The sequence below is a fragment of the Sphaerodactylus townsendi genome, linkage group LG08 (genome assembly GCF_021028975.2).
Source record: "Sphaerodactylus townsendi isolate TG3544 linkage group LG08, MPM_Stown_v2.3, whole genome shotgun sequence".
Lineage (NCBI taxonomy): Eukaryota > Metazoa > Chordata > Lepidosauria > Squamata > Sphaerodactylidae > Sphaerodactylus > Sphaerodactylus townsendi.
In genome coordinates this window covers 107,948,959-108,091,201 of record NC_059432.1, presented here as the reverse complement: position 1 = coordinate 108,091,201, position 142,243 = coordinate 107,948,959, and the positions used below count along the sequence as shown (strand labels likewise).

General features: G+C 49.9%; 2 protein-coding genes across 3 annotated transcripts; both read right to left on the bottom strand.

Moving 5' to 3' along the window:
- Positions 1-42,703: 42,703 nt before the first annotated feature.
- Positions 42,704-50,513, bottom strand: LOC125437416 (mitochondrial ubiquitin ligase activator of nfkb 1-A-like). The gene is made up of 5 exons (XM_048504902.1): positions 50,391-50,513; positions 49,626-49,761; positions 47,969-48,056; positions 46,810-46,930; positions 42,704-44,581 (listed from the first exon to the last, which is right to left on the bottom strand). Exons 2-5 carry the CDS (start codon positions 49,740-49,742, stop codon positions 43,855-43,857), a joined length of 1,053 nt encoding a protein of 350 aa, XP_048360859.1. The 5' UTR covers positions 49,743-49,761; positions 50,391-50,513; the 3' UTR covers positions 42,704-43,854.
- An 8,255-nt stretch (positions 50,514-58,768) lies between these two features.
- Positions 58,769-119,376, bottom strand: ECE2 (endothelin converting enzyme 2). Of its 2 annotated transcripts, XM_048505971.1 has the most exons (19): positions 119,105-119,376; positions 98,581-98,667; positions 92,723-92,867; positions 89,952-90,167; positions 89,664-89,788; positions 86,535-86,681; positions 84,380-84,445; positions 83,600-83,788; positions 75,365-75,507; positions 72,969-73,083; positions 72,650-72,760; positions 70,719-70,817; positions 69,688-69,765; positions 68,976-69,079; positions 68,130-68,240; positions 66,990-67,057; positions 63,177-63,367; positions 62,912-63,007; positions 58,769-60,157 (listed from the first exon to the last, which is right to left on the bottom strand). In XM_048505971.1, the coding sequence occupies exons 1-19, from the start codon at positions 119,135-119,137 to the stop codon at positions 59,981-59,983; spliced, it is 2,301 nt and encodes a 766-aa protein (XP_048361928.1). In that variant the 5' UTR covers positions 119,138-119,376; the 3' UTR covers positions 58,769-59,980. The 2 variants fall into 2 exon arrangements, with proteins under 2 accessions (XP_048361928.1, XP_048361929.1); XM_048505972.1 differs by lacking the exon at positions 98,581-98,667.
- Between the last annotated feature and the right edge of the window lie 22,867 nt (positions 119,377-142,243).

Below are 142,243 nucleotides of genomic sequence, written 5' to 3'. Positions count from 1 at the left end.
TAATCTGGAGAACCAGGTTTGATTCCCCACTCCTCCACCTGAGTAGCGGAGGCTTATCTGGTGAACCTTCCTCTTGGGTGAACTTGGGCTAGTCACAGTTCTCTCAGAACTCTCTCAGCCCCACGTACGTCACAAGGTGTCTGCTGTGGGGAGAGGAAGGGGAAGGAGCTTGTAAGCCACCTTGAGTCTCCTTACAGGAGAGAAAAGTGGGATATAAATCCAAACTCTTCTTCAGGACAGAGGCGTAGCTGGGCCAAACTGCACCCGATGTGCAGTCTATATTTTCCACTCCCCATGGCCCCCCACGGCACCCCCCCGTGGCACCCCTCCTTCTCCCCTTCCCCCCTTCCCCCCTTCCCCACTTAATTCCTTTCCTTTTCCTAGAACTTTTTCAGGCTGAAAAAAAGGCCTATTCACAGTTCAGGCTTAAAAATGGCCTGATGGGAACTATACTTCCCAGGAGACCTTGTGAGCCTCAAGGTCTCCTGGGAAATGTAGTTCCTCAAGATGTTTTTAGCCTGTACTGTGAACAGGCCTTTTTTTCAGCCCGAAAAAGTTCTAGGAAAAGGAAAGGAACTAAGGTAAGCATAGGAAAGGAGAAGGGGGGAAGGGGGCGCCGCAGGGGGGAGGGAAGGGGCCTAGGGCAATTTTCTGCCCCAGCCGTGTGCCTGGTGCACGGCACACACCCTGCCCTCTTGTAGCTCTGCCACTGCTTCAGGCCAACCATCTCTTGCTTGGCCCCATATGCATGCCATATACATGCTGAGCAAATGTCTTTTTGTTTCTTCAACCCCTGCAATTGCATTTTTCTGATTCCTCTGATTGCATGATCTGATGTCGTTTTCTCTGCTACAGGAAACGGTTTTGCCACAAATCTCGAAATGAAAGTCAGCTCTGTGGCTTTGCGAGGGAATCACCACATCTGAGGGATGCTGAAGCTAGTTTTTACTCACAGCTCTTGTGAGCCCAAAAAACTTTATCTCACAACCCGTTCATTATTGTCCAGCCGTTGCAGGGAGGTCCCTTTTCCTCCCCCCCCCCTTTTACATGCCGCACATGCGTAGCTACACAGGGGCAACCGATCAAATTGTGAGACAATCAGCGTGGCTGCGAGGGTTCGTTTCTGTAGGCACGTGTATGCAGCTATGCCTTTGTATGAAGGCGCAAAAGCAATTAGACTGTTTCCATGGGCTCCAATCAATGCCTGCATGGCATGCGTGTGAATGGGAAAAGGGGGAAAGGGTTCCTTTATAACAGTGATGGCGAACCTATGGCACGGGTGCCAGAGGTGGCACTCGGAGCCCTCTCTGTGGGCACGCACACACAGAGTTCGTCATGTGGGGGGCAGAAAATCACACACACCCCACACACACATCTAGACTGGCCTTGGCCACTGAGCATGACGTGCGTGCACCATGGTGAGCAGGGAGGACTTGGCTGGCGGACCTGGTGCCTGTGCTCTGGGTGGCTGCTGCTGTGGGGGAGGGGGGGCGCAGAGGAGGCAGAGATGCTAGAGAAGCACAGAGTGGTACGCACGGGACTTGCTGGAGGCTAGAGCAGGCTGGCCCCTGCTTGAGTGGGTGGGGCGGAGGAAGAGGGAGCCAACCGTTTTTTTCCTAAACTAAAACCTCAGCATTCAAGTTAAATTGCTGGGTTGGCACTTTGCGATAAATAAGTGGGGTTTGGGTTGCAGTTTGGGCACTCGGTCTCAAAAAGGTTCGCTATCACTGCTTTATAATGACTGCAACACTTTATATGTATTCTGCGTGGAATCCACCATTCTCAGCTTTTGAGTCGTGTACAACCCTGGTGAATTTTAAGGGATTTTTATTTCATTTAGTTATTTACAAGGAACTCTTAATAAAAGATAGAAAAGGGATTTTACTAAGAGGAACAGATAGAACAGGAACCTTACTAAGAAATGGGCTATTACTATCATTCATTAATGTTATGTGATTAAATACAATATGGAAATGTGACCCTTACGATTGGAATATGTATGAATTTGCATCTTTATGTAAGTTGTTTAAACTTATGGATAGTATCGATTAATAGTACAGAAATCAATTGGTTACAAACCTCTTGTTGTAAGTTCCAGTAAAAGAACCAAACATGCACCAAGTAGCAGTTCGGCTTTATGATTTCATCCAGTTCGTATTTTGGCTCCAAGTACGGAAAGTTAAAAATACATTGAGCCTCTCCCACACGATTATATTTTCCTCTTCTTGATAGATTGTTTCCGTGTTAAGTTTCTCATATTGTTATACAGGTTTCTCCCAAGCAGCGTCGTTTCACAATGCAAGTTTATTTTTGCTGGGTGGCCACTTATGGCTTTAAAGATTTTTTTTCCATTATGTGCAAGAGAGCACGGGTTCACCGTATCTCTTCGGGTAAGCAAACAGACATGGGTGTGAGCTTTCTTTCCCCTTGTGGCTCTGATAAACAGCACGAGCTGCGTTTGAAGCTGTTAATTGGGATGGGAGAATTCTGCCATCGCTGGTCCCACCGTGTCACAAACATGACTCAGAGAGGCACTGCGGTGGCCCGAATGGGGACTGCCATTTTGGCGTGTGCTGCAGTAATGATTGCGTTGAAGACCCCGAAAGACACAACACTGCTTTATGTAGCACCAGTGTACGGTGTCTGGCTTGGAACGTGGCATTTTGAAAAGGCCATTAAAACCTGTACCACAGAAGGAAACCCCAAGGATGATAATAGGTGAGATGGGGAAAGGCATAAAAATTGGTCACGGCAAGTCTACGGCAGCGGCCTGTTGACCATCATGAAGAAGTTCATGTTCCAACAACAACAACAACAACAACAACAACCACCACCTTTATTTGGCATTTAAAAAATAGGTTCTAGAGCGTTGCCAGACATTTTTGAAATACAAATCAAGACTACATTTAAAACGCAGACAGGAAGTCTGTATATAGCAGTATACATTACTTAGGCCCCTTCCGCACACGCAAAATAATGCATTTTCAAACCACTTTCACAACTGTTTGCAAGTGGATGTTGCTATTCCGCACAGCTTCAAAGAGCACTGAAAGCAGTTTGAAAGTGCATTATTCTGCATGTGCGGAATGAGCCTTAGAAAGTTCTGCCACTTGTAAAAGAAATTTTGCTACTTTTTCCAAGAGCATGACATCTGTGTTGTTTAAAGTTCATGTTGCCCTAGACACAGGGGAGGGGGGGGGGAGAGATTTGTAGGGTTCTTCGAGATCTGACCACTCTGGGTAGATTTTGGGGTGTTTGTCAGTGAACCCCAATAAAACACGACTGATTTTGAGAACAGAAGTCAGCATGTGACACAAGACAATATTGCATGCCACCACAAGTCCGGCAAACATGGCTCGTGAGAGTCAGCATGGCATAGAGGTCAAAGTGTCAGCGTGGCTTCAGCTTCGGTTTGACTTCATCTGTCTGCAAATCACTCTTAGGACCGCACCCTGGAACCCGCTCCTCTCATATTCCCCGGTCTTTCTCCTAGTCTCCTTTTCTCAGTTCGTTTTATACTTCCTCTTTGTCTCCACAACTGTTGATATATAAGATTGAGAACATCTTTGGGCAGCTGCCAGGAGGGCAAGAGGTTGTTAGCAGTGGTGGGATCCAAAAATTTTAGTAACAGGTTCCCATGGTGGTGGGATTCAAACTGTGGCGTAGCGCCAATGGGGCTGGGCGGGGCACGACAGGGGTGTGGCCGGGCATTCTGGGGGCGGGGCATTCCTGGGCGGGGCTGTGGCAAGGACGCAGCCGCTGCGCCGGTCCTTGGGCGGGAAACGAATGCACGCAGGCGCAGGCTGCCACGCACGCCGGTGCACCTCCTGCTAGACTGTTTCCAGTTCTGCGCACTACTGCTGAGAGGAGGGGCGTAACTAAGGCAAAAATCACATGGCAAAATCACCAATCAGTAACCTCCTCTCGGCACACACAAATAATTAGTAACCTACTCTCGGGGACCTGTGAGAACCTGCTGGATCCCACCTCTGGTTGTTAGTATTGTGGGGTGTGTGTGTGTGTGGTGTAAAGTGCCATCAAGTTGCAGCTGACTTATGGTGACGTCATAGAGTCTTCAAAGCAAGTGATTAAGGAGAAGTGGTTTGTCACTGCCTTCCCCTGGAGTTTTAGAATCATAGAGTTGGAAGGGGCCATACAGGCTATTCTAGTCCAACCCCCTGCTCAATGCAGGATCAGCCTCAAGCACCCCTGGCGAGCGTTTGTCCAGTCGCTGCTTGAAGACTGCCATTGAGAGGCAGCTCATCACCTCCCTACGTAGAGGATTCCAGTGTTGCACAACTCTTAGGCTGTTTCCGCATGGTCAAAATATCCTGGGTTGAGTGAGAGAAATATCCCTCTGCAGCTGAGAATTCCGCACGGTTCCCGGTGCTAAAGAGGGCCTGCCCTGGTGTTGCCCCGTGATATTTCCTTACCACAGGATTTTTTAAAAAAATCACCAACTTGGTGATTCTTTTCAAATATCCCCGGGGTGATCCCGCTGCCATGCAAACACTACAGGAGCAGAACAGGTGTATTTTTCCCTCCTCGCCACTCTGGGTCGACCAATCAAGGGGGGATGCACTTGCTGTATAAATACGAAAGACCCGGGCTCATGCGGAACAAACTGGAGTATTACCTCTCGGTCCTAACTGGGCTCCTGGAAAGAGACAGGCAGCCATGCAGAGGGAGAAACTGGGATAAAATAGACTTGGATTATAAGAAACCCGTGGTACACTGGTATAATTCTGCCTTGCGGAAATGACCTTGCTGTAATTTTATTCCTAATACCCAGTTGGAACTTTTCTGCCCATCACTTAAACTGATTGTGAGTCCTGTCCCCTGCTGCCAGCAGGAACAGTTCATTGCCCTCCTCTAAGGCCCTTTCCACACTACAGGTTTATTCCAGAATAAATATTTGAGGCTACTCCATATTATACAAGTTTTCCACACTATCGAGCCCCGTAATGCGGATCAGTTCGGTTCACTTTCTAATTTACTCCACATATGACCGTTTACCTCACTTTTTCCCTGCCCCTGGATGGATGTACACTTTTTTCAAAAAACATGGTTTTACTCCGGATGTGCCAGGCTACTGTGTTGTACCTTGCGACTGCTCCACTTTCAACATGCCCGCCTAATCGGTGACGCAATTCGACCTAAGTGGCAGCCCTTCAAATATTTAAGAACCATCATGGCCCCACTCAACCTCCTCTTCTCCAGACTAAACATTCCCAAGTCCATAAAGCTTAGCAGTGGCATAGGAGGTTAAGAGCTCATGTATCTAAACTGGAGGAACCGGGTTTGATTCCCCGCTCTGCCGCCTGAGCTGTGGAGGCTTCTCTGGGGAATTCAGATTAGCCTGTACACTCCCACACATGCCAGTTGGGTGACCTTGGGCGAGTCACAGCTTCTCGGAGCTCTCTCAGCCCCACCTACCTCACAGGGTGTTTGTTGTGAGGGGGGAAGGGCAAGGAGATTGTCAGCCCCTTTGAGTCTCCTGCAAGAGAGAAAGGGGGGATATAAATCCAAACTCTTCTTCTTCTTCTTCTTCTTAGTCTCCTGTGTGGTCTCCCATCCGAATACCAACCCGGATTAACTTCCAAGATCTGATGACGTTGGCCTAAACTGCACAATTCCATAACCTTGCTAGTATTCCTTTGCAAAATAGTAGCATATACGTAGATGGTCAGTGTAAGTCAAACTCAAGGCCCTCCAGATGTTATGGACTGCAGTTCCCATCATCCCCTGCCAGCATGATGCTGGGAACTGTAGTCCATAACATCTGGAGGGCCTTGAGTTTGACACCTGTGAACTATATAGGACACCTGTGAACTATATAGGAGCAGCAGTGGCGGTGGAGGTTAAGAGCTCGTGTATCTAATCTGGAGGAACCGGGTTTGATCCCCCGCTCTGCCGCCTGAGCTGTGGAGGCCTCTCTGGGGCATTCAGATTAGCCTGTGCACTCCCACACACGCCAGCTGGGTGACATAAGAACATAAGAACGTAAGAACAAGCCAGCTGGATCAGACCAGAGTCCATCTAGTCCAGCTTTCTGCTACTCGCAGTGGCCCACCAGGTGCCTTTGGGAGCTCACAGCTTCTCGGAGCTCTCTCAGCCCCACCTACCTCACAGGGTGTTTGTTGCGAGGGGGGAAGGGCAAGGAGATTGTCAGCCCCTTTGAGTCTCCTGCAGGAGAGAAAGGGGGGATATAAATCCAAACTCCTCCTCCTCCTCCTCCTCCTCCTCCTCTTCTTCTTCTTAGTCTCCTGTGTGGTCTCCCATCAGAATACCAACCCAGATTAACTTCCAAGATCTGACGACGTTGCCCTAAACTGCACAGTTCCACAACCTTGCTAGTATTCCTTTGCAAAATAATAGCATACACGTAGATGGTCGGTGTAAGTCAAACGCGTGGCCCTCCAGATGTTACGGACTACAGTTCCCATCATCCCCTGCCAGCATGATGCTGGGAACTGTAGTCCATAACATCTGGAGGGCTGTGAGTTTGACACCTGTGAACTATACGATCCTCATTCGTGGAGATAAAAGAAATCAACAAGGTGATTTCCCCCCCCCTCTTTGAAGATGTTCCAGGAAAGTTAGGGCTGACTTCAGGCTGGTCTGGTTTCATTTGGGGATAACCTGTCCCAGGGATAGAAGACATCTATTGGCACCCATTTCCCTCCTTGCAAATTTAAGGGGTACAGAAACATTTAACTACAATGTATGCACCTACCTACCACATCATATAGAGGAAGAAGAGTTTGGATTTATACCCCACCTTTCTCTCCTGTAAGGAGACTCAACAAAAACAACAAAAACCTTTACTAGGCATTACGTGGAATAAATACAACATGTTTTTTAAAATCAGCTGCTTTGGGGGGGAAAATACAGAATAGACGTGAAATAAAAATGGCTGTCACTAAGGTGACAAGTCACGAATCTTAAGCACTTGCAATAAAAAGGTTGCAATGCTTTCAGAGACTTCGTGATGGCCAAAATCTAGCAGTTTTATCGTCTTTAAATTATGAAGATTCTTTGGCTTAAAGTCAGACTCAAGGGCAGGAATAGTACGTCTTAATGTTCAGTATTGGGGGCAGATAAAAAGGATATGTACAAGAGTTTCAGGTGACAAGGTGGCTTACAAGCTCCTTTCCGCACTTGCGTTATCGACCTAAGTTTGAGCTGCGTTCGACCTAAGTGCTCCGCTCAACCACTGGGATCGACTTGGTTTTGTACCAGCTTCGCCCCGTGTAACGGTCAAATTTCCGACTCCAGTTGGGAACTACTACTTTTTCAGGGAACCACACTCGAACTCAGCTCGATTCCAGTAAAGTGCGGAATCTCTGGTGCCAGGAGTCCCCCATTCAGCCAATCACAGCTGAGTGTTTCGGGCATGGGTACAGCTGGCCAATCAAAAAACGCCACCTTCGTCCCTCCATTCCTGTGGCAGTTTTTTAAAATAACCTTTGTGGGGATAAAAGGAACATGGCCGAAGAACAGTAGCCAATTGGAATGGAGCGGCGAAGAGGCACAGGATGATTCCGCCCTCCGAGCTGGGATCAAGCTGGTTGCAGTGGGGAACAACAATGGCTTCGACCTAGGTTAGTACCCTTCTCAGGGAACTGGGTCGAACCTATTTTACTTGTGTGCAGAATCACCCCTTGTGTGGTAGGTGGGGCTGAGAGAGGCCCAAAGAACTGTGACTAGCCCAAGGTCACCCAGCAGAAATGTAGGAGTGTAGAAACACATCTGGTTCACCAGATAAGCCTCTGCCACTCATGTGGAAGAGTGGGAAATCACACCCGGTTCTCCAGATTAGAATCCACCTTCTGTTAACCACGACACCTCTCCATACTATCTGCATTTCTGGTGGGTCGAGGAATTGGGGGCTTCGAGGGAAAGGGGTCCCTTAACCAGAGGAGAGCAGAGCCCCACCTTGGCCAGCCCCCAACACCAATCCTCAGAGTTGGCTTGTACAACAAGCCACAAGGTTACCGTCACAACCCTGGCAGCCTCTTCGCCTCCTGGGGTTCCTTTTTTTCAATGAATCAGTTGTCTGAGCAGGAACCCTTCCCAATTCGCCAGCAGGCAGAAAACAAGCCGGCAGCCAGGCCTGGCGTTCTGAAGGCAAAGTCCAGGAAGAGCGGGACAGAAGGCACAGCCCACCGCTTCGGAAGTGGCACAGACGGAGCGATCTCGCACATGCCGAATGTTCAGGGTGGGAAATGTCACCGTGGCTCAGGGAAAGGCCTCTCAGTCGTCAGACCAGGCTGTTGCGAAAAGGGCAATCCTTTGAAAGACTTGTTCGATCACCGTTCTAACACAAATGCCAGCAGATGGGGGGGGGGATACTAATTAAGCAATACATACAGCTACGATCACGCTGCGAAGCACAGTGATTCGTCCGTAAGGAAGAATCCAGTAGAGCAGGGGTGGCGAACCTGTGGCATGGGTGCCAGAGGTGGCACTCCCTAGGAGCCCCCACCTGTTATTGTGGCACGAGGAAACAAAGTCACCCCCACACACACATCTAGGCTGGCCTGGGCCACTGGGCTCAATTATTAGCATTAAAACTAAGACCTAGTTTTGGGGAAGCAGTGTAGGTAACCCTGTTGAGCACTGTTAAACCCTACTGATTTTCATGCAAAGAACTAAAGCGTGATCCTTTACCTGGGAGTAAGCTCAGTTGCTGGCAGTGGGGCTTGCTTCTGAGTAAACCCTTCTAGGGTTGTGATTCACCCGTTGGAAGAGTTGCATGGTTGCTTCAAAGCAAAGCCACCGACTACCACCAAGCTTACGCCTGAGTAACGGCAAGCGTTTTTTCTAAACTAAAACCTCAGTATTCAGGGTAAATTGTTGTATTGGCACTTTGCAATAAATAAGTGGGTTTTGGGTAGCAATTTGGGCACTCGGTCTCAAAAAGGTTTGCCATCACTGCAGTACAGTGTCTAGAACGGGGGTGTCAGATATGTGGCCCAGGGCCCAAATTCAACCCCTTGAGAGGGCTTACCAGGTCCATGAATCAACTCCCCCCCCCCACACACACACACATCCTTGCTCCCGATCAGAAGCAATATGGGGATTGCCTCAGCTGGGTTGTGGGTCTGATAAGCCCTCCCAAGGAAGCCACTCGGGATCTCCAGCAGGCCATGGCAAACCACTTCCGAATGTCCCTTGCCTTGAAATCTCAGAAGCCGAGCAAGCTCATCCTAGTTCAGTGGTTCTCAACCTTCCTAATGCCTAGACCCCTTAATACAGCTCCTCATGTTGTGGTGACCCCCAACCCTAGCATTTATCCATTTTACCAGGGGGCATTCATTGAAAATGCTGGGGGGGAGAATTAGGACTAATAAAAGGAAACACTTCTTCACACAACGTGTGATTGGTGTTTGGAATATGCTGCCACAGGAGGTGGTGATGGCCACTAACCTGGATAGCTTTTAAAAGGGCTTGGACAGATTTATGGAGGAGAAGTCGATCTGTGGCTACCAATCTTGATCCTCCTTGATCTCAGATTGCAAATGCCTTAGCAGACCAGGTGCTCAGGAGCAGCAGCAGCAGCAGAAGGCCATTGCTTTCACCTCCTGCAGGTGAGCTCCCAAAGGCACCTGGTGGGCCACTGCGAGTAGCAGAGTGCTGGACTAGATGGACTCTGGTCTGATCCAGCAGGCTAGTTCTTATGTTCTTACAGATGGAGAAGACTGATGCAAAGAGTCTTAGGTGACCCCTGTGAAAGGGTTGTTCGACCCCCAAAGGGGTCCCGACCCCCAGGTTGAGAACCATTGTCCTAGTTAGTAGCTGGACTGGAAACCAGTGAGAAAGTCCAGGGTTACTATGCAGAAGCAAGATTTCTTGTCCTGACACGCTTCCTCTTGTCCCACCTGCGGAAAGCAAGAGCACTTCTGGCATGACTTTCACACAAGGGCGGGGCAAGGGCGGTTATAAAGACAACTATAAAGCATCATGGAAGAAGATACAAGGTTTACAAAGATGGACTACATTTAAAATTTCATTAATAGTGTTTGGTTGTAGGTTTTTTTTTTGTATGTAAATCTTGTTTTTCTTTTTTTCTTTTCTTTTTTATTGAGTTTGAAAATAATAAAACAACTTTCAATGAGAAAAAAAAGATCAGTCTGGTCTATTCCAGGTGTCTGCAACCTGCGGCTCTCCAGATGTTCATGGACTACTATTCCCATCAGCCCCTGCTGCAGGTTGCAGACCCCTGTCTATACAGATTGATAACAGCTCTCTGGAGTCTCAGGTTGAGGCCTTTTGCATCAGATACTGCCCAATCCTATATCTGGAGATGCCAGGAATGGAACCGGGGACCTTTGGCACACCAAGTAGATGCTGTACAATTGAGCCACAGTGCTTACCCACCTGAAACATGTTTATAGCTGAAAAGCCTTGGTTTCCTTGCTGGTTTCACCCTCAGGTTCTCTAGATGACCCCACTGCAGAGGAGGAGCACTCACGGGGTCATGTGGGGTCACATGTCCCCTGGCGCATGACAGCTGGTCACGTGGGGGAGGCGGAGAATCGCCCCCCACATCCCTGCCATTGGCCTGGCCCCACCAGGCTGCTCCTTCTGCCAGCGGGACCTCCACCGACTGGGTCTGGGCCACCAAGCGGGGCAGGGTCAAGGGGCGGCCAGTGGCGACCCATCCAAGTAAGTGTGGCATGGGGGCAGTGCCTGCAGTAGGTTTGGCCCTTGCCCCATCCCCCCCGCCTCTGCCCCACTGACTTGGTTCTCTATGTGTTAAAAACGGGGAGGATGTGATCCTAACTCTGCAGCTGTGAGCTGAGCATCCCATTCACATCTTGGAGAGAGTCAAAACATGACGCTGGCGGAGGAGGGATAAAGAGCTGCACGCCAAGCCCTTCTCCCGGCTCAGATGATGGAGCCGTCTTGAAGAAGCCGAGCGCAGGAACGGCATCTTCACAAATGCCCGGCAAAGGTCGGCCTGAATGCTCCTTCTATACCTGACACCCGCTGCAGAAGCCACTGACAGAATGTTCAGAGTAAAACGGTATTGGTGATTATTTCAAACTCCATCCCTCACCCAGCATAACGTCTCTTTGTTTTGTCTCTGGCACAACCGTGTGCTGTTCAGGCCTCCCATTCATGCCGCATCATACATTTCGCATCTCGTGCGTGGTCACGGGGAGTGTCGTTTCCCTCCCCGCTTGTCAAAGGACTTGAAATACTGTCCTTGTCGGAACATCAGGTACAATCTGAGAATGAGGAGAGAATGAGGAGAGAATCCCCACACAAAAGCATATTTCTCCGATCCGTCCGTATTTTTCTGAATGGGTCTCTTGCAAGCGGAAGCGGGGAGGGGGGGGGGACCCCATTCATCTTTTCTTGCGTTGATACTTCCAGACTGTGCCGGATTTTCAGGGGGAAATAATTAACATCAGCATCACCTTGACGCAGACGAGCGGCGGGTTGGGGAGGAGAAGGGATCTTTGCCTTGCACCACTACTGGTGATGATCAGAATGCAGAGCCCGTTCTTGCCCACGCCGATAACATAAGATGTCAGCCAACAACACCTGTGATCTGTAGCCCAGCTCCTTGGCCCCTTCTGGGGTTTCCGCAAGTCGCGACAGGGGCCTCTGTGAAGGCCCTTTGGCACATCAAAGCGCCAACTTAAGAGCAAAGCACGGCGCACATTCAGCATCAAAGCAAATGCCGGCCTTCCTCTTCTGAAAGCTCTCCCCTTGGCAGTTCCTTCTTCTCTACGGTGGCAGGTTGTTTTATTTGTGTGTCCTTCGTTGTCAAGGCGGCTCAACCCCTGGTGCAGGTAAGGATCCCTGGGTGGAAGACTTCGGATGGAGGAGGAGGGGACGGATTTGGTTCCAGGATCTCCCAGAGCAATCGGGGCCTGCTAAATGCAGAGCCTGGAGGAAATAAGCAGTCGGTAGTTCCCCTGCAGGACTCCAGGGCTCAGAGGCTCGCTCATGCGGGTGCAGGAACCACAGCCAAGTCCAAGCTCTGAGACTCCCCAGCCTCTTTACAATGAGCCAGAAGGGACCCGGCCAGCCCGGTCACCCTTCCCACCCCGTCTCCAGAGCCCCAGGAGCAACGCAGGAGGAGACCGGGTGCTAGCAGAGGAGACGCAGTAGCAGGTTAGCAGCCATGGGGAAAGCTGACTTGGATACTCAGTCCTTACAGGAGCCAGACTAAAGTAACCCATCTGGTGTTTGGAATACGCTGCCACAGGAGGTGGTGATGGCCACTCACCTGGATAGCTTTAAAAGGGGCTTGGACAGATTTATGGGGGAGAAGTCGATTTATGGCTCCCAATCTTGATCCTCTTTGATCGGAGATTGCAAATGCCTTAACAGACCAGGTGATCGGGAGCAACAATGCATGAAGGCCATTGCTTTCACCTCCTGCATGTGAGCTCCAAAGGCACCTGGTGGGCCACTGAAGAGTAGTAGAGAGAGCTGGACTAGATGGACTCTAGTCTGATCCAGCTGGCTTGTTCTTATGTTCTTATGTTCTTAAGAGGTTATTGCCCTAGGGCAGTGGTGGTGAACCTTTTTGAGGCCGAGTGCCCAAACTGCAACCCAAACCCCACTTATATATCACAAAGTGCTAACATGGCAATTTAACCTGAATACTAAGGTTTTAACTTAGAAAAACCAGTTGGCTCTAAGGCACACATTACTTGTGAGTAAGCTTGGTGGTAGTCGGTGGCTTTGCTTTGAAGCAACCGTGCAACACTTCGAATGGGTGAATCATGACCCTAGGAGGGTTTAGAAGCAAGCCCCATTGCCAGAAATCGATCTTACTCCCAAGTAAAGGATTGCGCTTTTGTTCTTCCCATGAAAATCAGTGGGGTTTAACAGCACTTAACAGGGTTACCTACATGTCATGCCCAGCGGCCCAGGCCAGCCTAGATGTGTGTGTGGGGGGGGGGGGGTTTCCCAAAAAAACCCCCACATGACGAACTCTGTCTTGTAGCGTGCCCACAGAGAGGGCTCTGAGTGCCACCTCTGGCACCCGTGCCATAGGTTCGCCACCATGGCCCTCGGGAGCGGGAGGCTGGCTATAAAAGAGAGGTCGCAGCTGAGCTATCTCGTGGCAGCAATGTTGTGTTGCAGTTTGCAGGGCACTGTCTCTGTTCCTAGCCTTGGGTATACAATAAACAGTGGCACCCACTGAATCACTGTGTCCGGACTGCCTGTTGGTTCCTGAGGGCCAGTCTATGACATTCATTCATCAGCACACGAGTAATGCTTGGTGGTGAGTGGGAGATACAGTAAGTAATCTGCTTCAAGGGCCTGACCATCTGAATTGGAAGGCAATGGGTGAGAAACAGAGAGATGAAAAGCAAGGATTATAGGCCATGAAGGTGACCAATGGGAGGGGGCCAGGGACACATGGGACTAATCAGAAGGAGCAACATATTGGATCATTCGAAAGAAGGGAGATATTAGATTAATCTCAAGAACGGCCCTGCTGGACTTGAGCAATGATCTACTCTAGCAATGGAGCAATGGAGAGTAGAGCAATGATCTACTCTAGCATGTCATGTCCACCCAAATGTCCCAGAAGGAACTCAGAGGCTGAAGCCCTGTTCCTTGTGACATTTTCCTCAGCAACCAGCAATCTTGTAGGGTTTTCAAGACAAGAGACAAAGAGATGATTGGCCACTGCCTGCCTCTCTGCAGCAATCCTGGACTCCATGGGTGGTCTCCCATCTAAGTACAAATGGGGCTGACCCTACTTAGCTTCCAAGACTTCCAGGCAACAGACAGAGATGATTGGCGAGTAGCAGAGAGCTGGACTAGATGGACTTTGGTCTGATCCAGCTGGCTTGTTCTTATGTTCTTATGTTTCTTATGTTCTTACTTAGCTTCCAAGACTTCCAGGCAAGGGGTGAACAGAGATTATTGGCCATTACCTGGCTCTGTGTAGCAACCCTGGACTCCTGTGGTGGTCTCCCATCCAAGTAGAAACTAGGGCCAACCCTGCTTAGCTTCCAGTCTCTGACAAGATCAAGCTAGCCTAGACTGGCCAAGTCAAGACATTCCATGGTAGACTCCCAGTAAATACAGAGACTGTTCTCCTTTTAAAAATCAGGAAACACATGCATGTTTATGCATGCAAGGCATAGACCCTTGGCCCCACTCCAAAGCTGGTCCAATGGCAGTGAGTTCCATCGGTTTCTTGTGTGGGGAGTGAAGAAATGTGTCCCTCTGTCTGTCCTCTGCGGCGACACGTACAAAGGCCTGTGCATCATTTGTTCTCCTGTTGCCTGATTACTCAGCACCTGATGAGCTGTGACTGACTGTACGAAATGACTATTGTGAAACGCATCGTTGGAGATGAGGTGTGATCTATGAGAGATTGTTGACAACGATGCACCTGGGAACCGTCCTCCTCCCTGTCCCCCTTTCTCGTCGTCAGCTGCATCAAGTTCGATCTTATTGCTGCTTTTTGTTATTGGAACTGTCCCCCCCCCCCCCCAGCTTCCTATACTAAGTGTAATTTCTCCGTTCTTACAACCTTCTTTCCAGTCCTTCTCTAAGTTCCTTCTCAAGATCAAAGCCTGGGGAAGGGCTGTGACTCAATGGTAGAATATCTGCTCGGCATGCAGAAGGTCCCAAATTCAGATCCTGGCATCTGCAGTTGAAGGATCTGGCAGTAGGACTAGGTCAGGGGTCTGCAACCTGCGGCTCTCCAGATGTTCATGGACTACAAATCCCATCAGCCCCTGCCAGCATGGCCAATTGGCCATGCTGGCAGGGGCTGATGGGAATTGTAGTCCATGATCATCTGGAGAGCCACAGATTGCAGTCCCCTGGACTAGGTAATAGGGCAGTGGTGGCAAACCTATGGCACGGGTGCCAGAGGTGGCACTCAGAGCCCTCTCTGTGGCCACATGCAAACAGAGTCGCCCCCACCTCCCTCCACACATCTAGGCTGGCCTGGGCCACTGCACTCAATTATTAGCATTAAACCTAAGACCCAGTTTTGGGGAAGCAGGTTTAACCCTGTTAAGCACTGTTAAACCCCACTGATTTTCATGCAAAGAACTAAAGCGTGATCCTTTACCTGGGAGTAAGCTCGGTTGCTGGTAATGGGGCTTGCTTCTGAGTAAACCCTCCTAGGGTCATGATTCACCCGTTGGAAGAGTTGCACGGTTGCTTCAAAGCAAAGCCACCAACTACCACCAAGCCTACTCCTGAGTAACGCACGCCTCGGAGCCCACCATTTTTCCTAAACTAAAACCTCAGCATTCGGGTTAAATTGCCGTGTTGGCACTTTGCGATAAATAAGTGGGTTTTGGGTGGCCATTTGGGCACTCGGTCTCGAGAAGGTTCGCCATCACTGTAATAGGGGATGGGAAATCCCTCTGCAAAGCAGCTGCCAGTCTGAGTAAGTACGACTGTCAGGATGGACTGATTCGGTATAAGGCACTTTCATATGTATCGATATCTGGGAGTCTCAGTAGACCGCAAACTGAACCTGAGTCAGTAGTGTGATGCGGCAGCCAAGAAAGCCAATGCAATTCTGGCCTGTATCAATAGGAGTACAGTGTCTAGATCGAGAGATGTAATTGTACCTCTCTAGTCTGCGTTGGTTAGACCTCACCTGGAATACTGTGTACAGTTCTGGGCTCCGCAATTCAAGAATGATATTGTCAAGCTGGAACAGGTCCAGAGGAGGGCAACAAAAATGGTCAAAGGTCTGGAATCCATGCCGTACGAGGAGAGTCAGTCCACCTCCTGTTGGGTCTCTCTCTTTTCCTGTGGCCTTCCACTTTTCCTAGCATTATTGTCTTTTCCAGTGATTCTTGCCTTCTCAGAAAGTAACCAAAGTACAACAATCACTTTTTGTTGTTGTAGCAACAAGAGTAGCGAGTTGATTTGGGATCCAATTCATTGGGCGAGTCCACCTCAGCCCCAGGTTATTGATAGCAGTAAACAAACCAAGCGAAGGCCTGAGCTTCTATTCAATGGATCTGAAGGAGAAAACAGCCCCCAATCCTGAGAAACAAATCCAAAACTGAGAAATAGTGGGAAAGTCTTACATAAGCGTGTAATTGCCACTAAGTCACAGATTGTGATGTCAGGAAAGGGTTTTTCATCAAGGCAAGTGAGCAGCTAAATGGTTCACCATTGCCTTCCTCTTCAGAGTCTTCCTCAGTGGTCTCCCAGCCAAGTACCAGAGCTGCTTAGCTTCTGAGATCTGACAAGATTAGGCTAGGCCATGTGGTCTCCTTTCTCTATTGCCGTAAACTCAAACCATAAAGCCAGAAGTTAAAAGAATTTGCCATGGACAATCTGCCCCTCTTTATGAGTTAGGGTATTTTCTCAGGGGTACAGGATATAGTGGTTAAGGTGTAGTGGTTAAGAGCAGGTGAACTCCAATCTGGAGAACTGGGTTTGATTCCCCACTCTGCCACTCGAGCTGTGGAGGCTTATCCAGTGAACCAGATTAGCTTGTGCACTCCAACACATGCCAGCTGGGTGACCTTGGGCTAGTCACAGTTCTTTGGAACTCTCTCTCAGCTACCTCTGGGGTGTTTATTGTGAGGGGAAGGGAAGTGTAAGCCCCTTTGAGTCTCCTTACAAGAGAGAAAGGGGAATATAGGAGGCGTAGGAGGTTAAGAGCTGGTGTATCTAATCTGGAGGAACCGGGTTTGATTCCCAGCTCTGCCACCTGAGCTGTGGAGGCTACTCTGGGGAATTCAGATTAGCCTGTACACTCCCACACGCCAGCTGGGTGACTGTGGGCTAGTCACAGCTTCTCGGGCTCTCTCAGCCCTACCTCTAGGGTGTTTGTTGTGAGGAAGGGCAGAGATTGTAAGCCCTTTGAGTCCTCCTGTAGGAGAGAAATCCAAATTCTTCTTCTTCTTCTTCTTCTTCTTCTTCTTCTTCTTCTTCTTCTTCTTCTTCTTCTTCTTCTTCTTCTTCTTCTTCTTCTTCTTCTTCTTCTTCTTCTTCTTCTTCTTCTTCTTCTTCTTCTTCTTCTTCTGGCAAATGCAGTTCAATGTAGCAAAATGTAAAGTGATGCACACAGGGGCAAAAAATCCAAACTTCACATACACGCTACAGGGGTCAGTGCTATCAGTCACAGACCAGGAAAGGGATTTAGGCGTCTTAGTTGATAGTTCCATGGGAATGTCAACTCAATGCATGGCAGCTGTTAAAAGGCACTCTCTATGCTGGGGATCATTAGGAAAGGAACTGATAATAAAACTGCAAAGATTGTCATGCCCATATATAAAAGCCGTGGTCGACGCCCGCACTTGGAGTACTGTGTTCAGTTCTGGTTGCCGCATCTCAAAAGGATATTGAGGAGATAGAAAAGTGCAGAGAAGGAGGCAAGGAGGATGATTGAGGGACTGGAGCACCTTCCTATGAGGAGAGGCTGCAGCGTTTGGGACTCCTTAGTTTGGAGAGGAGAGGCTAAGGGGGGGATATGATTGAAGTCTATAAAATTATGCATGGGGTAGAAAATGTTGACAGAGAGAAATTTTTCTCTCTTTCTCACAATACTAGAACCAGGGGCATTCATTGAAAATGCTGGGAAGAATTAGGACTAATAAAAGGAAACACTTCTTCACGCAACGTGTGATTGGTGTTTGGAATATGCTGCCACAGGAGGTGGTGATGGCCACTAACCTGGATAGCTTTAAAAGGGGCTTGGACAGATTTATGGAGGAGAAGTCGATTTATGGCTACCAATCTTGATCTTTGATCTGAGATTGCAAATGCCTTAACAGACCAGGTGATCGGGAGCAACAGCCGCAGAAGGCCATTGCGTTCACATCCTACATGTGAGCTCCCAAAGGCACCTGGTGGGCCACTGCGAGTAGCAGAGAGCTGGACTAGATGGACTTTGGTCTGATCCAGCTGGCTTGTTCTTATGTTCTTATGTTCTCATGTTCTTATGCTTCTTCTGCTTCTTCTGCTTCTTCTTCTGCTTCTTCCTCCTCCTCCTCCTCCTCCTCCTCCTCCTCCTTCTCCTCCTCCTATTTTTTCAAGGGGAACAGGATATTTTTTCTGGGGGTTTTCAAGGTGGTGGAAAAGAGAGAGAGAGAGAGAGAGAGAGAGAGAGAGAGAGAGAGAGAGAGAGAGAGAGAGGAGATCCTATTCTAGGCAGGAGTTTGTATTGCATAACCTGTTTGGGTCTCTTTCAGAGTTGAGACTCTTTCCTCTGCAATGGGCTGGTGATGTCGCAGGAACGGCATGCCGGGACCGTACTAGAGCGTTTTCTCAATGAGCCAGCGGAGGGTGGGGGAGGCTGCTCCTCTCCCCCTCCACGGCCTCCCCCTCCCCACTCCCGGCTCCCGATCTGTCTCCCAGCCAGGAAGAGGCAGCTCCCAAGCCCTGCCGAGAAGCCACCTTTGGCGCAAACGGGCGGCATTAATATTCAGCACCACGGCCAGCTCCTTAACGCGCCGCCGCCCCGTCTGCCAGACTGCATTGAGAAATTCCGCTAAGGCCCTGGCAAGGACTGCGGCTCCCGCTCCCGCCTCTTCCCTCTCTATGATCTCTGCCACAAAGGCAGAGGCCAAGAAGGAAAACACACCCCGGCCAGCCAGGGGAGTCAGGGGACAGAGGGCAGGGGAGAGGGTCGCTCACCCCCGGAGCCCTGGGCCATCGGGAACCGTGGGGTCCCTCTGACTCGCTCCGACTTGAGGACTGGGGAAAACGGACAGACCAGGAGGAAGACACGGCTCCAGTAGTGTGGTTGTGTAACCAGGATGTGTCGCAGCGTGGGTGTTACCGGGAGGGGGGTGGCGTCGAGCCCTACAAGCTCGGGAAAGTGAGCAAGGAAAGGCAGCGGCGTGGAGACCCGCAAGAAAACCTGGCGAGGCCAACTGTACTGGTGGAGAAAAGAGCTCGCCGGGTGGGTTGAGCCCTGGCCCGTTTGAATGCGGAGAGGGCCGCTTCGGACTGCAGGAAGAGAATAAAGATGTGCGGCTGATGAATGGCTGAAGGAAGAGTTGGTGTGTGGGTTGAGGACACTGGGGAGAGGTAGCCTCGATGTGCAGAATTGGGGGGCGGGGGGAGATTACATAACTGTACAGGGAAGCAGGGAAGTGTTCACCGCGTGCCCCCCCTTCTGAGCACCTGCCCGGCGTTGCCCCCATGTCAACAGGCCCAGGAGGAGGCCCGCGGGCCCCTTCCCCGACAGCCGTGCGTAGATCCCCGGCCACGGCCGCCAGACACAGAGGACATTTTTATTCATAAAATCTCTTGAATGAGACTGCAGCTCAGAACCCCGCCCCCCAGCCCTGCTTGGCATTCTGGAGAGAGATCTGCAGCTGCAGGCGGAACAGAAGGACGGGGGAAAGAAAGGGCTGGCGAATGCAAATCGGTGCGCTCAATGGCAAGGCGTTCTATCCCCCCCCCCCCTGCGCCCCAACAGGATGTGAGGCCATCCAGGAGAGAGGTTTCAAGTGGATTGATGGAGTGCCAACTTTACAGTCCGGGTTTCGTTCGACGGGAGGGGCTGTGCCAGTTCTTCCGAAGGCAGAGCTTGGCTGGCTCTGTCCCCCCGGAGCAGAGCCGGTATTGGACTTGGGCTTGCTGAGACCTGAGTTCGACTCCTGATCACTCATGACATGCCCTGGGCCCAGAGGCATATCCAGGGGAAATGGAGCCCAGTGCAAAATCGGAGTTTTCCGTCCCCCTCCCCCCCACATGGGCAGCTCTCCTCCCTCACCACAACCAAACAACTTTTTTTGCACCAAGTCTTGAAGTCAGCGTATGGGCCCAGGGAGGAGGGGCATGAGGGTGATTTCCTGCCCCCCCCCACGTGACTAAGTGACCACAGCACAAGGACATTTTCCCCCATATATCCCCCTGGGCGGTACGTCTCTGCCTGGGCCAGTCACCATCTCTGATCCACCTGGCAGAGAGCCAAAGGGACAGAGGAATCGTCGGATGCTGCCCTGAGCTCATTAGAAGAAAGACGGGATCAAAAGAAGAAAGCTGTACAAACACGCATGCATGTGTGAATGCAGGCAGGTCACCTTACATCCGTGGTATGTGCTCTCTAGTATCACTGACACATGGCAGGGCCAGCAAGGGGCTTTCAAGGTGAGTGAGAAGCAGAAACGTAGCTATGCCAAACTGCACCCGGTATGCAGTCTATATTTTCCACCCCCCATGGCGCCCCCCTTCCCCCCTTCCCACACTTACCTTAGTTCTTCTCCTTTTCCTATAACTATTTCAGGCTGAAAAAAAGCCCTATTCACAGTTCAGGTTTAAAAATGGCCTGATGGGAACTATACTTCCCAGGTCTCCTGGGAAATGTAGTTCCTCAGGCCGTTTTTAGCCTGTACTGTGAACAGGCCTTTTTTTAAGCCTGAAAAGGTTCTAGGAAAAGGAGAAGAACTAAGGTAAGTGTGGGAAGGGAGGTGGGGGGGGGGGGCGCTGCAAGGGGGCACCGTGGGGGGAAGGGGGAGGGGTCTGCAGTGGGATCATCTGGAGAATTTGAGTGTGAAACCCCCCTGTCCCCTTGTAGCTCTGCCACTGGTGAGAAAAAGAAGAAGAAAAAGAAAAAGAAGAGTTTGGATTTATACCCCCTTTTTCTCTCCTGTAAGGAGACTCAAAGTGGCTGACAAGCTCCTTTCCCTTCCTCTTCCCACAACAGACACCTTGTGAGGTAGGTGGGACTGAGAGAGCTCAGAGAACTGTGACTAGCCAAAGGTCATTCAGCTGGCATGTGTTGGAGGGCACAAGCTAATCTGGTTCACCAGATAAGCCTGCACAGCTCGAGTGGCACAGCGGGAAATCAAACCTGGTTCTCCAGATTAGAGTACACCTGCTCTTAACCACTACACCACGCTGGCTCACCCACGGAGTTGTTCAACTTGCACCATAGACTGCTTACTTTTTTTCTCTTGAAAAGAGAACCATTCAGGGTTCTCCATCTCAAGTGCTTGGGGCACACTCTGCTGGTGGAGGAATGCTCCATTCTTGATAACTGGGTGCCGCTTGTGGGTATAGGCATCTGTTCATACCAACGGGGAGGTCACAGCAAGGTCAGACAAGGAGAGGCAGGATGCCAGATTGAGCGAGGTGCCTGTAAATAAAGATGGAGACTGATTGACAGGTGCACATCTAAGCAGGGGGGGTTATAAGGCAATGACCTCTGAAGGCGACGCTGAAATGTCCCGTCAAAATAGGAAAAAGACTCAGAGGATGTGCATAAGGGAGCAGCAGTGGCGCAGGAGGTTAAGAGCTCGTGTATCTAATCTGGAGGAACCGGGTTTGATTCCCCGCTCTGCCGCCTGAGCTGTGGAGGCTTATCTGGGGAATTCAGATTAGCCTGTACATTCCCACACGTGCCAGTTGGGTGACCTTGGGCTAGTCACAGCTTCTCGGAGCTCTCTCAGCCCCACCCACCTCACAGGGTGTTTGTTGTGGGGGGGGGGAAGGGCAAGGAGATTGTAAGCCCCTTTGAGTCTCCTGCAGGAGAGAAAGGGGGGATGTAAATCCAAACTCTTCTTCTTCTTCTTCTTCTTCTTCTTCTTCTTCTTCTTCTTCTTCTTCTTCTTCTTCTTCTTCTTCTTCTTCTTCTTCTTCTTCTTCTTCTTCTTCTTCTTCTTCTTCTTCTTCTTCTTCTTCTTCTTCTTCTTCTTCTTCTTCTTCTTCTTCTTCTTCTTCTTCTTCTTCTTCTTCTTCTTCTTCTTCTTCTATAAGTCCAGGATCAGGTTCCAAAGCGGAAGGTCCCCTTCTCTCTCTCTCCTGCACCTTCAGTCAGGGGCAAACCTGCCAGAGGAGCATGGGTGGTCATGTGGTAGATCAAAATTGCCCCCCACACCCTCCCACAGAGAGGTGCCCCTGCCCAATGCTTCCCCCTCCGCCAGCCAGGACTGCTGCCTTCCTCCTCTGCTGGCTGAAGGCCCCGCCAGGCTGTCCGGGACCACCACCACTCTCCTCTGCTAGCTGTAAGTGGGGCGCCGGGGGGGGGGCACGGGAGCAAGTGTTGTCCCAGGCGCCATTTTCTCATGGTATGCCTCTGCCCTCAGTTCTCAGCATATTACTTGGACGTTGTCTCTGAGCATGCACAGAGTGCATTTTCCATACCTCTGAGGAAGCGTAGCCTTCTCCACCCAAGTAGAAATCATAGAGCAGTTTCCTAAGAGGTTCATGAGCACTTGATTCAATGCAATAAACACACTCATACACAGAGTTCCTAAGATAAAAATAAGTTGGAAAATAAGTTTGGAAGAGAAATCTGGAGGAACCCCTGTACCCCTGAGAAAAGAATTTGCCATGGACAATCTGCCCCTCTTTATGAGTTAGGGTATTTTCTCAGGGGTACAGGATATAGTGGTTAAGGTGTAGTAGTTAAGAGCAGGTGCACTCCAATCTGGAGAACCGGGTTTGATTCCCAGCTCTGCCGCCTGAGCTGTGGAGGCTTATCTGGGGAATTCAGATTAGCCTGTGCACTCCCACACACGCCAGCTGGGTGACCTTGGGCTAGTCACAGCTTCTCGGAGCTCTCTCAGCCCCACCCACCTCACAGGGTGTTTGTTGTGAGGGGGGAAGGGCAAGGAGGTTGTAAGCCCCTTTGAGTCTCCTGCAGGAGAGAAAGGGGGGATATAAATCCAAACTCCTCCTCCTCCCCCTCCTCCCCCTCCCCCTCCCCCTTCTGTGTCTGGGTAATATGTCCTGGGTTCAGAACCAAATGGCCAGCGTCTGGTTTCCAGGGGGCAACAGTGACAAAGACGGAAAGGTGTCAATGGCATTGGGTGATTGGCCCTTAGGAGGGTAGAATATATTGTTAAAAACCACCTTAGGGGGCATGTCAGAACAACCTTTGGGAGGTGATAGGATAAGCTCTGGGAAGTGTCCATATGGGTTGTTTGAGAAACAATCGAGGGCATTTGTAAGGTGGTCAGGAGAAGTTAGTGGCAGAAAGGAGTATCTGGGTTAAGATAATCAGGGGAGGCAATGTTGTCAGAGGTCCTCTTGTGGCTGGAAATGTGTATCCATTCTGCAGGGCTACTCTTATCGTGTTGAGGACATATTCTTCTTTGGCTGTGGAGCTGAAAATGTGCTGCTATGGCAAGCAAGTGGAGAGCGTGAGAACAGAAAGAAAAAAGAAAAGAAAATCCAGGAAGTTTGGGTGCTGTGTGGTTTCCGGGCTGTATGGCCGTGTTCTAGCAGCATTCTCTCCTGACGTTTCGCCTGCATCTGTGGCTGGCATCTTCGGAGGATCTGCTTCTGCATCTGCCACACTTTTCGAGTCAAACGGAGGCTCCCTGTTGTGACCCAAATACCAGTCAAGGTGAGGATTGGGTGGCAGCCACCCTCCTCAGCGCGCCAGCTGAACAGGAACGGAAGGGGAGCATCCACAGGGGCGGAATTCTCCATATGGCAGGAGCGGCACCTCCCACGCAGCTCAGCCCCCACGGTCACATTCTGGCAGAGCTGCCAAAACCACGTCTGTCTTTGAAGCTTCTCCTGACACTCCGGCTCCAGCGATATCTCAGAACAGCTTCAGCAAGTGAGCAGCCCATACATGAGTGAAATGGCACCGGAAGGGCCGCGCCAAGCAGCTCTAGAGACGTTGCGCACAGGCATTTGCATGTTTTCACTTATATCCCGCTTTCCTCCCCAGTTGGGACTCGGTGGCTTAGGACATTATGCCCCCTCCCTCCATTTCCGCACAACCCTGAGAGGAGGAGGAGAAGGAGAAATCTCCAGGTATTTTTGAACCCCAAAGTAGCCTATATGGTGTAGTGACCAAGAGCAGTGGACTCTAATCTAGAGGACTGTGATTCCCCACTCTTCCACAGTAATGGCAGACTCTTAGCCAGTAGCGAATCTAGGGGTGGGTGGGTGGGTGGGTGGGTGAGCCCCAAGCATCACTTGTCTGAGTCAGAAGGAGAAGGAAGAGGAGGAGAAGTTTGGATTTATATCCCCCCCTTTCTCTCCTGCAAGGAGACTCAGGCAGAGGTGGGATCCAGCAGGTTCTCACCAGTTCCCGAGAGTGGGTTACTAATTATTTGTGTGTGCCCAGAGGGGGTTACTCATTGGGTCTGCTTTTCCGTTAGAAATTCCATTAGGTCCAAAAATCATACAGTCCTGTTGTTTCCTATGTGGCTGGTTAGCGAAGGTAGAAAACGGGATCATTCTCCCTGTTGGGCTGTTTTAAAAACATGTTTTAGACATATGGTAAAGTTCCTTGTTTAAGGACAGTATCCTTCTTTTAATTTCTAGAAACAAAATTAAGTATTTGAAAGTATTAAGTATTTGACAGACAGTCAATTAGAGGAGAAGTAGTTGTTTCTTTTGGCAGCAGACAATAGGACTTGCTATAATGAGTTTAAATTATGGACAGAAAGATACCAGCTGGAAATTAGGAACTTTTTTTTACAGTAAGAGTTTTTTACAGTAACAGAGAAATTATTAATGCCACGCCCCCATCGTGCCTCACCCAGTCCCATTGGCGCTACGCCACTGTTTGAATCCCACCCCCATGGGAACCTGTTACTAAAAATGTTGGATCCCACCACTGCTCAAAGGGGCTTACAATATCCTTGCCCTTACCCACTCACAACAAACACCTGTGAGGTGGGTGGGGCTGAGAGAGCTCCGAAGAACTGTGACTAGCCCAAGGTCACCCAGCTGGCATGTGTTGGAGTGCCCAGGCTAATCTGATTTCCCCAGATAAGCCTCCACAGCTCAGGCGGCAGAGCAGGGAATCAAACCCGGTTCCTCCAGATTAGAGTACACCTGCTCTTAACCGCTATGCCACTGCTGCTCCTGGTAGGCCAGGATGAGAATTTGTGGCAGGCCCAAGTTTGCTCAGTGAGCTTCCACGGTAGAAGTGGGGATTTGAACCTGGCTGACCCATGGGGCTAGTCCAACACCCTCTCCGCCGTGCCATGCTGGCTCTCAGCAGATGCTCGGCTCAGGGGCATTGGTTCATCTACTGCTTTCCCTGGCATACTCACAGCACTCCGGGAAGCGACGGGTGAGCTGACACTAGTTATTTCTGCCCATGATGTCAGCCAAATGGTCCCCTAAGGTCCCAGCAGGCCATTCGTGCATGCACCACTTACCCCACGCAGTGAGTTTTTCCCTTGGTTTTTTTGTTTACAGAGGGATTCTCCTGCTGTGGTGTCCCTGGCGGAGTTGAGCGGGCATTTTGCCCACCACCTGCTTCCTTGTTCTCTCCTCTGACTGGGGAAATCGCCTGCTGCCCGTTTTTGGGAGGAGGGGCGGGGTTTGCCGTCCCTGATCTAACGCTCATTCACTAGAGCAGTGGTTCTCAACCTTCCTAATGCCGTGACCCTTAAGAACATAAGAACATAAGAACAAGCCAGCTGGATCAGACCAGAGTCCATCTAGTCCAGCTCTCTGCTTCTCGCAGTGGCCCACCACCTTGAGTACGGTTCCTCATGTTGTGGTGAACCCCCAACCTATAAAATTATTTTCATTGCTACTTCATAACTGTGACTGTATATGTGTTTTCCAATTGTCTTAGGCCAGTGATGGCGAACCTTTTCGAGACCGAGTGCCCAAATTGCAACCCAAGACCCACTTCTTTATCGCAAAGTGCCAACACGGCAATTTAACCTGAATACTGAGGTTTTAGTTCAGAAAAAACGGTTGGCTCCGAGGAGCGCGTTACTCAGGAGTAAGGTTGGTGGTAGTCGGTGGCTTTGCTTTGAAGCAACCGTGCAACTCTTCCAACGGGTGAATCACGACCCTAGGAGGGTTTACTCAGAAGCAAGCCCCATTGCCAGCAACCAAGCTTACTCCCAGGTAAAGGACTGCGCTTTAGTTCTTCGCATGAAAATCAGTGGGGTTTAACAGCGCTTAACAAGGTTACCTACACTGCTTCCCCAAAACTAGGTCTGAGGTTTAATGCTAATAATCGAGCCCAGCGGCCCAGGCCAGCCTAGATTTGTGTGTGTGGGGGGGTGACTTTGCGTGTGCCCACAGAGAGGGCTCTGAGTGCCACCTCTGGCACCCGTGCCTTAGGTTCACCACCACTGTCTTTGGCGAACCCTGTGAAAGGGTCGTTCGACCCCCAAAGGGGTCGCGACCCACAGGTTGAGAACCGCTGCACTATAACTTTTCTGTAAATTTCAAGACTCTATCACTCCAGGGGTAGACCCTCAGGTGAAAACAAGGGAACCCAAGAAGCCCTTGACACCCCCAAGCAAACCAATCAGCACTAAACTCAGAATGGGGGGGCGGGGAAATAAAGTCGAGGATGCATCATTCACATTTGGGATTCACCAGGTATGACGCACCCTGACCTGGATGAGTCAAGCTACCCTGATCTCACCTGAGCTTGGAAACTGAGCAGGGTCTGCCCCGGTTAGTACTTACATGAGAGGTCACCAAGGAAGTCCAAACTAACATGTAGGGTTGCCAACAGCGGTTTGGGAAATCTCTGGAGGTTTGGGGGCAGAGTTCGGGGAAGTTGAGGTGGCTGCTTTGGAGGTGGGCTCCGTGGCAATAAACCCTGAACTCCCCAGAGCGCATCCTCCAAAGCAGCCATTCTCTCCAGGGGAATGGATCTCTGTTGTCTGTAGATCCTGGGAGGTCTTCAGGCTCTACCTGGAGACTGGAGCAGCAGTGGCGTAGCTGTAGGAGGTTAAGAGCTCGTGTATCTAATCTGGAGGAACCGGTTTGATTCTCCGCTCTGCCACCTGAGCTGTGGAGGCTTCTCTGGGGAATTCAGATTAGCCTGTGCACTCCCACACACGCCAGCTGGGTGACCTTGGGCTAGTCACAGCTTCTCGGAGCTCTCTCAGCCCCACCTACCTCACAGGGTGTTTGTTGTGAGGGGGGGAAGGCAAGGAGCTTGTAAGCCCCTTTGAGTCTCCTATAGGAGAGAAAGGGGGGATATAAATCCAAACTACTCCTCCTCCTCCTCCTCCTCTCCTTCTTCTCCTTCTTCTCCTTCTTCTCCTTCTCCTCCTTCTCCTTCTTCTTCTTCTTCTTCTTCTTCTTCAAGAGTCAGCATGGTGTAGTGATTGAGAGCAGTGGACTCTTATCTGGAGAACCAGGTTCGAGTCCACACTCCTCCACACGAGCAACCGACTCTAATCTGGAAAACTAGGTTTCCTCCACACTTCGCCACATGAAGCCTGCTGGGTGACCTTGGGCTAGTCACAGTTCTCTTTGGATTCGGTCAGCCCCACCTACCTCACAGGGTGTCTGTTGTTCGGGAGAGGAAGGGAAAGGGGTTTGTAAGCCGCTCTGAGACTCTTTACAGGAGAGAAAGGCGGGGTATAAGTCCAAACTCTTCCTCGCCACTCCTCCACACGAAGTTTGCTGGGTGGCTTTGGCCTAGCTCCCAGTTCTCTCGAAACTCTTTCCGCTCCACCTGTCTCACAAGGTGTCTGTTGCAGGGAGGGGAAGGGAAGGAGTTTGTCGGCCGCTTTGGGACTCCTTACGGTTGAGACAAGCGGGGTACAAAACCGAACTCTTCTCCTTCGCCATCTTATTCACACGTGCCCAGTGGTGGGATCCAAAAAATTTAGTAAAAGGTTCCCATGGTGGTGGGATTCAAACAGTGGCGTAGCGCCAATGGGGCTGGGCGGGGCACGACAGGGGCGTGGCTGGGCATTCTGGGGGCGGGGCATTCCTGGGCCGGGCTGTGGCAAGGACGCAGCCGCTGCTCCGGTCCTTGGGCGGGAAACGAATGCACGCAGGCGCAGGCTGCCACGCACGCCGGTGCACCTCCTGCTAGACTGCTTCCAGTTCTGCGCGCTACTGTTGCGAGGAGGGGCGTCACTAAGGCAAAAATCACGTGGCAAAATCACCAATTAGTAACCCCCTCTCGGCACACACAAATAATTAGTAACCTACTCTCGGGAACCTGTGAGAACCTGCTGGATCCCACCTCTGCACGTGCCCCATGGTTATTTGAGGCCAGACCCCCACAGATCACATGCCAGAGCTGAAAACAGCCACGCTATTTCAAACGATGGGCTTTTATTATTGGCACCAGCTCATGCACTCGCCGGTGAGTCACCAGAGATGAGACACGGAGGTATCCACATGTCTGAACTGACCCCCCGTTCACCTGACGCCCGCAGATCAGATGCCAGTGCGCCGGCGATGCAGCTTCGAATCGCCCTGCTTCTTCCCGCCCTCGCCACCCCCCTCCGCGCCGCCAGGGATGCGTCTGTGCAGAACTCTCTCACCTGCCGCGCCTCGTTCATATTCATCAGCTGGCATCTCGCCATCTGTTGCCATTGCTGTCGCTGCCATGGCAACAGACCGCAGATGAGGAGCTCGGGGAAAGGGGGGGGCGGGCAGGCCCAACAGGGAGGGGGTGTCGCAGGTCGGGAAGGGGGGGCAGATTGAGGCTGTCAAAACACGCGCCTGGGGGGAACGGCGGGGAGGGGTGCAGAAGCATGGTCTGTTTACAAACATGACCCCCGGATTCAGCACGTGGCTTGAAAAAACCAATGGGTGGGTGGGTGGGTGGGTTTTTTATTGTTGTCCAGTCACAGCTGATGTAGGGTCTCCACATAGGATTTTCAAGGCAAAAGATTTTTGCACCTGGTTTGCCATTTCCTGCCTCCAAGTCATGACATTAGTGTTCCTTGGAGTTCCCCCACCAAATACTGGCCAGGGTCAGGGCTGAGAGTGCGCGGTTTTCTCAAGGTCACCCAGCAAGCTTCCACGGTGTGAGTGGGGAATCCTGATGAGCCCCTGAAAGTTTTGAGACTGTGCCTTCAGAAATGTGCCCCCCCCCCCCCCGCGCAGCCTGCAACCCCCATTGACAGCAATGCAGAAAACTCAATGCAGAACAAAGATTCTTGGGCAAATTTCTGGGATGTTCCTGCAGGGGGCGCATTTCTGGATGTATCGGCACCAACATTTCCGGGTATCATCTGGAGACTGTCCTGATGGCACCCCCCAAGCTTGGTGCAGTTTGGTTTAGGGGGGCCAAAGTTATGGACCCTCAAAGGTGGTGCCCCATCCCCCATTCTTTCCAATGGGAGCTAAGGAGATGGGGGCTACGCTTTTGAGGGTCCATAACTTTGTCCTCACTGAACCAAACTGCACCAAACTTGTTACACCCCTGGTGGGGATCCAAACCTGGTTCGATGGCCATGGGCCAGTCACAGTTCTCTCCACACTCTCTCACTCCCACCTGCCTCACAAGGTGCCTGTTGTGGGGGGGCTGTGGGAGGGCTGCCCCCACCCACATGCCCACCTAGCCCCTTTGGCCTCACCTCTCCCATCAGCCACCATATCAGGAGGAGGATGCCAGCCAGCACACCGCTGGGGAGGGGGGCACATTTTACTTTAGATACATTCTTGTTCTTATCTGGTTTTCTCACTCCTCCACATGAAGCCTGCAGGGTGACCATGGGCCAGTCACAGTTCTCTCCACACTCTCTCACTCCCACCTGCCTCACAAGGTGCCTGCTGTGGGGAGAGGAAGGGAAAAGGAGTTAGTAAACAGCCTTGAGTCTCCTGACACGGAAGAAAGGCAGGGTGTAAATCTAAACTCTTCTCCTGGCAACCCTAAGTTGATTTGGAACCTAGAGGAATCGGGCAGGCCGAGCAATGCCCTTTTTTTAAAAAAGAGCAGATCCGCCCTGCCTTGAAGAACAGAAATAAGCAGGTGACAGTTTTCATGGTGTGAAGAGCCACCCTTTGACTGAAGTCCTCTTTGCAATCTGCACACCAGGTGGCTAAAATTTGCAGGCCTGATTGCCGTTTGCACAGCGCAGGCTTCTGTGAAAGACGCAGCTGCCGAAGCCGGCTGAAAGGTTGGCCACCCTACACTTGAGTAGGCCTCGGTCTGAACAACCTAAACCAGTGATGGCGAACCTTTTTGAGATCGGGTGCCCAAATTGCAACCAAAAACCCACTTATTTATTGCAAAATGCCAATACGGCAATTTAACCTGAATACTGAGGCTTTAGTTTAAAAAAAATGGCTGGCTCCAAGGCGTGTGTTACTCGGGAGTAAACTTGGTGGTAGTCAGTGGCTTTGCTTTGAAGCAACCATGCAACTCTTCCAACGGGTGAATCATGACCCTAGGAGGGTTTACTCAGAAGCAAGCCCCATTGCCAGCAACCGAGCTTACTCCCAGGAAAAGGATTGCGCTTTAGTTCTTCGCATGAAAATCAGTGGGGTTTAACAGCGCTTAACAGGGTTACCTAAACTGCTTCCCCAAAACTAAGTCTTAGGTTTAATGTTAATAATCGAGCCCAGCGGCCCAGGCCAGCCTAGATGGGTGGGACGACGACTCTGTTTGCTCGTGCCCACAGAGAGGGCTCTGAGTGCCACCTCTGGCACCCATGCCATAGGTTCGCCACCACTGACCTAAACACTACTATTTTACATAAGGAGCAGTAAGTTGACAACCTGGCTTCGGGAGGCAAACATGGAGAATCGTTCGGTGAAACCCAGGGCTTCCCCACACAAGTCATTTAAAACGTTTTGGGGCAGGGAATAAAACCTTTTGTCCATGGAGTTCTGCATTGTTTTTACCCCAAAACATTTTATTTCCATCCTCAGGAAGTTTTAACTGAGTCCCCTTTTTAAAGTGGCCGCCTGGCTGAAACATGTTGAAAATGTCTTCTCTTTTAAAAAATTTCCTGTGACGCAGGTGTAGCTGCGCAGGTGTGCAGCAATGAACCCCTGCAGCCGTGCCAATTGTCTCACAATCCAATTGGCCGCCCCTGCATTGCTGAGCAAGTGCAACACACAAAAAGGAAAAAAGGACCTTCCTGCAATGACCAGGCAATAAGGAATGTGTTGTTGTAGGGTTTGTATAACATCCTACATCTGTTGTATTTGACCTGTGCGGAATCCACCTCTCTTGTCCAGAGACCAGCTGAGACCATCTGAGATATCTCCAGGTCTTTACTTGGAAGTTGGCAACTAGGGTTGCTAGCTTTAGGTGGATAAACCATATCACACCTGTGCTTCGCCGTCTGCACTGGTTACCGATTGAATTCCGAATCATTTTCAAGGTGTTGGTGTTAACCTTTAAGGCCTTGGCGGCCTGGGACCTCCGTACCTGCAGGACCGTCTTACCCCATATGTCCCAAATCGGTCTCTGCGCTCGGCAGAGGCCAATTTACTGGTGATCCCTGGCCCCTCAATGATGCGGCTGGCCTCCACCAGGGCCAGAGCCTTTACAGCCCCGGCCTGGTGGAACACTCTCCCCCCAGCTGTCAGGGCCCTGCGGGATCTTAGCGAGTTCCGCAGGGCCTGTAAGACTGAGCTGTTCCGCCGGGCCTTTGGGGAGGCCGGCCGCTGACGGCCCCCTGTAACATCTGTAACATCAGTGGATCCTGCCACTCCCCCCCCCCTTCCTTCTGGTTTTTAGGGGATTGATAGTAGGCGCCATCTACTATGTTGATTTTAGTCTGCTGCGTTTTAATGGGGTGGGGTATTTTATTTACATAGAGCCAATTTAATTAATATTTACTGGATTTTAGTTTTTGGTTATGTGCTCTATTTTGTTTTGTTGTTCACCGCCCTGAGCCCTCCGGGGGAGGGCGGTATAGAAGTTCAACCAATAAATATAAATAAATAAATAAATAAATAAATGAATGAATGAATGAATGAATGAATGAATGAATGAATGAATGAATGAATGAATGAATACCTAGATATTTTGCAGGTGGAGCCTGAGGATAGCAAGGTTTCAGGCAGGGAGGAACTTTAGCCATTTTCTCCAAGAGAACTGACCTTGGTCACATGGGCTTCAATTGTAGCAGCCAGAGATCCGCAGACGCTCATCTGATTCGATGACCACGCTGGGATCAAAGAGCTGAGCTCTCGCTGCTGCAGGCGAGAAGGAGCGAGAGCGCTCCGGTTTTCCTCCCACACGGAGTCCGCTCACTCGTTCACACCTCAGACGGGTTCTCCGCCTGTCCCTCCTGACAATCAAGGCTGCTTCTTCCCCAGCTGGTGTTTGTCTAATTCCTGATATATTTCAAGACTAGCAATAAAGCCCATTGGAAAGTGGGTCCAATTGGCAGTCCTGGGCCCACTGGAAGCCTCCAGACCCAGCCTGGCATCGAAGGCACTGTTTTCAGTTTTATCAATCAAGCAGAGATTTCAGAACAGGTTGGCATTAAGAACATGGTGGGCCACTGCGAGTAGCAGAGTGCGGGACTAGATGGACTCTAATCCAGGAGGCTCTTTCTTATTTTCTTATGTTCTGGATCAGACCAAAGTCCATCTAGTCCAGCACTCTGCTACTCGCAGTGGCCCACCAGGTGCCTTTGGGAGCTCACCTGCAGGAGGTGAAAGCAAGGGCCTTCTGCTGCTGCTGCTGCTCCCGAGCACCTGGTCTGCTAAGGCATTTGCAATCTGAGATCAAGGAGGATCAAGATTGGAAGCCGTACATCGACTTCTCCATAAATCTGTCTAAGCCCCTTTTAAAGCTATCCAGGTAAGCGGCCATCACCACCTCTTGCGGCAGCATATTCCAAACACCAATCACGCGTTGTGTGCAGAAATGTTTCCTTTTATTAGTCCTAATTCTTCCCCCCAGCATTTTCAATGGATGCCCCCTGGTTCTAGTATTGTGAGAAAGAGAGAAAAATGTCTCCCTGTCCACATTTTCTACCCCATGCATAATTTTATAGACTTCAATCATATCACCCCTCAGACGTCTCCTCTCCAAACTAAACAGTCTCAAACGCTGCAGCCTCTCCTCATAAGGAAGGTGCTCCAATCCCTCAATCATCCTTGTTGCCTTCTCTGCACTTTTTCTATCTCTTCGATATCCTTTTTGAGATGTGGCGACCAGAACTGAACACAGTACTCCAAGTGTGGTCGCACCACTGCTTTATATAAGGGCATGACAGTCTTTCCAGTTTTATTATCAATTCCTTTCCTAATTATCCCCAGCATAGAGTTTGCCTTTTTCACAGCTGCCATGCGTTGAGTTGACATTCCCATGGAACTATTAACTAAGACGCCCAAATCCCTTTCCTGGTCTGTGACTGCTAGCACTGACCCCTGTAGCGTGTATGTGAAGTTTGGATTTTTTGCCCCTATGTGCATCACTTTGCATTTTGCTGCATTGAACTGCATTTGCCATTAATTTAGGCCTTACGAAAGAGCAGACCTTAAGATCATCTGAACTCTAAAGGAATTCAGCCCCTTTTTCTTTTTCAGAGACGGACAACATATTCCCTCGGCTGTTATGCTGTTTGAAGCAAAAATAGTTACCAGCTTTTTCATGCTGTTCCTTTGCGGACTGCTTGAGCAGATGAACATCTTGATGCTATTCTGCATAGATTTAAAAGAAAGTTACCGGGTGCTTCTTACTGCATGGCAGGGATTGCCAGGAGAGCTGAGCTGGCTGATCGTGCCCTGGAGGCAAACAGGGTTGGCTTTAATCTTTCGTTATCCGTTAAAATTTATCTTCCTGCCTTTTACGTTTGTTAACAAAGGACTCATACATGAATCCCTGGCTTGCATATGTAGTTGCCAAACTTCAGAAGTTGGGGTTCAAAAATACTTTTCTTTTCTTTTTTGGTCAACAATGTCCTTTTCTACAGCTTCCTTTCTGGTGGAAAAGAAATTGCTCCAGTGGGGCCCTTTCCGCACATGCAGAATAATGCACTTTCAATCCACTTTCACAATTGTTTGCAAGTGGATTTTGATACAGGGGCTCATTCCGCACATGCAGAATAATGCACTTTCAAACTGCTTTCCGTGCTCTTTGAAGCTGTGCGGAATAGCAAAACAGTTGTGAAAGCGGTTTGAAAACGCATTATTTTGCGTGTGCGGAAGGGGCCTCTGTACGCTAAAATCCAGCTGCAAAGTGCATTGAAAGTGGATTGAAAGTGTATTATTCTGCATGTGCGGAAGGGACCTGGAACAACAGAACCATTCTTCTCCCCGCCATGTATGCACTCCTGCTTTTTTCGGATTCAAATATCTAAATTCTTGTTGTCCAGACTTCTGAACCATCCCAATTTATAGAAGAGTCTTCTTTTTAGCTAGATTCAATGCTGTATCCACCACTGTTTTGAGTGGGCACTGCTATAAAAAGTTCTACTTGGAGTGTCTATGTGGATGTGTGGAACTGGTTCTATAGAAACTACGGAGCATGTTGTATTTTCTAGTAGAAAATATAAGCAATAAAGAACACAGCCGATTGGCTGTTGTGGGTTTTCCAGGCTGCGTGGCTGTGGTTTGGTAGTTTATCATCTTAATGTTTTGCCTTGAAGAAGAAGAGTTTGGATTTATATCCCCACTTTCCTGTAAGGAGACTCAAAGGGACTGACTATCTCCTTTCCTTTCCCCCCTCACAACACCCTGTGAGGTGGGTGGGGCTGAGAGAGCTCCAAAGAACCGTGAGTAGCCCAAGGTCACCCAGCTGGCATGTGCTGGAGTGCACAAGCTAATCTAGTTCACCAGATAAGCCTCCACAGCTCAAGTAGCAGAGCCAATTCTCCAGATTAGAGTGTCTCTGAAGGTGAAGGCCTCTGAAGATGCCAGCCATAGATGCAGGTGAACCGTTAGGAGTTAAAACTACCAGACCACGGCCACGCAGCCTGGAAAACTCTCAATGGCCAGTTGATCCTGTCCAGTGGTGGGATCCAAACATTTTAATAACAGGTTCCGATGGTGATGGGATTCAAACAGTGGCGGCGCCGAATTGTAAGGGACTGTAAGCCCTTTTGAGTCTCCTGCAGGAGAGAAAGGGGGGATATAAATCCAAACTCTTCTTCTTCTTCTATTGGGCAGGGAGGTTGCTTTAGTAACCCCTTCTCGGCACTCAGAAAAAATTAGTAACCACTTCTAGAGAAGTGGTGAGAACTGGTTGGATCCCACCTCTGACCTTGTCCCTGAAAAGCCTTCACCCATGCAGCCGATTGATCCATTAGTTTCCGATTGTCAGGGATGGGCACCTATTTGATTGAGGTGCAGTCCTAACCTGAGACCATAGCTGTATAAACTATAGATGTTGATTGACTCCCGGTGATTGAGACACAACCCTGTCAGTGTAACTGCTTTTAGATACATGCATTCTTCTGCCTGCTCAATGTAACCACTGTGTTAATAGAACATTCTTTCCTTGATCTTCCTTTTATGATTTCACATGCTTGATAGATAACTAGACTTGCCCCTGACACAACTTGCTCCCATGGGAAATGGGATGCTTCCGCTCTTCTGTGGGGGAAGGAGGCCAGGTGGCTTTATCTCTATCTGTCGCTGACCTTGGGCGTGCTTAGGCGCCGATGTAACTCTTTCTCACATTCTTTGGGAAAATGGGAGGGGGGATAGTTTCTGGATAAAGAGGGTGCAAAAGCCAGGTTGGGTAGAACAGGCTTCTTGCAAGCTGGTGCTTGTCAGGATTCCTATGGGATGCTGGGGCCACTTGCTGTTTTGGGTTTGGGGGGATGGGATTTCAGTAGGGAAACATGTAGTGTGTTTCTGATTATTTTCACTAGTAAGGTCGACTCCAATGGACTTTGTCTTTATCTTACTGACTGCATATTTCTACTTTGGTTTTTCTTTGGTTCACATGGGGGCAGAGGTGGGATCCAGCAGGTTCTCACAGGTTCCCGAGAGTAGGTTACTAATTATTTGTGTGTGCCGAGAGGGGGTTACAAATTGGCGATTTTGCCACGTGACTTTTGCCTTAGTTACGCCCCTCCTCTCAGCAGTAGCGCGCAGAACTGGAAGCAGTCTAGCAGGAGGTGCACCGGCGTGCGTGGCAGCCTGCGCCTGTGTGCATTCGTTTCCCACCCAAGGACCGGCGCAGCGGCTGTGTCCTTGCCACAGCCCCGCCCAGCAATGCCCCGCCCCCCGGAATGCCCGGCCACGCCCCGTCATGCCCCGCCCAGCCCCATTGGCGCTACGCCACAATTTAAATCCCACCACCATGGGAACCTGTTACTAAATTTTTTGGATCCCACCACTGCATGGGGAGGGGGGTAAATCCTCACTGATATTACTGTTGGTTTGTGCGGGGAAAAGTCAGTTCTGGATTTTCCACACTGTTCTCAAGATGCTGAATAAATCTCTGTTCTTTACAAGGTGTTGTTTCCATCATTGAGGATCTGACAGTGCTCCGTTACCTTTCCAATAAACGCTACTGATCCACAATCCAGAGTCTGTCGATTGATTCAAGGATCGAGACCTAAAACCGATACAAAAATGCCTGAAGCTAGAAAATGTCCATTTTCATTGGGTAATTTCGACCCAACTATCACAGTTCCAGTAGTGAAATTTATTTTTGGTGTTTTTTTGAATTTAAGAGGCACGAGGAGAATTTAAGGAACTTGTATACTATCAAACTAATGATATAAAATAAAAGAATTAAAAGGGGAAAATTATATTTAGCTCATTGTGGTTAGCTGACAGCTTATTGGCTAGGAGTTGTACCTTTAGACAGAGAAAGGACAGCGTTGGGGGATTCACTTCGAGGCAAAATGTGGTAAGGATTTGGGTCATGACGAATCAGGGTATCTTTTTCTGGATGTGTGTGTGGGGGGGGTGTGTGCGTGGTTTTGCTGAATTGCTTGCTTTCTTCGCACCTAGTTCAATTATGGAGTTTTTTCACAAGTTAAAAATAATAAAAGTAACCCTGCAAAATGAAAGGGTTTTTGTTTGTTTTTAGGAAAGGGTGCTGGTTGTAGCTGCTTAAAAAAAAGAAAAAAGAAAACAAAGATATTTTGGACCCACATTCTTCCCATCCATCCATACGCCAATCAGCCCATATGTGTTGACTCAGAAGTAAGGCTACAATGTTCAATGGTGCTGACTCTCAAGTAAGCACACCTTTATCACAGGTAGAGAAAGGTTCAGTACTGTGATCAGATGCAATATAAGTGTGTAGGGGCTGGGGTGGTTACCTCCAGGATAAGAAATTCCGGGAGATTTTGGAAGTGGGGAGGGGAGGGTTTGGGAATGGAGGGGCTTCCACGGGGCCCACCCTCCAAAGCAGCAATTTTCTCCTTGGGGGTTGTAATTATGGGAGTTCTCCAGGCCCCACCTGGTGGTTAACAGCCAGGAGGAGTTTGGATTTATACCCCACCTTTTTCTCCTGTAAGGAGGCCCAAAGAGCTTACAATCTCCTTTCCCTCCTCCCCTCATAACACCCTGTGAGGTGGGTGGGACTGAGAGAGCTCCGAAGAACTGTGACTAGCCCAAGGTCACTCATCTGGCATGTGTTGGAGTGCACAAGCTATTCCGGTTTCTCAGATAAGTCTCACAGCAGAGCAGGGAATCAAACCCGGTTTTCCAGATTAGAGTGCACCTACTCTTAACCACTACGCCTGCATGTGAGCTCCCAGTGGCACCTGGTGGGCCACTGCGAGTAGCAGAGAGCTGGACTAGATGGATTCTGGTCTGATCCAGCAGGCTTGTTCTTATGTTCTTATGTTCTTACGCCACTGCTGCTGAAAACCCTATGGGGAACGCCATGAGTCAGCTGTGACTTGAGACCAAAAACAAGGCTCAGTGCTAGCATATCTGCTCAGCAGGCAACAAGTTGCGGGTTCAATCAGCATCATCTCCAGTTAAAAGGACCAGGTTTTTTTGTGGGGGGGGGGGTGATGGGGAAGACCCACTACCTAAGCCCTGAAGAACTGCTGGCAGTCCAAGTAGACGGTATGGATTCAGTATAAAACAGTTCTCACTGTGTGTGTTCAGGACATTGACAGAAATGTGAGTCTTTCCAGTGCTACTGGACTTTGGTCTGGTTCTGGAGAGAGAGAGAGAGAGGATAGAGAGGGAGAGAGATAGAGAGGGAGAGAGGGAGGGATACATGGATAGATGGATGGATGGATGGATGGATGGATGGATGGATGGATGGATGGATGGATGGATGGATGGATGGATGGATGGATGGATGGATGGATGGATGGATGGATGGATGGATGGATAGATATTCTGGAAAGACAGATCGTTGCGGGTGATCTGAATAAGGGGCCTCGCTCTTGAAGCAGTCTAGCAGGAGGTGGACCGGCGTGTGTGGCAGCCTGCGCCTGCGTGCATTCGTTTCCCGCCCAAGGACCGGTGCGGTGGCTGCGTCCTTGCCACAGCCCCCCCAGCAATGCCCCGCCCCCGGAATGCCCGGTTACGCCCCCGTCGTGCCCCGCCCAGCCCCATTGGTGCTACGCCACTGTTTGAATCCCACCACCATGGGAAACTGTTACTAAAATTTTTGGATCCCACTAATGGGGCTGCTCCATCCTAGACCAAGCTCCAAGGTGCCAAGCAAGCAGGGTCTTGCCCGGTCTAGCCTGACCTTGCCAGATCTCAGAAGCTAAGCAGGGTCCGTCCTGGTTGACGCTTGGATGGGAGACCACAAGAATGCCTACGCAGAGGCAGACAAATAACAAATCACCTCTGAGATCCCTGCAGGTCCCTTTAGGTCAGCTGTGACTCGACAACATTTTCCGCTACTGCCGCGGAAACAGATTCGCCTGAATAAGCGGCTTGCTTTGGGTCAGCTGGGCCACGGTCTCAGGAGGGGAGCCGGGTCTTCACAGAGGCTCCTTGACTCATCCTAACGCCTTTGAGTTGATTCCTCTCCCTCCAATGACAACATCCCTCTTCCCAACAGCATCCCCCCCCTCCCCTTACAAAACCAAAACAAAACGGTAGGAACTCTGGAGATGCTCAGCACCCAGGGATGCTGTCGCCTAGGCAACGGAGGTGCTAAAGCAGTCAGAGGAAAGCGGCAGCGCCCGGGATGGAGAGTGTGAGGTTGCCACGGCAACCCGGGGACGAGCATGCCGTTTGCACATCTTTGCAAGAGGCAGAGCTGTTTTAACTCTTCGGCGGCCGGGGGAGAAGAGGCCCATCACGTATTGCAGCACCAAAACAGAGAAGGGAAGGTTGGAGCGGCCAGCTGGGCCCCGGTTAGGCAAAGGGCAACTCCAGGAAGAGATCCAAAGCGTTTGGAAAGCCCAGCTCGCTCTCACCTGCTTTACCTTCAATGAAGAGAGTTCCCAGCGAAGCCTGGCAAATCGGCAACATCATCTGAGGTCAACTCAGGTCTTGATGGAAAGGGGGAAGGGCTGTGGCTCAGAGGCAGCACGTCAGCTTGGCGTGCAGAAAGTCGTAAGTTCAATTCCCCCCGGCATCAAGTTCAATCTCCCGTCATCGCTGGTTAAAATGATCAGGTAGCAGGTGATTTAAAGAACTTTAGCCGAGAATCTGGAGAACGGCTGCCAATCCGAGCAGACAACACTGACGCGGATGGATCAGCGATCAGATTCAGTGTAAGGCAGCTTCATGTGTACTTGGAGAGCGGCTGTGGCTTATCTGCCTGGCACGCGGAAGGCCTCCGGTTCAATCCCCAGAGTCCGCAATTTGAAAAGATCTGGTGGGCGAATGGTGTTTTGCTAGGAATATTTTACTTCCCCAAGGGAATACATAGCACCAGAGACTGTACTTGCACAGTGCTGTTGTTTTAACATTTTATTATAAGACTCCTTGAGCCTGTTGGGGAAGGGTTGCCTAGAAGTCAAATCAAGCAAGCAAGCACTGGATACTCGTTGCTGAAACTAGAAGCCGCTTCTAGTTAAAAAGTGAAGAGTTGGTATAATCAGAAGATGGACCAGAATAAAAAATTAGTCCCCTTTCTTTGGAAGAGGGAGCTTAACGGCTGGAAATATATACCATCAAAATAAAACAAATGTTCTGTAATAAACAGATACACAAATGTTTGCCCCTCATCCACACCAATCCTGTGACTGAAGGTTCTGGGCTTATAACCCAAAGCACTCCCAGCCTGGTTTATGCCTAGTTAAGACCACCACTCCATCAAGTAACATGTGATTTATGGTGTCCCCTGCTGGGGTTTTCCAGGGAAGAAACATTCAGAGGTGGTTTTCCATTGCCTGTCTCCGCATCACAACCCTCGCATTCCTTGGAGATCTCCCATCCAAATGGGATGGACCGGCTCTGCTTAGCTTAGCTCCTGAAATCTGATGAGATCCAGCTAGCTTGGGCTATCCAGGTCAAGATGTATAATGCTGGAGAGATGCATACACACATATCAGTTAATTGCACTAATAAAAGGAAACACTTCTTCACGCAACGTGTGATTGGTGTTTGGAATATGCTGCCACAGGAGGTGGTGATGGCCACTAACCTGGATAGCTTTAAAAGGGGCTTGGACAGATTTATGGAGGAGAAGTTGATCTATGGCTACCAATCTTGATCCTCCTTGATCTGAGATTGCAAATGCCTTAGCAGTCCAGGTGCTCGGGAGCAACAGCAGCCGCAGAAGGCCATTGCTTTCACATCCTGCATGTGAACTCCCAATGGCACCTGGTGGGCCACTGCGAGTAGCAGAGAGCTGGACTAGATGGACTCTGGTCTGATCCAGCTGGCTTGTTCTTATGTTCTTATGTTCTTATGCACTGTCTCGAACTAGGCCTGTGTACCGAATTTCAGGACTTTGCCTCGTCGGGAAGTCCCCAACAATTTTACGACCCCCCCCTCCCCAAGAGTGAGTGACTCAGCAAATGAGTCAGTGAGGCTAGAAGGCTGGTATGCCCACACACAGGAGCTCAAAAATCGAGGGAAGCCATATTGATGCTTTGGGAGAGGGGAGAGAACCATCCCCAAATGACAGCACTTGATCCTCTTTAACCGACCAAACAAAATACCCCTCGTTAAAAAGACGACACACCGGCATATTGTTTTGTGATATTTTTTCCCCTTTACTTTTTTTTAACAGGACACCATGATAAAAGGTTCGCCCTGGCCATTCATCTGCCGGGACCGCTACCAGCAGACTCTTCGCTTCCTGCCTTTTGTCTAATGAAAGGATTTTCCTCTGTTTTCGTTTCACGACGATGGAGACGAGGAAACGTCTACAGACATCCGACTACCTCCACTCTGCTTGTGGCGAGCCGAACCTGCCCTCTTGCGCTGCCTGATGGAAACAGGTGGCATTGGCTCAGAAACCAACCCTCTGCCGGCGGTTCCCGGCTCTCAGCCCCATGCAAATATTAATCTAGTCCCCACAAGAATTCTCCCCAGGCCTGGCTGCTAAGCTCAAGGGATTCCCCCCACCCACCATGTAATGAAAGGAATAATATATATATATTTAAAATGCAGATAAGGATCCAACTTGTGTCGTCAAGACAGCGCATGTTTTATTCCACATGGCCTTTTAAAAGGCACATACAATGTATACAAAAATTGAACACGAATCGTTCGGCGCTGAATATAAACCTACAGGCAGGTACTGATTTGTTTGAGGTGTTGCCTCCAGTTTGACTTCTTCGGGTATTGCTCACATTTCTTGAACTCTGGTGCAAACTCGCCTCCCACCGTCAAAAGCATCTGCCTTAGGGGGGAAAGTGTGGTGTAGTGGTTAAGAGCAAGTGGATTCTAATCTGGAGAACCGGGATTGATTCTCTGTTCCTCCACCTGAGTGTCAGAGGCTTATCTGGTGAACCAGGTGTGTTTCCACACTCCTACATTCCTGCTGGGTGACCTTGGGCTAGTCACAGTTCTCTCAGAACTCTCCCATTCCAACGTACCTCACAAAGTGTCTGTTGTGGGGAGAAGAAGGGAAAGGTGCTTGTAAGCCACCTAGAGCAGGGGTAGGGAACCTGCGGCTCTCCAGATGTTCAGGAACTACAATTCCCATCAGCCCCTACCAGCATGGCCAATTGGCCATGCTGACAGAGGCTGATGGGAATTGTAGTTCCTGAACATCTGGAGAGCCGCAGGTTCCCTACCCCTGACCTAGAGTCTCCTTACAGGAGAGGAAGGTGGGATATAAATCCAAACTCTTCTTCTTCAAAGGGATGAAGTCCCTCACACAGTTGACTGCAGGCACCCTGCTGTGTTAGAAAAGGATCTTGCTGCCCCTCCCCTAATGCCAGGAGCAGAGGGACAGCAGAAAAATAGAACTTTTCTTCCAAATTCGCATCCAAACGATAGAGGGGGAGGCAAGGCATTTCGCCCTGTCCCAACCTGACAGCCAACACAAACGTCTTCGCAAAGGAGAAGGCAGCCCACGGAAGGCCCAATCCGCCCTTGGCACGTCCCACCCAGTGGTGGGATCCAAAAATTTTAGTAACAGGTTCCCATAGTGGTGCGATTCAAACTGTGGCGTAGCGCCCATGGGGCTGGGCGGGACACAACGGGGGCGTGGCCGTACATTCCGGGGGCGGGGCATTCCTGGGCGGGGCTGTGGCAAGGACAGGTCCTTGGGCAGGAAAAGAATGCTCGCAGGCGCAGGCTGCCACGCACGCCGGTGCACCTCCTGCTAGACTGCTTCAAGTTCTGCGCACTGCTGCTGAGAGGAGGGGCGCAACTAAGGCCAAAATCACGTGGCAAAATCACCAATGAGTCACCCCCTCTCGGCACACACAAATAATTAGTAACCTACTCTTGGGAACCTGTGAGAACCTGCTGGATCCCACCTCTGATAATACAATACAATGCAATGGCATATACCTGATGAAGAGCTGCGAGCCACCTGCAGGTGGTGCCCCGCAGCTCAGAATCTGTTGTGTGGGAAATGGCCACCTGCACGTCAGCTGTTCGACGCCTCTGCCTAGTTTCAGGGTGACAACTCCTGGGTGTTTCCTGGGACAGGAGGAACTCAGCATAAAAGCCGAGCAACCTTTGCAGGGGGTACTTTTGACATTGCTTCTCTCCGCTAGCGACCTCCTGGCTGATGATCTAGAGCGCCCCTCCCGATTCTCTTTCAAGATCCATTTACTGTCGGTGCTTTCTTTTTTAAAAAAAGAGACAGAAAGCTTTGATGGGTTCGTCTGTTTATTAACAACGGCTTGGCACCACGCTTCCGGAGCGCATCTCAGCTGTGCGTTACAGAGCGCTTGGCTCGTCCCTGAAGGAGGACGCACACAAAAACACACATACCAATCTAACCTGCCAGGCAGGTGACGCTAAGAAAGACCAGGAGACGCTCTCTTTTGCCCAGGTAGAGCTCAGTGATGCCAAAGACCTTTCAGTTGCAAGCTGAGGCGGGAGAGCCTACCTTGGAAACGAACCCGAAGCCAATTGTGCTGGAGAACTCCTGGGTCGTTCGCCCAAAACTTCATTGATTGTCTGTCTTCGAATTAAAGGGAAAGTGTCCACGACTGGCTCGGCACCGGCAGCGTAACTGCCAGGACAGCACAGAATTAAACAGAACAGACAGTTTAGTGGCAGTCTGGCTCAAACGAAAAGCAGCCGCCCTGAGCTAGCTCTGAAAGCAGCGGGGCTCCCGTGAGAGAGTCTCGCTGGTGGTGGTGATAGTGGCACAAAACGGTGAATGGGAGCTGGCAGCTTTTCACGGCACCAGCTGCACTTACAACCGCTGACCCTGTTGCCCGAGAAGCACCCCTAACCGGAACCCGTGGCGAAATACCTGCACGTCCAAACAAAGGAGTGGGGGTGTCACAAATATAAATGTGAGGACAGGGCGCCTCTGCTGCTAGGGGGAAAGGAAGAGGGGGACGTTGTTTCCCTTTGGAGCTGGAGTCTCAGAGTCATGGCCGGAGCCACCAGTTCAGCTCCAAGGGTTTGGCTCAGATCATAACTTGGTTTTGAGTCCGTAAGGTCCTGCGGCAAGGAGGCTAGTACACGGCATGAGGAGCTGCATCCCCCAATATCTTAAAGACCCTTCTGATGGCAGACTGCCCTTTTTCTAAGTCTGCATGTGGGTTTGAGAAACGCAGGGGCTTCCTTGGCCAGCTCCCAGCAAAAAGTGCAATAGATTGTAAAGCCCCTCTTCCCCGGTACTACCAATGTTGAGGTTGCGCTGGGAACAAGGGAGGGAGCTTTATTGCAACAGCAGCTCTGGAAATACCACTCAGGGGCGAGAAAGAGGCAAGGCGGCGTATCCCTCCGCAAACAGGCCTATTTGGTTCACTCTCTGCGGTATCTGGAGGGCACTCGATCTCTGTCCTCTCAGACCAGGTAGAGAGGGACCACGCGGTCGATGGGGCTTCTGCAGATGGGGCAGGTGCGGCGGGGCAGGGCCTGGAAGCAGCGGAAGCAGCAGCAGGCGTGGCCGCAGGGCAGCAGCACGCACTGCCGGGGGTTGGAGAGGCAGATGACGCAGATGCTGGCCGGCAGCTCTTCGTCCGGCTCCGCCGCCAGGCCCTTGTGGAGCCGGAGGTCTTCGAAGGCCCGCCGTTCTTGCTCTTTCTCCTGTTTGAGCCGGCGGCTCCAGTAGGCACGGCAGAGGGCGCGCAGGAGGGCGGCGGCCGCGGCCAAGCCGCACAGCAACGTGGCCCACTTCCAGAAACTGCTGGTGGACTCCAGTTCGGCCAGCAGGCTCTGCCAGTCGCTCAGGCGCAGGAAGTACCCGGCGCCGTCCGCTGGGGGTTGGAGGTGGAGGGAGCCGTCCGGGTGCAGGGCCAGCTCGCCGATGCCGGTGAGGCTGCTGCCGACCAAGAGCATCTCTTCGGTCTCGAGGAAACCCTTGGGCTTCTCGCCGCTCAGGTAGTGGCTGAGCAGGTCCTTGAAGCCGTGGGCGGTCTGCTGGAAGCGCTCGTACACCGTCTCCAAGGGCAGCTCGACGGCACGGAGGGGGGACTCGACGCTGACCTTTGCTCCCGCCTTGCCGCCAGGCGACGTCAGGACAAAGGGGACGCTGTGTACCTGTTCCAGCACCACCCGCTCGCTGTCCACCCTGTAAAGCAACAAGAACGGAAAATTGGGAGCAGAAAGCTTGGTTTGGCGAAGCGAAGGTTAAGGGGGGACATCGTAGCCATGTTTAGATAGTTGAAGGGATGCCATGTCGAAGAGGGAGCAAGCTTGTTTTCCGCTGCTCCAGAGACTAGGACCAGGAGTCAAACAAATACAAATACAATACCTTTAATGGCATATAGGGACCAGGAGTCAGGGGTTCAAGGGGAAGGAAAAGAGATTCCGCCTAAACATCAGGAAGAACTTCCTGACAGTCAGGGCTGTTCGACAGTGGAATGCACAACCTCGGAGTGTGGTGGAGTCTCCTTCTTGGGAGGTTTTTAAGAGAGGATGGATGGCCATCTGTCAGGAGTGCTTTGATTGTGTGTTCCTGCATTGGAGGGGGTTGGACTTGATGGCCCTTCTTGGGGTCTCTTCCAACTCTATGATTCCATGTAACATCTACAACAGTGATGGCGAACCTTTTTGAGACCGAGTGCCCAAATTGCAACCCAAAACCCACTTATTTATCGTAAAGTGCCAACATGGCAATTTAACCTGAATACTGAGGTTTTAGTGCGTTACTCGGGAGTAAGCTTGGTGGTAGTCAGTGGCTTTGCTTTGAGGCAACTGTGCAACTCTTCCAATGGGTGAATCACAACCCTAGGAGGGCTTACTCAGAAACAAGCCCCATTGCCAGCAACTGAGCTTACTCCCAGGTAAAAGATCGCGCTTTAGTTCTTCGCATGAAAATCAGTGGGGTTTAACAGTGCTTAACAGGGTTACCTACACTGCTTCCCCAAAACTAAGTCTTAGGTTTAATGCTAATAATCGAGCCCAGCGGCCCAGGCCAGCCTACATGTGCGGGGGTTGGGGGCGACTTTGTTAGCGCGTGTCCACAGAGAGGTCTCTGAGTGCCATCTCTGGCACCTGTGCCATAGGTTCGCCACCACTGATCTACAAGTTTTATACTTTCCCGCCGCACAGGAAGCGCCCCAAAACACCACCACTCATAGGGAAGATTAGAGAGACGCTGCAAAATTGCAGTGAATCTCCGCCAGCAACTCTGCTGGCGTCTGGGGCCCAAGACGATTTCAGAGGCCGATTAAGGGCATGACCAGGCATCAGTGGATTGGCCTGTGCCAGTGTTAAGTGCCCCAGAGAGGGCACATATGCCGGCAGAAGCCTGCGCTGCATCCAGAGGGGGATTCTCCCCCTCCCGGATTACACTGCCTGTCTTTGAAGGACAATTCAGTATATTATTTAGAAGAAGAAGAAAAAGAAAAAGAAGGAGGAGGAGGAGGAGTTTGGATTTATATCCCCCCTTTCTCTCCTGTAGGAGACTCAAAGGGGCTTACAATCTCTTTGCCCTTCCCCCCTCACAACAAACACCCTGTGAGGTAGGTGGGGCTGAGAGAGCTCCGAAGAACTGTGACTAGCCCAAGGTCACCCAGCTGGCGTGTATTGGAGTGCACAAGCTAATCTGGTTCACCAGACAAGCCTCCACAGCTCAGAGCAGGGAACCAAACCCGGTTCCTCCAGATTAGAGTGCACCTGCCCTTAACCGCTACGCCACTGCTGCTCTTAACCACTACGCCACTGCTTTAGGATATTCGTTTGTTTTTGGGATTGTTTTGTACACAGGGATGCAATAATTTCAGGTTTGTTAGCTGCACTTTGCATTAAACTTCCCACACTTATATTCACGTGGTATACGTATTATTGTAGCAAACAGTGTAGCACTTATTCTCCTTTTTATGTGTGCGGCCTGCCTTGCCCTGGATGGCCCAGGCTGGCACAATTCTACCAGGTCTCAGAAGCTAAGCAGGAGCCATTCTGGTTAGCATTTAGATGGGAGACCACAGAGGAAGTCCAGGGCTGCTAAGCAGAGGTGGGCAATGGCAAACTACCTCTGTTTGTGCCTTGTCTTGCAAACGCTACAGGAGTGCCATAAGTTGGCTGTGACTTGAGGACCTTTTTCACCACCTGCGTGGGCTGGATTACAAGGGAAGGACAATCCCAGGAGCCATGCACGTTCACCACAGCGAACTGATACAGAAGGTGGAAGGCTGGCAAAAGGTGCTTCCAGCACAAGCTGCTAGAACAACCTGCATCCGTCACCTCTTCTGGATGTCTTTCTAGAGCAGCTGCGCGAAGAGCCCAGGGTGAAAGACGGTAGGAAAAGAGACTGTCCCAGACTCCCCACTCCCACTTTGCAAAAATCCCGCTTACCAGCTCCGAGCCAGGCTGTTCCAGACCAGCCGGTGTTCTTTCAGCACCAACCTCTCAATCACCCCCTGTAATTCCTTGTGGTATGGGCTGGTTAGAGCCGCCTCGTCCGGTTGGACAACACCTAAAGAAGAAGAAGAGTTGGATTTATAGCCCCCCTTTCTCTCCTGTAAAGAGATTCAAAGGGGCTTACGATCTCCTTTCCTTTCCTCTCCCCACAACAGACACCCTGTGAGGTGGGTGGGGCTGAGAGAGCTCCGAAGAACTGTGACTAGCCCAAGGTCACCCAGCTGGCATGTGTTGGAGTGACAAGCTAATCTGGTTCACCAGATGATGATGATGATAATAATAATAATGACAATAATAATGACAATAATAATAATGATGATGATGATGATGATGATGATCACAAAATACAAGGACCTACAAATTGAAGTTGAACGATTGTGGCAAAAAAGAACAACAGTAATCCCACTAGTAGTCGGTGCTCTAGGAGGAATCCCAAGAAATCTTGAAAAACATCTGGAAAGCCTAAACTTGGACAGAACATCAGTCCACATGATGCAGAAAGCAGCACTTCTAGGAACTGCACATATTCCACGCAAATACCTCTAATATCCTAGGTCCTTGGGAAGGACTCGATATTCAGAGATGAATTCCAGACACTTGTGCTGTGTTGTTATGTGTATAATAATAATAATAATAATAATAATAATAATAATAATAATAATAATAATAATAATAATAATAAGAGTAGTTTGGATTTATATCCCCCCTTTCTCTCCTGTAGGAGTCTCAAAGGGGCTGACAATCTCCTTGCCCTTCCCCCCTCACAACAAACACCCTGTGAGGTAGGTGGGGCTGAGAGACCTCCGAAAAGCTGTGACTAGCCCAAGGTCACCCTTGGCGTGTGTGGGAGTGTACAGGCTAATCTGAATTCCTCAGATAAGCCCCCACAGCTCGGGCGGCAGAGCTGGGAATCAAACCCGGTTCCTCCAGATTAGATACACGAGCTCTTAACCTCCTGCGCCACTGCTGCCTCCACAACTCAAGTGGCAGAGTGGGGAATCAAACCTGGTTCTCCAGATTAGAGCGCACCTGCTCTTAACCTCTACACCACGTTTTCTCATTCCCTCTTGCAACAGGCTTGATGATCTTTTACCTTCAATGGCAACATACTGCAGGCAGCTGGTACCTGTGGCAGAGAGGACGGCACGGAGATCGTCCCCCACCTGAAGCTTTGGAGCCTCCTACAAGACAGAAGCCATGCAAACAGAAGGGTTAGGATGGACGCTGGTGGGCTCTGCAAAGTCCCCAGGCCAAGTCTGCCCAGACCGACTAACTGACCAGGTAGCCTGCAGGAAGCCAACAGCTCAGGAGATGTCAAGAGATACCAGACCAGACCAAAAACCCATCTCTACCCTTTTCAGGATAAATATGACAGGAGGTTTGTTATTTCATCTGCCGTTTCCTGGACTGTCTTCACTCCAGAATGTCCCGCTTGGGTCCTAGTGCCCACCTAGTTCTGTCCCCAAGGCACTAGGACCCAACCAGAGCATTCAAGATGGTTCAGGAAATGGTATGGATTACGCCGGTCCTATACCAACTGCACTGGCTGCCAATCAAGTACCGGGTCATGTTTAAAGTTTTGGTATTGACCTTCAAAGCCATTCGCGGCCTTGGCCCTGCTTATCTGAGGGACCGTCTCTCCCTATACCACCCTTCTAGGCCCCTCCGCTCGTCGGAGGCGGACCTACTGGTGATCCCTGGCCCCAAGGCGATCCGGCTGGCCTCTACAAGGGCCAGGGCTTTTACGGCTCTGGCCCCTACCTGGTGGAACAGGCTTCCAGGTGAGATCAGGGCCCTGCGGGACTTACAAAGTTTCCGCAGGGCCTGCAAAACGGACCTGTTCCGCCAGGCGTTTGGCCAGCCGGGATGATGTCAACTCCGCCATAAGAACATCTGGCCTCCCGTGGGTACATAAAGGGGGAAGGAGGGGCTGTTTAGTATTTGATAGTATAGTACAGCCATCTGTAGTTAGTATTTTATATATTATTTTATTGTAAATTATGTATTTGATATTTTAAATTGTTTTAATGTTGATGGACACCGCCCTGAGCCTTTGGGGAGGGCGGTATACAAATATAAATAATAAATAAATAATAAATAAATTCACAAACCTCCTGTCATCTTTATCCTGAACAGGGTAGGCAGGCACAGTGCATCTCACAACAGCTGTCAATAAGACCGCTTTGTTCAGAGAACGACAATCCGCTGGTGATCCATGGCCCGAATGACATCCCGCTACCATTTTTGACCTTGGCCATGACTTGGTGTGGAACACTCTGTCTAGTAGTGAGACCTGATGAAGTTCCACAGGGCATGCTAGACAGAACTGTTCCACCAGGTGTATGGTTTAGGCAGCTATGGTTTTGCCGTTATCTCAGCCTCCCCCTCTCCCACCCCATCTTACCCTTCCCTGTGTATCTGCAAATATTTGTAAATATCTGTCGCCACTAGGGCCCCTTCCGCACATACAGAATAATGCACTTTCAATCCACTTTCACCATTTTTTGCGAGTGGATTTCGCTATTCTGCACAACTGCAAAGTGGATTGAAAGTGCATTATTCTGCATGTGTGGAAGAGGCCTAGGTTTTAGAACAGGTTTTAAATGTTGATTAACTGGTGGCTTTATTGTATTGATCATGGATTGTTGGAAGCCACCCTGAACTGGTGAGGGGAAGGGCAGGATATAAAGCCAACGGATATGTTTCTTTTCCAGAAGAGGGCAAGAGTTAGAAGCTTGCTGAGGGTGTACCTGGATTTTGGCGGCCACCTTGGCTTTCCTTCTGTGCAGGTAGTAGAAAAGGCCGGAGAAGGCCAGGCTGGAACCCAAGCACAGTAGCTCTCCTGGTGTGATGGGCAAGGCATCCATTGGCACCTTTTCCCGGCCACTGCAAGAGAAATCAGAAGAAGCTGCTGGGCCAAACATGTATCTGTCTAGCCTCACGCAGAAAGGAAGGGTAGATTACCACGCTGAACACGACGCTGTCTGAACAAAGAGAATCACTGCCATCTTTCGGTTGTGTTCGACAAACTTAATTTGACCAATTAAAGACCAAACTGCATTGAGAGGAAGGCTAGGCATTTTCATGAGCCCTCCACACTATAGAGGTTGCTTATTTCTTTCTTTATCGAAAACATTTATCTCACTCCAGCTGGAGAAAACAGATGCTTTGGAAAGTGGGACTGTAGGGCATTATAACCAACCGAATACCCTCCCCTTTCTAAACTGCACCCTCAAATCTCTGGGCAATCCTGACCCTGGAGTTGGCAATCTTACTGAATTCACACGTTCTGCTGTACACGTGTTGAGAATTCTTCAGGGCACATTCGACCCAGTGTTAACAAACAACTGAACGGTCCATGAACAAACGGTGCCCTCACTCGGATCAGCTCCGTCTCTTCCATACAACGAGGCGGCACTCTGCACATGCCCAGAGTCCCTGCCACTCTGTCCCTCCAAAGGGTCCAGGGTTGGGCTCCGATGAAAGGGCTTCCGTGACGCCCCGCAGCAACTCACCTCCCGGGCAGGGACCGCAGCGCCGTCTCCCCTTGGGACCCTCGATTTCAGGGCGCCCCTTGCCCCAGACTGGCAGTAGTAACATCAGCCCTGTCCTGGAAGGCGCGATGGCTTCTGGGAAACAGAGTCCGAAGAACTTCCGCCTATCAGCGGGCGGCAACGGCGACTGCGGGCTTCACGCTTACAACTCCCATCATGCTCCGCTCCTTCCGCACAGCCCAGGCTCTATCGGTGGTGCGCAGGCGCTAAAAGAAGTACGAACTACAAGCCCCATGAGCCTCAGCGGCGATCCGGGCCATGATGAGAGCGCTTTTTTAGCAACCTTTTCGCGTTTAAATGCTCCCTACTCAGCCAGGGAGCGTTGGAAGTGTTAGCCATTGCCATTTACTTAGGAGTAACGACTCAATGACTCATAGGGCTTTACTGTTGAGGAAGCATGCATAAGATTGGGACGTCTGTAGGTTGCCGAGGATTCTTGCAGAAGAGTTGAAGGGTGCATTGCTTTTTTGCGCGGGGGGGGGGGGGGGGTGTTGTTCATTGTATTTGGGGCTTATATTGTAGTAGCTGCTAGAATTCTGGATATAAGGCCATGTGCATACAATATAAATATGAATATGAATAAAGTAGATATTAGATAAGTAATGGTTTATGCTTCAATCTTAGATAGTCGATTTTGCATTTAATATAAATAGATGCCAGCTTAGGGATGTTATGTTATTTTATATATATGTTAAGTAGAATTAACATGATTTTCTTAAGGTTTCAAAGCATAAATGGAATCAATTTATTAAGGCTAAGGATTAAACATTGGTTTCTGATTCTCCAACCAAAAGGGCACCCACCCACCCCTCTCCCACAGCCTCGGTTGTAAAAAGGAAACGAAACTTCAAAAGATAGCACTTACATCCAAGGCAATGTTCTCTAAAGTTACCTCCATTATGTAAGAGAAAGCAGGCTCTTTTACAGGAAACAACCTGAACAAGTGTGAATGACTATTAACTTGTCAATTGAATGCTCTTCCTGTCTCAGCAAAACCTTGAAGCCTTAGCCAAGACACTGATCAAATAATAGTTTGCTGGAAACATGAATGGTTATTTTAAGGACCCTACTATTGTGTGTTGCTGATGAGTAGCGAATGTTCTCAATCAAGGTTGGCAACGTAAACAGCTGCATATATTGCCTTGACAAAAGTACCCATAGATCCGTCAATAGGCGACTACACTGTTATTTAGGAGGTTGGGATCGGAATGTGGCAATACTCCCCACCAGATAATAGAAGGATGTTGTATTTTGAAGGGTTAATTCGAGGTGCCATCCCTTTGTAATGCATGTGTTCCTTCTAGTTTTATTATGTATGGACTGATTGTACTCCTGTCTATCATAGTAACACCATTATCAAATTTGCCGATGACACAACGGTGGTGGGGCTCATCTCTGGAGGGGATGAGTCTGCCTATCGGAGTGAGGTGGACCGACTGCTCTCATGGTGCAGGGAAAATAACCTGGTTCTTAACACTAACAAGACAAAGGAGCTTATAGTGGACTATAGAAGGAATAGCTCAGAAATTCAGCCCTTGACTATAAATGGAGATCAAGTAGAGTGGGTGGCTAGTTTTAAATTTCTGGGCATCATGATTAAAGAGGACTTGACCTGGGGCGTACAGACTGCCGCGGTGGTTAAGAAGGCCCAGCAAAGACTGTACTATCTGAGACTTTTAAGGAAACAACAACTGGATGGAAAACTCCTGGTGTCCTTTCACCGCTGTGCTATAGAGAGTGTCTTAACCTACTGCATCTGTGTATGGTTCTCCAGTTGCACAGTGGCAGATAGGAAGGTGCTCCAAAGGGTGATCACTACTGCACAGAGGATTATCGGCTGCCCTCTCCCCTCCTTGGAAGAACTCTATCATTCCCAAAGCCTAAAGAAAGCCCAAAATATTCCGAGAGACCCATCTCATCCAGCACACTCTCTTTTTGAACTGTTACCATCCGGCAGACAATACAGGTCTATCAAAACTAGGACAAAGAGGCTTAGAGACAGCTTCTACTCTAGAGCTGTGGCTATGCTAAACTCCGCGGCTTCGTGTTGATGTATTTGGGGCTGTGTAGAGATGGGTGGAGGAAGGGGAAAGTGAGGATGGGGTATGAGTCTGAAATGGTGTGCATCGAGGAATGCTGCTGTAAATTTCATTGTGCGTGCACAATGACAATAAAATGCTTATGAACATTCTTTGCCAGGATTTTCCCAATAAAAAGGGACTTACTTTTTGTACTTGGAGAGCTTCTCTCTGATGCTCCCGTTACTCTGTCGGTTTGAATAAAACTTGTTCACTTTACCTCCCGTCTCCCAGCTATCCCTTTCCCATCCCCTGCCTGGAGCTTGTAAGCTGCTCTGTTGTCGGCTGCTGAAACAATATCCATGCGATGTCACCAGCTCCAGGATGGGAAATTCCTGGACATTTTGTGGTAGAGTCTGAAGAGGGCTGGGTTTGGAGTTGGGAGGGACCATAGCAGGAGCAGCAGCAGTGGCATAGTGGCTAAGAGCAGGTGCACTCTAATCTACAGGAACCGGGTTTGATTCTCCGCTCTGCCACTTGAGCTGTGGAGGCTTATCTGGGGAACTAGATTAGCCTGTGCACTCCAGCACCCGCCAGCTGGATGACCTTGGGTTAGTCACAGTTTTATGGAGCTCTCTTAGTCCCACCCATCTCACAGGGTGTTTGCTGTGTGTGGGGAAGGGCAAGGAGATTGTAAGCCCCTTTGAGTCTCCTTACAAGAGAGAAAGGTGGAATATAAATCCAAACTCTTCTTCTTCTTCTACAATGCGTTAGAGTTCATCCTCCAAAGCAGTCATTTTCTCAAGGGGGACAGATCCCTATTGTTTGAAGTTATTCTGGGAAATCTCCAGGACCTTCCTGGAGCTTGGCAACCCTGCTTGAATGGCAGGTGAATTTTTGTGTACCCTCTCCCAAATCTCTTCTCCCAACCCACTCATATCTCATATTTTATTACAAGCAGCGTTGGAAGCCAGTCCGGCCAAAACAAGGGAGATAAACATAAAATATTTGATTTTAAAACGGTTTGCTGCAATTTTATTATATGGCACAACAGTGTCCTTCCAAGTAGGAGAGCAGCTATTTAAGATTGCCATCAGCCTGAAGGAGGGAAAAGAAAAAACCCAGAGCCTAATGTTTGAAAGTGGGCAATTGAGGATTTTCAGGGAAAGCAGGTAAACAACTTTATGTTAAGGGAATGGAACATTTTCAATCCTGGTTGCCGGCAACCTCAGCTTCATGAGATGTTATTTTCCAGTTAATGTTATTTACCTCCACGCCATGAAGGCTCAACTGTTCTTTCCCACACCTTAAAAGACAGTCGGAGGGGCGGGGCATTTCCCCTCCAGGTTGTTAGCAACCTTAATCCCAACCTGCAATTTCCAGCTTCAGTGGAATGGAAGTGATTTTTGGGTAGCAGTGTGGGCAGAGGTGGGATCCAGCAGGTTCTCACAGGTTCCCGAGAGTAGGTTACTAATTATTTGTGTGTGCCGAGAGGGGGTTACTCATTGGTGATTTTGCCCCATGATTTTTGCCTTAGTGACGCCCCTCCTCTCTGCAGTAGCGCGCAGAACTTGAAGCAGTCTAGCAGGAGGTGCACCGGCATGCGTGGCAGCCTGCGCCTGCGTGCATTCGTTTCCCGCCCAAGGACCGGAGCAGCGGCTGCGTCCTTGCCACAGCCCCACCCAGGAATGCCCCGCCCCCAGAATGCTCAGCCACGCCCCTGTCGTGCCCCGCCCAGCCCCATTGGCGCTACGCCACAGTTTGAATCCCACCACCATGGGAACCTGTAACTAAAATTTTTGGATCCCACCACTGAGTGTGTGTGTTGCAAGGTTAAAGATTGGTTCAGACCTGTGACGTATACAGAAGAAGATGATTTTGGATTTAGATCCTGATTTTCTCAGCTACAAGGAGTCTCAAAGTGGCTTACAAACTTCTTGCATGAAAGCTTGCTGGGTAACCTTTGGCCCGTCACCAACTCTTGGCCTGGCCTGTGTCACAAGGGTGTTGTTGTGAGAAAATGGAGGAATGATGTTGTCGGCTGCTTGGAGTCCCAACTGGGCAGAAAGGTGGGAGATAAATAACTGCATTGTTGCATCACAGTTTGACCCTAAAATGGCAGGAAGTTCTGGAGGCAAATATCTGCTTGCTGGCCAGACTTCCCTTCCAAAATTCAGAGTGGGCCAATGTGGGTCACTGGAGCCAGGGAGGGGGGGGGGAACCTTCACAGCAAACCCTGTTTCTTTCTGGCTCGGGGAAGGGGTTTTTCCTAGAAGCAGGAATGAAGAAGAAAAAGATTTTGGATTTATACCCCACTTTTCTGTAAGGACACTCAAGGCAGCTGACAAGCGCCTTTCCCTTCCTCACAGACACCTTGTGAGGTAGGTGGGGCAGAGAGAGTTCTGAGAGAACTATAATTGGCCAGAGGTCACCCAGCAGGCTTCATGTGGAGGAGCAGGGAAATTAAGTCTGCCACTCAAGTGGAGGAGCAGGGAATCAAACCCAGTTCTTTAGGTTAGAATTGACTGCTCATATGGAGCAGTGAGGAATCACTTGCCCTACACCCACTAATCCGTCAGCCCCGGAATTCTTTGCACAGTGCATAATTACGGAAGAGACCACTGCAGGAAGTAACCAGGGGCATTCACTTAAACTGCTTTGGAAAGGGATCAGACAGCGCCCTGCAGGGCAGAAGTGTCAATGGCTACTAGCCGCGATGGTGAAATGGGTCCTCCGTGTCCACGGGCAGTTTGCTTCTGAAAGCCAGGGTTGAAGATGGGGCATCTGCCCCCCTGCCGTGGGCTTTCCAGGGCATGGGGTCGGCTGCCGTAGGAAAAGGTGCTGGCCTGATCCCGCAATGTTCCTCCTATGTTTTGATGCTGTTTTTATTTTCCATTTGGCATCGACTGGAAGGTCAGTGAAGAGGCCATTTTTTACCAGTCGGGGTTCGAGGGAGAAGGATAATCCGCTTCGCTGTTTTTCTTCTTGTGCTTTACAACGGGAGGGAATGAACCCGGCCCGGCGGCCTCTTATCGATCTCCTGGTTTTCTGCTCCGATTGATCTTCTGGTTTTCTGCTCTGATTGAAGCAGCTGTCCGCATTAGCAACTAGGCTTTCCAGGCGGCTGCCTGCGGATGTTTTGGTAGCAAACATCTTTTAAAAAGTGCTTGCTGGGCATTTACTAGGAATGGTTCCCGATGTGCTCTAAGTAGCAGGCGGTGTTTTACGAAGTGTCCTTAGCAGGCGAAGCGTGCTGAGCAGCCGTCTCCTGGAAGTGGCCTCAAGACTTACTGAGGAAGACACGAAGCTGCCTTGGACAGTCAGAGCTCTGTCTCTGGTCCCCTCACTGGACAGCAGCAGCTATAGTTGCCAACTTCAGGTTGGGATCTTCCTGGAGAGGTGAAGGTGGAATCTGAATGGTGGGGGGCAGTGGTGGGATCCAAAATTTTTAGTAACAGGTTCCCATGGTGGTGGGATTCAAACAGTGGCGTAGCGCCAATGGGGCTGGGTGGGGCACGACAGGGGTGTGGCCAGGCATTCTGGGGGCGGGGCATTAATAATTTCTCTGTTACTGTAAAAAACTCTTACTGTAAAAAAAAAGTTCCTCATTTCCAGCTGGTATCTTTCTGTCCATAATTTAAACTCATCATAGCAAGTCCTATCGTCTACTGCCAACAGAAACAACGACTTCTCCTCTAATTGACTGCCTGTCAAATACTTAATACTTTCAAATACTTAATTTTGTTTCTAGAAATCAAAAGGAGGAGACTTTCCTTAAACAAGGAACTTTACCATATTACTAAAACATGTTTTAAAAACAGCCCGACAGGGAGAATGATCCCGTTTTCTACCTTCGCTAACCAGCCACATAGGAAACAACAGGACTTCATGATTTTTGGACCTAATGGAATTTCTAACGGAAATGCGGACCCAATTAGTAACCCGCTCTCGGCACACACAAATAATTAGTAACCCACTCTCGGGAACTGGTGAGAACCTGCTGGATCCCACCTGGGGTGTGTGTGTGTTGTAATGGGGACATCAGCAAGGAAAATGCCATGCCGTTCCCTTTCCAAAACAGGCATGTCTTTTTTCTCCAGGGGAAATAGTCTCTGTAGGCTGGAGATCAATTGTAATTTCAGGAAATCTCCAGGCCCCACCTGGAGATTGGCAACACTATCTGTGAGATCTTAACATCAAAGAAACCTGTCCCAAATCCCTTAAAGGGGCGATGCCAGGGACTGAAGCTGCAAGCAAAGCGTGTGATCCGGGACTACGTGGGGCCCTGCCCCCTTTTCACAGTAGGAACATTTTACGATTTGTCCTGCCATCTGTTTTCGACACTTTGAGCAGCAAGTTTGGTGGAGAGGGAATGGCCAGGCAAAGGGCCATGCCGTAAAACCTGGGCCTGGGCCCACCTCTTCAAGACTGCAAGGAGGGAAACACACTGACTGAACGCCAGCGTGGTGTAGCAGTTAAGAGCAGGTGGGCTCTCGTCGGGAGAACGGCGGTTTGATTCCCCACTCCTCCACACCAGTGGCGGACTCTTATCCGGTGAACTGGATTTGTTTCCCCACTCCTACACGTGAAGCGTTGTGACCTTTGTGGGGTTACGGTTCTCTCTGAGTTCTGTATCCCAAACTTACCCCGCAAGGGGTCTCTTTTGGGGAGAGGAAGGGAAAAGAAGTTTGTAAGTGGCTTGGAGACCCCTTAACGGTTGAGGAAAGCAGGGTATAAATCCAAACTTTTTCTGCCTTCCATGTAAGAAAAGCAGCATGTCAGAGAAAAGGCCCAATTAGGGTGCTGTTCTCTGACATGCTAGCTTTCTACAGGCGGGGTTGTTTTGTATGGAGGACCATTCAGTTCAATGGACGACCGTTCAATTCAATGAGCGTGTAATGTGAAGAGGTATCCCTAAGGCATAGGTGTCAAACTCGCGGCCCTCCAGATGTTATGGACGACAGTTCCCATCATCCCCTGCCAGCATTATTTTGTATGGAGGACCATTCAGTTCAATCTGGAGCACCTTCCTTAGGAGGAGAGCCTGCAGCGTTTGGGACTCTTTAGTTTGGAGAGGAGGCGGCTGAGGGGGGATATGATTGAAGTCTATAAAATTATGCACAGGGTGGAAAATGTTGACAGAGAGAAATTTTTCTCTCTTTCTCACAATACTAGAACCAGGGGGCATTCATTGAAAATGCTGGGGGGAAGAATTAGGACTAATAAAAGGAAACACTTCTTCACGCAACGTGTGATTGGTGTTTGGAATATGCTGCCACAGAAGGTGGTGATGGCGACTAACCTGGATAGCTTTAAAAAGGGCTTGGACAGATTTATGGAGGAGAAGTCGATCTCTGGCTACCAATCTTGATCCTCTTTGATCTGAGATTGCAAATGCCTTAGCAGACCAGGTGCTCAGGAGCAGCAGCCACAGAAGGCCATTGCTTTCACCTCCTGCACGTGAGCTCTCAAAGGCACCTGGTGGGCCACTGCGAGTAGCAGAGTGCTGGACTAGATGGACTCTGGTCTGATCCAGCAGGCTAGTACTTATGTTCTTAATCGTCGACCATTCAATTCAATGAGCATGTAATGTGAAGAGGTATCCTTAAGGCATGGGTATCTGCCAAGTGCCCGGAGGGAGGCTGGCTGGCAATGTAGTCTTAGGTTTACCACCTCAGTGATGACTACGCTTGAGTAAGGACTTCTGCCTCATCTCTATCCCACCTCATCGATTTCCAGAGCAGTCTGGCTGAAATCAGGAGGCGCGGCTACCGTTTGCAAAGGTTTTTTTCTCCCCATTTTTAAAAGTTTATTCTTTTGCCACACACGTTTGAAGGCCACTCTGAAAACAATCAAGCGGAAACTGCCGATAATGACTCAGTACACCAACCGCATCCCTCCCGCTCCCAAAACATACACACACACACACACATGTATACACTGATCCAAGGCACTAATCTCCACCAAGCTCAAGGGGACGGGAGCACAGTTGGGATTTCTAAGCCAAGCTAGCCTGAAAGTGATCGTGAGCCTGGAGACGAAGGTTCGGGGGGGGGGTTGTCCCAAGCCAAGGCTGCCCCCCTTTGCTCCTGGGATCAGAGGGCCCTCAACAGCCGGCTGCTGCGGGGTTTGTGTGCTTTCAACAGGGTGTTCCAGACCTGTCCCGGATCATCAAAAGCAGGGGTGTCCAACTCTGGCGCTTCAGATGTTCATGGGCTACAATTCCCATCAGCCCCTGATTGGCCACGCCAGCAGGGGCCGATGGGAATTGTAGTCCATGAATATCTGAAGCGCCAGAGTTGGACACCCCTGATCTGAAGGCAAAGGCAGGGGACATTTTTTTGGTGAAGATGGGCAGGGCAGGGCATGGGACGCTTGGCGGGTGCAGCCCGAGCCAGAACGAGGATTCTCTCTCCACAGTGACCGGACGGGATTGTGTTTTACGCAACATGTCTCCCTTTGCAATAGCTAAGACTAGGAAAAGCAACACACAACGAACAAGTTCCGCGTCCCAGGCAAGCGAGCCGCAGAGGGCCCTGCTTCTTCCTGGACTGAGAGCTGTGTTGCTTCTTTGGCTACCTGGAACGCAGGATACAGGGGCGGTGTCCTACATTTTCCCTTGTCCGGGGGGTGCTCTGGGATAGCCGGCCCTATCTCAGCCACCCTCCATCCGCTGAGCTAGGCAGCAAATCATGACGGCCAGAAACTTAGATGGCTTTATAGAAAAGTTAAGATGAATTAGCGGAGGACGAGTCCCGTCGAAGGCGGTTAGCAAAACGGAACCTCTGAAAACCAGATGCAGGGGTTGGAGGGGGGAGGGAAAGAGAAATTGGCAAGGATAAGTTAAGCTCCCAAGTGATCTAGCTGGCCCTGAGGGCAAGAAGGATACAGGCCTAGAGAGATGTTATTCTGCTCTCTAGCAAGGGTCTTATATTCCCCGGGGCGTACCAAAAGTCGAAGGTTGTTTTTGCCCAGCGGTGACTTCCAAAGCTCTGCTCTCCCCCCACGCCCCACCCCGACAGCTTCAAAGTCCCCCAAGCGATCCAGCTCCGCGGGCCTCCAAAACGCTGATACATAACAAAGGCTCTTGTAGTCAACCTACAGAACTGGAACGGACACGGTGAAAAGAGCCGGACCAGCTCAGGGGATCGGAGAGACGCGTCTGCGGAGAGAGCGAGGCAAGGAACTACAGCTGAAGGAGCTGGATCGGAGATGCTTGGAAACGCCCGTGGAGGGAGCAAGCGATGCGCTTAGCTGACAAGTGTGGAAGCTGTGCTTTGGGGGGGCTCGCCCCGAGGGGAAGGGGGCTCGGCAGAGAGTACCCGGAGAAGCTCGCCTGTCTTCCGATGCCAAACGGGGAAGCGCCCGAGGCCTGCGCCGTGCCAACCAAAGTTGCCAGGGCAAGATTGTTAAATGCTCCCGCAAAGAGTGGGCACCGGGGGCTCGGCCTAGCTCCCCTGTGCTGGGGGTTGTGCAGGGGGGGCAACTGTACAGACTCCTGCCGGGGGGGGGGGGCAGCCTCTCCTTCCTACCCTACCACACCTCGCAGGGCTTTCCAGGGTTCATGAAGGAGCCCGCGGGGCACTCAAAGTGCTCGATGAAGTCCCGGGAGTTGCTGAGGGTGCCGATGACCCGGAACTTGTCTGGGCTGTGCGGATCGGTCACCAGTCCCTCGTGGGAGCTCTCCGGGGTCCGAACGGAGCACCACACCTGTGCCAGGAAGAAGAACGAGAAGAGTAAGACTCGGGGAGGCAGCCGGTCCTTCCAAAAAGGCTGGAGAGGCTGTACTCTACAGTGGTTAGTGCTGGGCTGGGATCTAGCAGGCTCAGGTTCAAATTCCCCACTCTGCCATTGGAGCGGTCTGTTTGACTTCGGACCAGTCACACACTCTCAGCTTAACCCACCTCACAGGGTTGTTGTGAGGATGGAATGGAGGAGGAGACAGTCAGGTATCCTGAGCGCCTTGGAGGGAGGATGGGGCAAAATGCACTAAATAGGAAAATACCAATTTGTACCTGGGCCCAGTGGTGTAGCGCCAACGGGGCGGGATGCTCCATGAGGCGTGCCGGTGCATGGGCGTAGCGCGGGCATTCTGGGGTGTGGCAGAGGCGCACATGTGCCCCGGCTGCCGTTCCCCCTCACTTTGCCCCTGCCTGGGCCTCCTAGATCCTAGTCTCTCTAACCACCGAACCACACGGGCACCCTGACAATCTATTTACTCATTTACGTCATGACGTCATTACGTCAGCTAGAGAAAAGGCAGATTCCAAAATATCGAAAACCGCATACGGCAGGCAACGAACAATGCAACAGGACTAGAATTACAAGCATTGGGAAACGAGGCATGCGGAAAGGCATGGCGTACCACAAACAATGCAGAAAGTAAGACGTTGCGATATAGTAAACACTGCAATTGATTACCGCCCCCCTCCCTTATAAACAGCCCTCCCGGACTGTTCCATTATACTGCAGTTCTGATTCTTTAATAAAACGACCATCCGGAAGGTTTCTCTTTTTCACACATTCAGCAGAGTTGTGGGCAGGGGGCATCCATTGAAAATGCTGGGGGGAAGAATTAGGACTAATAAAAGGAAACACTTCTTCACGCAACGTGTGATTGGTGTTTGGAATATGCTGCCCCAGGAGGTGGTGATGGCCACTCACCTGGATAGCTTTAAAAGGGGCTTGGACAGATTTATGGAGGAGAAGTCGATTTATGGCTACCAATCTTGATCCTCTTTGATCTGAGATTGCAAATGCCTTAACAGACCAGGTGATCGGGAGCAACAGCTGCAGAAGGCCATTGCTTTCACCTCCTGCATGTGAGCTTCCAAAGGTACCTGGTGGGCCACTGTGAGTAGCAGAGAGCTGGACTAGATGGACTCTGGTCTGGTCCAGCTGGCTTGTTCTTATGTTCTTATCTGCCAGAGGAATATGTGAGGTTCCATGTTCCACAAGCACCACCCATTTGATCACGTGGGGGGTGCAAAATTGTGCCCTCCCACGTGATCAAGCCGTGGCCAAGGACTGGGAGCCTGCATGCCCCTCTGGCAGGCGCGGTCTCTGATGGAGGTGGGAGGGGCAGTAGCAGCTGGCACTGGGACGGGAGCCTGCCCACTGTTCTTAATGCCTCCTGAGAAGCAGAAGGGAGAAGGAGGGGCTGTGGCTCAAAGGAAGAGTCTGTGCTTTAGGTGCAGAAGGACCTAGGTTCAAATACTGTAATCTCCATTTAAAAGGATCAGGTAGTACCTCCACCTGAGACACTGGAGAGCCACTGACCATTTGAGCAGTGGCATAGGAGGTTAAGAGCTCGTGTATCTAATCTGGAGGAACCGGGTTTGATTCCCAGCTCTGCCGCCTGAGCTGTGGAGGCTTATCTGGGGAATTCAGATTAGCCTGTGCACTCCCACACACGCCAACTGGGTGACCTTGGGCTAGTCACAGCTTCTTGGAGCTCTCTCAGCCCCACCCACCTCACAGGGTGTTTGTTGTGAGGGGGAAAGGGCAAGGAGATTGTCAGCCCCTTTGAGTCTCCTGCAGGAGAGAAAGGGGGGATATAAATCCAAACTCTTCTTCTTCTTCTTCTTGCAAGGCTCCTCCTCCTCCTCCTCCTCCTCCTCTAGCCAATAGTGACCCTAGTGGACCAAAGGTCTGATTGAGTTAGTTGCATGACTTCGCTCAACCAGCAACACTACTGATATAGGACAGTGGTGGCGAACCTAAGGCACTCCAGATGTTCATGGACTACAATTCCCATCAGACCCCTGCCAGCATGGCCAATTGGCCCATGAACATCTGGAGTGCCATAGGTTCGCCACCGCTGATATAGGACATAAGCCGCAGAAATCTTTCCCCCTCAAAAACGTGAAGAAATTAGCTTTAAAGGACAGAGAGGAGGGTTGCCAATCTCCAGGTGGTGTCTGGAGATCCCCTGCGATCACAACTGACCTCCAGACTAAAAATATCGGTTCCCCTGGGGAAAATGGCCACATCGGAGGGTGGGATCTGGGACATTGTACCCCACTGTGTCCCCTCCCTTCCCCAAATCCCAGGCTCCGTCCTAAAACCTCCAGGAATCTCTCAGCCTGGAGTTAGAAGAAGAAGAAGAGTTTGGATTTATATCCCCCCTTTCTCTCCTGTAGGAGACTCAAAGGGGCTGACAATCTCCTTGTCCTTCCCCCCTCACAACAAACACCCTGTGAGGTGGGTGGGGCTGAGAGAGCTCCAAGAAGCTGTGACTAGCCCAAAGTCACCCAGCTGGTGTGTGTGGGAGTGCACAGGCTAATCTGAATTCCCCAGATAAGCCTCCGCAGCTCCGGCAGCAGAGCTGGGAATCAAACCCGGTTCCTCCAGATTAGATACACGAGCTCTTAACCTCCTACCCCACTGCTGCTCCTAGCAACCCTAGAGGACAGCATGGATAACACGCGGGCACAGTGTGGGGGATGCATGGAAAGGGCTGACCTGTGCAAATCCGAGGAAGAAGAGCTGGTGGCTGGTGAGGTCCACGGAGGGCAGGCGCTTCTCCTCCCCGTTCTTCTTCAGCCAGGCTTTGTATGCCTGCAAGGGATCGGGAGCAGAGGCTGAGCTTCCAAGCTCAACAGGGCCCTCCCCTGTCCCCCCCCCCCCCCAGGCAGCCGAGACTGGGAGGCATCTCAAAAACCACCACCTCTCCACCCTGACATGCCTTCCACTGGGGTGACCCAATGCCCCCGGGCTGCTGGCGTACGTTATAAGCTGTCTTGAGTCCCCCGTTGTCCGCAATGTTTTCGCCCAGGGTCTGCTTGCCGTTCACGTGTTCCCCGTTGACCAGGAACCTGCCGTATTGTTCCGTCATGCACTCCATCCGGTTCTTGAAGGCCTCCAATGACGAGTTCTGCCACCAGGGGCACAGGTTCCCTTCCTTGTCGTACTCTCGACCTGGGACAAAGGGACAAACGTTTTGCCTAGGACTGCCCCGGAAGATGGAGGTCCTACACAGCATGAGCTCCTGTTAATGTGCGCAATCACTAGCGCACCAAGCAGAGATCTATCCGTGTCCCTCCACTCAGGGACGGAGCGAGGGGGAAGAGCGCCCGGTGCGCGCTCACGCCACGGACCCCTCCAAACCCCTGGAGCACCCCGCCCCGCCCCCGGAACACCACGCCACACCCCCGGAATGCCCTGTCCCACCCCCGCCACGCCCCCGGAATGCCTCCACACGGGCGCCTGCCTGGTGCATCATGCACCCCCCTGTCCCCTTGGCGCTACGCCTCTGCCTCCACTTGGGACACTCAAAGCTGGAGAGGCCAAGGACAGAATCAGGAATCTTCAGCAGATGAAAGGCCTGTTCACAGAAGAACCAAATTGGCCAGTTTATTGAAATTGGAAGCTTCCTCATCTGGCAACTACGGTCCCGTCTAAAGCCAATTGGCCATGGCAGCAGGGGCTGATGGGAATTATTATTATTATTTATTTTATTTATTAAATTTAGTATACCGCCCTATCCCCAAAGGGCTCAGGGCGGTGTACAGATAAAACATCAGCTAAAAACATACATATAATTAAAACAGCAGTAATATCTTAAAACATCGCCCGCACCCTTACGAAACCCTCCTAATGTGAAATAATGGGTCCTGATGGTATTAGGGCCCATGGGGGTAAAGAGGAGGGAGCAGGGGCACCCTCAGCGGCCGGTCTCTCCAAAGGCCCGGTGGAACAACTCAGTCTTACAGGCCCTGCGGAAATCCCCAAGGTCCCGGACAGCTGGAGGGAGAGTGTTCCACCAGGCCGGCGCCAGAGCCATGAAGGCCCTGGCTCGAGTGGAGGCCAGCCGCATCATTGAGGGGCCAAGGACCTCCAGCAAATTGGCCTCTGCTGAGCGCAGAGGTCGAGTTGGGACATATGGGGTAATGCGGTCGAGTTGGGACATATGGGGTAATGGAATTGTAGTCCATGAACATCTGGAGAGCCACAGGTTGCAGACCCCTGGTCTACAGCCTCCTGCTGTGGCTGGAAGTGGTGCATAAAACAGGCTGAAAACTTTCCCTGTTCAACACGAGGGATCCTCGTAAATGGAGATGCCAAGGACTCAACACACATGGCAGGGAGCCTTTAGCAGGCAAAACATGCCGAACCACAGACCTGTGGCTGAAAATTAACTATCTAAAAATGAATGGGGAGACCCTTATGACCGCAAAGACTAACGCTGCTATTTCATTTAAACATAACCTTCAGTGGGCTCAAATCCACTTCTATGATGGGATAAAACTGTTTGTCTTGAAGGTGCTACATGAATCCTGTTTATTTTGGATGAAACAGAATAACTGCCAAAGGCTTTCATGGCCGGAGTCACTAGGGTGTTGTGGGTTTTCTGGGTTGTATGGCCGTGTTCTAGTAGCATTTTCTCCTGACGTTTTGCCTGCATCTGTGGCTGGCATCTTCATAAGAACATAAGAACTAGCCTGCTGGATCAGACCAGAGTCCATCTAGTCCAGCACTCTGCTACTCGCAGTGGCCCACCAGGTGCCTTTGGGAGCTCACATGCAGGATGTGAAAGCAATGGCCTTCTGCTGCTGTTGCTGCTGCTGCTGCTCCTGAGCACCTGGTCTGCTAAGGCATTTGCAATCTCAGATCAAGGAGGATCAAGATTGGTAGCCATAGATCAACTTCTCCATAAATCTGTCCAAGCCCTTTTTAAAGCTATCCAGGTTAGTCGCCATCACCACCTTCTGTGGCAGCATATTCCAAACACCAATCACACGTTGTGTGAAGAAGTGTTTCCTTTTATTAGTCCTAATTCTTCCCCCCAGCATTTTCAATGAATGCCCCCTGGTTCTAGTATTGTGAGAAAGAGAGAAAAATTTCTCTCTGTCAACATTTTCCACCCCATGCATAATTTTATAGACTTCAATCCTATCCCCCCTCAGACATCTCCTCTCCAAACTAAAGAGTCCCAAACGCTGCAGCCTCTCCTCATAAGGAAGGTGCTCCAGTCCCTCAATCATCCTCGTTGCCCTTCTCTGCACTTTTTCTATCTCTTCGATATCCTTTTTGAGATGTGGCGACCAGAACTGAACACAGTACTCCAAGTGCGGTCGCACCACGGCTTTATATATCTTCAGAGGATCTGATGGCAGTAAAGCAAGTGGAGTATACCCGCCGCTAAATTAAGTACCTCAGCCATTATACGCTTCCTCTATGGGAAAGGCCGAGGATACATCCCTGCAGCGTTGAGAGCATTTAATGCCAAAGTGAGTCAACAAATCCTTTATGGGATCCCCATCTGGATAGGGGCATGGAGCAGAGAGGTTGAAAGGGTCCAGTCGTACTTTCTGTATAAAATCCTTGGCTTGCCCCATTCTATTCCCTATGCAGCCCTGTGCTTAGAAACAGGCCAGCATCGGCTGGAAAAAAAGTTTTGGGCCAGGATTTGTTTTAATCGAGATGAACTGGACTATACATCCCAGGGACGCTCCATCCTCCACACAACCCAGTGGTGGGTTAAAATCGAAGCCAAACTTAATGAGTTGGGCATTCCCTTGGAGGACCTGCTAATGCTAACAGAGCAGGAGGTCTATGGGGCTATCAAGAAGAGACTTTTTGACAGAGAGTTTCAACAGATGCTAGAGGAAGCTAATAAAACCTGTTCCCCGATCTCTCTGGGAATACCTGTGGATAGATTAATTGTAGCCCAGTACCTTTATCTCCTGGTTGAGGCCCGGTGGCGTAGAGCAATCACCTTAGCTAGGTGTAATGCCCTGCCTTCTTCCTTTAGCCTTGGACGCCACCTTGGAATCCCACATAAAGAAAGGAAATGCCCATGTGGCGTGGGTTCTGTGGAAACAGTATCTCATATGCTGTTGGACTGTCCTTTTTATGAGATAGGTAGGAAGAAGCACATAATCCCCTTCCTGCATGGAAGTGAACGCATTACAGATAGACAGAAGGTTATATATCTTTTAAACAGCCACAACTACGAGCTGTTGGAAGCGGTGGCTAAATTTTTAAATGGTGTTATTTTAACTCGTCAGAAGTTGTAAAGTTGTAAAGGCTGTCATTATCTTGTTAAGTTAATCTTAAACTATTTATATGCCATTAAAGGTATTCGAAATCGAAGTGGAGTATACATATCTGCACCCTTAACACTTGTTAACCAATGCAAATGGTTCTTTCTCCCACCCTGGACATTCCACAGGTATATATACTCCACTTGCTTTACTACCATCAGATACCATCAGATCAGATGCCAGCCACAGATGCAGGTGAAACGTCAGGAGAAAATGCTACTGGAACACAGCCATATAGCCCGGAAACCACACAACGCCCTAAACAGAATATCATTGTTGTGGGTTTTTTGAAAAAAGATCTCTCATGCTCTATACAAGGGAGAGTGGAATGAGACCTCCTGGCTTCGTGGTCACGGGTTTCGGCCTCTCGGATCACCAGGCCCAGAAAGTCCACACCACTATGAGGGCCCTTCTCCGAGAAGGGCATGGCAGGCATGCGAGAGGGAAGAGGCCACAAATGCAAACTGGAAGGGAACCGACAGGACTGCACCTACCTTGATCGTCGAAAGCATGGGTGAGTTCATGCCCCATCACCACACCGATGCCTCCAAAATTGAGGGCCCTCCAAGGGAAGCCAAAGGAGAAAACAGAGGTTACAACGTTGGTAAGCTGCCTCAGGGAAAGGCAAGGAAGCACATGTTTTAACTAGCGCAACGCAACAGAACGTAGAAATATTTGGAATAATTACAACACAGGCCAATTGTCTCCGTTTTGGTTCTGTAATCAGAGACAACTGGACTGTGTTGTAATTATTCCAAATACTTCTATGGTTGCTTAAGCACAGGGCATGGCATATGGTCTTGGGACAAGCTTGCCAACCTCCAGGTGGGGCCTGGAGATTTTCCAGATTTGAAATTGACTACAGAGATCAGTTCCTCGGAAGGAGGAGGAGGAGGAGGAGAGTAGTAGTAGTTTGGATTTATATCCCCCCTTTCTCTTCTGTAAGGAGACTCAAAGGGGCTCACAATCTCCTTTCCCTTCCCCCCTCACAACAAACACCCTGTGAGGTGGATGGGGCTGAGAGAGCTCCGAAGAACTGTGACTAGCCCAAGGTCACCCGACTGGCACGTGTTGGAATGCACAAGCTAATCTGGTCCACCAGATAAGTCTCTGCAGCTCAAGTGGCTGAGCGGGGAATCAAACCTGGTTCCCCAGATTAGAGCACCCCTGCTCTAAACCACTACACCACGCCGGCTCTCCAAAGTGTCAGACTAGAATCTGGGAAGCCCCACCTAGGCCGTGGGAACCGACCAGGAACACATTCTCAGACTCAACCCTGGCAAGGATTTGGATGGGAGGCCTCAACGGAACACCAGGGGTGTGACGCAGAGACAGGCCTTGGCAAACCACCTCTGAATGTCTCTTGCCTTGAACTCCCCACTAGGGGTCGCCATAAGTCAGCTGTGACTAGACAGCGAAAAACAAACAAAAGAGTGGAGAAAAGATATGCCCATTTATGCATCCAAATTATTCCTGCCCCTTTGCTCCACCCATGCCATGTCCCCTGGGTTTCCCTGCCGGCTGCGTGGTTTGGGACCATCTCTGAACATGCCCGGCCCAGCAATATAAGCCCACTACACCCTCCGGTTTTGTGCCTTTTCTTCCTACCAAACAGCCAAAGCACCTGGACGCACTTGGGGTGGTCGCGAGCGTAGAAGGGAGCTTGCAGGATCCCCGCGGGGAACACGATGCCGTTCTTTGTCGGCAGGTAATACGCATTGACTGTCTGTGGGGTCATACTCCACCTGGGGAAGGATAAAAGGATGTTAGACAGGTGGGGGAAACAGATGTGCTTCACGCAGCATCACGGGCGCCAGAAGGACCAGCTCACTGAATTAGCCGGTTGCTGACTGAAATGGGAGAAATAGCACCAAGTGCTGTTCGCTCCTGGGTGGGGCCACTCATACACTCAGTCTAACCTGTCCTGCAGGGTTGTTGTACACATAAAAATGGAGGAGCAGAAAATACTGTAACCTACTTTAGGTATACTTTGAGGAGAAAGGTGAGATTTAGAGTAAGTGAAGGCCCAGACGCCCAACTCTTTCTCTCCTTAAAGCAAAATGCATTTCCTAAAGTGATGCCTCTGATAGAAGAAGAAGAGGAGTTTGGATTTATATCCCCCCCTTTCTCTCCTGCAGGAGACTCAAAGGGGCTTACAATCTCCTTGCCCTTCCCCCCATAACAAACACCCCGTGATATGGGTGGAGCTGAGAGAGCTCCAAAGAACTGTGATTAGCCCAAGGTCACCCAGCTGGCGTGTGTTGGAGTGCCCAAACTAATCTGGTTCACCAGATAAACCTCCACAGCTCAAGTGGCAGAGAGGGGAATCAAACCCAGTTCTCCAGGTTAGAGTGCACCAGCTCTTGACCACTACACCATCCCCAAGAAATCTGAGCGCGAGTTGGAGACCCCCACGGTTCTGCCCCATGGACAATCCACAGGCCTCACTCCCAGTTATGGAGAAGGTGGCAAATCCTTACTGGTCCCGGTTGGGTGGTTTCCTCAGCTGGTCAGCCATGAATCTGCCGGAGAAATTGTAGAAGTTCAGCATATTCTGGAAGAAGGAATCCTCTGAAACCTCGTACTGCAGAGAGGAGGAAGCAGTGTGAGAAAACTCCTCCTTGCAATGGGCGAGCTGCCAGAACTCAGCGGCAAAGCAGGAACCCCCATTTTTAGCCCCCCAAGTCTCCACATAGAAGGCTGTCCCAGAGCAGTAGTAGAAAAAATCCCCACCATCCAAATCCAGAGGTGGGATCCAGCAGGTTCTCACAGGTTCCCGAGAGTAGGTTACTAATTATTTGTGTGTGCCGAGAGGGGGTTACTAAGTGGTGATTTTGCCACGTGATTTTTGCCTTAGTTACGCCCCCCCTCTCAGCAGTAGCACGCAGAACTTGAAGCAGTCTAGCAGGAGGTGCACCGGCGTGTGTGGCAGCCTGCGCCTGCGTGCATTCGTTTCCCGCCCAAGGACCGGCGCAGCGGCTGCGTCCTTGCCACAGCCCCGCCCAGGAATGCCCGGCCACACCCCTGTCATGCCCCGCCCAGCCCCATTGGCGCTACGCCACAGTTTGAATCCCACCACCATGGGAACCTGTTACTAAAATTTTTGGATCCCACCACTGTCCAAATCATGCTAAGGACAGAAGTGTGTCTCTCTCCACACAGCCATATTTTGGGTCCCTCCCCATCCTGTACCCCATCATAGACGTCGTCCAGCTCTTTATCATCCAGGATGAACTCCGGGAACCCAATCATGTCATAAATCGAGTCAGCCTGTAGGGAAGGGAAGAAAGCGGGTTTGGAGACCCAGATTGCAAAGTAGGGTGGAAGACAGAAGACAAAATAGGGTCTGATAAAAGCAGTTGGGGAACCCATGGGGGTTGCATCTTTAAACAGCCCGAGAGCCAGCGTGGTATAGTGGTTAACAGCAGCAGTCTCTCATCTGGATAACCCAGTTTGATTCCTTACTCCTCCACATGAAGCCTGCTGGGTCAGCTTTGGCTAGTCATAGTTCTCTCAGAACTCTCCCGGCCCTAACTACCTTGCAAGGGGGTCTGTTGTGGGGAGGGGAGGGGAGGGGAAAGTGGTTGTCAGTTCTGGGCACCGCAATTCAAGAAGGATATTGACAAGCTGGAACGGGTCCAGCCGAAATGGTCAAAGGTCTGGAATCCATGCCTTATGAAGAGAGACTTAGGGAGCTGGCTACATTTAGTTTGGTGAAGAGAAGATTAAGAGGTGACATGATTGCCATGTTTAGATATTTGAAGGTGTGACATGTTGATGAGGGAGCAAGCTCGTTTTCTGCTGCTCCAGAGACTGGGACCAGGAGTCATGGGTTCAAGGAAAAGAGATTCCACCTAAACATCAGGAAAAACTTCCTGACAGTCAGGGCTGTCCGCCAGTGGAATGAACTACCTTGGTGTGCGGTGGACTCTCCTTCTTTGGAGGTTTTTAAAGAGAGGCTGGATGGCCATCTGTTAGGAGTGCTTTTATTCTGTGTTCCTGCATTGTTGGGGGTTGGACTGGATGGCCCTTGGGGGTCTCTTCCAACTCTATGCTTCTATAAGCCCCCTTAAAGGGATTGAAAAGTGGGGTATAAAAACCAACTCTTCTTCTTCAGCGGCTGGTGATTGGTGGCCAGGAGCCTTTTTACAAAACAGAAGCCCAGATTCTCAGGAACCCAAATTCTCTAGCAGACCCACGCCTTGGAGGAGGAAGGAATTTACCTTCTCTTTGGCCGCTTGCCTCGTCTTTGCATCCATCCAGTCAAGCAGGCCCAACGATTCCTCGAAGGCTGTGCGTATCTCAGCGATCATGTCCTCAGCCTGCAAGCAAGGGAAGAGGGTAGGGGTTGCCAGTTTTGGGTTGGGAAATACCTGGACATTTTGGGGGTGGAGCCTAAGGAGGGTGGGGCTTGTGGATGAACCTCAGCAGGGTCCTAAAGCAGGCATTTTCTCCAGATGACCTGATGTCTATTCTCTGGAGATCAGATGCAACAGGACTAACAGGAGCAGCAGTGGCGTAGGAGGTTAAGAGCTCGTGTATCTAATCTGGAGGAACCGGGTTTGATTCCCAGCTCTGCCGCCTGAGCTGTGGAGGCTTATCTGGGGAATTCAGATTAGCCTGTACTCTCCCACACACGCCAGCTGGGTGACCTTGGGCTAGTCACAGCTTCTTGGAGCTCTCTCAGCCCCACCTACCTCACAGGGTGTTTGTTGTGAGGGAGGGAAGGGCAAGGAGATTGTAAGCCCCTTTGAGTCTCCTGCAGGAGAGAAAGGGGGATATAAATCCAAACTCTTACTTCTTCTTCTTTTAACTTGGAGGTTCGCAACCGTCACATAAAGCAATACAAGGAAGGACATCCTTCCTTATATATATTTTTCCCTAATATCCTTATATCCTTTTTTTAATGTTGTGACCCGCCCTGAGCCCTGGGGGGAAAGGGTGGGATACAAATACAATAAAATAAATAAATCCATGCCATTACAATATGCTTTGCACTAGCTGTGTTTCAACTGGGCAAAATGCATCTGCGTTATGCCGTCCTGGGTATTCCTCGGAATAGAACAGCGGGATAGAAATCAACTCAATCAATGCAACTCTTCAACATGCACGCCCGTTGTTTTGCATTATTGATGCCGCTTCCGCTCTCCCGGGGGAGCAGCAGCAAGTGTCGTGCCAAGTGCCGGAGCTACAACTACAGTCGCCACCTGAGGACTGAACCGTGGTGAAGTGCAATTCCTCGATGAATTCTTCCCAAAGGCCTTCTTCCTTCCTTTCAAGTAGCTGCTAGAGCAAACCTGGGCATTATACGGCCCGGGGGCCACATCCGGCCCGCCGGATGACCCTGACTGGCCCTTATGACAGACTTGGCCCTGGCCTAAGAGGACCTGTTTAGAACCGCACTGCTCACGCTAACCCTCCCCCTTCCCCCCTCGCGCAGTGGCTTCTGGGGCGATCCCCTCCTTTGAAAGCCCCGCAGAAGCCGGTTGCCTTGGCTGCCTGCTTCTGCGGGGCTTTCAAAAGCGCCTCATCCCCCTGCCTTGCTGGGGAGCGAGGCATCTTTGAAAGTCCTGCAGAAGCCGGTTGCCTTGGCTGCCGGCTTCTGTGGGGCTTTCAAAAGCGCCAGTCCATGAAAAAAGTAGGTCAAGGGACTTAAGTCATACCCCACTTGCTTGATTGTCACAGTGGACAACTATGCAGGTAGGTTAAGCCTGTGATTCTTTGTGCCAAATAGTGTGGTATGCAGAACTGTTGCTGCTGATTCCAAGTTGATCTGTGCACCTGTCTGTCACTTATCAGCCCCTATTATGCAGAATTGAGTTCAGCCTTTTGGCCCGGCCCTCCACAATATTTTCTGTTTCTTATGCGGCCCCATGGAAAAAATAATTGCCCACCCCTGTGCTAGAGCTAAGCAGGGGATGGGGAGAGAGTTGTGAGCTGGGATGGTTTAACCTTCCCACTTTTTCATTTATACAGGGACTGGACGAATGGTAGGTGGGAAGGACCGGGCTAGACTCCGCCCCCTGTTCCAAGCCCCCTCCCCACCCGGCTGGTGTGCAAGGAACAGCCCTGATTCCAACATCTGTGGCGCTCAGCGCTTGGGGGTGGCGAGGGAGGCAGGGCGGAGCCTACGCGGTGAGCTGGTGATACTCACAATCTCTTTGCTGTGCCGATCGAAGGTGGCCTTCACAAACAGAGCGCCGAGGGCAAAGCCCAAAGTGTCGTCGGTGTTGGAGATGCAGGTTTGCCAACGGGGAGTGCAGGACTCCAGGGAAAGAAAGAAAGAAAGAGGAGACCTAAGGGGGAGGCACAGCCTTGAACCCGTACTCACAATCTGAGGGGGGGGCACCCGCTTTCTCAAGCCCGTGGTTTTCAGTGGACCGACATCAGCCAAAACAGGCAGGAAGCACCAGCCGAGGTGGACCATGGCTGGTTTTTTAGGGTATAAAACCCTCCCACAAACAGATGCTCACTTTCTTGGTTCCATACAAAGTCTCCAATAGTTTCTCCTGGGCTGTCTCAAAGCGCTGGTCCAAACTCGAGGCTGTTTTCTGAACCAGGTTCCAAATTAAATAATTGTTTAAGACGCTACAAGAGAAAGAAAAACGTTTTATTTTAATACCTCACTGTTCATTACTGTAAGGACCCTCAAAGTGACTGATGTTCATCTTCCCTTCCTTTCTCCACAACAGGCAACTTTAAACTAGGCAGGGTTGAGAGGGGCTCTGAGAGAACTATGACTGGCCCAAGGTCACCCAGCAGGCTTTATGTGGAGGAGCGGGGAATTGAACCACCACTCTTAACCACTACACCGCACTTTATCTCTTTGGAAGAAGAAGATGAAGAAAAAGAAGAAGAAAAAGAAGAAGAAAAAGAAGAAGAAGAAAGAAGAAGAAGAAAAAGAAGAAAAAGAAAAAGAAAAAGAAGAAGAAGAAGAAGAAAAAGAAGAAAAAGAAAAAGAAGAAAAAGAAAAAGAAAAAGAAAAAGAAGAAAAAGAAAAAGAAGAAAAGAAGAAAGAAGAAAAAGAAGAAGAGTTTGGATTTATATCCCCCCTTTCTCTCCTGCAGGAGACTCAAAGGGGCTTACAATCTCCTTGCCCTTCCCCCCTCACAACAAACACCCTGTGAGGTAGGTGGGGCTGAGAGAGCTCCGAGAAGCTGTGACTAGCCCAAGGTCATCCAGCTGGCATGTGTGGGAGTGTACAGGCTAATCTGAATTCCCCAGATAAGCCTCCACAGCTCAGGTGGCAGAGCGGGCAATCAAACCCGGTTCCTCCAGATTAGATACGTGAGCTCTTTACCTCCTACGCCACTGCTGCTCCTTTGGAGAACAGATCCTGTTGTCATAGGTTAATTGTGGCATAATGTTGCTGCTGTTTCTCTGGTACCTTAATCTGTAAATCATGAGCTTCGACCCGCTTATCCGAGGGCTGAGGGACAGGTTTTTAGACAGTGCCCTGTAGGCATGTAGTATCTGCAGGGAATTGCTCCTAAAAGCAAAGGAGAGCCCGCTTGGGCGTGGAATGCCACCATGCGGGGAGAAAACTTCTGGGGGGGGGGGGAGGCACCCTTTCTCACCCTCTGGCAGCATTCCAAGCCCCTCCGGGCTCTCCTTTGCTTTTTAACAGCCGTTCCCTGCAGCTTTCGTGTGGCTGTAGGGAACTCACGGTGGGTCTGGGGAATGCTCACACAACTCTTTAAAAACCTGCCTGGCTAGCTTGGCACTGAAGGACCCGCCCCCCCTGTTTTGACTCTATGGCCCATTATGCGTGGAGCACTTTGCGTGGCGCTTCTAGCTCCATGGTCTTTTTGCAGTGGGCTCTCCTCGCATTTCCCTGTTTATTATTTATTTATTTTATTTATTATTGGGTTTTGTATACCGCCCTGCCCCCAAAGGGCTCTGGGCGATGAACAACATAAATCGCATATACAATAACCCTGTAAGACCGAGTTGTTCCGCCGGGCCTTTGGAGTAACATCTAGATTATCCTCCTATGGAGGAGTCCGGCTGCTCCCTAGGGGAGGGTTTTAAGAGTAAGGACTCACTGGACGCCTTTTATTATGATTACCGCTGTTTTAACAAAATTTAGTATGTTTTAGTATGTTTTAATGATGGAGCCTTATGGGTCGTTGTTGTTTTAATTATATTGTTCGCTCCTGAATTCGTTGTATTAGTTCTGTTGTACACCGCCCAGAGCCCATGGGGATGGGGCGGTATAAAAATTTAAATAAATAAATAAATAAATAAATAAATAAATACATACATACATACATACATACATACATACATACATACATACATACATACATACATACATACATAAAAACAGTTTAAAACGCAGCGATCAGTAAAACAATGTCCGCAATAACCCTCATTAAAAACCTCCCAAAAGGGGGAAGAAAACGGGTCCCACAGATGGTAGGGGACCCAAAAAGATAAAGAAGAAGAGGAGGAGGAGGAGGAAGCAGGGGGCACCTGTCAGCAACTGGACACTCCAAAAGCCCGGTGGAACAACTCCGTCTTACAGGCCCTGCGGAACTCACCAACATCCCGCAGGGCCCGGACAGCTGAAGGAAGAGTGTTCCACCAGGCAGGGGCCAGGGCTGAAAAGGCCCTGACCCGCGTGGAGGCCAGCAGTATCATTGAGGGGCCAGGGACTACTAGCAGATTGGCCTCTGCTGAACGCAGAGGCCTAGTAGGGACATATGGGGTAATGCGGACCCGAAGGTAAATGCGAGGAGTCCCCACTGTCTGCCACGCAGCCGCGTTCACGCTCGCAGCTGACTGCTCTGACTCCGAAAGCGAGATATGACTGTTGTAAGCTCGGGGGCCTCAGCAGCCAAGGCTCTGCTTTGTGTTTGTCCAGTACCTTTTGTTGGTGGCGTTGATGAGCTGGGATACTTGCTGCAAGTACTCCCGGCCGTAAACCACCACGGGTTCAGCGTCCGTCAGCTCTAGAGGCGAGAGGAAGTAGGACATGAAGTCCAGCCAGTCAATGGCAGGAGCCAGGACCTGTGGGAGAAAGAGCGCATGGGAAAATCTTAATTTCTCCAGAAGAGAAAGGCTTCAGGGCGGCTCTCGCAAGCTGCATGGAAAGCAGGCCCTTGGCCCGGCAAAGAGCTGAAGTCCCGATGCAAAAACTCTGAAGCAGAACCTGTGGTTGCCAACCTCCAGCTGGGACCTGCCCTCAGACAGTATCTCCCTGCAAGGTATGGGTTCCAGCCTCCAGCTGGCACCTCGAATGCCCTGGAATGACCTCTCATCTCCAGATCACAGAGATCAGTTTCCCTGGAGAAAATAGATGCTAAGGAGGAGGAGGAGGAGGAGGAGGAGGAGAAGGAGGAGAAGGAGGAGGAAGAGGAAGAGGAGGAAGAGGAAGAGGAAGAGGAAAAGGAGAAGGTGGATTAGAAGAAGAAGAGGAGGAGGAGAAGAAGAAGAGGAGGAGGAGAAGGAGAAGAAGGAGAAGAAGGAGAAGGAGGAGGAGGAGGAGGAGAAGAAGGAGAAGAGGAGGAGGAGGAGTTTGGATTTATATCCCCCCCTTCTCTCCTGTAAGGAGACTCAAAGGGGCTTCCAATCTCCTTTCCCTTCCTCTCCTCCACAATGAACACCCTGTGAGGTGGGTGGGGCTGAGAATGCTCTGAAGAACTGTGACTCACGGAAGGTCACCCAGCTGGCATGTGTTGGAGTGCACAAGCTAATCTGGTTCCCCGGATAAGCCTCCACAGCTCAAGTGGCAGAGTGGGGAATCAAACCTGGTTCTCCAGATTAGAATGCACCTGTTCTTAACCACTTCACCAGGCTGGCTCGGTTTGGAGGGTGGACTCTATGGCACCGTATCTTCCCCAGAGTCCATCCCCAAATCTCCTGGAATGTCCCAACCTGGATCTGGCCACCCTGCCCCCATTCCCTGCCAAAGGACCTGGCATCCCTAAACAGAGACCACGTCCACTAGAGAAAACGGCTGCTTTAGTAGGTGGATTCTACGGCATTATACCCCACTGAGCTCTCTCCCTTCCCCAAACCACAGGGAGCCAGGAGGGCCACTTGGCCTAGGCCTCACATTCATGGTAGGCCCCCAATCTGACGTTATTTCCAAAGGTGGTTTTATATATTCAATTGCATAGACACACTGACAGGAATGAAAGAAAGACATCCATCCAGCGACTTTGCCCTCAGTAACATTTAAAATGCACCACAATTTTTGTAACCCTGTTCTGGCCTTTCTTCATTTTTTTAATAGATTGGGAACCTCAAAAAAAAAACAACACCGTTCTGGAGCTCTCAGCCCCCTTCCGCACAGGCAGAATAATGCACTTTCAATCCACTTCCACCATTGTTTGCAAGGAGCAGCAGTGGCGTAGGAGGTTAAGAGCTCATGTATCTAATCTGGAGGAACCGGGTTTGATTCTCCGCTCTGCCGCCTGAGCTGTGAAGGCTTCTCTGGGGGATTCCCACGCACGCCAGCTGGGTGACCTTGGGCTAGTCACAGCTTCTCGGAGCTCTCTCAGCCCCACCCACCTCACAGGGTGTTTGTTGTGAGGGGGAAGGGCAAGGAGATTGTCAGCCCCTTTGAGTCTCCTGCAGGAGAGAAAGGGGGGACATAAATCCAAACTCTTCTTCTTCAAGTGGATTTTGCCCTTTTGCACAGTAAAATCCAGAAGAAAGTGCATTGGGAGTGGAATGAAAGTGCATTATTTTGCATGTGCGGAGGGGGGCTGAGAGGCTTTGTCAGACCCCCCCCCCCCAAAAAAAAAAATTGGCAGGAATTTTGCAACCCAGAGTCGGCCACCCACAGGAACCTCCTCATTTGTGTCTTAAAGACTGCATCCAACCCTGCTGCCCAGGCAGCGCCTAAAACTGCCAGTCTGAAGTGTCCTCTCGTAGAAGGGTTTTTTGTCTCGTCGTTACCACAGCAACGGGTTGCTTGGCAACCCGGAGAGAGATGAAGGAAACCGTTTTCGCCGTATTGCTGGGAGGCCGGGGACCTGGGGCTGAGGGCCGTGGCGGGGGGGGGGGGGGGGGGAAGGCAGGACAAGAGAGACAGAGAGAAGCAGAAAGCAAAGATAGGGGGCAGGTTCAAGAGGCCAGGTGTGGGGGAACTGTGCATGGATGAATAGCTACGCTCGCTCGGGAGAAACAGGCGGAGGATGTGGAAGGCCAGCTAAGGGCAGGTCGATGGAGAAACAACAAACAAAAGCTGGGGGGTTTTTTTGGAGTGGATTTTCCCCAGTGGAACCAATTCTGGGCCGGTTCGATAGGCATTTGGAACGAATTCAAAGATGCTCAAGGGCACTTCGATCTCAATAACCCTTTCCTACACGCCTGCAGACAATCAAGCCGGCATCATTAAGCCCTTAAACCAGTTCTGGCTGTACAGTTGGGAGGGAAAATGTCGTAGGCAAGTAGGGTTGCCAGTCTTCAAATGGCCCCTGAAGACTTCCAGGAATTATAGACTATTTGTTTATTCATTTGATTGTAGGCCGACCTTCTCCATATGGGCTTAGGGTCCTCGCAACAGTGCAGTGGATAAAACAATAAGATTGCTAAATAACACATTCCCGTTCATGTCCCGGCACTGTGAACATCAGCCGAGGGGGAATAAAGCCCCACTGAAAATTATTCTAAGTGACAGGCAATAATCCCCCATAGAACCAGAACTCTGAGAGCCAGCGTGGTTTAGTGGTTAAGAGCAGGTGGGTTCTAATCTGGAGAACTGGGTTTGATCCCCACTCCTCCACCTGAGTGGCAGAGGCTGGCTTGCTTGCTTGCTTGCTTGCAATTTGATTTGATTTGATTGATTTGATTTGATTTGTAGGCCGCCTCATCCCCGAAGGGCTCGAGGTGGCTCACAACACGGCTGTTTCTTACAGCAATTGATACAGTATAAAATTAACCCATTAAAATCAGCAGCAGTCAATAACAATAAATAAATTAAAATAACAAGATTGTGTAAGACACATATACACATATACACAGGCGCCCGATCTAAAGGCCAAAAAAGAAGAAAAGAAGGAGGGGGAGCAGGTAGAAGGTGAACCAGTTGTGTTATCTGGTGAACCAGATGTGTTTCTGCACCCCTGCATTCCTGCTGGGTGACCTTGGGCTAGTCACAGTTCTTGGGAACTCTCTCAGCCCCACCTACCTCACAAGGGGTCTGTTGTGGGGAGAGGAAGGGAGAGGAGCTTGTCAGTCACCTTGAGTTTCCTTGCAGGACAGCTAGGTGGGGTATAAATCCAAACTCCTCTTCCTCCTCCTCAAGCTTCTGGCTAACTTTTGACCTCCAACCTCTCAAAATGGCTCTGCCTCTGATGCAGAATAAGGGAAGGAGGGAGGGAATTCTTGGACTTACCCTGAAGCTGCTTTCTGTACACATGGAGGAGGAAGAAGAAGAAGAAGAAGAAGAAGAAGAAGAGGAAGAGGAAGAGGAAGAGGAGGAGGAGGAGGAGGAGGAGTTTGGATTTATATCCCCCTTTCTCTCCTGCAGGAGACTCAAAGGGGCTGACAATCTCCTTGCCCTTCCCCCCTCACAACAAACACCCTGTGAGGTAGGTGGGGCTGAGAGAGCTCCGAGAAGCTGTGACTAGCCCAAGGTCACCCAGCTGGTGTGTGAGGGAGCGCACAGGCTAATCTGAATTCCCCAGATAAGCCTCCACAGCTCAGGCGGCCGAGCTGGGAATCAAACCTGGTTCCTCCAGATTAGATACACGAGCTCTTAACCTCCTACGCCACATGGAGGTGGAAACAACAACCCCCCCCCCCCACCCCAGGTCACTGGGCAGCACTTTCAGAAACTGCCTCCTTCTCTAAAACTATTAGTGGTGATCAAACAGTGGTTAAGGACCCTCTCAAAAGCAACAAGCTGCGTTCCCATGGCCCAAAGGAAAAGGCCTTCCTTGAGTGCCTGGGAGAAGATAAATCAGAAAAAAAAATCTCCAGCACTCGATCAGCTCCAGGGCCACCGGCACATCAAGTTTGAAAGCCAGTATGGTACTTTGCATGGAGTGGCGGACAAATCCCCACTTCTAGCACGAAAGCTTCCTGGGCGACCTGTGGCCCGTCACCAACGCTCAACCTGGCCTACCTCACAAGGCTGTTGTTGTGAGAAAATAAGAACATAAGAATATAAGAACAAGCCAGCTGGATCAGACCAGAGTCCATCTAGTCCAGCTCTCTGCTACTCGCAGTGGCCCACCAGGTGCCTTTGGGAGCTCACGTGCAGGATGTGAAAGCAATGGCCTTCTGCTGCTGCTGCTCCCGAGCACCTGGTCTGCTAAGGCATTTGCAATCTCAGATCAAGGAGGATCAAGATTGGTAGCCATAGATCGATTTCTCCTCCATAAATCTGTCCAAGCCCCTTTTAAAGCTATCCAGGTTAGTGGCCATCACCACCTCCTGTGGCAGCATATTCCAAACACCAATCACACGTTGCGTGAAGAAGTGTTTCCTTTTATTAGTCCTAATTCTTCCCCCCAGCATTTTCAATGGATGCCCCCTGGTTCTAGTATTGTGAGAAAGAGAGAAAAATGTCTCTCTGTCGACATTTTCTACCCCAGGCATAATTTGATAGACTTCAATCCTATCCCCCCTCAGCCGCCTCCTCTCCAAACTAAAGAGTCCCAAACGCTGCAGCCTCTCCTCATAAGGAAGGTGCTCCAGTCCCTCAATCATCCTCATTGCCCTTCTCTGCACTTTTTTCTATCTCTTCGATCTCCTTTTTGAGATGTGGCCACCAGAACTGAACACAGTACTCCAAATGGAGAGGGTTGTTGTGAGAAAATGGAGAGGGGATGATGATGTCGGCTGCTTGGAGACCCAACTGGGCAGAAAGGTGGGACACAAATATCTGCATCGTTGCATCACAGTTTGACCCTAAGATGGCAGGATTGAAGGAGATCTGGAGGCAAATATCCGCCTGCCGCCCTGACTCCCTTCTGTCCCTTCCAGAACTCGGAGTGAGCCAGTGCAAGTATATGATGCCCACATCCACTGGAGCAGGGGAGTGGGGAACCTTCACAGCAAGTCCCAAACTTCTCCTTGGCTCAGGGAAAGGGGTCTTCCTAGAAGGAGGAAGGAAGAAGATCCACGTTTCAGGGCCGGCCTTGGCATTGCCGCCGCCGCTCCTGCTCTCATTGGGATGCCAATCCCCTCGGCTCCTGCGTCACTGGCGTTGGCCACAGCTGAACGGCCATGCCAACTGCATCCTAATGAAGAAGAAGCAGGATTGGGGGTGGGGGTGGGCTCTGTATCTTGTGCGACACAGGAAAGCAAAGGAGCCCCAGCGACTCATTGGGGGAGAAGCTGAGAGGCGCAAGAAGAAAACCGTGGATGACGCAGAGAGGGAATGTTTCTCTGGAGCAGAGGGGACTAAGGCGGGACATGATTGCTCTTATTAAGTATTTGAAGGGCTGTCACTTAGGCGGACAGGGAGCTGTTCCTGCTGGCAGCAGAGGAGAGGGCTGGCAGTAATGGGTGCAAATTACAGGCAGAAAGGTAGCAGCTCGACATTTTCCAAAAGATTTTTACAGTGAGAATAGTTCAGCGGTGGAATTAGCTGCCTGGGGAGGTGGTGAGCTCCCCCCCACACTTGTAGTCTTCAAGCAAGCAGCCGGACAAACACTTGTTGGGGACACTCTAGGCCACAGGTTTCAAACTCGCGGCCCTACAGATGTTGTGGACTACAGTTCCCATCATCCCCTGCCAGAATGATGCTGGCAGGGGATGATGGGAACTGTAGTCCACAACATCTGGAGGGCCGCGAGTTTGACACCTGTGCTCTAGGCTGATTCTGCATTGAGCAGGCAGTTGGACTAGATGGCCTGTATGACCCCTTCCTTCCAACTCTATGGTTCTAGGGAAGGGAACCGGCCGCGGGTGTGAGAAGAAATTGGCTGGTGCAGAGCCATCCGCTTCCAGGACAATCTCTCCTCAGAACATCAGACCAGTCGTCCATCCAGCCCAGCATCTTGTCTCACACAGCTCCTCTAGAGAGCCGACAACAGTTAAAATTGAGAGATAGACTGTCTCTGAAGGTGGGGGTTCCCTTTGGTCACCATGTCTGGTAGCCTCTCAAAGACCAATCTTCCTTCAAATTCCCACCTTTTCCACGCCACTGTGGCCAAAGCGCCCTCCCTCTCCGTAGTCCCATCAGAAACAAAACCTGGAGAGGAAAGGCCAACTTTTCTGCAGTGGCGCAGGAGGTTAAGAGTTTGTGTATCTAATCTGGAGGAACCGGGTTTGATTCCCAGCTCTGCCATCTGAGCTGTGGAGGCTTATCTGGGGAATTCAGATTAGCCTGTGCACTCCCACACACGCCAGCTGGGTGACCTTGGGCTAGTCACAGCTTCTCGGAGCTCTCTCAGCCCCACCCACCTCACAGGGTGTTTGTTGTGAGGGGGGAAGGGCAAGGAGATTGTAAGCCCCTTTGAGTCTCCTGCAGGAGAGAAAGGGGGATATAAATCCAAACTACTACTCCTCCTCCCTCCTCCTCCTCCTCCTCCTCCTTGGGGATGATGGGAACTGTAGTCTATAATATCTGGAGGGCCGTGAGTTTGACACCTATGACTTAGTCTATCAAAATCAATATTGCCTACTCTGACCGGTGGCAGCTCTCCAGGGACTCAATCTTATTTTCACACCACCTAATCCTGTTTAAATGGACCGACCCAGGATTGAACCTGGGACCTTCTGCATGCCAAGTAGAAGCTCCACTACTGAACCGTTCCCCGAAACAATATTCAGGTAGGCTGAGCCGGTCCCAATTGCCACTCCTGGTTGTGAAGCAACATCTCCGCGATTGCTGCAAAGCATCCTCCAGGCCCTCTTCACGCACACTCAGTGATGGGATTCAAAAATGTTAGTAACAGGTTCCCATGGTGGTGGGATTCAAACTGTGGCGTAGCGCCAATGGGGCTGGGTGGGGCACGACGGGGCGTGGCCAGGCATTCCGGGGGCGGGGCATTCCTGGGCGGGGCTGTGGCAAGGATGCAGCCGCTGCGCCGGTCCTTGGGCGGGAAACGAATGCACGGAGGCGCAGGCTGCCACGCACGCCGGCGCACCTCCTGCTAAGACTGCTTCAAGTTCTGCGCGCTACTGCTGAGAGGAGGGCCGTAACTAAGGCAAAAATCACGCGGCAAAATCACCAATTAGTAACCCCCTCTCGGCATACACAAATGGGCCACTCCCCACTTACCTCGTCTGAGTGCAACCCCACAGCGACCCCTCGTAGAAAAGCCTCTGTGGCTTTTGACAACGGAGACATTTGTTCCCCACTCATTTTCCATTTAGGAAATAGTGTGGGGTTCCACATCAAGAGTCAAAGAGGCAATCGAGCGTTCTGATTGGCTGGCACGCATGTGCATCATTTACACGTGGGAGTTGCAGCCAGCCGAAGGCGGGGCTCCATTTTGATTGGCTGACCCGAAAAGTTCGTTTGGATAAGCTGAACGCATTGTTTTAAGACATCTGCACATGCTGACGTCACTGCCTGTTGCAAATTGCTTGGGCAGAAAAATGAAAGTAAATATCGGTTTCAGTTTACACCGCTGACAACCCTGTGCTCAGCAGCACTTTGCCAAGCTGCAAAACAGTGGAGCTTGAGCAAAAAAGAGCAAAAAAGAGCAATGTTGGCACGTCTTGTTGTGCACACGTCTCAATTTCCAAGCACTTTCTGACGGGAATACCCTCCCTAAACAAAATGACGGTTCCTGTTTCCTGATTGGCCGGAAGCTGCGCTTCAGAGCGAATCAGCCACGAGTAAACAGCCGAGGTTCCCCACCCCGCTGCGGCACCTGCAGGGTTTTTGAAAATGTTGCTCTTTTCAGAGGAGCTAATTTGCCGCGCAACAAGGAGGTGGGAGAGCGGCAAATTAAGGGCAGATGCGCAGTGGGTGCTGCTGACGTGGGGAACGTCCATCCTCCTCGTGTCTTTTAAAGAGGTGACCCCGCGGCTTATGGTGAGTGGGGAGTGGCCCAAATAATTAGTAACCTACCCTCGGGAACCTGTGAGAACCTGCTGGATCCCACCTCTGCGCACACTCCTCCATTCCCACCCCGCTGTCACCCCCCTGCCCCCCACGGACTCTTACCCCTACCCAGGTAGTGCCCACCTGCAGCTCGGCGATGGTCAGCTTGTGGTAGATCTTCTCATCGTCCCGCCTCTCGTCTTGAGGGACAGTGAGGTTGGCCAGCTGGATCTCCAGCTCCAGCACCTGCTGCATCTGCTCTTCCGTCGAGGCTTTGGCCCCGCCCAGCAGCGTCCCCAGCTCCACCATGTACTCCAGGTAGGCAGCCAGGACCTGTTGCAGGAAAGCAAAATGTCTGGGGAAGCGCTGGGGTGCTGAAGCCGCCGCAGAGGGCTAAACAAAATGCATTCCTTTTCCCTGCCTCTCATCAGCAATCCAATCATTCTGCAAAGGGCCGGACCCTGTGCTCTCCCTTCTGACACCCTCCCATTGGGAAGAAGCGAGAATGGTTACAGGTCTCAGCTGCTGGATCCCCTTGGGGCCAGCGTGGTGCAGCGGTTAAGAGTAGCTGTGCACTCTAATCTGGAGAACCGGGTTTGATTCCCCGCTCTGCCACTTGAGCTGCGGAGGCTTATCTGGGGAACCAGATTAGCTTGTGCACTCCCACCACATGCCAGCTGGGCTAATCACAGTTCTTCGGAGCGCTCTCCACCCCAGCCTCTTCCCAGGGTGTTTGTTTGGGGGCGGGGAAGGGAAAGGAGATTGTCAGCCCCTTTGAGTCTCCTTACAGGAGAGAAAGGGGGGGATATAAATCCAACTCTTCTTCTTTTTAAAATGACATATCTAGTTTATCCCATAGATTAGTGTGTGTGTGTGGGGGGGGGGGTAATGAAAAAGCCGCTGGTCTCTACTGGGCCTCCTTACCTTCTCATTAGCAGTCCTATTTAGGTAGTAGTCACGGGAGGGTAAGAAAAGGCCAGACTGATCCACCTGAACATACACACAAAAAACAGAAAACTCACTGAGTCCAGCTTGTCCACCCCCACTGCTCTTTCGAGACTCCGATATTGCAAGACAGCTCACTGTCACGTCCACCCACCTCCATTTAGCTGTTTGAAACTGGTTCCGCCACTCCGCTGCATCAGAGAGGCCCCTTAAAGCAACCACCTCCCACTCTTTAAGATACTGACCACAAAGCCTGGAAGTCTGTTTCGACTTGCAAACACGAGCAGGAGGTTGAAGGGTTAAACCCCCTGCTCCTCTTCACTGCACGGGCCTAAGGCAAATTGAGGCTGCGTGAGCCTAAAATGTGCATTTAAAGGACCAAATAAGACACCCAATGCAGTGTGTTTTATTTATTTGTCTTTTATTTTATTAATTTATTATTAATTTTATATACCGCCCTCCCCCTGAGGGCTCAGGGCAGTTCACAACAAGGTTAAAACATGCATTAAAACATAATTTAAATATTAATTACATAAAAACAGAACCCATTTAAAAATGTGGATGGCGTCTGGCTACCCCCCTTGTGCCCACGGGAGGCCAGATGACACGGTAGATGTATTTTTAACCAGGCTGGCCAAACGCCTGGCGGAACAGGTCCATCTTGCAGGCCCTGCGGAAACTCTGGAAGTCCCACAGGGCCCTGATCTCCCTAGGGAGCCTGTTCCACCAGGTAGGAGCCAGGGCTGAAAAGGCCCTGCCCCTCGTCGAGGACAGCCTGATCATTTTTGGGCCAGGGATCACGAGTAGGTCCTCCTCTGAGGAGCGGAGGGGCCTACCGGGGCAATATGGGGTCTTCCAGGCTGTCCTTCCCCAGTGGGCTCGGGGCGGCTCACAATGAAGAATTTACATCATCATAAAGCAGTGTCAGAACTCCCCTGCATGAGACTAAAACCAGGGTACATACATTGAAAATGATGGGGGGAAGAATTAGGACTAATAAAAGGAAACACTTCTTCACGCAACGTGTGATTGGTGTTTGGAATATGCTGCCACAGGAGGTGGGGGTGGCCACTAACCTGGATAGCTTTAAAAAGGGCTTGGACAGATTTATGGAGGAGAAGTCGATCTCTGGCAGTGGTAGCGAACCTATGGCACGGGTGCCAGAGGTGGCACTCAGAGCCCTCTCTGTGGGCATGTGCAAACAGAGTTCGTCATGTGGGTGGAGAATCCCCCCCCCACACACATCTACGCTGGCCTGGGCCGCTGGGCTCGATTATTAGCATTAAACCTAAGACCTATGGTAGTTTTGGGGAAGCAATGTAGGTAACCCTGTTAAGCGCTGTTAAACCCCACTGATTTTCATGCGAAGAACTAAACCACGATCCTTTACCTGGGAGTAAGCTTGGTTGCTAGAAATGGGGCTTGCTTCTGAGTAAACCCTCCTAGGATCATGATTCACCCGTTGGAAGAGTTGCACAGTTGCTTCAAAGCAAAACCACCGACTACCACCAAGCTTACTCCCGAGTAGCACACGCCTCAGAGCCAACCATTTTTTCTAAACTGAAACCTCAGTATTCAGGTTAAATTGCCGTGTTGGCACTTAGCGATAAATAAGTGGGTTTCGGGTTGCAATTTGGGCACGGTCTTGAAAAGGTTCATTATCTATGGCTTCCTATCTTGATGCTCCTTGATCTGAGACTGCAAATGCCTTAGCAGACCAGGTGCTTGGGAGCAGCAGCAGCAGAAGGCCATTGCTTTCACATCCTGAACGGGAGCTCCCAAAGGCACCTGGTGGGCCACTGTGAGGAGCAGAGTGCTGGACTAGATGGACTCTGGTCTGATCCAGCAGGCTAGTTCTTATGTTCTTAAGGAACAAAAAGCTGAAGTAAAATTCTTCCTGCCTCCCTACTGGAAGGGTTGGGAATCACCCACCTTCAAGATGTCCTCCTGCCTTGGTTGAGAACTGATGAGAACCGTCTGGGTTGTGCAGGTCAAAGCTGCTCCAAGATAGTTAGGGGAGGTTATCTCTCTTCCCTTGATGGGATACAGCTTGTCTAAAAAGATCAATTTCGTTTGGACAGCAGAATGTGTCCACTTTCAGACCCACAGATGGAAATGCTGCCAAGGAAGTTACCTGGATGATGTTGCTGTTCGAGCTTTTGGAATCGGCCCCCATGAAAACAGTGAAGAACGGAGAAGCCCGGAAGGTCCCAGACACCAGTTTCAGGATGTCCATGAAGTTGGTCTGGTTCCACGAGCCAGTTATGTTCCAGCCTCCAATCTGGGAGGGGATCAGGGAAGCAAAGGTTAGGAATCCCAAAACAGTAATAGCGTTTCCTCAGACACTGTAATAAGAAACAAGGACAGGCTGGGGTACCGTATCCCAGACCTCCAGTTGCTGTCAATTTTGTTCCTCCAAGGTCTGGAGCAGCAGTGGCATAGGAGGTTAAGAGCTCATGTATCTAATCTGGAGGAACCGGGTTTGATTCCCAGCTCTGCCGCCTGAGCTGTGGAGGCTTATCTGGGGAATTCAGATTAGCCTGTACACTCCCACACACGCCAGCTGGGTGACCTTGAGCTAGTCACAGCTTCTTGGAGCTCTCTCAGCCCCACCCACTTCACAGGGTGTTTGTTGTGAGGGGGGAAGGGCAAGGAGATTGTAAGCCCCTTTAAGTCTCCTGCAGGAGAGAAAGCGGGGATATAAATCCAAACTCCTCCTCCTCTTCTTTTCTTCTTCTTCTTCTTCTTCTTCTTCTTCTTCTTCTTCTTCTTCTTCTTCTTCTTCTTCTTCTTCTTCTTCTTCTTCTTCTTCTTCTTCTTCTTCTTCTTCTTCTTCTTCTTCTCCTTCTCCTTCTCCTTCTCCTTCTCCTTCTTCTTCCCTGCTGACTTCTGAAATTTCACTAAGCTTTTTGCAATTATGCTTTGGAAATAAGACCTAGATTTTTGTTTTAATGGAAACAGATATTGTCATGGCAATGAATTCTACAGCAATCAAACTCTGAAGAGCCAGCATGTTATAGTGGTTAAAAGCAATGGATTCAAACCTGGAAAGCTGGATTTGATTCCCCACACCTCTACATGAGTGGTGGATTCTTATCTGGTGAACTGAGAGTGGGGGACCCTTGGGTTAGAGAACTAGGGATCTGACATCAAGTGCTGGGGGCCCCCGGGGTCAAATCCCCACAGTGACCTTCAGCCAGCCCCTCATCATCAGACAAACTTCCCCACAAGATAGGAGGGATAGGATTGAGGGACTGGAACACCTTCCTTATGAGGAGAGGCTGCAGCATTTGGGACTCTTTAGTTTGGAGAGGAGACGTCTGAGGGGGGATAGGATTGAAGTCTATCAAATTATGCCTGGGGTAGAAAATGTTGACAAGAGAGAAAATTTTCTCAATTTCTCACAATACTAGAACCAGGGAGCATCCATTGAAAATGCTGGGGGGAAGAATTAGGACAAATAAAAGGAAACACTTCTTCACACAACGTGTGATTGGTGTTTGGAATATGCTGCCACAGGAGGTGGTGATGGCCACTAACCTGGATAGCTTTAAAAGAGGCTTGGACAGATTGATGGAGGAGAAGTCGATCTATGGCTACCAATCTTGATCCTCCTTGATCTGAGATTGCAAACGCCTTAGCAGACCAGGTGCTCGGGAGCAGCAGCAACAGTAGAAAGCCATTGCTTTCACATCCTGCCTGTGAGCTCCCAAAGGAACCTGGTGGGCCACTGTGAGTAGCAGAGAGCTGGACTAGATGGACTCTGGTCTGATCCAGCTGGCTTGTTCTTATGTTCTTAGATGCGAAAACTATGTGCCCTGCCCTATGTACCCTGCCTGAGCTATTTAGCAGAAAAGTGAGATAAAATTGTACTCGACAGATCCTAAATAAATACACATAATACAAAGTTAGCTCAATAAAAAGGTAGATGCAGCAGTGTGGTTTGGCCAGGGTGGATGAAGGACTATTAGCTTAGCTGTATTTACGGGAGGAGGGGCACAATGAAGTGTGCCAATTCACAAAGAACACATCTACTCATGGCTATTAGCCAGAAGTGGTAAATGAAAACCCCATGCCGTCAGGGAGTACACCCCGAGTACCAATAAACAAAACGGGATGATTATGCCATTGCTTTCACATCCCGCATGTGAGCTCCCAAAGGCACCTGGTGGGCCACTGCGAGTAGCAGAGTGCTGGACTAGTTCAGAGGTCTGCAACCTGCGGCTTTCCAGATGTTCAAGGACTACAAATCCCATCAGCCCCTGCCAGCATGGTAATTTGGCCATGCTGGCAGGGGCTGATGGGAATTGCAGTCCTTGAACATCTGGAGAGCCGCAGGTTGCAGACCCCTGGACTAGATGGACTCTGGTCTGATCCAGCAGGCTAGTTCTTATGTTCTTATGCCCAATCTGAGATTTCTCAGATAAGCCTCCACAGGTTAAGCGGCAGAGCGGGGAATCAAACCCTGATCCTCCAGATTAGAATGCACCTGCTCTTAACCACTACGCCACTGCTGCTCCAGGTTACCTGTCACCGCCGTGTGCCTGATTCATCGCTGATCCCCAGCCTGGTTATTGGTTCTCCTGTACAACCTGCGGACTGTTACCTGACTATGTTTCGCCTGCCACCTGACTGGACACATTGGACTGTTATCAGACTGCGCTTTTGCGTGCTGCCTGTTTGGCCCCGCAATGCCAGACCTGACCGTGCCCTGCTGGCCAGCAGCACAGTCTGAGATATTATATACATAGTTGTTGCTTTGACAGGGGGTTGGGCTAGATGGCCCTGGAGCAGAGGTGGGATCCAGCAGATTCTCACAGGCTCCCGAGAGCAGGTTACTAATTATTTGTGTGTGCCGAGAGGGGGTTACTAATGGGAGATTTTAACACGGGATTTTTGCCTTAGTGACGCCCTTCCTCTCAGCAGTAGCGCGCAGAACTTGAAGCAGTTTAGCAGGAGGCGTGCGTGGCAGCCTGTGCCTGCGTGCATTCATTTCCCGCCCAAGGATCGGTGCAGCGGCTGCGTCCTTGCCAGAGCCCCGCCCAGGAATGCCCCACCCCTGGAATGCCTGGCCATGCCCCCGTCGTGCCCCGCCCAGCCCCATTGGTGCTACACCACAGTTTGAATCCCACCACCATGGGAACCTGTTACTAAAATTTTTGGATCCCACCACTGCCCTGGAGGTCCCATCCAGCTCTGCGCGGCAATCCGAATGACCGGGCTCTCTGGAAGGAGACCCTCCCACCTCCTCCCCACAGCCCACCTTCTCAATAAGATCCATCAGCGGCTGAGAGCCCAGCTCCTCGATCTTCTGCTCCTTCAGGCAAGACAGGTAAAAGCGCTGCGTCTTCCTCTCCGCCTCGCTGGTGGAGTTGAAACTGGTGTTCTCTGTCAACAGAAGCGCCCCAGCCCGTGAGCCCGCGGCAGAGCCACGAGGATCCCAGCCGGGCATTTTGGCAGCCCGGCTCCCCAAGGCAATGAAGCCCTTCTCTACTATTTCCAATTTGAGATGAAGCCAAGACTGCCCTCCCGGGAAGAGGCAGCCGCTTACCCAGCAGGTGTTTCATAATGGCCTGGTTTTGGTCCCAAATGCTGTTGAAAGTGCTCCATTTGGAGCGCCCGTCTGGTAGCGGGTTCCGCTTGATCCACCCTCCGCAGGCGTACTGGTAGAAATCGTCACAGGGGTTGGTCTCTCGGTCCAGGGCCTCCAGGATTTTGCTGGCGACGATGATGCAGGCTTCAGTCAGGCACGTGGTATGCAACGGATCTGGCAGGGAGAGACACGCACCCCATCAGGGTAGCCAGCATGGTGGAGTGGTGAGAGTCCCAGTCTACGGCAGGAGGTGCTGGCATGTTTGAAGGGTGGTGGTGAGTGCCACCCCCAAAACAGGGGAAGAACCAAACCCAAAATGGCTGTCACAGGAGAGGAGCCAAACCCAAAAGGGCTGCCACAAGGGAGGAGCCAAACCCCAAAGGGCTGCCACAGGGGAGGAGTCAAGCCTAAAATGGCTGCCACAGGGGAGGAGCCAAACCCAAAATGGCTGTCACAGAAGAGGAACCAAGCCTAAAATGGCTGCCACAAGGGAGGAGCCAAACCCAAAAGGGCTGCCACAGGGGAGGAGTCAAGCCTAAAATGGCTGCCACAGGGGAGGAGCCAAACCCAAAAGGGCTGTCACAGGAGAGGAGCCAAACCCAAAAGGGCTGCCACAGGGGAGGAGCCAAGCCTAAAAGGGTTGCCACAGGGGAGGAGCCAAACCCAAAAGGGCTGCCACACGGGAGGAGCCAAGCCTAAAATGGCTGCCACAGGAGAGGAGCCAAGCCTAAAATGGCTGCCACAGGGGAGGAGCCAAACCCAAAAGGGCTGCCACAGGGGAGGAGCCAAACCCAAAAGGGTTGCCACAGAGGAGGAGCCAAGCCTAAAATGGCTGCCACAGGAGAGGAGCCAAGCCTAAAATGGCTGCCACAGGGGAGGAGCCAAACCTAAAAGGGCTGCCACAGGGGAGGAGCCAAACCCAAAAGGGTTGCCACAGGGGAGGAGCCAAGCCTAAAATGGCTGCCACGGGGGAGGAGCCAAACCTAAAAGGGCGGCCACAGGGGAGGAGCCAACTCAAAATGGTTGCCATGGGAATGGCTGAGGAAAGGGAATATCTCCTTCCTTGTATCTCCTGGGAAGAAGGAAAGCCTGAAGGAGAAATGGAACTGCTCACTCACTAAGAAAAACCCAGGTGCTAACTAAATCTCCTGATCCTCCAACAGAAACCCCTTCCATTTGAATAACAAGTCCTGCCTTGCAGTGGTCCTGAAAAGCTGGGCAAGCGCCTTGGTGCCCGTGCCACTCTGGGCATCCCTGGTCTAGAATCTGGGAGACCCAGCTTTAAACGTGCACTCAGCAGTCAAATGGCTGAGCAAAGGTGGGCCAGAAAGGTGGGCTTATAAGACCCCATTTTAAATCAATTTATTTAGAAGAAGAGTAGAAGAAGAGTTTGGATTTATATCTCCACTTTCTCTCCTGTAGGAGACTCAAAGGGGCTGACAATCTCCTTGCCCTTCCCCTCTCACAACAAACACCCTGTGAGGTAGGTGGGGCTGAGAGAGCTCCAAGAAGCTGTGACTAGCCCAAGGTCACCCAGCTGGCGTGTGTGGGAGTGCACAGGCTAATCTGAATTCCCCAGATAAGCCTCCCCAGCTCCGCCGGCAGAGCGGGGAATCAAACCCGGTTCCTCCAGATCAGAGTGCACCTGCTCTTAGCCACTGCTCTTAGCCACTGCGCCACTACGCCATTCACTATTTCTACGGCCTTCCTCACTGAGACACAAGGGTTAATCAGTGAAAGCCGGTGTGATAGACAGGAGCAGATATCTAACAAAAGAAACAAACCCATGCTCGGATTACAGAAATCTGAAACAAACCCAGAATATTAGAGAAGATACAGAGTGCAGGTGCGCTGCCGACAAAGCGGTATTACATCAATAAATCTGAGGCAGAACAAATGGAATTGCCTCAACAGAAAACGAAGCACTGACATCAGACTAAGACAGTGAATGTCTGCAGTGGTGGGATCCAAAAATTTTAGTAACAGGTTCCCATGGTGGTGGGATTCAAACTGTGTCGTAGCGCCAATGGGTCTGGGCAGGACACGACGGGGATGTGGCCGGGCATTCTGGGGGTGGGGCATTCCTGGGCAGGGCTGTGGCAAGGACGTAGCCGCTGCGCCGGTCCTTGGGCGGGAAACGAATGCACGAGGGCTTAGGCTGCCACGCGACGCTGTGCGCACTCCTGCTAGACTGCTTCTAAGTTCTGGCGCGCTACTGCGGAGAGGAGGGGCGTAACTAAGGCAAAAATCACATGGCAAAATCACCAATTACCCTGTTTCCCCGAATATAAGACATCCCCTAAAAATAAGACATAGTAGAGGTTTTGCTGAAGTGCAAAATATAAGGCATCCCCCCGAAAATAATACATAGCAAAGTTTTTGTTTGGAAGCATGTCTGACGAACAGAACACAGAAAAATAAGACATCCCCTGAAAATAAGACATAGCGCATCTTTGGGGGCAAAAATTAATATAAGACACTGTCTTATATTCGGGGAAACACGGTAGTAACCCCCCCTTGGCACACACAAATAATTAGTAACCTACTCTCGGGAACCTGAGAGAACCTGCTGGATCTCACCTCTGAATGTCTGTCCTGTTAAAAAAAGGGTTTCGATCTGTGCAAATAGCTAGTAGGCATTGGAAGGGTTAATTCCCTACGACGACAGAGACCCTCGAGTGACGGGCTGCTCCGGGCCAGGAGACAGGGTGGGTGGGAGACTCACTTACCTCTGCTGTATTGGATGCCCATGGCAATGACTGAACCCAGCAGCAGCAGGAACACAAAGAGGGAGACGGCATACAGCGCCAGCTTTATGTGGGTTCGGGAAATCATGTGACTCAGTAAGGGGGCACTGCCCTTCCTAAAGCCCACCTTAAGAAGAGAGAAAAAAACAGAAGAGACGAGATAAAATGATGGATTTCATTCCGGGGTGCTCTAACCTGGACGGAACAGGATAGCCTGATCTCACCAGATCTCGGGAGCTGAGTAGGGTTGGCTCCAGTTAGTACCTTAATGATAGAAGAAGAAGAAGAAGGAGGAGGAGGAGGAGGAGGAGGAGGAGGAGGAGGAGGAGGAGGAGGAGGAGGAGGATTAGAATCCACCTGCTCTGAACCACCAAACCACGCTGGAAAAGGGGGAGGCTGGAATGGTACCTTAGTTGCCTCGAGCATTTGTCTGAAGAAGAAGGAGAAGAGTTTGGATTTATATCCCCCCTTTCTCTCCTGCAGGAGACTCAAAGGGGCTGACAATCTCCTTGCCCTTCCCCCCTCACAACAAACACCCTGTGAGTTGGGTGGGGCTGAGAGAGCTCCGAGAAGCTGTGACTAGCCCAAGGTCACCCAGCTGGCGTGTGTGGGAGTGCACAGGCTAATCTGAATTCCCCAGATAAGCCTCCACAGCTCAGACGGCAGAGCTGGAAATCAAACCCGGTTCCTCCAGATTAGATACACAAGCTCCTAACCTCCTATGCCACTGCTGCTCCATGGACTTGGGGTTGACAAGCTGTTAAAAAGGGGAAAGTTAATTGTTCAACTTGAATAAGATCCTGGTTTTGAAGCATGACTTTTCTATGTTGATTTTTGATTTGTTAAGTGAAGAGTAAAAAAAAATTAATGTTTTTAAAAACCGTTTGCAAGATTGGTTGTTGTGGGCTTTCCGGGATGTATGGCCATCTGGTAGATCTTGTTCAGTGGTGGGATTCAAATTATTTAACAACTGGTTCTGATGGTGGGATTCAAACAATTTAACCACTGGTTCTTTACAAGCACCGTTTTAACAACCGGTTCTGCTGAAGTGGTGTGAACCTGCTGAATCCCACCACTGATCTTGTTCCTAATGTTTCGCCTGCATCTGTGGTGGGCATCTTCAGAGGTGTATCACAGAGAGAAGTCTGGGACAGCACTTCTGAGGATGCCAGCCACAGATGCAGGCAAAACGTTAAGAACAAGATCTACCAGACCACTGGCATACATCCCAGAAAGTCCACAATGACCAGTTGAGTCTGGCCTTGAAAACCTTCGACAATACATTGTTTGGGGAGTTGTGTGGTTTCCGGGCTGTATGGCCGTGTTCTAGTAGCATTTTCTCCTGACGTTTCGCCTGCATCTGTGGATCTGATGGTAGTAAAGCAAGTGGTGTATATATATCTGTGGAATGTCCAGGGTGGGAGAAAGAACCATTTGCCAGTTATCTAGTGCAGGGGTGTAATGCCCATTGGGCAAGGTGGGCATCTCCCCAGGGCACCACCTTGTGGGGGGGATTCAAAATGCAGGGTTTGTTTTTGGGTATTTTTAGTGGTTTTCCATTTTTGGCCTGCAGGGGACACAGTTTTTAGGCTAGCAACACCAAAATTTCAGTGTATCATCAGGAGACTGTTCTTATGCTACCCCCCAAGTTTGGTGAGGTTTGGTTCAGGGAGTCCAAAGTTATGGACTTTCAAAGGGGGTGCCCCATCGCCCATTGTTTCCCATGGGAGCTAATAGGAGATGGGGGCTACAGTTTTGAGGGTCCATAACTTTGGCCCCCCTGAACCAAACTGAACCAAACCTGGGGGGTATCATTAGGGCAGTCTCCTGATGAGACCATGAAAGTTTTGAGACTGTGCCTTCAGAAATGTGCCCCCCCAGCCTGCACCCCCCATTGACATCAATGCAGAAAACTCAATGCAGAACAAAGATTCTTGGGCAAATGTCTGGGATGTTCCTGCAGGGGGTGCATTTTTGGATGTATCAGCACCAAAATTTCAGGTTATCCGCTGGAGACTGTCATGATGGCACCCCCCAAGTTCCTGTCAATGGGGGGGGGGGCATCCAACTCAGGTTTTGCCCAGGGCTAGTTTGCCTCGTTACGCCCCTGATCTAGTGTAAAGGGTGCAATTAGCAAGCTTGATTTGCATGGGTGGGATCCACCCACTTAGCATGTGAGTAACCACGAAAGCCTTCGACAATACATCAATCCATTGTTTGCAAGATTCATTCAAAATTCTGCCCCACATAACCCACAAGCTGAGGTTACGGTAACCCTTGGCACAGAGGGAACTCGGAGTCCTTATGGGGAATGTACCTTGCCTCTTTTGGTGACTTTTCTTGGTGTCTTTTGTGAACGAACGCTGTGCAAATGCCATTTTTTTAAAAAATCTAAACCCTGCAGAAAGGGAATGGGGAAAATAATGAGGGTTTTTTTTAAAAAATCCAGAAGCTTATTGCATGATGCAGGTTGAGGTCAAAGGTGGACAGAAGGCTGCAGAATTAAAGTAAGGACAAAAGCTTGCGAGATTCCAGCCTGCGGCCTTGGGAGGGTCGCCACCAGCTACAGCAGCCGGGACTGGACCAAGAGAGTCTAGGCTGTCCGTCACACTAATCCCGATTCCTGTGTGGTGTTCGCTCATCCATCTCGTCTCCCCTGGCAACGTGCTCCCTCCCCCTTGCCGCTCTGCACATTTATCAGCCGGCAGCATCTGCTGGGTTATCAGCCGGCAGCATCTGCTGCGGAGACTGTCCACAATAGCTCCGCTTGCCCTTGAGGGGAAATAATGCACCGTGCTACGGTGACTTCCCAGCAGCCTCCAGTAGCGGCCACTGTGTAGGGAAGTCAACAGAGCACATGCTCCTTCCTATATTTTTGGTATAGAGCAGTGTACTAGCCATAGGCTAATTAATGTATCATAGTGTATATAAGTAAGCTAACTCAGTTAAGCATGTTCCTTGCTGGGGACAGGACCTGCTCAAGGCTCTTGGTCCGCTTAAACTGTATATATTGTATCAATGCCAATACATTCTTTCTTTGCTTGAACTCCCTGGCTCCAGTAGTTATTGCCGCGACTCTGTATATGCTCAGTTGCGCTCACGCTTGCCGTGTCCTCGTGTCAATGGCTTAACCTTTTCGAGACCGAAAGTGCCCAAGTTGCAACCCAAAACTCACTTATTTATCGCAAAGGGCCAACGTGGCAATTTAACCTGAACAACCGCCTCGGGCAGGGGCCAGACTGCTGTAGCCTCCAGCAAGTCCCACCTGCCAGCCCTCTAGCATCTCTGCCGCTTCTGCCGGGCAGCAGCCACCTGAAGCACAGGCACCAGGCCCGCCAGCCTCCCTGCTCACTGAGGTGCACGCACATCAAGTCAAGCATCCCAGGCCAGCCTAGATGTGGGGACCCCACATGACAAACTCTGTGCACGTGTGCCCACAGAGGGCTCTGAGTGCCACCTCTGGCACCTGAGCCATAGGTTCGGCATCACTGGTGTAGAGTTTTAGCGCCCAGCTAGGATTGGAAATCAAAATACTGGCCCGGTCTTTGTAAACAACAGATAGGTGAGTCACTCCTGGACTGTGCCACTTCATATTGCAGATGGGGGCCTGCCCAGGCTTCGTTGGGAACCCCACCACAACCCTAAAGCTAGCACATCCGGGTGAAAACGAGGCTGGTACCTTGTCCCTGAAGTTCAAATGTTCTATACGTAGCCTCAACCAGGGCCAGGATATTTTCCTGCCCTGGAATGCTCCAGCTAATGAGAATTGTTCTACCAGGAGCAGCAGTGGTGTAGGAGGTTAAGAGCTCGTGTATCTAATCTGGAGGAACCGGGTTTGATTCCCCGCTCTGCCACCTGAGCTGTGGAGGTTTATCTGGGGAGTTTAGATTAGCCTGTACACTCCCCACACACGCCAGCTGGGTGACCTTGGGCTAGTCACAGCTTCCTGGAGCTCTCTCAGCCCCACCTACCTCACAGGGTGTTTGTTGTGAGGGGGGAAGGGCAAGGAGATTGTCACCCCCTTTGAGTCTCCTGCAGGAGAGAAAGGGGGGATATAAATCCAAACTCTTCTTCTTCTTCTTCAGACAAATGCTCGAGGCAACTAAGGTACCATTCCAGCCTCCCCCTTTTCCAGCGTGGTTTGGTGGTTCAGAGCAGGTGGATTCTAATCTGGAGAACCAGGATTGATTCCCCACTCCTCCACCTGAGTGGCAGAGGCTTATCTGGTGAACCAGATGTGTTTCTGCACTGCTACATTCCTGCTGGGTGACCTCGAGCCAGTCACAGTTCTTCGGAACTCTCTCAGCCCCACCTGCCTCACTTTAAGGTGTCTGTTGTGGGGTGAGACTCTGGCTCAGCATCAGCCGGACCCATGACACTGAGAAGCTCCTAGATCAGGGGTAGGGAACCTGCGGCCCGAGAGCTGCATGCGGCTCTTCTGCCCTTGCACTGCGGCTCCACGAAGCCGGCTGCCCCATCTCTGCCCGCCTCTGCAGGCAGCAGAGCTGGCGCACTAACCGCCTGGGCGGCCGCTGGCTTCCCCTCTCGCCTGCCCCGCTGGAGAGCCGGGCGGGCGCTTCCGCAGCCGGTGAGGCCGAGCCGGGTCTTCATCCTTGCCCGGCCCTGCAGGCAGAAGGGCGGACGCGATCCATGCGCCTCAAAATGAGCCGGAGCAAAAGGTAAAACCCAATATATACAGTGTTATCTTTATTTTAAAATGTCAAAAAAATTGTTTATGCTCCAGGTGTTTTCTTTTCCCATGGAAAACGGGTCCAAATGGCTCTTTGAGTGTTAAAGGTTCCCTACCCCTGTCCTAGATCCATGGTGGCAAACCTTTGGCACTCCAGATGTTATGGACTACAATTCCCATCAGCCTCTGACAGCAGGGGGAATTGGCCATGGTGGCAAGGGCTGATGGGAATTGTAGTCCATAACATCTGGAGTGCCAAAGGTTCGCCACCACTGTCCTAGATGTGGTCTGACAGAAACAGCTGACCACAGGTATATCACCTTGGGAAACAGAGGTTCTCTCTGGTAGCCTTTCCACAGACTTATCGCCGAGCATTCGTCCAATCCTTAACTTTTCAGCCACAGCCACAACTTTTCAACCCAAATGACCCTCGATTCCTTGAAACACCCTGACATTTCAAGACGGCTCACCGGGCAGACGTTTCCCTACGAATTGCTTCGCCTGCACGGCTTGCCTGTACGTTCACACGTCTTCCGTCTCACCTCCCCCAGGCATCTTTTCAAAAGTTTGACTTCTGTCAGATGCCTGAGATGAAGACAGGTCCTCCGGGGCGGCGTCCCATTTGGGTTTTCTGTTTTGAGCCATTTCAGAGAAGCTGGCTGCATCATCCTAAAACGAGATGACGTCTGGGATGATGCCTCGGTGCCGAAGACTAGTCAATTGGTCCCCGGGAACAAATCTCGTGGCTTCCCCTGAGGATTAAGCCCATAATGATCATCAATCATGGGTGCCGTGGGGGCCTTTGGAGGGCGGCGCGGGAGACGGAGAGCATTTCCCCTGTTCTTTTATGCAAGCTCTTTAGAACTAGCTTCCCATTCTGCTGGAATTAGCCTGCCTCTCTCTCTCTCTCTCTCTCTCTCTCTCTCTCTCTCTCTCTCTCCTCCTCTCCATTCAGCCTGGCAACGTAATTCTCCAAGCACCAGAGCCGGCGCCTTTATTATTAATTTAATCTCATAATCCAGTTGTCAGGCAGAAACCCAGGAAGATTCCCCTCTGGGAACCTGCACGGATTCTCAAAGAATCGCGTCCAGGAACGATGTGCAAACCGGCTGTGCTGTGCACCGTCCCTGGGAGGCCCGATCCTTCCTACCTCCACGCCATCCGGAGAGGTGCTCCCGTCTGTGGCAGGGTCCGGCGCTTCTTCGTCTTGGAATATCGCCCGTTTATACTCCGCCATCTGAGAGGGGGGGGGGGAAGGAGGCAGAGAAAAGACTAGTCAAGGGCCTCAGCCTCGGTCTTTAAGTCCCATCTCCTGCATCCCTATTAGGCTACTTCAGTGGAACAGCCAAGAGTCTTTCCCCCCTAACGGCACCCTGGGAACTGTAGTTTTTGTAAAGGCACATGGCACGCAGTGGTTTCGGTCTCCTTTGCTTTTCAGTTCAGAGCTTAGGGTCTGGACACTGAGAATTGTTGTCTTTTCTCGCCTGGCACGTGAGCCGTCTCCTTTTCAGGCTGTTACTGAATTGCCCGTGATGAAAAGCCGGTACTGTTGAAAACACAAATGCCCTTCAGTACTGTCGGCTAAACTACATCTACTTTGGCATCCAGTTACGGCCCATGAAAAGAGTAGGGTCCCTCTGAAGAAACAGCGAAAGGAAGGAACTCCTCCGATCTAAGAAATCGTCTGAGCAGTTGCAACTGAGGGAGAAGAACTGAGATAATGGAAGAAGAGGGCCGTCAGTGCTAGACAACAAGGTTGGAGGTGTTTTCACTAGGGCAGGGTCTGCAATCCTGTTTTTCTAATAATTTTAGCAGCTCTAGATGTTCATGGACTACAATTCCCATCAGCCCCTGCCAGCATGGCCCATTGGGAATTGTAGTCCATGAACATCTGGAGAGCCGCAGGTTGCAGACCCCTGCTCTAGGGTTACCAACCTCCACGTGGGACCTGCCGATTTCTTGGAATTATGACTGCAGATCTCTTGGAATTATGACTGCAGATCTCTTGGAATTATAACTGCAGATCTCTTGGAATTATGACTGCAGATCTCTTGGAATTATGACTGCAGATCTCTTGGAATTATAACTGGCTGCCACAATACACAGATCAGTTCCGCTCGAGAAAAAGGCTGTTTTGGAAGGTAGATTCTCTCCCTTCCCCAAATCCCGCCCTGCTCAGGCTCCGGCCTCCAAATCTAGAAGGTTTCTATATGTTTTTGCTTATGGAACCATTTTCCCAAAAGACCTCATTTACTTGAAAGGAAGACAACATGGAATATAATGCAAACCCACCCACCCCTTCAAAAAAGTGATATACAAAAAACGTTTACCGTGGGACCAGAGTGGCCAGTCGTCAGAAGATCTCTCCTGGGAGATCTCCTAGGGTTACGGCTGCTCTCCAGGCCAAGAGATCAGTTCACCTGGAGAAAACTACTCTACGGCATTTCACCCCATTGAAGCCCCTCCCTTCCCCAAGCCCCGCCCTCCTCAGGCTCCACCCTCAAATCTCCAGGTGTTTCTCGTCCTGGAGTTAGCACCCCCATGTGGGACACAACTGGAACTTCTACATGAATGTAAGATCACCCCTGCTTGTCTTGGACTGCATATATGGGGGGGGGGGGAGACTAGTCTTGAGTGAATTCAGTATAGGTTTAAGACAGAGGCGTAGCTCCAAGGGGACGAGGGGGGTGACGCACCGGGCATGTGCCCCTGTGGGAGTGTGGCGAGGACGTTCCGGGGCGTGGCGGGGCATTCTGGGGGAGTGGTGGGGGTGTTCCGGGGCGTGGCGGGGGCAGGACGGGGCGGGGGCATAGGACACACCAGTGCACCAGGTGCTTTCCCCCCTCGCTACGCCTCTGGTTTAAGATTATCCATTCCATTTAATTATGTTATTTGTTACTATGATTTTATCATAACAGACTGAGATGTGGGTAAACAACCGCCTCCTCTGCAACAAGATAAGGAGGATAAAGGAGGATACTCTGTTAATAAATTAGCTCACAAAACATGCTCTCTGCTTGAAATGTCAAAGGTCATTCCATCCCATTTTCAGATGACGCTTTCTTTCCCAACCGCGGCGATGCCCCCCCCCCTTGTTAAAGCAGCCTATAGCTAGATGATTTAAAAAGCTACCTCCCCGCCGCCCCAGGGCATCTGAATCCTGAATGACAGAAACATGGATTCTACATTCCAAATAAATCCCCTAAACCAGCCTTCTCCCAACCTGCAGTTTCGTGCATAGTTGCTGGTTTTTGGGTAGGACTACCCCACATTTGAAATAATACAGGCCCTCTTTCAGGGCAGGAGGAGGAGGAGGAGGAGGAGGAGGAGGAGGAGGAGGAGGAGGAGGAGGAGTTGTTTGCATTTATATCCCCCCTTTCTCTCCGGCAGGAGACTCAAAGGGGCTGACAATCTCCTTGCCCTTCCCCCCTCACAACAAACACCCTGTGAGGTGTTCAGGCGGCAGAGCTGGGAATCAAACCCAGTTCCTCCAGATTAGATACACGAGCTCTTAACCTCCTACGCCACTGCTGCTCTTCTTTACTTCTTTACATCTCACCTCTTCTGCTGATTGTGCTGCCAGGTGAGGCCCACAGCCACAGGGGTGCAGCAAGCTTCCTTTAATTCACCCCACCGTTCACCTGGGCCCAGAAGAATCATTTGTACGGCACCCCTGCCCAGGGCTTATTTTGGAGGGTAGGTCTTATTTTCGGGGAAACAGAGTTACAAGGCGTCACAAGGGCAACGTTGTAGCAAAAAGAAAGCGGACAGATGTCTTAAACAAACAGCTGAAATAAACACAGTCAGTGCTTCGGAACACTCAGAAAAAATAATATGGGGTAAGCTGAGACAAAGAAGACTTCCTTTTGACCACCCCTCCATAACCCGACAAGCACTGAGCATGCATAAGAACATAAGAACAAGCCAGCTGGATCAGACCAGAGTCCATCTAGTCCAGCTCTCTGCTCCTCGCAGTGGCCCACCAGGTGCCTTTGGGAGCTCACATGCAGGATGTGAAAGCAATGGCCTTCTTCTGCGGCTGCTGCTGCTCCTGAGCACCTGGTCTGCTAAGGCATTTGCAATCTCAGATCAAGGAGGATCAAGATTGGTAGCCATAGATCGACTTCTCCTCCATAAATCTGTCCAAGCCCCTTTTAAAGCTATCCAGGTTAGTGGCCTTTCACCACCTCCTGTGGCAGCATATTCCAAACACCAATCACACGTTGTGTGAAGAAGTGTTTCCTTTTATTAGTCCTAATTCTTCCCCCCAGCATTTTCAATGTATGCCCCCTAGTTCTAGTATTGTGAGAATACAGGATACTGGACAATTGAATGTCAGGATCTGACTGGGCAGGTGAAATTGGGCAGCTTATATTATTTTTGAACGCGTGTTCCTGCATTGCAGGGGGTTGGACTTGATGGCCCTTGGGGTCTCTTCCAACAATATGCTTCTATGATTTATTATCCTCCTTCAACAAGAGACTAAGGTGAAAGGATATGAAGACACATCCCCCAACTCAAACATATGTCATTTTATTTACTTCGTCTGTGCCCTGCCTCCTTCCCCATGGGGAACCAAACACAGTTTACATCATTCTCCGCTTGTCTTCCATTTCATCCTCACAACAGCCCCTTGAAGTCGGTCTCCCAGAGCTTGGCTTAGGGCTTGGACTTAAAGCAGCTTAACTGGGCTTCTGAATGGGGAAACATTAAGTGGGAGGCAGCCCCCTCCTCAGTATGGCAACCCCAACTCAAATCCTCACCCCTCCCACCATGGGACAGCGTCTTTGGACCAAATTATCAGGCTGGGGTCACAGAAGTCCGCCGTGGGGGCCAGCAGCTGATCCTTCGTCTGATACTGCCCCCAGATTTCCCGTCCGTTCTCCATAAACATGAGGGCTGCAAAGCCAGAAACGGGAAAAACAGACACCCACTCAGTCTCAGGAGATCAGATTACAGACCTGCAAAGCCTCCAAGGGACAACTGAGCATCAGAGCCGTCCAGTATTTGTCATTACCCTCCGACTGAACTGCCAGAGGGGGAGTCCACCTTCTGGAGCAAGAAGGAGGAGGAGGAGGAGGAGGAGGAGTTTGGATTTATATCCCCCCTTTCTCTCCTGCAGGAGACTCAAAGGGGCTGACAATCTCCTTGCCCATCCCCTCGCCAAATAAGGTAAAACACCCCAGTGAGCAGTAGGGTGGGGCTAAGAGAGCTCGGGGAAGCAACTGTGACTAGCCCAAGGTCACCCAGCTGGCGTGTGTGGGAGTGCCCAGGTTAATCTGAATTCCCCAGATAAGCCTGCACAGCTCAGGTGGCAGAGCTGGGAATCAAACCCGGCTCCTCCAGATTAGATACACGAGCTCTTAACCTCCTACGCCACTGCTGCTTAAGACCCTTTCCCAACTGTCCCTCCTTGGCCCCCAACCCAAAAATTCCAGGAATTTCCCAACCCAGCATTGGCAACAGGGTGGCTTTCTCCAGCTTGGGAAATTCTTAGGAGATTTTGGAGGTGGAACCGACAGAAAGTGGGATTTGGGGAGGGGAGAGACCTCAGCAAGGTATGACACCATAGAGTTCGCCCTCCAAAGCAGCCGTTTGCTTCAGAACAACTGGTTATTATCCTGAGATGAGTTGCAACTCCGTGCCCTACTGGAGGCTGGTAATCCCAGTTGACCACCTTAGAATCAGAGAACTATAGAGTTGGAAGAGACCCCAAGGGCCATCAAGTCCAACCCCCTGCAATGCATAAGGAAGAGATTGAAAGAAATATCCCAGAGATTTTGAAGAAAGATCTCTCCTGGCCTTCATATCTGAGACCTTTCCGTGAAAGATCGCACATACACATGAAACTGCCTTCATCGAATCATAAAGTTGGAAGAGACCCCAAGGGTCATCAAGTCCAACCCCCTGCAATGCAGGAAGACACAATCAAAGCACTCCCAACATATGTTCATGCAGCCTCTGTTTAAAAACCTCTAAAGAAGGAGACTCCATCATACTCTGAGGTAGTGCATCCCACTGTTGAACAGCCATCCTGACAGACGGCCATCCAGCTTCTCTTTAAAAACCTCCAAAAAAGGAGACTTCACCACACTTCGAGGTGGTGCATTCCACTGTCAAACTGCCCTGACAGTCAGGAAGCTTTTCCTGATGTTTAGGTGGAATCTCTTTTCCTTCACCTTGAACCCACCTTGAAACCCTGGTCCTGGTCTCTGGAGCAGCAGAAAACAAGCTTGCTCACCAACATGACATCCCTTCAAATATCTAAACAGGGCTATCATGTCACCTCTTAACCTTCTCTTCACCAAACTAAACATACCCAGCTCCCTAAGTCATTCCTCGTAGGGCATGGATTCCAGATTTTTTTACCATTTTGGTTGCCTGTCAATATTCTTCTTGAATTGCGGTGCCAAGAACTGTACACAATATTCCAGGTGAGGTCTAACCAATGGAGAATAGAGAGGTACAATTACATCCCTCAATCTAGAGCAGTGATGGCGAACCTTTTCGAGACCGAGTGCCCAAATTGCAACCCAAAACCCACTTATTTATCGCAAAGTGCCAACATGGCAATTTAACCTGAATAAAATGCAGATACTAGGCAACACTGGGGTTTTAGTGTCGGAAAAGAATATATCGGTTGGCTCCGGTAGGAGCTACGTTACTCGAAGGGGAGTAAGCTTGGTGAAGCAACCATGCAACACTTCGAATGGGTGAATCACGACCCTAGGGGGGTTTATTCAGAAGCAAGACCCATTGCTAGCAACTGAGCTTACTCCCAGGTAAAGGATCATGCCCAGGCTAGCCTAGATATGTTTGTGGGGGGTGTGTGTGTGATTTTCTGCCTCCCCCACATGATGAACTCTGTGCACGTGTGCCCACAGAAAGGGTTCTGAGTGCCACCTCTGGCACCCGTGCCATAGGTTCACCATCACTGATCTAGAGGCTATACTCCTATTGATACAGCCCAGAATTACACTGGCTTTCTTGGCGGCCACATCACACTGCTGACTCATGTTCAGCTTGTGGTCTACGAAGACTCCTTATTTCTTACAGGATCAAAATCAGAGCTCTTTCTTTGTCTAGTGCCCAGCTGGGGTGAGATTATACCAACATGTGTTCATATGCATGAATTTCCTGATATTTTCGAGAACGGCTGAATCTAACCAGCCAGCAAACCAATGCTTCCAAACGATGGGTTGGGATAATGCAGTCTGGATAACCCATTTAACAACATTAAAGGTTGGCAATGGCATCCTTGAGTGGATAGATCATTATACATTCTGATACCTGGGTCTGAGGCTAGGAATTAGATATTCCATTGTGACCCTGCCAGAAGATAAACTAACCATTTCCCAGCACCATTTCTAACACGGGCCCCTTCCACACACACAGAATAATGCATTTTCAGTCCACTTTCAATGCATTTTGCAGCTGAATTTTACTGTGCAGAATGGCAACATCCAATTGCAAACAAAAGTGGATCGAAAGTGCATTATTCTGCGTGTGCGGAAGGGGCCCGTGGTTTTGCACAACAAAGGAAAGATCACTTTAGAGCCTCATATTTGACAAAACATTGCTCTTCCCAAACTAAGAATGGGTTTTACATCAGTCTGTTTCCAGATTACGCCTACAGATTATTCAGCCGGTCGCTGTCAACAAATACCTGCACAATTGTCACACTGTATTTGTGGCTCTGGGACAATGAAAGTCTAACAGATACGGAAAAATTGGGAAAACTATTCGGTACAGATCCGCTCATTAAGCCCTTGAAAAATAAGCCCTAGTTAGATTCCCCGGCGCAGCTGATCTGGTCACGTGGGGGGTGCAAAATCATGGAAAAAAAATAAGACATCCCCTGAAAATAAGCCCTAACACATCTTTTGGAGCAAAACTTAATATAAGACCCTGTCTTATTTTGGAGGGAACACGGTAAATTGAAAGTAAGCAAGGCTTAAACATGTAATGTCTGCAGTAAGATAATTGGATTGGTTTGATTTTAATGTTCTAGCATACGATACTGTAGTATATTTTTGGATTATGATGAAATCTATATTTAATGTCTTGTTTACTTTGTATCTAGTTTTATATGGTTGCCAGGGATTGTAACAGCCTCTGGCCACATGGAATAAAATATGATTGACTGACTTGCTGAGAACGGCGTCAGAGACGGGCCTACGTCTGATTTAGAGGAAAGCCACAAAGAAGACGGATAGGAACTGCTTCCCCTCATCTTATTTCACTGATAAATATACCCCCAAGATGATATTAGCTGTGCTGGCAAAAAATCCAAACTTCACATACACGCTACAGGGGTCAGTGCTATCAGTCACAGACCAGGAAAGGGATTTGGGCGTCTTAGTTGATAGTTCCATGGGAATGTCAACTCAATGCATGGCAGCTGTGAAAAAGGCAAACTCTATGCTGGGGATAATTAGGAAAGGAGTTGATAATAAAACTGCAAAAGGATTTCGTCATGCGTCTCTTATATAAAGCAGTAGGTGCGACCGCACTTGGAGTCCCATGTGGTTCAGTTCTGGGTCGCCACATCCTCTCAAAACCGGATATCAGGAAGAGATAGAAAAAAGTGCAGAGGAAGTGGGCAACGAGGATGATTGAGGGATCCACAAGGAGCACACTTCGCTATGGAGGAGAGGGCTGCAGCCTGCTTTGGGACTCTCTTAGTTTGGAGAGGAGGGCGTCTGAGGGGGGATATGACTGAAGTCTATAAAATTATGCATGGGTGTAGAAAATGTTGACAGAGAGAAATTTTTCCTTTTTACCACAATACTAGAACCAGGGGGCATTCATTGAAAATGCTAGGGAAGAATGAGGACTAATAAAAGGAAACACTTCTTCACCAACAACGTGTGATTAGTGTTTGGAATATACGCCACAGGAGGTGGTGCATGGCCCACTCACCTGGATAGCTTTTAAAAAAGGGCTTGGACAGATTATATGGAGAGAGAAGCTCTATCTATGGCTGCATACCAATCTGTGATCCTCCTTGATCTGAGATTGCACCAAATGCCTTAGTGCAGACCAGGGTGCTCCAGGAGCAGCAGCAGCCGCGAGAAGAGCGTCATTGGCTTTTCTACATCCCCCTGCTCGTGAGCTCCCAAAGGCACCTGGTGGGCCACTGCGAGTAGCAGAGTGCTGAACTAGATGGACTCTGGTCTGATCCAGCAGGCTAGTTCTTATGGACGGGGAGGAGAAAATCTTGCACCTGATTTTTCACCCGGTGTGGGGAAAAAGGGCTGTGGGGTGGATGTGTGGCAGGTGGGGAGGGGAGAGAATCCAGTCTTCTGCAGAGACACATGCTTTTTTTAGTTAGCACGTGAGGGTTCACAAAAATCAGCTCCACTTGGGAGCAGTGGTTCAATTGCCGGGCTCGAACCTGGAAGACCTGGATTCAAATCCTCGCCTTGGTTTGAATCCTGCTTGGGTGGGCGACGGATCAATCGCTTTCCCTCTCTCCCCGAGCGAGCTACTTCTCAGGGGTGTGGTGGGAATCCAAGGGAGAATTTTTAAAGAAGAGCTGGACAAAAATATGCCAAACAGCTCGAAAACGACAGATGATTCAGTCTCGTATCAACAATTTATCGTGCCGTTTGGCCCTGTGGATTAACGAGGGCAAGAGACCGTGCACGGCCTGGTCGATTCCGGAGAGTGTACTGGATCCTGCCTATGGAAGAGGAACTAAATCTTTTCAGGGGTTGGGGGTGATTGACACAAAATACCTTCTCGTTAGGGTCTCGTTTAGACGCCCTGACCTGGATGGTCCCGATTAGCCCGATCTGGTCAAAACTCGGAAGCTAAGCAAAGTCGCCCCTGGTTAATACATCAATGGAAGAAGAAGAAGAAGAAGAAGAAGAAGAAGAAGAAGAAGAAGAAGAAGAAGAAGAAGAAGAAGAAGAAGAAGAAGAAGAAGAAGAAGAAGAAGAAGAAGAAGAAGAAGAAGAAGAAGAAGAAGAAGAAGAAGAAGGAGGGGGAGGAGGAGGAGGAGGAGGAGGAGGAGGAGGAGTTTGGATTTATATCCCCCCTTTCTCTCCTGCAGGAGACTCAAAGGGGCTGACAATCTCCTTGCCCTTCCCCCCTCACAACAAACACCCTGTGAGGTAGGTGGGGCTGAGAGAGCTCCAGAAAGCTGTGACTAGCCCAAGGTCACCCAGCTGGCATGTGTGGGAGTGCACAAGCTAATCTGAATTCCCCAGAAAAGCCTCCACAGCTCAGGCGGCAGAGCTGAGAATCAAACCCGGTTCCTCCAGATTAGATACACGAGCTCTTAACCTCCTACGCCACTGCTGCTCCCCAAGGGAGTCTGGGGTTGCTATGCAGAGACAGGCAACGGAGACCACCTCTGTTCATCCCGCGCCTTTACCTTGTTGGCCCACCTTGGCAGAATTCGGAAGCTAAGCAGAATCCACCTTGGTTGGTAGTGGAATGGGAGACCACCAAGGAAATCCAGGGTTGCTACGCAGAGGCAGGCAACGGCAATCCACCTCTGTTCCTCTCTTGCCTTGAAAACCCAGAAGGGTCGCCTCAAATTGGCCCTGACACGATGACACTTTCCACCAACGTTTTTCAAGGTCTCCCCCGGGGTCAGACATGTGGGGCAATAACACGTTGCTTCCTGTGCACCAGAAATGCCAAGGCTGCGGCCAAGAGCATCGAGGGCTGTGAAAGGCCGCTGGCGTGCCGGGGTTGGAAGTAATACCGCAGCCATCTGCCAAGAGCCATTTCCGACACAGACACTGTTATTCCATTAGCGTGGGCAATTATCCCGAAGCATCTTTGCGGTCAAGACTACCCAGCTTGCTTTCTGGGCGTGTTGGGAGTCAGTAGCTTGATGCACGAGCCCTTGAATAAGCAAGGCCATGGAGGAAATTGAAAGCTGAACGTGTTTGGAGAGGAGACGGCTGAGCGGGGATATGATTGAAGTCTATAAAATTATGCATGGGGTAGAAAATGTCGACAGAGAGAAATGTTTCTCTCTTTCTCACCATACTAGAACCAGGGGGCATTCATTGAAAATGCTAGGGGGAAGAATTAGGACTCATAAAAGAAAACACTTCTTCACGCAACGTGTGATTGGTGTTTGGAATATGCTGCCACAGGAGGTGGTGATGGCCACTCACCTGGATAGCTTTAAAAAGGGGCTTGGACAGATTTATGGAGGAGAAGTCGATCTACGGCTACCAATCTTGATCCTCCTTGATCTGAGATTGCAAATGCCTTAACAGACCAGGTGCTCAGGAGCAGCAGCAGCCGCAGAAGGCCATTGCTTTCACATCCTGCATGTGAGCTCCCAAAGGCACCTGGTGGGCCACTGCGAGTAGCAGAGAGCTGGACTAGATGGACTCTGGTCTGATCCAGCTGGCTTGTTCTTATGTTCTTATATGTCAGAAGCCCATTCTGCAAAGAGTGCAGCTAATCAATCGGTATGTGCTGCTGTAATGTGCGTCAGGTGGCACGACTATTTTTTCGGCAGGTAGCAGGAATCCTGGGATTGAAGATGCTGCACGGAAAAGGAGAGGCCCTATGGATGTTTTGGGGCTACCCGAGAGTGAAAATACAGGAAGCAATCAGGCAGGTCTAGAATATTCCTGGGGGTGTACTGCAAGAGATCTGCTAAGTGAGACACCTGTGACCCACCCACCCCCTCTCTGAGAGAATGTTGTTCGCAGCATCTCTGCATGAGTCACGACTGTGGCCTTTCATCTCCTTTTAGAATCACAGAATCCAAAGCAGCCGTTTGCTTCAAGACAACCGATGATCATCCGGAGAGGAGTTGCAACTCCGTGCCCTACTGGATGTTGATAATCCCAGTTGACCACCTTAGAATCAGAGAATCATAACGTTGGAAGAGACCCCGAGGGCCATCCAGTCCAACCCCCTGCAATTCAGGAACACCCGATCAAAGCACTCCCGACATATGTTCGTGCAGCCTCTGTTTAAAAACCTCTAAAGAAGGAGACTCCACCACACTCTGAGGTAGTGCGTCCCACTGTCGAACAGCCCTGACTGATGTTTAGGTGGAATCTCTTTTCCTTCACCTTGAACCTATTACTCCTGGTCCTAGTCTCTGGAGCAGCAGAAAACAAGCTTGCTCCTTCACCAACATGACATCCCTTCAAATATCTAAACATGGCTATCATGTCACCCCTTAACCTTCTCTTTACCAAGCTAAGCATCCCCAGCTCCCTAAGACCTTTTACCATTTTGGTTGCCCTCCTCTGGACCCATATCAGCAGCAGTGGCGTAGGAGGTTAAGAGCTCAGGTATCTAATCTGGAGGAACCAGGTTTGATTCCCAGCTCTGCCGCCTGAGCTGTGGAGGCTTATCTGGGGAATTCAGATTAGCCTGTACACTCCCACACATGCCAGCTGGATGACCTTGGGCTAGTCACAGCTCTTCTGAGCTCTCTCAGCTCCACCCACCTCATAGGGTGTTTGTTGTGAGGGGGGAAGGGCAAGGAGATTGTAAGCCCCTTTGAGTCTCCTGCAGGAGAGAAAGAGGGGATATAAATCCAAACTCCTCTTCCTCTTCCTCCTCTTCCTCTTCTTCTTCTTCTTCTTCTTAATATCCTTCTTTTAGTCAGCCTATACTGCAGGTAGGTCATTCTGCCTGGTTTCTCCAGAAGGAGTGTGCCTGATACAGAGAACCAATAGAAATGCCTGCCCTCCAAGGAGGCTACCCGTTGTCTCTCTATATGAGCCACTGCTGTGAGCCTGCTTCTTCCACTCTGAAAGCATCCCAAAAAAACAGCAGGGTTGACCAGAGAATTCGGTTGTGCTTGATGCAGACACAGTGGAAATATTTATCCTCAAAGGAGCCTGCCCATTGTGCCTCTGCATGAGATACTGCTCTGAGGCAGTTTCTTCCACTCAAGAAGAAGGCTTGGAACAGAACAGTGATGTATGCAGAAAAACAGAGAGCCTGTGAAGGTGAATTATTTTTGTCCCATACGAATTGCAAATGCAAGCGTTTTAGTTGTGATTCACCCTTGGGCACCCTAACTCTGAAGGAGAAAGATGAAACATGTCTGATACCTCCTGGGACCTCAAACCCCAAGGAAGAAAAGAATAAGCAAGGAGGGAGAAACACAGTTATAGAGCAGATGGCAGAGCCACATGAATCTGGAGACAGGAGGAAGAACGATCAGAACTACCTCTGTGGAGTAAAGGAATCCTCTGACATAAAGGTCCCTGCTGGAAAAAGGGTCTCCCCAGGAGTAAGTACAGAGAGGTAGGAACTGGGAATGGTCAGGGGAAGGACGCAGCTGGTTGGTGCAAGCAAGAAGCACAAAAGGAGAACAGCCAGCCAGTCTGGGAAGAACCAAGCTTAGAAGGAGGCATTCCAAGCCCAGAGGTCTTTCCCCTGGCCCTAGCAGTCTTGCTTCGACCTGGCATAACCCTGCAGGAAGGTACAGCAACCAGACACTGGAAATAAAAGAGCCAGTGAAGGAGTCTGGCTAAAAAGCAAACTAGGAGCCTGGCCTGGGGAAGAGAATGGGGAAAGTAGAATCATAGAATAACAGAATCATAGAGTTGGAAGGGCCATCAAGTCCAACCCCCTGCAATGCAGGAACACACAGTCAAAGCACTCCTGACAGACGGCCATTCAGCCTCTCTTTAAAAACCTCCCAAAAAGGAGACTCCGCCACACTCCCAGGTAGTGCATCCCACTGTCGAACAGCCCTGACTGTCAGGACGTTTTTATTTATTTATTTATTTTTATTTATTTATATATTGGATTTTAAAACCACCCACCCCCAAAAGGGCTCTGGGCGGTGTACAGCAAACCAGAGTCAACAATACACACAATAAGAAGAGGAGGAGGAGGAGGAGTTTGGATTTATATCCCTCCTTTCTCTCCTGCAGGAGACTCAAAGGGGCTGACAATCTCCTTGCCCTCACAACAAACACCCTGTGAGGTGGCAGGTGGGGCTGAGAGAGCTCCGAGAAGCCGTGACTAGCCCAAGGTCACCCAACTGGCGTGTGTGGGAGTGCACAGGCTAATCTGAATTCCCCAGATAAGCCTCCACAGCTCAGGCGGCAGAGATGGGAATCAAACCCGGTTCCTCCAGATTAGATACACGAGCTCTTAAACTCCCACGCCACTGCTGCTCCTTAAGGCATATTATAAACATGCTACAGACCCTATAAAAGCATAGCAGCATTACAAATACAGTGCAATAAAAATTCCTGATGTTTAGGTGGAATCTCTTTTCCTTCACTTTGAACCCATGATTCCTGGTCCTAGTCTCTTGAGCGGCAGAAAACAAGCTTGCTTCCTCACCCTTCAAATATCTAAACATTGGCTATCATGTCACCTCTTAACCTTCTCTTCCCCAAACGAAACATACCCAGCTCCCTAAGCTCACAGGGCATGGGTTCCAGACCTTTGAACATTTTGGTTGCCCTCCTCTGGTAGTGAAAGAAGTGTCCCGAGTGCCGTTTTATTCTCACAACAACCCTGTGAGGGAGGTTCGGCTGAGAATGAGTGACTGCCCTGAGGTCATTCCAGAAGCTTCCACGGAAGAATGGAGATTTGACCCATGATCCTTTGCAGACACCACAGCCAGTAGACCAAACTCTGACTCTTCTGTGAGCCAGAGTGATGCTGGGGTCAGGATATCTGGGCGATCCGGGTTCGAATCCCCGGCCAGCCAAGTAGCTCACTGAGTGTTCTTAGACCACTAAGGCTCTGCCAGCCAAACCTACTTTTCGTGTGAAGATAAAAAGGAACAGGAGAGCCAACTACGCCAACCTTGCAAGAGTGAAAGATTTTTTTAAAAGTGGCATCTTGAAGGTCCAGAAGCTCTGAGATGGATGGCACAAGATGGTCCAGTCTCCTCAGATCTTGAAAGCTAAGCAGGGTCAACAGCAAACTACCTTTGAATGTGTCTTTCCTTGAAAACCCTACAGGGTCAGCCCCTGCTAGTGCTTGGATGAGAAAGCACCAAGAAGTCAGGCAATGGCAAACCAACTCAGAATGGCAAACCACCATAGAGTCAGGCAATGGCAAACCACCTCGGAATGATCCTTGCCATGAAAACCTTACAGAATCAGCCCCTGCTAGTGCTTGGATGAGAAAGCACCAAGAAGTCAGGCAACGGCAAACCACCTCAGAATGGCAAACCACCACAGACTCAGGCAATGGCAAACCACCTCAGAATGATTCTCGCCATGAAAACCTTACAGAATCAGCCACTGCTAGTCTCTGGATGGGTTTTGCCAAGGAAGTCCAGAGTCACGATACAAAGGCAGGCGATGGCAAACCACCTCTGAATATTTCTTGCCTTGAAAAACCTGCAGGGTCAGCCTGCTTGGGCAAAAGGAGCCCAAGAATTCCAGGATTGCTCACCAGAGGCAGACACCCCCAGAGGCAGATACCTCAGTTAGCCTCTTGCCTTGAAAACAGGGTTGCTGTAACTCGGCTGCAGTTGGATAGTGCTCTCCTCTACCACCAGATATTCCGGGCAGCACAAGAGTTATCCCATCTATGCAGGGCACTGGCTTCCTCCGGGAAACCTGGGCTGCTTTCTTTCCCTAGCGCAATACTCTGCAAATTCAAGATTTTCTCACCGTTGCTGCCGTGGTGGGAGGAAGTCAACATGGCCGAGAGCCAAGGCCGGCCAAACGGGTCACCTTCTCCTCCTGCCCCGCTGCTTTGCAAATCGACAAAAACGTGTTTGCTGAATCAGGGGGCACGCAGGATTTTGCGACAAGCGGAGATTTGGCAGGGAAAGGGAAACCAAGTCTCTGAAGATGGCGCCTGGGAACCCGCCGGCATCTGTGAATATGCCTCGCCAACACGCCGGGGAAAAGGGGGCACCCTGGCCTCCCACCCACTCACCCAACCAGCTCGAGGGATGCCAGGTTTCCCAGAAACTAAAATTATCCACGCCCGGCTTCAGTCCATATGGTGCTCCCAGGCTCCCCATCCGCATCTTCTTCTTTTACAGTTCCTCCAAACCCAGGCAAGAAAGGGCCAATGAAACAGAGCTAAGCACTGTGGTTCAAGTGTTGCGCTATTGTCTGGCAGATCTGTGAAGCTTGCTGGGTGACCTCGGGTCAGTAACTCTCTCATTCTCTCTCCGCCTAACCTACCTTGCAGGGTTGTCATGGGGAAGGTATATTCATGACCCTGAGCTCCCTGAAGAAAGCAGTGCCAGTGGCGTATCGACCCAGGGACACGTGGTAACCCATGTCTCCGGGCGCACACCATCTGGTCATGCGGGGGCGCAAAATTGGCTGCGGGGCTGAGAGAGTTCAGCGAGAACTGTGACTACTAGCCCAAGGTCACCCAGCAGGAATGTAGGAGTGTGGAAACACATCTGGTTCACCAGATAAGCCTCTTCCACTCAGGGAGAGGAGTGGGGAATCAACCCCGGTTCTCCAGATTGGAACCCACCTGCTCTTAACCACTACACCATTCTGGCACTCAAAAAGCAACTTGATGGCATACAGCATACCCATGGAGGTAGAGCAATATAGAGCAAGGGAGTTTCTCACGCAAAGCCTAAGAACACACAATGCCACCATGATGATGAAGAAGAAGAAGAAGAAGAGGAAGAGGAAGAGGAAGAGGAAGAGGAAGAAGAAGGAGGAGGAGGAGGAGGAGGAGGAGTTTGGATTTATATCCCCCCTTTCTCTCCTGTAGGAGACTCAAAGGGGCTTACAATCTCCTTGCCCTTCCCCCCCCACAACAAACACCCTGTGAGGTAGGTGGGGCTGAGAGAGCTAAGAAGAACTGTGACTAGCCCAAGGTCACCCAGCTGGCGTGTGTGGGAGTACACAGGCTAATCTGAATTCTCCAGATAAGCCTCCACAGCTCAAGTGGCAGATCAGAGAACCCGGGTCCTCCAGATTAGAATGCACCTGCTCTTAACCACTATGCCACTGCTGCTCCCAGAGAGGACGCCAGAGAACTCATCGCTTCTATATGCTAGCTAGCAGCTCACCCATAAGGGTACAACCAGCGATCGCTTCTATTACTCTGGACAATCTGCCTTTTTTGGGCCGTGGGCAGACCGTGAGCCAAATGCACAGCAGGGATTAACCCAGAGAGAAAATTGTCGTGCAGAGTGCCACACAGAATGTGACTGTGAGCGATGTGGATTAAAAGCACGAATGATCTGTGGTCTGCACCGCGAGCGTAATAGACCACCACTTCATAAGTCCGTACCTTTACCGCAAGCCTCCCCTCAAATCCCAAAGAGCAGGCTATGGGTCACATCCTCAAGGCCAGGAGCCCAAAGGGGAAGAAGGTGACTATCAGGGCCTGAATGTGCAAGGAGCCAGGTGATGATCAACTTCTTAAGAGCCAGCGTAGTGTCGTGGTTAAAAGCAGGTGGATTCTAATCTGGAGAACCGGGTTTGATTCCCCCACCTGAGTGGCAGAGGCTTATCTGGTGAACCAGATGTGTTTCCACCCTCCTACATTCCTGCTGGGTGACCTTGGCCCAGTCACAGTTCTCTCTGAACTCTCTCAGCCCCACCTACCTCCAAAGGGGTCTGTTGTGGGGAAAGGAAGGGAAAGGAGCTTATAAGCCAACTTGAGTCTCCTTACAGAGAGAAAGGTGGGAATAAATCCAAACTCTTCCTCCTCCTCTACCTTCTCCTATTCTTCTTCTTTCTTCTCTGCTTCTTTGTATTGTAAACATTGTGAGCAAAACACATTTAGCTGGGGAAGGTTATGAAATAGGATTAGGCCAAAAAGCCAAAATGGATTGTGGCCTCCCTCCAATTCTGACAGTTGAGGCCAACCTGAAGGCATTTTGCAGTGCTTTGGGAGAAGATCCTTTGCATGAGATCTTAGATTGCTGTAGTCTAGGATGCTAGGCAGATGTGGTCCTTTTCCGTTCCTTGCCTGTGCCCAGAACGAAGTGTCTAGTCTGAGCTTCCCCATATGGGAGGTGAATTTCTGTCCCAGGTTCCAAGACTGGCTGGAGCCCTGGAAAAAGTTCATAAAGATGTAACCTAGAAATAGGATCCAGCCGCCATATAAACCAAACTGTGTTTTTAGGACCCCGGTCTCTGTGGTGAAGGCAGCAGGATAAGAGGATGAGCCAGCGTGAGATGGATTGACTGAATAAACGAAGTCACGAACCTCAGTTTATATGTTCTGAGCAAAGTGGTTATTGATTGGACATTTTGGAGAACATTAATTCGTAGGGTCACCAAGAGTCAGAACACATGCCATTCGGTGCCCGACAGACAAGAGCTAATTGTCCTGGAATATCTACCGTCTCCTGCTTCCATATTTACCAGCGCCATTATCAATGATAGTCAACTCTTGCCCCATAACCAAAAAACCCTTAAGTGTAATTTGGAAAGGGGTGTGTGGCCTTCCCTAATCGATGCAGGGGTCAGTGCTATCAGTCACAGACCAGGAAAGGGATTTGGGCATCTTTCGAGGTTTTATAAGGATAGTTCCATGGAATGCTTCAACTCCAAAATGTAATGCATGGCTTAGCTTTCGTGAAAAAGGCAATGACTCTATGCTGGAGGACTCGATTACCAGGAAAGGAGTTGATAATAAAAAACTGCAAAGGATTGTCGCAAAGTCCCTTATATGAAAGCAGTGGTGCAACTCAGCACTTGGAGTACTCAGTGAACTTCAGTCTCTGGTCAGCCACATCTCGAAAAGCGATATCGGAAGAGATAGAAAAAGTGCGCAGAGAGAAGGGCAACAAGGATGAGATTGAAGGATTTGGGCTAGCACCTTCCTTATGAGGAGAGGCTGCAGCCGCTTTGGGAATTCTCTTTTAGTTTGGAAAAGAGGCGGAGTACGCCTGAGGGGGGATATGGGATTGAAGCTCTATAAAATTTAGGCATGGGGTAGAAAATGTCGACAGAGAGAAATTTTTCTCTCTTTCTCACAATACCTAGAGAACCAAGGGGGCATTCATTGAAAATGCTGGGGGGAAGAATTAGGACTAATAAAAGGAAACACTTCTTCACACAACGTGTGATTGGTGTTTGGAATATGCTGCTACAGGAGGTGGTGATGGCCACTAACCTGGATAGCTTTAAAAGCTAAGAGGCTTGGACAGATTTATGGAGGCGAGAAGCTCGATCTATGCAGTCTCCCAATCCTTGATCCTCGCTTTGGATCCTCCCCAAGATTGCAAATGCCTGAGCAGGCCAGGTGCTCAGGAGCAGCAGCAGCAGCAGGAGGCCCTTGCTTTCACCTCCTGCAGGTGAGCTCCCAAAGGCACCTGGTGGGCCACTGCAAGTAGCAGAGAGCTGGACTAGATGGACTCTGGTCTGATCCAGCAGGCTAGTTCTTATGTTCTTATGATGTTATCAATTTCAGGTCTGGTTGATCTAGAGACTAAATTATTTCTATTGTACCTAGTCGCCCATTCCTTGCTGGGGTTGCTTTTGACTGCCAGGACGGACTACACTGCATTATATTTGTCTTGTATTTATATCTGTATGGTATTTTTATATATTTGTTGCCGATCCATGTTGGAAACTGAGCTGAGACTGTAGAAACAGGAAGAGTGGCATAAAAATTGAATCAATCGAGACAGTAAAGGCTAAAGGGGCCATCCTTTATAGCAGCCGGCAGCTCTGATCAAGAGAGTTGGGGAGGGGGGGGTCAAACAAGGGGGTGGGCCAGAGGAGGTGGGAGAGAAGGGCTGCCAAGTGCCCCCTTGCAGAACAGATTTCCTTACTGTTGTTCTGGCAGCTCCAGCGTCACGCTGGGCAGAAACCCAATGCTTTCAAGGCGATCCCAAAGTTATTTCTCCCCGAGGCAGTAAGCTGCGCTTCGCACAGCAGCCAGCCCGTGATGACATGCTTCCTTGGAAGTAATTTCCCTTTAATTCAATGGACTTTGCTGCCCAGCATAGTGTAGCGGTTAAGAGTGGGTGGATTCTAATCTGGAGAACCAGGTTTAATTCCCCACTCCTCAGTCGTGGAGGCTTATCTGGTGAACCAGATGTGTTTCCACATTCCTACATTCCTGCTGGGTGACCTTGGGCTAGTCTCAGTTCTCTCAGAACTCTCTCAACCCCACCTACCTCACAGGGTGTCTGTTGTGGGGAGAGGAAGGGAAAGGAGCTTGTAAGCCACCTTGAGTCTCATTACAGGGGGGAAGGGTGGGGTATAAATCCAAACTCTTCTCTTCTTCTTCTTCCCTGAAGAGAGCCCATGAACCACTTGACGGGGTCAATAAGCACAAAGCACGAGCATTCTTTCATCCTGGGTTCAGAAGTGACAGTGGGACGATACTTTCCTCTTCCTGCAATCCCTTCACATAATGCTGTGGTGGCGAACCTTTGGCACTCCAGATGTTATGGACTACAATTGGCCATGCTGGCAGGGGCTGATGGGAATTGTAGTCCATAACATCTGGAGTGCCAAAGGTTCGCCACCACTGACATAATGGCTGCAGAAGAACTTGGGGGGAGGGGGGTCCAAGTCACAGCTGACTTATGGTGACCCTGTCATGTTTTTAACGCGAGAGACATTCAAAGGTGGTTTGCCGCCCCATTGCCTGCCTCTGTGTCAGGACCGTGGATTTCCTCGGTGGTCTCTCTTCCAACTACTAGCCAGGGCCAACCCATCTTAGCTTCTGAGATCTGCTAGCAGCCTATCTTAGGCCAACCGGATAAGAGCAACTCACTGGTGCCAAATGGGTTTCAGGAGAGTACACCCAATGCCCCCCAGCCCCCCAACTTCCCAGTCCAGCCTTAGCACCCACGGTCCTTCTGACACCCAGGGTCATGGGGTCGCCTGCACACAGTTGCCAACTGCAGACTGGAAAATTCCTGGAGGTTTTGAGGGTGGAGCCTAGGGAAGGCAGGGTTCAGAGACGGACCTCAGCAGGCATAGCGTTATAGACTCCCCCTTCCAAAGTAGCCATTTCCCCCCCAAGGGGGACTGATCTCTGTAGTTTAGAGGTAATTTGCTTTAAAAATGGACCCTTGTTAATATCAGCCCCCCCCCCAAACCTCTTTCACCTATCTGGTAACACACACACACACACACACCAAGTCGTGCCAAGCAAGAAATAAGAATAATGGAAAGATTTTTCTGAGGCCCCCCCAAATCAGAAAAACGGAAAGGTCTTTCTGACACCCCCCCCCCATCGCAATAGCTAAACAAGTTGTGCCGGATGATTTAGGGGTTTGGGGTGGGGGCGGGCAGCAACGAGCCCCCAGGACTGTAGGCGGTTTAATGCGAGCAGAAGATCGAGGCCAGATCCAGAAAGGGGGGGGGGGGAGAGATTCTATCAAGAGAGGCGGGCGCCCCCTTTCCCCCTTAAGGGCTTCAGCCTGCGCCCCAATGACCTGGGAGAAAATCCCGGGGGGGGGGGGGGGCAGTGCCTTTCCCCAAAAGGTGCGCAGATGGGAGGGACGGTTTTAAAAGTAACCCCTCCATACAAACATCCCCTCCCCGGCCACTGAAAGGGGGCGTGCGAGCCCTTGGATTTTAAGGGGGCTTTTTTTCCTAAGGGGGGGAAAGGGGTCGGTGTGCCCCCCCGCCCTCAAAAGTTGAGGCTGCCTCCTCTCCATCCCCCGCCGCGGCTGGCATCTTCGCAGCGGGGGCGCAGATGGAGGGACCCCCCCCCCGGTCCGTCCTGATATCGGCGCCCCTGGAAACCCGATCGCGCCCCCCCCCCGGGCTCGAGAGCCCCCCCGCGCTGCGACTCACGTTGCCGCCGAGCTCCTGGAGCGCCACGTTCATGCTGGCGAGGCCGGGCGCCGAGCAGCCGGCCGCTGCCTCCTAGCGCCCCAGGCAGCCGGGGCCGAGCCGGGCGGAGGGGGGGGCCATGCTGCGCCGGAGGGTGGGGGGCGCCGCCTGCCCGCCTCCCAGCCACGGGGGCCGCCCGCCCGCCCGCCTCCCCCGGCGCGCCACCACGAACCCGCCCGGCCGGCGCAGCGGGACTGGCCAGCTAGAGCGCGCTCCCCTCCGGGCGCCGCGGCGCAAAGCGGCCCCGCGCGTTTTTCCCTGGGCTGGATCCTTCCTCGGATCCTTCCTCGAGCGCGGTGTTCATGAATATTAATAGAATAGAATGAATAGAATAGAATAGAATAGAATAGAATAGAATAGAATAGAATCTTTATTGGCCAAGTGTGATTGGACACACAAGGAATTTGTCTCCGGTGCAGATGCTCTCAGCGTACATAAAAGAAAAATACATTTGTCAAGAATCATAAGGTACAGCACTTACTGATTGTCATATAGGTCTAGTAAGCAATCAGGAAACAATCAGTAGTAATGAAAACATAAAATGTAAAATCATAAAATAAAATAAACAAAAAAAAATCCCAAGTTTCTAGTCCACGTGAGAGCAGAGCATCTTCTTCATCACCATCGTCTTCATCATCATTTCGCAATGCTGGGCCAGGTGTCAATAAAATAAAAATAAATAAACGTAATTCTTTCTGTTCCATTTGCTGGATCAGTTCCATTGCCAGTGGCGTGTAAGTCCTGGTCCATATAGGGACTACCCTGTTTCCCCGAATATAAGACATCCCCTGAAAATAAGAGGTAGTAGAGGTTTTGCTGGAGTGCGAAATATAAGGCATCCCTCGAAAGGAAGACGTAGCAAAGTTTTTGTTTGGAAGCATGCCCAACGAACGGAACGCAGAAAAATAAGACATCCCCTGAAAATAAGACATAGCGCATCTTTGGGAGCAAAAATTAATATAAGACACTGTCTTATTTTCGGGGAAACACGGTATTATTGGTTGATTTCACAGCTGCCAGCTCTTGAGCTGGTTCTTGTTATTATTATTATTTCTCAGCATTTTCTTTCTATTTTTCTTGGATCAGTTCTGTTGCCAGGGGCTTGTAGTACTGCTCCATATATGGGTGGTGGTGGTGGTGGTGGTGCTGAAGAATCATTTTGTCGAAGGCTTTCCTGGCCGGATTCAATTGGTTTTGGTGGGTTTTCCGGGCTGTGTGGCCGACGGCCGTGGTCTGGAAGATCTTGTTCCTAACATTTCGCCTGCATCTCTGGTTAGCATCTTCAGAGGCATGTCAGAGGAAAACAGATTTTTCTCTGTGATTCACCTCTGAAGAGGCCAGCCACAGATGCAGGCGAAACGTTAGGAACAAGATCTACCAGACCACGGCCACACAGCCGGGAAAACCCACCAGAACCAATTAATCATTGTTTTCCTATTCTTCTTGGATGAGTTCCATTGTCTGGAGTTGAAGTCCTGCTCCATATACGAAGGAGGAGGAGGAGGAGGAATCATTTTCTTTCTATTCTTCTTGGATGAGTTCCATTGCCAGGACTTGAAGTCCTGCTCCATATACAATGGAGGAGGAGGAGGAGGAGGAGGAGGAGGAGGAGGAGGAATCATTTTCTTTCTATTCTTCTTGGATGAGTTCCATTGACAGTGGCTTGTAGTCCTACTCCACATATGGATTATTACGTTTGATATCACAGCTGCCAGTTCTTTGGCTGGTTGTTGGCCTTTCAGCCTCATTGTTATTATTATTGTTATTATTATTGTTATTATTTTTGTTGTTATTATTTTCTCTTTGCTACTATGAAGAAGTCCAGAAGAGGTGAGCCACTAGGACAGTGTTTCCCAACCTTTTCGAGGTCAGGGTACCCTTGACCTCACTCTTCATATCTCACGGTACCCCTGCCGCCACCCTCCACCGTCCTTTCCCATTGCCCCTGCTTGCCACACACCCCACCTTCCCCTCCCAGGGTGAAGGGTAGCACTGGGGGTGGTGGTGGCTGCTGACCTTGTGGCAGGCCCTGCCCCATGGGCCAGCTCCATGTCCTTGCTGACGCCAGTGGGAGACACCACAAAAATGGGGGGGGGGGCGGTAGTGTTGCCGCGGTACCCCTGGGACATGCTCACGGCACCCCAGGGTACCCTGGTAGAGAATGGCTGCACTAGGACAACATCCCTGAATCTGTGAACTTGTCGTCTGTGGCCTATTCAAGGTTATTTTTTCCAGTGCTTTTTTTTTTTGTCATCCAAAGAACATATTCCATAGAGAAGTAGAAGCTGTAAACATGTATATACTTCTGATGCTGGGAAAAGTCCCCTTGGTGTTTTATTATTATGTTTGATATCACAGCTGCCAGTTCTTTAGCTGGTTGTTGGCCTTTCATCACAATCCGAGCCTCACCCAGAGGCCTGGGAAGTATTATTATTATTATTTCTTAGCATTTTCTTTCTATTCTTCTCCTTGGATCAGTTCCATTGCAGGCAATTTGTAGTCCTGCTAGCTATGGGCATTATTATTATTTCTCAGGATTTTCTTTCTATTCTATTTCCTGGATCAATTCAAATGCCAGCGGTTGGTAGTCCTGCTACTTATATTCATTATTACGACTTCTCAGCATTTCCTTTCTGCCTCAGTTCAATTGCTAGAGGTTTGAGGACCTACTATGTCTCTATGTATTATTATTTCTCAGTCTTTTGTTACTATTCTTCTTCCTGGATTAGTTCAAGAGGTTTGGGGATCTATTACCTGTATGTATTTCTTTAATGCATTTGGATGCCACTCCTTGGGAGAGACACGACGGAAGCCGATCACAACAAAAATCAGATAAAGGCAAGACCAACAAAAATCACCCAATAATTAAGACCGCTAAACTGGTAAGGCATGTGCCCTTGTCCGTGATAAACACGACCCGGTCCAACAGGAACATAATTGCAAAATATTTGTGCCAAAACAACAGCAAAATAATCACTGCATAAGACAGCAAAATAAGAGCATTGACATCAGAGAAGCCGGCCAGAATAAAGCAAGCCAAGGGATAGATGCAGAGGTGGGATCCAACCAGTTCTCTCCACGTCTCTAGAAGTGGTTACTAATTTTTTCCGAGTGCCGAGAAGGGGTTACTAAAGCAACCTCCCTGCCCAATAGGGACCGGAGGTGCGTGTTTGCGGTGGCGCCACTGTTTGAATCCCACCACCATCAGAACCTGTTATTAAAATTTTTGGATCCCACCACTGGATAGATGCAGAGGTGGGATCCAACCAGTTCTCTCCACGTCTCTAGAAGTGGTTACTAATTTTTTCTGAGTGCCGAGAAGGGGCTACTAAAGCAACCTCCCTCCCCAATAGGGACTGGAGGTGCGTGGGTACGGCGGCGCCACTGTTTGAATCCCACCACCACCGGAACCTGTTATTAAAATTTTTGGATCCCACCACTGGATAGATGACATATAAAATGGAAGATAAAACTCTTAGGGTGGCTAAATGCAGTGACTGAAAGTGTGTGTGGGGGGTGGGGCTCAGATGAAAGACTGGGCCCATAGAAATGCCTTAATACAGGGCATGAAAGTCAACAGGGATACCAGATGGATTTCCAGGGAGGTGTTTACATCTGACCTAGGAAAACTAGGCCTTTGCCATTCCTCCTGTTTATTATAAAGAAATATTGGAAGTATGATATTAATGGCATTATTAATTAGGGGGGAAATCCATTTCCTTCTCCTTTGGTACCCTTTAAAGCACAGGTGTCAAACTCGTGGCCCTCCAGATGTTATGGACTACAGTTCCCATCATCCCCTGCCAGCATCAAGCCTAGTGCCCTCTGCCACTGCTCTGTGTACCTATGCAGCCTGGTTCTGAGGATGTTCCAATGCTGGAAAAGCCCCATCTCTGGCTAACATCTGGTCTGATTCTGCTGGGGTCAAATCTGAGTCCAGAGCTGTCTCACAAATTAGCTGCAAATGTCCCAAGATAGAGCCTCAACCTCTTCACCCCATGCCCGCATTCTGCTCCGCCAACTGCCTATTCCCACCTACCAGGAAATGGGTCTGTCACCTGTCTCTTCCTCCCTGGCTGCTCCTGAGTGTACCTGTAAAATACTTCCCTAGGAGAGGGCCAACCCTCTAAGCGGGTGTGGTGTAGTCAGTGGTGGGATCCAAAAATTTTAGTAACAGGTTCCCATGGTGGTGGGATTCAAACTGTGGCATAGCGCCAATGGGGGCGTGGGCGGGCATTCTGGGGGCGGGGCATTCCTGGGCGGGGCTGTGGCAAGGACACAGCCGCTGCGCCAGTCCTTGGGTGGGAAACAAATGCACGCAGGCACAGGCTGCCATGCACCCCGGTGCACCTCCTGCTAGACTGCTTCAAGTTCTGCGGGCTGCTGCTGAGAGGAGGGGCGTAACTAAGGCAAAAATCATGTGGCAAAATCCCCAATTAGTAACCCCCTCTCGGCACACACAAATAATTAGTAACCTACTCTCAGGAGCCTGTGAGAACCTGCTGGATTCCACCTCTGGGTGTAGTGATGACAAGCAGTGGAGTCTAATCCGAAGAACAGGTTTTGTTTCCTCACTCCTACATGTGAAGCCTGCTGGGTGACATCGGGCCAGTCACAGTTCTCTGGACTTTCTCAGCCCCACCTACCTCACAAGGTATCTGCTGTGGGGAGAGGAAGGGAAAAGGAGTTTGCAAACCCCTTGGAGTCTATTTGCAAGAGAGAAAAGGGGGCGTATAAATCCAAACTCTCCTCCTCCTCCATGGATGGGAATTTGGGATAAAAATCCTGGCAGGCAGGGCCATATGGGAGAAGACCCGTTCTTGCAACATAGGCTCCTTCCGCACACGCAAAATAGTGCATTTTCAAACCACTTTCACAACTGTTGGCAAGTGGACTTTGCTATTCCGCGCAGCTTCAAGGAGCACTGAAAGCAGTTTGAAAGTGCATTATTCTGCAGGTGCGGAATGAGCCATTGAAGTGCTTTGTGGTTATGGCTGAGATTGCTGTCCCATAAGATCCCATGAGGCCAGTCTCAAAGATGCTCCTTTGGATACTGGCTGAGGCTCAAGCCCCTTCCGCGCGTACAGAATCAATGCACTCTCACAACTGTTGGCAAGTGGATTCTGCTATTCCACACAGTAAAATCCAGCTGCAAAGTGCACTGAAGGTGGATTGAACGTGCATGATTCTGCATGTGCAGAAGGGGTCTCAGAGATTGTGGCTTGAAACTGGAGGACCCCCAGTGTCCTCTATACCAGTAGCACCTTGAAGATCAAAAAAGGATTCCCAGGGTATAAGTTTATGAGAGTCGAAGCTCCTTTTGTGAGATTGCTGTGACTCTGGAAACTTTATGCCCTGGTTGACCTTTGTGGTCCTAGAATAGAATAGAATAGAATAGAATAGAATAGAATAGAATAGAATAGAATAGAATAGAATAGAATAGAATCTTTATTGGCCAAGTGTGATTGGACACACAAGGAATTTGTCTCCGGTGCATATGCTCTCAGTGTACATAAAAGAAAAATACATTTGTCAAGAATCATAAGGTACAGCACTTAATGATTGTCATATAGGTCTAGTAAGCAATCAGGAAACAATCAATAGTAATAAAAACATAAAATGTAAAATCATAAAATAAAATGAAACTAGTGGACTCAGTGGACTCAGATCTCAATCATAAAAGAAAATACATAAAAGAAAATACATTTGTCAAGAATCATAAGGTACAGCACTTAATGATTGTCATATAGGTCTAGTAAGCAATCAGGAAACAATCAATAGTAATAAAAACATAAAATGTAAAATCATAAAATAAAATGAAACTAGTGGACTAGTGGACTCAGATCTCAATCGTCTTCTGGAAACCAGCTTGGTTACCCTCACATTCCAAGACAAGTTTTTATAATCCACTGTGATTAAATTTCTTGTGTGTGTTCTTTCTATACTTCCTCCCTTGTTTTTTTTTCCCCCCGGTGGAAAAATGGGATGTAGAAATCGGCACATTCCCCCCTGCAGGAGAAAAGCAGCCGGAGAGGTGATTTGCGTGGTAATACTTGTGGAATCGGCCTGGATTAACTAAGATGTTGTGGCCAACATGCATCCAAGGATCCTGTAATGGTGATGGGGCAGCCATAAGCCCAGTAGTGGTGCAGGAGGTTAAGAGCTCGTGTATCTAATCTGGAGGAACCGGGTTTGATTCCCAGCTCTGCCGCCTGAGCTGTGGAGGCTTTATCTGGGGAATTCAGATTAGCCTGTGCACTCCCACACACGCCGGCTGGGTGACCTTGGGCTAGTCACAGCTTTTCGGAGCTCTCTCAGCCCCACCTACCTCACAGGGTGTTTGTTGTGAGGGGGGAAGGGCAAGGAGATTGTCAGCCCCTTTGAGTCTCCTGCAGGAGAGAAAGGGGGGATATAAATCCAAACTCTTCTTCTTCTTCTACCTCACAGGGTGTTTGTGGTGAGGGGGGAAGGGCAAGGAGATTGTCAGCCCCTTTAAGTCTCCTGCAGGAGAGAAAGGGGGGATATAAATCCAACTCTTCTTATTTTCTACCTCACAGGGTGTTTGTGGTGAGGGGGGAAGGGCAAGGAGATTGTCAGCCCCTTTGAGTCTCCTGCAGGAGAGAAAGGGGGGATATAAATCCAAAACTCTTCTTCTTCTTCTTCAAAAGTGAGAGGGCACATAGCACCAGCCATCACCACTTAGCAGGCAATAGCCAGATGGGTGCTGTGTGGTATCCGGGCTGTGGCCGTGTTCTAGCAGCATTCTCTCCTGACGTTTCGCCTGCATCTGTGGCTGGCATCTTCAGAGGATCATAGCCAGATGGCTCAGGAAACTAGGAATGACCTGTAGAAAGGCCCCCTTATTGTCTGTAAATCACACCTCCTGGATGCTCCTTTGATAAGTGAATGACTCCCCAGGCCCTGCAACATGCATACCAGTCTGACATTCCAAAATGCAAAAGGAGAATTGAGTAGTCCCTATTGACCTTGCTATCTCCATTGTTACTCCCATGCTATAGACTTCACTGTTACTCATACTTCTATTCAGATGCCCTCACCTATTGACCTGGCTGTCTTCTTTGTTACTCACAGACAATGTTTCTTCACCCACCCTGGACACTCCAACAGGTATATTAACTCCACTTGCTTTCCCAACATCAGATCCTCTGAAGGTGCCAGCCACAGATGCCGGCGAAACGTCAGGAGAGAATGCTGCTAGAACACGGCCATACAGCCCGGAAACCACACAGCACCCAAGTCCCTATTGACCTTGCTATCTCCATTGTTACTCCCATGCTATAGACTTCACTGTTACTCATACTTCTATTCAGATGCCCTCACCTATTGACCTGGTTGCCTTCTTTGTTACTCACAGACAATGTTTCTTCACCCACCCTGGACACTCCAACAGGTATATTAACTCCGCTTGCTTTCCCAACATCAGATCCTCTGAAGGTGCCAGCCACAGATGCCGGCGAAACGTCAGGAGAGAATGCTGCTAGAACACGGCCATACAGCCCGGAAACCACACAGCACCCAAGTCCCTATTGACCTTGCTATCTCCATTGTTACTCCCATGCTATAGACTTCATTGTTACTCATACTTCTATTCAGATGCCCTCACCTATTGACCTGGTTGCCTTCTTTGTTACTCACAGACAATGTTTCTTCACCCACCCTAGACACTCCAACAGGTATATTTACTCCACTTGCTTTCCCAACATCAGATCCTCTGAAGATGCCAGCCACAGATGCAGGCGAAACGTCAGGAGAGAATGCTGCTAGAACACGGCCATACAGCCCGGAAACCACACAGCACCCGAGTAGTCCCTTTGTTTACCCAAGCCCAACCATAAAGCACAGCGATAGATAAAGAATGTTGCAACCGGGGAAGTAAAGATGTAAATTGTAACTATCAGTGTTTTCTTTGTTTAAGGAACATCCTGCCTATTTAGGAACATTTGGGCAAGATGACGTGATGACGTAACCATAATTCTTTTGAAATGTATATGTTCCCCCTTTGGTGTACCCTGCCGAAACCCCTTAGTTCAGTGATGGCAAACCTTTTCGAGACTGAGTGCCCAAATTGCAACCCAAAACCCACTTATTTATTGCAAAGTGCCAACAAGAAAATTTACCCTGAATACTGAGGTTTTCGTTTAGAAAAAACGGTTGGCGTTACTCAGGAGTAAGCTAGATGGTAGTCGGTGGCTTTGCTTTGAAGCAACCATGCAACTCTTCCAACGGGTGAATCACGACCCTAGAAGGGTTTACTCAGAAGCAAGCCCCATTGCCAGCAACCGAGCTTACTCCCAGGTAAAGGATCACGCTTTAGTTCTTCGCATGAAAATCAGTGGGGCTTAACAGGGTTACCTACACTGCTTCCCCAAAACTAGGTCTTAGGTTTAATGCTAATAATCGAGCCCAGTGGCCCAGGCCAGCCTAGATGTGGGGGGGGGGGGAGGACTCTGTTTGCTCGTGCCCACAGAGAGGGCTCTGAGTGCCACCTCTGGCACCCGTGCCACAGGTTCGCCACCACTGCCTTAGTTCTTTCTGACACTGGCTGTAGCTTATTGGCTGAAAACTGCCTTCTCTTCTTCCTCTGGCTTGAGGAAGAAAGGGCTTCCCTTGCTCCTTGGTTTAGGCGGCAGTTGGGTTTCCCCTCTGAGTGGCTAACACTAGCAGCGGGTAACAGTTGGGTGCCCTGACTCAGATCTAAACCGAAGTTGCTGCAGGAGAAAGGAAGGTCCAGATGTGAGCAATACCTTGGAGCAAGAAATCCAGCTTTAAAAGCATAGATTGATCCATCTTAGAAATATAGATTGGCAATCTTGCACACACACCCTTCCCAGGTCAGAAGTCACATTCCTTTGGAAATTTGCTGCCAAATCAACACAACCAGTTCGACCAGCGGGGCCCCTTAGTCTGACAGACAGATTTACACATGGCTATCAGTCAGATAACATCTCACAATATTTTTGAAGTAGCTGTAAGCAACCCAAATGCCGGACACCGCTGGCTTGCTTCTCAGGCTTCCCAGGAACTAAATGACCTTACTGTTGGTACAAGGGCTATCATAAACAAGGCGATAGCCATGCCGGAGCTAAAGGCGATCAGGATGTAAATGGATGGCTAACTTTGCATTTACAACTCACTTTGTTTTGGGAACATCCTGGAATGTTTGGGAACTTCTACACATGCTTGACGTGTGTTAATTTGCTGCAATCCTAAATCTTTTGAAATGTACATGACTTCGCTTTGATGTTACCCCAGAAGACCCTTTAAAACCTTGGATCTTTCAACAGTTCGGGGCAGCTCTCATCACCGGTGAGACCTGCGCTGGCTTAGAAATAGACCTTTACTTTATTCTCTACAAAACTTTTGTCTGTGATTGGGATTCTTTGCCTCTCTTTCTTCCCTCTGGCTTGAGGGGAGAAGGGCCCCTTGCCCCCTTGGCTTAGGTGGCTGAAACGGAGACCCTAGCTAGAGAGGCATCTCTATTTCTCCTCTGGCTTGAGGAGAGCAGGATTCCTTGCTCTGTTGGCTTACAGAGCTCAAGGGGAACTCCTATATAGATTGGTCTAGATCGCCACTTCTCCCTCGGGTTCGGGAGAAGGGATTTCCTTGCTCTGAACGGGAATCCGGCAAATTGGTTACACAGAGGAATCATCAGCCACGCTGGGATATCTGCCTGCTGGATAGGTGAGATACCTCTGTGTTTTGTGTAGTCTGTCTTGTGTGGTTGAACTGTGTGTGCGCGTGTGAGTGAGTGAGTGAGTGTTAAAACAAAAAAAGGTCTGTCTTTGTTGTATGTTAATGTTTGTTGGGGAAATTTGGGTTCAGGGTCTGGTCTGGTTGGGTTGTCCCATTAGTATAGGGAAACCCCGGAGGTTTGGATTTGTGGGAGGAAACCCCAGAGGTTTGGTGGCAAAGAGACTGATTCGCTTCCAGTTTTAAGAAGAAGAAGAAGAGTTTGGATTTATATCCTCCCCCCCTTCTCTCCTGCAGGAGACTCAAAGGGGCTTACAATCTCCTTGCCCTTCCCCCCTCACAACAAACACCCTGTGAGGTAGGTGGGGCTGAGAGAGCTCTGAGAAGCTGTGACTAGCCCAAGGTCACCCAGCTGGCGTGTGTGGGAGCGTACAGGCTAATCTGAACTCCCCAGATAAGCCTCCACAGCTCAGGCAGCAGAGCTGGGAATCAAACCCGGTCCCTCCAGATTAGATATACGAGCTCTTAACCTCCTACGCCACTGCTGCTCCTTAACATGGGTATTGCAGAGTCCAAGTCTGGTGGATCTCACTCTCTGCCTATGGACACTCCACTTGCTTGTGTTCTGTTTAACTGGAGTAAATTAAGGGTTAAGCCCAAAGTTACCCAGAAGCAGCTCTGCTCCTGGTGCAGGGATTACTGGGGGGACTACAAGTTGTCCACCGGGGAATGGCCCAAGGTAGGCACTTTTGAGGGGCCCGTTCTCCAAGAACTCTATCAAGTTTTATTAAACGCTGGTCATAAAACCCAAGCAAAAGCCTTAAAAGGAACCTTTATGGAAGTGTATAAGTGCCCAGAAAGTTATGGGTGCCCACGGGGATTCACTGTTAGGATAGTTAGGCCCAAGAACGAGGCAGGAAGTGAGGAAATTAGCAGGCTCCAACCCCAACCCCCTGAGATCTTGTCCCCTCCCCCAGGAGATAGGCTAGACTTCCCTGCCCCCTTGGTCTGCCCCCAAGCATCGCCCCTGCCTGTTGGCAGCAGGGCCCCAGTCTCAAGCCAGCAAATAGTACCACCACTGACCGCTATTTCAACACCCGGTCCAGAGGGGGTCACGGTCACTCCCTCCGCACCCCCAGGGGCTGCAAGTCCTCCCACTTCGCAGACCCCTGGGAGGGCAGAAATTGTGCAGGCGGTTCAACAGTCGGCGACCCACGCCCAACAGCTGGGCTTGTCTCTCCTGGAGTCCCGGGCTCTTACTTCCACTCCATCCGGCTCGGAAGGGGACCGCCATTACCCCCTTAGGGAACGCAACCTGCCCACTAGGCTGCAGGTTGGCTTGGAGCTCAGCACCCAACCGGCTGCTGCAGGCGTTCACCCCATCCAGACACAGGTGGCCATAGGCACAGGTGGGCAGCCCCGACCCCTCTTTGGGCACGTCCCGTTCACGATCTTTGATCTATTTAATTTGAAACAAAAGTCCCCTCCGTATTCCTCTGATCCCACGGCCACGTGTCAGCTGCTGGAGTCCATTTTCTTAATACACCTGCCTACGTATGCAGATGTCCACCAGCTGCTGAGGATCTTCCTCACCCAGGAGGAGCGGTCCCTAGTGATGCGGGCAGCCCGGGATGAGGCCAGGAGCGATGTGGAAAACAGGAGGGGTGGGACGAACCCTCCCACTCTGGCCCAGATCTTCCCCGAAGGGGACCCGGGCTGGGATATGAACAGGCGTGCCGATCGCGACCTCCTGGCGGCCTATCGGAGGTTTGTTCTGACGGGCCTTCATAAGGGTGCCCCACGCCGCCACGATCTGTCCAGATTGTACCTGATGGTCCAGGGGAGGGACGAACCACCCTTGGCCTTCATGGACCGCATCCATTCCGAGTGCCGAAAATGGACCGTGCTGGATCCCGACGACCGGGGCAACCGTTACTTGTTGAATAGCGTCTTTATTGGGGGCAGCGCCCCGGACATTAGGAAAAAGCTCCACAGGATTGAGGCTAATCTAGCTAAAGATCCAGGTGAGCTCCTCCACGTGGCGACTGTCGTCTTCCGCGATCGGCCAGAGGCAGCCCAAAAATTGGCTGATCGCCAAGAGGCGGCTAGGAAAAGGATGGCTGGGAATCGCCACCGTCAGCTGGTAGAGGCTTTGCAGAGGGCGGTGCAGGTAGCAGCAGGTGGGGGACGGGGTTCCTGGGAAGAGTCCAGTAGCAGGGGATTTTCCCACAATCCCCTGCATGCCTCTCACAATTTGGCCTGGGATCAGCGTGCTTCCTGTAGAGAAACCGGGCCCTGGAAATTAGACTGTGCAGAGCCTCGCTTGCCTCCACATCCCAGGAACGGTTTTGGACATGAGCCAGCCTCATATGCCCAGCCCAGACCCTCATTTTCCCATTCTCACCCCTCGGAGTTTGGGAACTCACGCTAGGGGTGCCCGGGTCCTGCCAGGCTCCAGCTGAGGCCTACCTGTAAAACTGTGCCTGAGCAATGGCGGAGTCCTGGCATGCGGGCAGGAATTGGGACCCATGTGCTAGAGAAGCCTGCCGTCCGAAACTCAACCCTTCTTTTTCCGAGACAAGAGGGTGCTCCAGATAAAATTGAAACCTGGCAAAATATCCCCTTTCAAGAAAGGGAGAAGATTTCTAAGGCCACCCAGACCCAAAGTCTAACACAAGTCCCCCCAAGTTCCCCTAAGAGAGAATGGGAAAGTTGGCAAAGCAAGATTGAAAAATTGGGAAGTCTCATCCGGAGGCAAAATAAAATTAAAGATTTGGAAAACTGCATCAGGAAACAGGACTTGGAAATTAAACAGCTCAACAAGAGCAATCAGGGGCTTGGAGAAAAATTAGAAGCTAGTCTAAAAGATAGAACCCGAATCCAGAGTGAACTTGATAAAATAAAGTTACAGCTAAAAACCAGCAAGGCAGAAACTGCTCAAATGAAAGCTGAAAAACTTTAAAAAGAAAGCAACAGGACAAATGATGGAGCCAGTGAAGCTGAGCCACGTCCAAGCCCCCTCCTTCTCAAAGAGATGAGAGGATGCTTGGCGTTTCAATTTCCCCAAAGCAAAGACCAAAATAAGTCATAGCCTCTGAGAGTGTGCAAAGTTCTGAATTCAGGACTCCAGATAGAGAACAACTGGCAGATGCCCCTGCAAAGGCAAGTCTCAGTGGCAGAACAAAACTAGATAGCTGTTCCCAAGAAACCTAAAAGGAACTTAAATTCAGTGTTTTGGGTCAATGTAGCTGTGCATTCAGTTTCCAAAGACCAAAGAATGTCAGAGAACAATCTAGTACAATGATGGCGAACCTTTTTGAGACCGAGTGCCCAAATTGCAGCCCCAAACCCACTTATTTATTGCAAAGTTCCAACACGGCAATTTAACCTGAATATTGAGGTTTTAGTTTAGAAAATACAGCTGGCTCCGAGGTGCCCATTACTCAGGAGTAAGCTTGGCGAAGCAACCATACAACAACTATAGTAATGGGTGAATCAATTTATCCTAGGGAGGGGCTCTCTTACTCAAAAAAAGCAAGCCCCATTGGCCAGCAAACTGGAGCTTTACTCCCCAGGTAAAGGATCAGCCCAGGATTGACAGCCTTAGGTGTGTGTGTGTACAAGTGTATGGGGTGATTTTCCACTTCCCCCACATGATGAGCTCTGGGTGCATGTGCTCACAGAGAGGGCTCTGAGTGCCACCTCTGGCACCCGTGCCATAGGTTTGCCATCACTGATCTAGTATTAGGAAAGAGCATTGTAATCATTTTTGTTGCAGCTGAAAGATAGAAAGATAGAATTGGGATCCATGTTTGTACATTTTAAAATCTGAAATCTTAGAGACGTGAGCTCAAAAGTAAGGCCTCCAGTTTCAGAAACAGTCATTCTTGGGAAATCTAAGGCGAGCTCTCTGTTTCCAAACTGCTTTAGAAACTCTGACAGAGCTGACATTGAACCCCACCTACAGGTCACAAGAGACTGCAAGGCTCACCTGCCTCATGACCTAAGTGATTAACTTTTTTCCCCCAACTGTAGCAAGAAGAGAAATGCTTCAGGCTGCTAGCCCCACCTTCTCGGAAACAAAGGGGGAACTTAACTCAGATGTTTTCTTTCCTTCTGTTTAGGTGTATTTTATTAAATAAAAATGATCCATCTTGGTTGCCCCACCTCTCCAGGAACAAAGGGGCGGGAGGGGAGAACCTAACTTAATTTCTTTCCTTTTATTTAGGTATGTGTGACGAATAAAACATGATATATGTTGTGCGTGCATTATGCGTTTGCTGCATAGACAGCTCTTACAGGTGGAGAAGTTATGATGATATTTTGTGGACCTTAATGGCCTGCTGGGGGATGATCAAAAACAAATCTTTTCTGTTACATTCATCCCACAAAGTTTGCTTGGGACAATAATAAATTAATTAAATTGGATTCTGTACTTAAGGTGTACCTGGAAGTGCAGATGGTGAAAAAAAATGGATTTGGAATATTATAGTAATGGAAAAATCAAAAATTTGAGAACAAAAATGCAAACCGCTCCAGCATATGGCAATTGTGCCATACCTGTCCTGTGTAGTATATGTCCTGTGTGTTATGTCTTTGTTCCATGGAAAAACCCCTAAGGCAGTGATGGTGAATCTTTTCCAGACCGAGTGCCCAAATTGCAACCCAAAACCCACTTATTTATCGCAAAGTGCCAACACGGCAATTTAACCTGAATACTGAGGTTTTAGTTTAGAAAAAACGGTTGGCTCCAAGGCATGCATTACTCAGGAGTAAGCTTGGTGGTACTCAGTGGCTTTGCTTTGAAACAACCGTGCAACTCTTCGAACATGGGAATCATGACCCTAGGAGGGTTTACTCAGCAGCAAGCCCCATCACCAGCAACTGAGCTTACTCTCAGGTAAAGGATCACGCTTTAGTTCTTCCCATAAAAATCAGTGGGGTTTAACAGTGCTTCCCCCCCCCACATGATGCATTCTGTGTGCACGTGCCCACAGAGAGGGCTCTGAGTGCCACCTCTGGCACCCGTGCCATAGGTTCGCCACCACTGCCCTAAGTTCTCCTCCCTTGTGGGGTGATTTTTCACTTGCTTTTGTGTTATGTTCTTGCATTCATTCATTTAGCTTTACAGTTTTCTTTTTCTCAGATTCTAATTAATAGTAAATGGCCTTTTAAAGGGACATGCCAGTTTTAAACCTGTTTTGCCGTTTGTTTTGCCGTGTTTTAATCTTATTTTTGGCCAAAGTATTTTAAAGACTCTTCTGCATACCCTTCTCTTCAGGCCTGACTCTCACTGTGATAAGAAGACTGTTGTGGGGCCAGACAGTGAGTCTCTGGTCCAACACAGTTGAGGTAGTTTAAAAAAAAAAAAAAACTTAGAATTAGCAAACACCCAAGAAACAGTTTTGAAAAAGAAGATAAGTTTACTGGACAGCATAAGAATCTGGCCAGGGTGTCCTCTTAAGGTCAAGAGGCACACCCTGATACAAAGGGACCAAGTTTTTATAGGCACAAAAATACAAACGTCACAGCTGCATGCTGGTAGTGCGTGTTCTCTCTCTGTGCATATACAGAGAGCAGCAATAAAATTAGCTTGTTGTTTTCAAGAATAACTGGCTATTCTTGGTTGGCTAAAGGGCATGCAGGCTAACATACTTTTAGGTCATAAGCCTTTCTTTACCATTTAGAAATGATTTAACTTCAAACACCTTACAAACAAACAGTCTATTCTCATTCCATGCAATAGCCCAACACAAACACATAAATCAGCCCAGCCAAGTCACGAACCATGTTGCACTCTGCATCACCACCACGATTCTGTCCTCCCGAGCTGTCCGGTCTAACCCACAAAAACAAGGTAATTAAATTTATATGGCTTCTGTCATATAGTAACCTATAGTTACAGGACCTCAAAAGATGTTATCTGTAACCTGCCTGCATCTCTGCTAGCAAACTGATAAGATGCAGGCTTCTTGCAAACATGCAGGCTTGCTGGTCACAGAGAACCCATTTTGATTCATTGCAAATCCTTGGTTCAAACATTTCCATGTGAATTAATCTTCCTTGATTAAATATAAATACAAATTTCATACATTCAGGTCCATCCCCACACTGTCCATGCACAGAGGAACTGTGTTTTTTTTTGCTACAATTATTCTGCCACATCTTAACCCAGAACCACTATGTCCGTGGCTGCGAACCTTTGGCACTCCAGATGTTATGGACCAATTGGCCATGCTGGCAGGAGCTGATGGGAATTGTAGTCCATAACATCTGAAGTGCCAAAGGTTCGCCACCACTGCTATGTCTATGGCCCTACTTATTTATGTATATGTTTCCCGTTTTGAACGCAGGAGTTTTATTGTTATCAAATTCTAAATTCCAATCACATAGTGCAGCTTAAATCTTTCATGCTTTGTTTCAACTCTCTCTCTCTCTCTCTCTCTCTCTCTCTCTCTCTCTCTCTCTCGTGTTTCGAGGAAGGGAGACACACAGTCCTTTTGTTTTTTCTTGGACTCTATCATTTGTCTTTTATTTTTAGTGGAATGGAGCCTGCCGCGGGCCTCCTTCACATCCAACGAGATCTCAGTGTTTAGCCTCGTACACTCTGGTCCCCAGACTCGCTTTGAGAAATCTGTGGTCGATCTCTCTAGCAACTCACTATCTGGTTGGTGTGGGTGCAGTAAAATACCTCTACTTTTGATTTTCTGTTTTCTTTTATGAAAATGTCTGTATTGTACGTTTCTGTTTAGTGTAATTAATTGAACATTTAGCGTTTTTCCATGATTATCACTGGTTCACAACGTCTTGTTGCCAGCCATGTCTTAAGCAGGCCTGGGGAGTGGTTTGATTTTTAACCGGGCGGGGGGAGGGGGGAGGAACTAACAAGGTATTATTAAATAACATCATCTCTAGATTTGGGCTTTTTCTGGGGAGGTATTGATTCAGAGATCGGTTCCTCTTTCATACAGGAGGTAGGCCAGGCACTTTGTATTCCCCGGAAACACCATTTTTGGTGCCCCCAGTCTATTGGATCCTGATCCAGGGATCTGACAGCATCGGACTCTGAACCCTACTTTGACCAAGATAATGCAGGAAGCTCCTTTGAAAATGGCCACAAGCTTTGCCCCTTGCTCTGCTGAGGGCTTGGACTGCCCCAAGAGGCCAGCTGAGAGTCTTTTGAAGCTCTCTTTGTACAACCTTATCCAGCTGTTAAGCCTGGTTTAGGAGATGTGGGAGAGGTAAGGTAATACGCTAACTTCTCAGTAATTGTGTCGACAAGCTGCTACGGTCTCCCATCTCCTGTTAGCATAGAGACCTTACAGAGTTAATCGGAAGGATGTGACTTCCAAATTTCACCGTCTCCCAAGCTGCTGCCGGCAGACTGGGCTTACTTGAAAGTTATTTATGAAAGGCATTCATTGAAAATGCTGGGGGGAAAAATTAGGACTAATAAAAGGAAACACTTCTTCACGCAACGTGTGATTGGTGTTTGGAATATGCTGCCACAGGAGGTGGTGATGGCCACTAACCTGGAGAGCTTTAAAAAGGGCTTGGACAGATTTATGGAGAAGTCGATCTATGGCTACCCATCTTGATCCTCCTTGATCTCAGATTGCAAATGCCTTAGCAGACCAGGTGCTCAGGAGCAGCAGCAGCAGCAGGCCATTGCTTTCACATCCTGCACGTGAGCTCCCAAAGGCACCTGGTGGGCCACTGCGAGGAGCAAAGTGCTGGACTAGATGGACTCTGGTCTGATCCTGCAGGCTAGTTCTTATGTTCTTATGTTGTTGAAGCCGATGTGGAAGGGCCCCTACTTCGTTCTGCTCACTACCCGCGGCAAGAAGCCGTGGATCCACTATTCCCGTTTGAAGGGAGCTGCCCTGCCTCGGGTTGGAGAATCGAGAAAGGGGAGAGCTGTTTCCACTGACGTTTGGACTTCAGAATTGGGGCCCGACCTCCGTTGGTTGTTTCGCCGACAGACTGCCAGCAGTCCCGAGCCGGTGCCTACGACGGATGCTGACCTGCCGGCGGACTTGGACTCTTTCAACTGAGCTCCTGTTCTGTGTCTGTATGGACACTTTGCTGGGACAGATCACCACCAGAAGACTTTTTGCCTCTGCCGTTTCTTCTCTTTTGCCTGAAGCTCCGCCCTCTCCTCTGGACTGTATGAACCTTTAAATGTTGTTGCCTTTAGCTCGTTCCTGAGTTCCTGTTGGACTTATGTTCGTTTTGCCTCGCCCTCATTCTTTGGATCTCCTCGGTTCTTGGAACACTTCTACAGCCTCAGAACATTTTGATGTGTGCCCCCGCTATAGGTATTCTGTGTTTGAATTGAAACACGAAGAGAAGTGCCTGGCCTACCTCACTCTTTCTGTCAGGGGACCGTTTGCAGTGCCTCAGTGGGGTCCAGAGTCACAGACACATCTGCCAATCTTTGGTCCCACTGACGCAGAGAAAACCGGATGGTGTTTATAATTATGGGTCCCTTCCGACAGCCACTTGCCTTCCAGCGGTCGGAATGGATCCCAGAATTAGGTTCCATCTCTTACAGCGTGTGATTCGTCCCCTGGATCTCATTGATCAAACGTCTTTTTTGGGAATCTATGTTTAGCTGGTTACCTGGTGCCTCTTGGCGCCGCACAGTATTATATTTGTATTTGAATTTGTTTTCAATTTGTATTTCAATTTGTTCTCTTAGGGTGGTTTATTTGCTGTTGTAGATATTGTTTGCCCTCTCTGTGTTCTGCGTTATCCCGATGTTCACCTTCTCGCTCTGCTCCACAGAGCAAACTCATCATGGTACCGACGGTTCCTTCTGCCCCAGAGTGGGAAGAACCACCCCAGCCCACTCCCCATATTAAGGGGTTCTGAGAGCACACTCCATTTGTGGATGTCGTGTACACCCATAAAAGGGACGAAACTGTAACCAGAGGGACAGATAATAATAATTTTGTTTTAATATAATTTTTGATAGACATAATAGTGTTAGTAGAATTTAGGGTTGTTTTGATTTTCTGTAAGGTTTCCCTTCCTGCTGTACAATGTATTACTAAGTCACAAGCTTGCTGAAACAAAAGGGTTATTCTAAAGGTGGACCCAGAGAAACAGGATGCAGACTGTAAATGAATCACGCAAACTCCTTTTGCATTTTTACATAGCCCCAAGTAATTGTCACACACACCTAGGGCAACTATCCGAAACCATAAGACCTGGATGTCTCGGAAGAATAGACCTTAATGGCCCCTGATGGCCCTGTGTTGTCATTGTATTGTGGGGCCAGGGCCGCTCTCTGGTCCTACACAGCTGAGTTAGTTTTAAGAAAAACTTAGAATTTGAAATAAAGCAAAAGACATTAGAAAACAAACAGACAGTTTTTACTTAACAGAATTTTGATAAAGATTACAGAATGTGAACTCTCCCGAGGAAGAGAGCTCTCAGTGCTCTCAATTGAGAGGCACGGCATTTAGAATATTACAGAATACAGATAAGTTACAGAAGGTGACCTTCCCCCGAGGGAAAGGCATGCCCTTGGTGCTCTCGAGTGATAGACACAAAATTTAGAACGTTACAGGAGGTGACCTCTCCCGAAGGAGAGGCACGCCCAATATAGGAAAACCTGAGTTTTTGTAGATGCAAAGACGTCACACAGTCCATCCCCTTACAGTTCCACGTATTATAATCCATACCCCTTAAGAATCTAATTGGTCAGATCTGTCTCCTGGTTTACATGAAGACAAACCCCTTATTCTACGTCACACGCTGCATGCTTTCTGTAATTCAAACTGCACGCTGTGAGCTTATGGCCATCCCTGCCCATATGCAAAGGACAGTCATAAAAGACAGCCAAAGGATAGCCTGCTCCTCCAAGAAAAACCTGTTCTGCTAAGTTGCTCTCAGAGAGAGCCATGCCTCTAGGCTATGCAGCATTCTGACTCTACATAGTTGTAGATCATAAAACTTTCTTTACCAGCATGAAATGTTTCTAACAATTCCCCAGTTTGAAATGTTAAAACATAATTCTAACACAATGATTCTAACAACAATAGAATTATAGTAAAATACTAATACAAGTAAATGTGAATCACTTATTTATCATTTGTGTTCATTTAACTATATAGAAGAACCACTTTGTAATTTAACTAATCACATTGATTTAGCTAGTTCTAGCACAATGTCATAAAATGCACATTTCTGCTGTCACGTAGTAACCTGTAGTTCCAAGATCTCAAAAGATGTTATCTTAGCTTGCCTGCATAGGTAACATGGCTTTTGACCTGCTGCAATATGCAGGCTTCAGCTGGTCACTATACACAGAGACACTCCATTTTGATTCTTAAATCCTTGGTTCATTTGAATTAATCTTCCTTGATTAAATACACAAATTTATACACATTCTGATCTGTCCCCACAGTATAATTCAATCTATGAGGTAACCTCTAAAATTTACTATAAGAAGTCTGTACTTTTCTGTGTTCAGGGTGCTTTTTGCCATTCGCCTTGCCTGGTGCTGACCGAGCTGCTGAATTCACTTCTTACTGAACGCAACTCTGTTCGACCGCAACTCTGTTCAACCGCATTAAAACTGTATTTTATTTTTCAATTTGAATTTTGTGGCTTCAATTTTATTGAAATCACAGTTTGGAGAGGAGACATCTGAGGGGGGATATGATTGAAGTCTATAAAATTAGGCATGGGGTAGAAAATGTTGACAGGGAGAAATTTTTCTCTCTTTCTCACAATACTAGAACCAGGGGGCATTCATTGAAAATGCTGGGGGGAAGAATTAGGACGAATAAAAGGAAACACTTCTTCACGCAATGTGTGATTGGTGTTTGGAATATGCTGCCACAGGAGGTGGTGATGGCCACTCACCTGGATAGCTTTAAAAAGGGCTTGGACAGATTTATGGAGAAGTCGATTTATGGCTACCAATCTTGATCCTCTTTGATCTGAGATTGCAAATGCCTTAACAGTCCAGGTGCTCAGGAGCAGAAGGCCATTGCTTTCACATCCTGCCTGTGAGCTCCCAAAGGCACCTGGTGGGCCACTGCGAGTAGCAGAGAGCTGGACTAGATGGACTCTGGTCTGATCCAGCTGGCTTGTTCTTATGTTCTTAACATTGTGAAGATGAGACAGAAAAGGGAGAGAAAGTTGCTTCATTTGTTTAATTCCTTTCTCCCCAGTGGAAGCCTAAACAGTTTACATCATTCTCCTCTTCTCCATTTTATCCTCACAAGAACCCTGCAAGGTAGGGCAAGCTGAGAGGATGTCTGGTCTAAAGTCATCCAGCGAGCTCACACTGCACAATTGGGGATTCGAGCCTGGGTCTTCCAGATACTTGTCTGACACTCTTAACCACTGTACCACACTGCTAATGGGGAGAAAACCAGAGTATAAAGTAAGTAAAGCAGATGTTCTTGTGAAGAGAGCAGGGAGCAGCAGTAGCGTAGTGGTTAAGAGCAAGTGCATTCTAAGAACATAAGAACAAGCCAGCTGGATCAGACCAAAGTCCATCTAGTCCAGCTCTCTGCTACTCGCAGTGGCCCACCAGGTGCCTTTGGGAGCTCACATGTAGGATGTGAACGCAATGGCCTTCTGCTGCTCCCGAGCACTTGGGCAATTTAGGGGCTTCGGGCAGCTGCCTGGTCTTGTTCAGTGATTGCTGTGTGGTGCAGTGAAATGAAATAAAACTGGAAATGTGTTCTGGCTGAGCAGTTTGCTGGTGAAATGGGGGTGCATCAGGAAGCTTTCTTGCTGCAGTGGGTTTCAACATCCCTCTTCCCATGGGATGCCCAGCTCCGTGGGCTATTGCTGACGAGGAGTTGCTTGAAGGTTCAGGCAAGCTTTGAGTGCGGAGCATGAGAACAAACATGGAGCTGGAAAGACCAGAGAAACACCCCTGAGTTTCTAGTTTCAACAACAACAACCACAACCACAACCACCTTTATTTGGCATTTAAAAATAGGTTCTAGAGCATTGCCAGACATTTTTGAAATACAAATCAAGAGTACATTCAAAGTGCAGACAGGAAGACTGTATATAGCAGTATACATTACTTAGAAAGTTCTGTCACTTGTAAAAGAAATTTTGCTACTTTTTCCAAGAGCATGACATCTGTGTTGTTTAACAGAAGCTCCACAACAGGAGACAGTCGTAGAGTCGCTTTCAAAGATTTCCGTTCTAGGGGCCAGCCTGGGAGAAATTCCCTAATGCCCACATGCTATCCTCGGATAGGTCGAGAATGATGTGTATGCAAGAGTCTCCAACTTGATTTCTTTAGCAGTGTGTGGACAAATAGCCCGATCCTGAGAGGGATGGATAAGTAATCTAATTCCTTTGTGCATGCCGGCCTTCGACATGGGGAAGGTATTGGATCTGGCCCTTGTAATAATCCATCTCTGTTGGGGTTCAGTTAATAATTCAAGATATTTGGCTGTGTGCCCTTGTTCCAGTATTATTCCGACAGAGAGGGGTGAGCATGATTTATTTGCTTGCCCCAACAAGATATGATATTCCTGTTCTAGAAGTCTACTTTTTAAGGTTCGGAAAATCTCTCTGGGTGTCCACATACAGAGATCTTCAAGTAATAAACCTATTGAGTAAATTTTTGATTTGAGACGTTGAATTTCTAGTTTGAAATGGCAAATCCCTGGACTTCTGATCTGCATGGTGAGTGTCACAAATGGGATAGGCAGTTTTGGCTGCTGGTGCTGGTGCCCGCTATCAGCCCGGTGGCACAAAGACACTGTGGCATTGAAGTAAAGCGATCTCTTGTTTCACCGTGCACCCAAAGAAGGGGAAAGGTTCAGGCCTGCATTCACCCCAATTACATTCCCCCCCATCTTGGAACAGCGGTGTGGATCAAGCAGGGGAAGGGAGCTATTGCTGCGAAATCCAGTCGTGCAGATAAGCTCGAAGGCTGCCATCTAGTGGGGCAGCAGCAGGTAAACGAAAGCCCTTTCCAAAAGGTGAAAGGCATACAAAGGTTGAGTGGTATTGTGGGAAGAGGAAAGTCAGTGGGTACGGTTCAGATCTTGTTTCCCTAACGTTTCGCTTCGCACCCACACAGCAATCACTGTCAGACATTCTCTGAAGATTGTACCAGCCACAGATGCAGGCGAAACGTTAGGAACAAGATCCACCAGACCACGGCCACACAGCCCGGAAAACCCACGGCATCCAGTTGAATCTGTGAAAGCCTTCGACAATGCATAACAAATGTTTTGTGCAGCATCTTTTCAGAATCCGAAAGGCCTTTTTGCTGAGAGTCAGTGTGGTGTAATGGTTAAGAGCAGGTGCCCTCTAAGCTGAAGAAGCGGGTTTGTTTCCCCATTCTGCCACTTGAGCTGTGGAGGCTTGTCTGGTGAACTAGAACAGCTTGTGCAC

Excerpts from the sequence above, each read along its gene's own strand:
- LOC125437416 (XM_048504902.1), bottom strand. The coding sequence starts at position 49,742 with ATGGATGCCTTGCCCATCACACCAGGAGAGCTACTGTGCTTGGGTTCC. Across the intron at positions 46,931-47,968 it reads GCAGTATGTTGCCATTGAAG|GTGTTGTCCAACCGGACGAG; the intron begins GTAAAAGATCAT and ends CTTCTTCTTTAG. Across the intron at positions 44,582-46,809 it reads AACAGCCTGGCTCGGAGCTG|GGTGGACAGCGAGCGGGTGG; the intron begins GTAAGCGGGATT and ends GTTGCTTTACAG.
- ECE2 (XM_048505971.1), bottom strand. The coding sequence starts at position 119,137 with ATGAACGTGGCGCTCCAGGAGCTCGGCGGCAAC. Across the intron at positions 69,766-70,718 it reads GGCAAGCGGCCAAAGAGAAG|GCTGACTCGATTTATGACAT; the intron begins GTAAATTCCTTC and ends CCTTCCCTACAG. Across the intron at positions 63,008-63,176 it reads GACTCAAGACAGCTTATAAC|GCATACAAAGCCTGGCTGAA; the intron begins GTACGCCAGCAG and ends GATCCCTTGCAG.